The sequence below is a fragment of the Dasypus novemcinctus genome, chromosome X (assembly GCF_030445035.2).
Source record: "Dasypus novemcinctus isolate mDasNov1 chromosome X, mDasNov1.1.hap2, whole genome shotgun sequence".
Lineage (NCBI taxonomy): Eukaryota > Metazoa > Chordata > Mammalia > Cingulata > Dasypodidae > Dasypus > Dasypus novemcinctus.
In genome coordinates, this window is record NC_080704.1 from 184,328,065 (window position 1) to 184,456,864 (window position 128,800).

At 46.8% G+C, this 128,800-nt stretch overlaps 3 protein-coding genes across 5 annotated transcripts; all 3 read right to left on the reverse strand.

Annotated features, from left to right (window-relative positions):
• Positions 1–58,342: 58,342 nt before the first annotated feature.
• On the reverse strand, positions 58,343–75,918 carry CNGA2 (cyclic nucleotide gated channel subunit alpha 2). The gene is made up of 7 exons (XM_058291044.1): positions 75,517–75,918; positions 64,498–64,642; positions 64,239–64,331; positions 63,441–63,611; positions 62,389–62,496; positions 60,906–61,012; positions 58,343–60,563 (listed from the first exon to the last, which is right to left on the reverse strand). The coding sequence occupies exons 2-7, from the start codon at positions 64,605–64,607 to the stop codon at positions 59,161–59,163; spliced, it is 1,992 nt and encodes a 663-aa protein (XP_058147027.1). The 5' UTR covers positions 64,608–64,642; positions 75,517–75,918; the 3' UTR covers positions 58,343–59,160.
• A 3,199-nt stretch (positions 75,919–79,117) lies between these two features.
• Positions 79,118–86,558, reverse strand: FATE1 (fetal and adult testis expressed 1). Its single transcript, XM_004447973.2, has 5 exons — positions 86,383–86,558; positions 85,195–85,322; positions 80,810–80,910; positions 80,485–80,563; positions 79,118–79,681 (listed from the first exon to the last, which is right to left on the reverse strand). Exons 1-5 carry the CDS (start codon positions 86,486–86,488, stop codon positions 79,550–79,552), a joined length of 546 nt encoding a protein of 181 aa, XP_004448030.2. The 5' UTR covers positions 86,489–86,558; the 3' UTR covers positions 79,118–79,549.
• Positions 86,559–101,630: 15,072 nt separating this feature from the next.
• Positions 101,631–110,507, reverse strand: PRRG3 (proline rich and Gla domain 3). 3 transcript variants are annotated; one of them, XM_058291045.1, is made up of 4 exons: positions 110,423–110,507; positions 107,546–107,583; positions 106,388–106,548; positions 101,631–106,148 (listed from the first exon to the last, which is right to left on the reverse strand). In XM_058291045.1, exons 2-4 carry the CDS (start codon positions 107,553–107,555, stop codon positions 105,621–105,623), a joined length of 699 nt encoding a protein of 232 aa, XP_058147028.1. In that variant the 5' UTR covers positions 107,556–107,583; positions 110,423–110,507; the 3' UTR covers positions 101,631–105,620. The 3 variants fall into 3 exon arrangements, with proteins under 3 accessions (XP_058147028.1, XP_058147029.1, XP_058147030.1); XM_058291046.2 differs by lacking the exon at positions 110,423–110,507 and adding an exon at positions 110,301–110,374; XM_058291047.2 differs by lacking the exon at positions 110,423–110,507 and adding an exon at positions 110,087–110,182.
• Positions 110,508–128,800: the final 18,293 nt, after the last annotated feature.

Here is a 128,800-nt window from a genome sequence, read left to right on the forward strand (position 1 = left end):
TATGGTAAAGGTGTAAAAGTAAAAAAGAAAGTACTAAAATAGTTAAATTTATTTGATATGTTATAAACTGCATTGGAAATATTTAGAAAGTGTATAAAAATTAAGAGATTTCAGTATAGTCAAACTCTCTTGCAATGCAAACAAGGCCTAAATACCATGCATGGGGCATCTCCATTTCAATTATTGGCTAGGTTGGTCCCTACAACCCCTAAAACAATACAAGTATCTACCACATCTGGACATACTCCTGAAGTGGATGGAGAGGATGTTGCAGTTTTGGACTCCTGCAGCAGCCGGTGATAGCTCGATATAGCCAGATTTACAATGGATATTGCCTTCAGACTGGCTCTGTTTAATAGTACTGAAGGGCACTATGCACCAGGCCAGTGAAACACGGAGTTTTCCTCCAAGGGCCAACATTGCTGCAACATGCTGGCTGTGTGAAGGACATACCAAGTGGATCAAAAATTACCAGAATAAAATGTGTTTATGTGTGATGAATCTGGACTCAGATGGGATCTCCCTTCATAAGACTTTCATGCTAATGTGCTGGAGGTGCAGTTAATGTTGGGGTTTAAGATATATTTAGGGGATTTGAATCTCTGGACTGACAATGTGATAGCCAGATCCTGAGCCTCAACAGACTCCAGCACCTACAATCTGATTTATTGGACTTACCACACTCAGCTAAGATGGAGGTGAAGAAGGACAACCACCACACCATGGAGCCTAGAGTGATTACAACTGAAAATGGGAGGATTGCATCCAGCATCCAGGTGGAATCTGAGCCTCCTCTTGACATAAAGGTGCAATGGACACAACCAATCCAGTGTCCACATAGAAGAGGTGGCATTGGATTGGGAAAAGTGGACATAATGGACAAAGGGTATGGGGAAAGGCAGGAAGAGATGAGAGGTGGAGGCGTCTTCGGGACATGGAGCTGCCCTGGATGGTGCTTCAGAGGTAATCACCGGACATTGTAAATCCTCACAGGGCCTACATGATGGAATAGAGGAGAGTATGGGCCATGATGTGAACCAATGTATATGAGGTGCAGAGGTGCCCAAAGATGTACTTACCAAATCCAATGGATGTGTCATGATGATGGGAACGAGTGTTGTTGGGGGGGGGGGAGAGGGGGGGTGGGGGGGTGGGGTTGAATGGGACCTCACATATATATTTTTAATGTAATATTATTACAAAGTCAATAAAAAATAAAAAAATTAAAAAAAAAAATTACCAGAATAATGTGAGTAGAACCTAAACAGACACAATTGGCATTATGGCCTACTCCCATGGAAAAACAACATGTATAGTATTGCAAACCTGGAGCTTAGATCTATTAACTGCAGCCCAAAGAGGAACTTGTGCATTCATTAGTGTTAAGAGCTGTACATATATACCTAATGAATATAATAATATATCTTCTCTTCTAGATCATATGCAGGAGGATATTGAGCATGTTAAAAGTCCTGGTAAGCTTAATTCATTGTTAAGTAATTAATGAACATCACTATAACATAAAGAAATGGCTTTTATTCCCCCCAGCATGGGACATGACACCCGGGGATGAGCCTCTCTGGCACCAACGGATCACTACCAAGTACCAGCTGATGATGCAACTAGAAAATGACCTTGAATTAAAGGTTCAACGCGGACCAGCAGAATATCCCTGTCTACATATAATAACAGGAGTTAAAAATGCTGTTTGACCTAAATTAAGGGGGAAATGGAAAGGACAAATGAGTTTATATGGCTATGAGTCTCTAAAAAAGAGTCTGGAAGTTGTCAGAAGGATTGCCCTTATGCACACCTGAGCAGAGTCTCAGAGACAGATAAAGTAGATACAACCCCAGGTATTGGTCCTTTTGAGGGCTAAAGAGACCCACAGGTTCTATGGTCATGGCAGATGGGGTTCACTGCCATGCCAGTTGACCCTTCTCTGGAGCTGGTGTTTCTGCGTGATGGAGCTGAACTCAGATGGGATCTCTTTTCACAAGCCTTTCATGCTACTTTACTGTAATTGTAGTTGGTGTTGGGGTTTAAGATATATCTAGGGGATTTGAATTTCTGGACTGACAATATGATAGCCAGGTCCCGACCTCAACAGACTTCAGCCCCTACACTCTGATTTATTGGACTTACTCCACTCAGCTAACATGGAGTTGAAGAATGTCAACCACCACACCATGGAGCCTAGAGTGCCTACAACTGAAAGTAGGAGGATTGCATCCAGTTTCCATGTGGAATCTAAACCCCCTCTTGACATAGATGTGGAATGGACACAATCAAGCCAAGGTCCACAGGAAGGAGGAATACAGTAAGGATCAGAGTGGACTTAATGATATTCTATTCATGAACTATTGTGGTTAATAATCAAGAAAATGTGGCATTGATGTGGAGAAAGTGGTCATGGTGGCTGCTGGTTGCAGGGAAGTGGAGGAAGAGAAGAGATGTGGAGGCATTCTCGGGACTTGGAGTTGTCCTGGGTGGTGCACCAGGGACAATTGCCAGATGTTGTATGTCCTCCCATGGCCCACTGGATGGAACAAGGGAAAGTGTGGGCTATGGTGTGGAACACGGGACATGGGGTACAGCGATGCCCAGAGATGTACTCACCAGACGCAATGGATGTGACATGATGATGGGGGAGAGTGTTATTGGGGGTGGAGTGGTGGGGTGGGGGCGGTGGGGGCGAATAGGGACCTCATATTTTTTTAACTTAATATCTTTTTAAAAAAATGAATAAATTGAGTAGAATTAGAAAAAAAATTGAAGCATAATATATTGCCAAATTTGATCAGTACGAAAATGAAATAGTAATAGGTTTCAAGATTAAAAACAAAATTCATATTAATTTAGAAAAACTGAGGTAAAGTAAAAACCAGGGGTACTAAAATAAGAAAAATATCATTTAAAAAAAGCAGGTGCAAGGCCTGAACTCACTCTCTCATCTTTAGACCCCTGCTCCTACCTTTTGCACCCTGCTCTCACCATTTTTCCTCTGCCTTGATGGCCATGCAAATAAAACCTGGGAATTTGTAAACTATAATGGGGAATTGTAGTCTGTACATCAGTCCACTTGATCACTTTTAAGCCCCTTCCTCTCTACTTGGGATCCATGATGTGTTATTTTCTCCATTTCTCTCCCCTCCCTACCTGAATAAATTACTGTCCTAACTCAAAAAGGCTTTCTTAAGTACTCTCCTTATTTTCCTTGCCATATGCTAGTGGCCAGGGTCTCAGTGGAGTCTTTACAGCTGTTCTTAGGAACAGGGGTTTCTGGCAGGGTTTAATGGCAGTTTTCTCTGCAGAGTTTAAGAGACAGAGCCAGCTCTCCTTCCCTCCCACCCTAGACCTGAAGTGAGAAAAGCCTCAGGGTCCTTCTCTCTGAATTACACAAACTACTGCTCCAATCAAATCTAGGAAAAGTCATTTTTTCCAATCCAAGAGCCCTTTCCCTTCTGCCTTCAATTTATCAATTTGGGGTTGTCAGTGGCAGATAGCTGAGGCTCCCCTGTCCTTCGGGCTGCCCACTGACCCTTGGCTCAACTACATTTACTTTGTCTGACCTCAGTGTTTGGGATTGATTAATTAACTAATTAGATTAATTATATTGTTTCTTTTTAAATTAATTTTAAAGGAGCTTTAGATTACATAAATATTATATCAAATGTGGGGAATTTCCATATATTCGACTCCCTCTGCCACCCACAATTTTCCACATTAATATCTTTCATTAGAGTAGTACATTTGTTACAATTGATGAACACATATTGAAGCATTGACAATAACCATGGTCAATAATTTACATTATAACTTACACTTTGCACCACAAAATTTTATAAGTTTTGACAAAATGTATAACAGTTTGTATCCGTCATTGCAATATCATGCAGAACAATTTCAATGTCAAGGGGGACTGATGCAAAATACCAGAAATCTGTTGGCTTTTATAAAGGGTGTTTATCTGGGGTAAAAGCTTATAGGTACAAGGCCCTAAAGAGTCCAATTCAAAGTACCACAAGATGTACTTCTTCACCCAAAGTCTGTTGCCACATGTTGAAGCAAGATGGCAGGCAATGTCCGTGGTGAGGGTTCAGCCTTCCCCTCTTCTCTTAAGGTTCCCTGGTCCCAGCTTCTTCTGATATCAGCTATAGGCTGGCATTAGGCTCATCTCTCTTCCCAGGGCTTGTTACTTTCCAGGCTCAGCTGCTCTGATCTCTTCACAAGGTCAGCCATAAATTATCAGGCAAATGGCCCGTTTCTCTTTCCTGGACCTCCACCGTGTCTACGGAGCTGTCTCTCTTTTCTTGCACATCTGCTTCTGTGTTCTTGATTTGGTATCTGTTAATATAACCCACCAAGGGGGCAGACCTCAAGCTGAATCACCCTTATGACATGGTCAAATCAAAGCCATAATCTTAACATAGTTAAATCAAATGCACCTCAGCTGAATTTAATACAATCAAAGGTTATCACACCCAGAGGAACAGACCAGCTTAAAAACATATTCTGTATCTCTTTTTGGAGTTCATAAATAATATCTAACTGCCACAATGTCTCCAAAATGCTTCACGTGTAATCAAATTTTCCCTCTCCCTTCCCTCAGAATCTTTGGTGACCACTGTCTTTATATCAATGTTACAAGTTCTTCCATTACTAAAATAATAGTAAGTCTACTTTAGTCCATAGCAGCATTTCCCCCTTATGTTTATTAATTCCTCTATTTGAGGATTTGGGAATGGTGATGCCCACTCTGATTCTGATTGGGGAGGGTGCTTAGATCCCATGGGGCAGACAGACAGATGGAATGGTCTTGCTTGCTGTTTTTTTGAGGATGAGTGTTGTCCATCATCATCCTTTTGTTAGTAGTCCGGGTAAGTCTGATAACCTGGAGAGTAGATGTTGGCTGCAACTCTGCTGAGATTCAGGACACACCTGGCATATGAACAACTGGAATATTTAAGTCTCTGAGACATATATTTAATGGGCATAGTGCTAATTATAACTCAAATAAATGGGGCATAAGTACCATGTATAGGAAAATTATAGATGAGTGTAACTCTGATACATTGAGGAAGACGGGGTATCATATATTCCACGATAAGGAACACCCCTGCTTGAGGCACTATTTACAGTGGCAGTCAGTGAGATCCTCCTGAGATGTACATAAGTGTAACTTCTGGAATGTCTTCCCAAATAACTTTGAAATCTCTTAGCCATAAAACTCATTTGTATTTAATATTTCCCCACTTTGGTCTTGGTGTTTTTCCAAATGCATCACTAGTTGGCACTTGGTATTAATCCCTCAGTTCCAGGGAAGCTTATCCCTGGGGGTCACATCCCACATTGGGGGAAATGTAGTGCACTTATATGCTGAGTTTGGCTTAGAGAGAGGCCACCTTTGAGTAACAAGGAGGCTTTCAGGAGGTAACTCTTAGGAAATATATATTACTAGGCTAAGTTTCAATTTCACAAGAACGAGTTTCATAAGTACAAGCATGAAGAAATTTTGGACCACAGAGGGGTTCAACTATGGCAGGGGAGGAACACTGGTGTGGGGTGTTATTGATGGGGGGCACATGGTTGGGAGGGAGTTCTCCAGGGCACCAAATGCAATGAATGTCTCATGATGATGGAGGAGGTTGTTGTTACGGGGGGAGGAGTGGGGGGATGGGGGTGGGGGGTATATGGGGACCGCATATATTTTTAATGTAACATTAAAAAAATAAATAAAGACAAAATTTTTTTTCAATAAATAAATAAATAAAAGCTAAAAAAGAAAGCATCATTTTAATATCAAACTTACAGGTTGTAGTGAGGATTGAATGGGAAGCACTTAGAATACCTGATAGTCTGTGAGGAAACTGGAACATCAGTCCTACAACCACAAGGAATTGGATTCTGCCACTTCTCTGAATAAGCATGGTAGTGTAGCAGATTCTCCCTCAAAGCCTTTAGATAAGGGCCCAGCTCAGCTGGCACCTTGATTCGTGAGATCCTGAACTGAGGACCCAGTTAAGCCATGCCCAGACTCCTTACCCACAGGAACTATAAGGTAATAAATGGATTTTTTACATCTGCTAAGTTTGTGCTAATTTATTATACAGCAATAGAAAAATAATACAGGATATCTAACCAGTTCCACAAAGCTTTCTAGCTACTTTTTAGCCCTCTGCATGCATGAGACAGAGGTCAGCACAGGGAATATATCCACCCTATAACTGGCCCTGCTCCACCCTCCAGCCCTGAGCAGCCTGCTATTTTCAGAGAGCTAGATAAAAAACACTTCCATGGTCATTATTTCACAGAAGATTCAGGGCAACTCCGAGAGTTAGAAACAACTGTATCCCCATTTCCCAGATGAAGAAATGAGGCCAAAAGAGGCAAAGGGCTAGCTATCTCAAGGTCACATGGGATACGTCTCTGCTGATAACATAGTTCCTTTTGGTGACTCTTTAGGCAGTGGTTTACAGGGCCTTGTGTCTTTGAAACTATAAGCAGAGCCTTGGCAAAACTGGGTCATCACAGCTGCTTTTTCTCATGTGTATACTTAAATTAAATAAGTAGAGACACCGGAGAACCTAGTAAGAGGAGATGGATTTTTTGAGCATCTCATGGGAATAATGTGCCCATGCTGCTGTCTTGGTCTGCAAGGTACTTCTTCCATGTAGCCACATGGCTCTCTCCCTCACCTCCTTCAGTTTGACACTTGGTGGTGCCTTCTCTAACCACCTGATGGAAATTTTCAACCCCCCACCCCCACAAGCCTGCCTCCCACTTTATTATTGTCTCAGTTGCAATTCTCATCAGCTCATATCTTATAATTTTAACTTATTTCTTTATTATCTGTCTCCAGGAAAGCAAGGATCGTTGATTTATTTACTGGTATATCACCAGCACTTAGAGAATTGCCTGGCATACAGTAGCTGCTCAATAAATTTGATAACGATGATGATGGCAGAGCTGGATAGGATCCTGGCATCGGGTAGTTTCTTAATAAATTTGTTATTATTATTGTTTGTGTTGTGGTGGTTACAAAGTTGGGATTCTTACCATGAATACTCTGGCTCTCTGGAGAGACAAATACTCTATCAAAGATATCCTTTTCCTTGGGGACACGATGTCTCCAAGACTGCAGAAGGAGTCCATTTCCTGAGCCAGGCCCAGCTGTGGTGTCATCCTCTCTTCTTTGTTATGGGAAGTAATTTCTCAAAGTGATGGCTCAGGCCCCAGGAGAAAAGATCTTATCTGTCTAATAAATAGGGATTCATTTTTACCAAAGGGAGCAGGAGCAGTAGATTATTAATCCTGAGGCCTAGACTTATTAAAATCTTCAACTGCTCCTTATGTGAAAAATGAAATTGCACCACCTAAAATGGCTGAGACATATCAAGTCTGGGAGATCTCCCTGTGGCCCAAGCAGTCTCCCAGTAACTAACTAGACCAGGAGGCTGGACTAGCAAGGTGGGAGAGAAGCAGAGGTTTCCCAGTCCTCTGAGTAGGTCTGTGGTCAACCTCAGACCCTGCTCAGGAACCAGGGCAGAGAGTTCATCTAGGGCACACGAGACCCTAATCTATTGTAGCTCTTCAGCTTCTGAGGCAGGAAGTGAAGTGAAAAAGACTCACATAAGTTTTAGACCAAGGACTGGGGAGAAGGAGGAAGGTGTTTCCAGAAAGACGTGTGCTTGCTGTGCATAACACTTAGAAAGAAAACAGCAGACATGTTAAGAATGTTTTTGTTGTAGTTGCTGTTGTTTTTAGGAGTGTCACAATGTCCAAACATCAAATACATCCTTTCCCCAGCTCATAGCCTTATCTAATGTCATGTGCTTTGTTTGGATACAACCTCACTCTGGCCTGCTTCCTAGTCCCTAAACCCATAAGCCCATAACTAATTCTCTCTCTCTCTCTCTCTCTCTCTCTCTCTCTCTCTCTCTCTCTGTTTCCCCCTCACACACATACACATACAAACACACACTGCTATTATATTTTCCATCCTTGATGTCAGTCCTTGATTACCTCACCTAATCACAACTCTTGCCTTGGGTACCTTTCCATTCACCACTCCAAAACGTATTCATCAAATGCAACGAATGTGCTGTAATGATGAAAGAGGTTGTTGATGTGGGAGGAGTGGGGTGGGATGGGGTGGGGGGTATATGGGAACCTCATATATTTTAATGTAAATTTTTTTGTGATCTATGTATCTTTAAAAAAAAGGCAACTAAATAAAAAAGAATTTAAAAAAATAAGATTACACTGAATACCATTGATTATTCACTTTGAATGGATTTCTGCTGTATAAATATGTATCAAAAATTGATTTGTTAAAAAATAAAAGAGTTAGAAATAAAATATATATTTATATTATTTCGTATTTACCTATATTCTACACCAAATAAAGAATTACTGATTGATAGTAAAAAAAAAAGTATATGTTCCAAACTGTAAGCCATAATGTAAGCCGTTTACCATGGTTGACAGCTATGTTTCAATATTTGTCCAGCAGTTGTAACAAATGTACCTTCCGCATATAAAATGTTATTAATAGGGGAAGGGGGGAAAGGCAGAGGATGTTGGGTATATGAGAGCTCCCTGTATTAGATACATGATTTTCTATAAACTAAAACTCCTTTGAGGACAAAATGAAAAAAATAAATTAAAAAGGAAAAACAAGACACTGGGGGAATAAATGGAAGGCAATGTTACTGTACATATAGGACAACAGCTCTTACAGTGATGAAAGGGAAAAATGGCAAAAAAAATTTTAAATATTTTTTATTTTTATTACCTCAAATTTTTATTTGTATTTTATTTCTGATTTTTAAAAATATTTCATTTAAAAAATTAAAAAATAAAGAGACAAAAAATTTTCTACCACCAGAAAATGGAAGTCCAAGCTACATTTGGATCTAGAAGTGTTTTGGTCTCCCCCAACAGGAAATCATGCTTGCATAATGCTTTCCCTGTTAGAGGAAAGAACCATGGCTTTACTCCAGAGCAAATCAGAATCAGCCAAAATTTGAACTCAACACAAAGCAACTCATGACAGCATTATCTATAATGACAAAGGATTGGGCACAATCTAGATGTCAGACAGTAAGGACATGGTCAAGAAAATCGCTGTGTATCATCTCCAAGGAGTATTATGCAGCCATTAAAATTTGACCATTATGAAGACTATGTTGAAATATGAAAATGCTTAGAACTTAATGACAAGTTTGAAAAGCTTAATATAAGACTCTAAACATATCGTAATTGCAGCAGTGTGAACAATATACACACATATGACCAAGGCTTGAGAGGCAATGTAGAGAGAAAAATGAACTCTTAGGGTCTAGAATGCAAAGATTAGGGGATCTTCTTTTTCTCTTTAAAGTTCCTTTGACATCATTTAATGGTGTTATAATGTTGTTATGGTAAATAACAAGCAAGGGGATACAGGCAAGCCTGAAGCCTCCAGTTCGCTGCAGCTATCTGGACCACAACTGCCCTGGAGAGCCTGCTTGGTAAGGTTAAATCCAGGAGACATCTAGAGCAAGAAGTGGAGTCATAGGTCTCTCTGAGAAAACACCAGACTAATGGCTCAGGCCTAAGAGCATGTGCTACCATCCTCTTATTTGCCCAGGCTGTCAGGCTAACAACTTGCTCAACCTTTCCCCAGCTTATCTCCAGGGACCTACATGGCCAAGGGGATGCTACAGGGGAGTCAGCTTTCCTACTGAAGACATGAACACTCTTACCACATACCTGAGCAAACGGCTGTTAGCAAAACCAGGATGCCAGAGGCAAGGGTTATAGAAATATATCACATCAAATTGCAAATGGTTTTTTTTTCCTTTTTCAGTAATCAGTTATAACACCAAATAATTTTGCACGAGCACATGGTGCTTGGAGCAGCAATCTAGAGTTATTCTAAAGATAGAACTTTAGATCCAGGCTTCCATGAAGGAGAAGTAGCAAAAGCTGTTTAGAAAGGAGAGCAGAGACATGGCAAATTCTTCCAATCAGATCTCACTGTAGCAGAGGGGAAAGATGAGGTCTGGGCCTGATTCCTGCTTTTTTGCTCCTTAGAACAGAACTCAGAGCTACAAACAAAAGTTCATTCCTCAAGGGTCTAGCTAAGGAAGAGGGTTAGGAGAGGCAGACAGGACTAGTTCCTGGGTCAGAAGACCTTGTATCCTCACAGAGGAAAGTGTGGCTGGCTCCAGAGAACTTGGGGAAAGGCGCAGTGATGAAAAGAAGAGAGAAAAGATAAGTCTATTTTCTCTCTGACCAAGGCAAGGGGAATACTGCTGGGTCCTCCACTCCCCAGCACAGCACAACCTAAGGTTCCAGACATTTTTCTCTTATTTCAAGAGATGCTGTGTAGTCCCCAAAACCTGGGTTTTATTCCTTGTACAGCTATTCACTAGTTAGGTGAACTGGGGCGAATTCATTCACTTTCCTGAGTCTCAGGTTTTTTTTTTCTTTTTTTTTTTTTTTTGTTGCATAGTGTCTTTAATCTTCCATGTTATACCATTTCCATAAGGTTACCAGGCAATCTGTTGTTCCAAAGTTTCTTTCCTTTTTCTGCAACATTAAACATATTAGTTAGAATTAGACAGTGGAGCTATACTAGATCCTAACTCTTAAAAATAAAATGTAGTGAATTTAATAAGAATATACAGATACATGATGTGTATGATACAATGATATAGAAAAATGAACATTCTTATTTCTCCACTCAATTTAAGAAGGTGAACATTAGCATCATCTTGGGAACAGCCTCTGTGTTTCCTTTACCAATCATACTTATGTTCCTTCCAAAGCACAATCCTGAATGCTCATTTTTATCATTTTTTGTTTGCTTTTCTCAGTTATCCCATGTTTCTGATCTTTTTTTTTAATTATTTATTATTTTTTTTTAAATTACATTATGAAAAATATGAGGTCCCATTCAACCCCACCACCCCCGCCCCCCACTCCCCCCACAGCAACACTCTCTCCCATCATCATGACACATCCATTGTACCTGGTAAGTTCATCTCTGAGCATCACTGCACCCCATAGTCAATGGTCCACATCATAGCCCAGACTCTCTCACGTTCCATCCAGTGGGCCCTGGGGGGATCTATAATGTCCTGTAATTGTCCGTGAAGCACTATCCAGGACAACTCCACGTCCCGAAAACGCCTCCACATCTCCTCTCTTCCTCCCGTTCCCCACACCCAGCAGCCACCATGGCTACCGTTCCCACACCCATTCCACATTTTCTCTGTGGACATTGGATTGGTTGTGTCCATTGCACATCTATGTCAAGTGAGGGCTTAGATTCCACATGGGTACTGGATGCACTCCTCCCGCTTCCAATTGTAGACACTCTAGGCTCCATGTTGTGGTGGTTGACCTTCTTCAACTCCATGTTAGCTGAGTGGAGTAAGTCCAATAAATCAAAGTGTAGGAGCTGAAGTCTGTTGAGGCTCTGGGCCTGGGTGTCATATTATCAGTCCAGAGATTCAAATCCCCTACATATATCTTAAACCCAGCACCAACTACAATTCCAATAAAGTAGCATGCAAGTCTTGTGAAAAGAGATCCCCTCTGAGTCCAATTCCATCACACAGAAACACCAGGTCCAAAGAAGGGCTATCTGTCATGGCAGTGAACCCCTTCTGCCATGACTATAGAACCCGTGGGTCTCTTTATCCCTCAAAAGAACCAATACCTGGGGTTGTATCTACCTTATCTGTCTCTTAGACTCTGTTCAGTTGTACATAGGGGTATTCCTTCTGACAACCTCCAGACTCTTTTTTAGAGACTCACAGCCTTATAATCTCATTTCTCCTTTCCATTTCCCCCTTACGTTAGGTCAAACAGCTTCCCGAAGTCATGTTATTATATGTAGACAGGTATATTCTGCTGTTCCGCATTGAATCTTTAATTCAAGGTCATTTTCTAGTTGCTTCTTCAGCTGGTATGTGGTAGTGATCCCTCGGTGCCAGGGAGGCTCATCCCCGGGTGTCGTGTCCCACGCTGGGGGGAATGCATCGCATCTACACGCTGAGTTTGGCTGTGAGAGTGGCCACATTTGAGTAACATGAAGGCTGTCAGGAGGAAACCCCCAGGCACAATGCTACTGAGTCTCAGTTTTCTCCTCTGCACTGTGGGCACAAAGATACTTCCCTCACAGGTAATGAAAGTTAAAGTGGATGACAGGTATACAGCACCTGACATGGACCTAGGCACACAGGGTCTACCAGAGGCATGGTAATGATTCTACTACCTAATAAACATTTATACTTCTGACCATATCCCATCCTATAATATGATAGCTTCTCGTGTAGCCCTAACAAACCTAACTTTTCTAACTATCCAGGCCAGCCAATGAGGCCCACGTTAAACTCCTTCAGGTTGATGACAAGATCTAATTGGACATCTACAGCCATGGATCTTAAGCCTGTATGTAAAATCATCAGAGCCTGGAAAGCTAAAAGCTCCTAGGTGATTCTCATGCACAGCCAGTGTTGAGAACCACTGATCTATAATATGCCAAGGACATACCAGAAGCAAAGACATATTTGAGAAGGATGTGTCCCTGCATTCAAGTACTGTATTCCAAAGGAAGTGCTTTGCCCTACCATGAAGGGCATACCCTCTCCCAGGGCTCACAATAGAATGGCAGAAATCAACCTTGATTCTCCCCTCCTTTATCTCTCACATCTACATCTGCCCTCTGGGTATGTGAATGGGCCAGAGCAAGAAGCAAAAAAGCAGGCCAGACAAGAGAAAAGGCTGGCGACATGTGGCTAAATTACAACCTTTAGCTGGTGTTGGGATCTGGGAAAAGGGAAAGGGGGTCTAGACCACCATGGTATCTATAGAGGAAGAAAGGAAGAGGATCAGTGCATGTGCTAGACTCTGCTGGATCCCTGGGGTGAGACAGATATTGTCCCCTCTTTATGGGATTTGTTAGTGGGAAAGACAGACCTAATTGAATAGTCAAATAAATAAGTGCTAAGAAGTAAAAATCACAAACTTTCCTGAAGGTGAAGAAAAGATGACCTTACCTAGTTCGAGTGGTCAAAGTTGGTATCTCTGAGAAACTAATGGGAAGCCTGAGATCTGAGTTAACTAGGTACATGCAGCAGAGGAGGGAGCACCCCAGGGAGACAGAAACTCATGTCTACATACATGGCTTGAACCCACTCTTCTATCTTTGAAGGTTCTAGGGGACCTGTCCAAGATAGAGAACAAGCTTTTGGGAACATCTTGGGGCTAACAAGATGTACTTCCTAGGGCACATTTGTCCTCAGCTTCCACGAAGCCCTTTGGGTATTCTCGGTATATCAGTGCACCTACTCAAAACAAACATAATGACTTGACAGATAAACTGAAGCACAGAAGGTAAAATGAATTTGCTAAAAACACATAGATCCAGCCCATGTGTCCCATGGGCAGTGCTATTTTGGTACAAATTCAAGTTGGATGTTAAGTAATCAAGTAATTGTTCAGATCGGCCAATAGTCAATCAGCCGCAGGCATTAAAGACAACAAGTTGGTGGCATTGATAATGACACAGCCACAGTGACTCAGAGATAGGCTGTGGAGTAAGGCCTGATCTCTCCTGGTCAATAAAGCACTTTTGGTGCTGACAAAGAAAGCAGTTAGGGTCAGTTTGGTTTCATTTTTCACCTCCTAAACCAGAATAGTCCTCTAGGCATATCGATCAATGCAAGAAACTGGGCTGAGGATTGAAGTTTAAGTCATTCCAGAGGAGATGAGAAAACAGAGCATAGGCCAAGAAATTCCACATGAGTGATTTTTCAAACTCAGGACTACGGGAGTATGAAGAAATTGGAAGCGGCCCAAAGGAGGGAACCATCCCCTCCAGCCCCTCCTCTGCATTGCAAAGCATCACCACATACTAACATGTCCCAGACTCCCCAGAGTCAGAGGATGACCACATTTGGGGGGATGAAAGGAGGTGAGGTCTCCATGGGGCTTGCAAATATCACTGGCTCTTCCCAATTTCTACACTTCCTCCCAGTCCGGGCACACGGAAGCTATCTCAGCTTGCACATCCACTGAAGATGTAATAGCCCTCCAGTCTATAACAGAAGTTTCTTGAAGAAAGGAATTGAGTGGAAGTCACCTCTATGTCATCTCTGTGTCCCCAGCACCTACCCAATACCTGGCACCAAATAGGCAATCTGTGAATACTGCTTTTGCTGACTCCTTCCCTGAATTCAGAACACAGCTGCTTTCCTAGGAGTCCTCCACTCCTGGCCTAGCAGCCCCGGATTCTGCTCACAGAGTTATCCTGAACCAAATTCTACCTTTTCTGGCATAGCTCAGGGCAAAGGCATTCCTTCCACCTCCATCCCTACCTTTTATTCAGTCTGTCATGTCATCCTTTCTGACCTACCACAGAGTCATTTTATTCACAGCTCCTTGGCCACTTCTGCCAAGTCATTCATCTGTCTGCAAGGGAAATCCTGGGCCCAAGCTTCTCCCAATCTCAGGAGAACCACAGTTCCCATGTACGTTTATCAAAAACCCAAGTTCATTTCCATTTGGCTTCCTTGGCCTCATCTCCTAAGTTAGGCCCCAGGTTTTTTCTTGGCTGGTAGGAAGCCTGTGTTTGGGGAAAGCATCCCAGCACTCAGCAATAGTCATCCATAATGTGTCCCTATTTCTTTCTCTTTGTTGAGACAGCAGCCCACATGCTTACCATAAGCTGAAGGATAGAGTCATAGCCTCAAGGAATCCAGAGGGGCCAGTGACCTCATCCATGCCCTCAAACTGAGAAAGAGCTTCTTTGGACCAAAGAGGTCAAAGGTGAGACAGGAAGCCTCAATAATCCAATGTCCCAGCCCACCCAAACAGTGTCCTGTCCTTTTTCAGATGGCCTAAGGGGTTACCTCCCAGAGTGAGCCATTGCTTTAGTGGTGACCAGATCCCCAAGTCTTCCTGGAGGCAGGCTCTGAGGTTGAGCCTTAAAACGGGAAGCATATTTCAGAAAGTGGAGATGGCTATATAAGAGGGGTTCCAGGTTAGGCTCACAGGGTGAGAGAAGGGAAGGAGGTGGTAAGAATTAGCAGTGGCAGGTAGCAGCAAGTCAGAGTGTTTGTTTGGATTCCAGGACTCCAGAAAGGGAGTGGTGAGAGACAAGGCTGGGAAGGGCTACAGGAACTGGGTCTCCCCAAGTTTTGAGCTGCCATTTTGTGCTGAAGGCAATACCTGGCCTCCAGACAGTTTTGAATAGGAGAGGGACACAAATCCACTTATGTTTCTGGAGGGCTTCATCTAGGGACTGTGTGGAGAATGGTATGCAAAGGGGAGGATTGGTGTTGGGAAGGCCACTTGGGATTATGGAAGTTCATCTGGGCAAGAGATAGTGGGAGCCTGGCCTAAGAAGGAGGTCTTAGGGCTGAAAGAAAAGAGAGAGGACCAAGAGATAATTAAGAAGATAAACAGGCAGAAATTTGTCACCATCTGGTTTCAGAGCCCAATAACCAGGAGCAAGTTGAAGATTTAGGGATCCATATATCCATTAGGATTTATGGCTTGTAATAATATTTTATTTTATTTTATTTTATTTTTTAAGATTTATTTATTTATTTAGTTTCCCCCCCTCCCCTGGTTGTCTGTTCTTGGTGTCTATTTGCTGCGTCTTGTTTCTTTGTCCGCTTCTGTTGTCGTCAGCGGCACGGGAAGTGTGGGCGGCGCCATTCCTGGGCAGGCTGCACTTTCTTTTCACCCTGGGCAGCTTTCCTCACGGGCGCACTCCTTGCGCGTGGGGCTCCGTCACGCGGGGGACACCCTTGCGTGGCACGGCACTCCTTGCGCGCATCAGCACTGCGCATGGCCAGCTCCACACAGGTCAAGGAGGCCTGGGGTTTGAACCGCGGACCTCCCATATGGTAGACGGATGCCCTAACCACTGGGCCAAAGTCCGTTTCCCTGTAATAATATTTTAGCAAATGCTCTCTGAGTATCCAACATGTGCAGGATTCTAGCAACCCAAAGGTGCATAGTACATGGGGTCTGCACTTGAGTAGTTCTAGGTATATAGAGAAAACCAGGCAAGAAAACAACCATGATAATAGAGGAGGAGGGGCACAGAGGGGTCCCCACATCTAGACTCAAGAAGGGAGGAAGGTGGGAAAGCTCAGGAAAAGCTTCCCACCAGACTTAACCACTCAGCTGGGTCTTGGTAGGGACCAGGGGAAGACAAGAAGACACAGGTCCTGCAAGCAAGTGTGATGTCTTGTGGAGGAACCTAGCTAGGTTTAAAACAGCAAGATGTATGCATGGAGCCAGGGTTGAGGTAGAAGGCAGCACTGTTCACTGTGATCGGAGACAGAAGGTTGAACAGGTTGTGACGGTGGTGGCAGTGCAAGAAGGGTTGCATTCTGTGTTGGATATATTGTATTCAAGGTGCCTGGAGAGTCATTAGGTAATCTCTGCCAAGATCTCCCTGTGGAGACAGGGCTTGGCCTAGTTGGGATGGTGCTGGCAGTCTTCACAGGGTACTTGACCTCTACCTTCTCAGCAGCATAAAACCAATGGGGGTTAGCAGGACTGAGAGAAGGTGGACCAAGGCCATGCCCCTTGTAGCCCTGTAGCCAACCCATGCTTTGGGTGGGAACTGCTGGGTTTCCCAGGACCTGAACAGTAGAGGCTCCTTCACCTTTTGCACCTGAAAGGGAAAAAAATGTGGGTCACCAAGTTCATGTGTACACCATATGAGCAAAGGGTGGCAAAGTCCATCTTGGCCAACTGGTCCCCCAAATCCTTCTTTCCTTAGCCACTGTGTCTCTACCCCTGATCTAAGTCAAGGCTCAGTTCAGCTGTGCCCTTTTCTGTTCCTAGTCTAGCCCCTCCCTCATAAGGTAAGCTGCCCTGCAGGAAAGGATTGACTTCCAGGCTGCCAACAGCTGACTCTGAAGCCAGGGATGTGCCACAGGATGCAAACCATACCAAATGATGTGTGTGCACCCTCTTTGAAACCAGGATCCTTCTGGCATTCCTCCTCCACACAGACATCTGATTTGGCCTGTTGTCCGAAGGGGGCCTTGGCCCACACTTTGCTCTGCCTTTCTCTCAACCCATGCAACACACAGCCCTGAGACATTCTTTTCTGGGGCCCAGGCTCTTGGGCAAGGGTTTGCATCGTATTTCACCTCAGGAAGACGGAAAAGGACATTGACTTCTTCCTACCAGCTTAAAATCCTCAATGGTTTCCCAGGGCCTATAAATCAAGAATTGACTCTGTAAACCCCTACAGAAGATTCTGGGGGACATGACCCTGTCTCCCTCCACTACCTCCACTCCATCCCACCCCCTTCACACTCTATGTCCCTGTGACATCAAGACCAGACTGTTCCTTGCCTCTCTGCTTTTGTTCAGGCTATCTAATCATCTAATCTTCCTTCTAACAAATACACACACACACACAATGACATGCCTGGCTGTCTCCTACTCATCCTTCAAGACCACACATAGGCATCACTTTCTCTGGAAGTAGTCTGCCTCTGTGTTCCCAGGGCAACCACTCCCTTCAGGGCCTCTGCTCCCGCTGGGAAGCTCAGTCATGGCTTCGGTTCCCATTGGGTGACCCCATCACCTGGCACTAATAGCTCCACCGCCTTCCTTGGGCTTCCAGCCCTGGGGGAAGTTGGGGATGGTTGGGAATTCCTGCAGCTGCTAATTTCTGGGTTGTTTCCTATCCTCTTCAGGACCTTTCTGCTATTCTAAAATTTTGTGACTTGTGCCCCATGGTAAATTCTTTCTCTTTAATTCCTTCCATGGAGACCGTTAAGGTGACTGGTCCGTGAAGAACCACTTTTCATTGAACATATTCTCTGTGGGGATCCTGGGCCTAGGACTTATATCTATCAGTGGGAAAGAATGTGGATCACCATGTTCATGATAATTAAGTATACTTAATTTGCACAATCACCGTATGAGATAGCTGGGACTACTATTCCCATTTCAAAGATGAGGAAGCTGAGTCTTAGGGAGGGTAAATGACTCCCTGAAGGTTGTATAAACCTTCAGGGAAAGAGTTGAAATTTGACCTCACGCCTTTCTGACTCTAGAACTTGAGTGTGCTGGAGATCCATGAAAGAAGAATACCACTTAGCTAGGGCAGTTCAAGCAGTCATGTAGGAGCCAGAATCCTTCAGTTCAATCCTTGAAGGATGAATGTGAAAAGGTAGTAAAGAAAAGGGAAGAGGCAGGGAAAAAGTTGTTAGGAATGTTGAGTCTGTGTGAGTGCTAGGAGCTTGAGTAAACATGGAGGGTGGGGGCAGGAAGCCAAAAAGTTGATTTGAGCCAGATTGTGAAAGTTCCCTATGAGGAATAATTACTTAAGCCTTGCATCAGAGAGTTATAATGGAAGGATTTTAAGCACACATGGGTCCTGTTCCAAGAAGTGACTACAGCATTGTGTGCAAAAGGAAAAGGAGCAGCCTGAGAATGGAGACCAGAGAGAAGATCCATTCTATAGCCCAGGCAGGAAGTGATTGGGACTAGAATGGCCTGGAGATGCAGATGAGTGGCTCTTCTAACCCTGTACTGCACTTTCTAGTGTTGCTAGAATCCAGGCCAGCAGTGGATAATAGCCTAGATTGAGAAGAGAGAGATGGATAAGTGTCAACTATGGAGGGCTCCATAAGCCCAGTTGAGGAGTTTGGATTTGTCCTGGTGACAAAGAGCCACTGGGGTTTTTTTTCCTATTCCCTAAAGAATTACTTCATTTTTTAATATAAATATTATGTATTTTCCTAATTATAAATTAAATAAATATAGAAAAGATCAAGGAAGCAAGTTAAAAATAATTTCAAACTCCATGCAATAATCATTGTTAAAATTAGGTGCGCCTCATTCCAATCATATCTTTATGATCATGCTTGTAGAATAGGGTAGATAGAGAAAGATGTAAACAATGTCCAATGGTATCATTTTATATATGCTTTAAATAAGAAGATATAATTTAATTTTCCTTCAATTTAAAGAAATGTTTCATCAGAGGAAAGAAGTAATCAAGAGTTAGGTTGTAAGACAATCACTCCAGCTTCTGCGGGGGAATGAAGAGGGGCAGGGAAGAAGGATGTCTGGACCACATAGGAGCTGCCTTAGTCATTCAGGTGAGTATAGCAAGGGTTCAAAGGAGGCATAAATTAAGGAGTTTGGAAAGGAGGAGTGGGAAGAGGCATCTTTGCAGGAGCATATTTCCTAGAACTTGGTTTCTGGAGGAAGAAGATAAACAGGAGACTTCATAGATGACTCATAGGTCTCAAGCCTTGGTGATTAGGAGGTGTTGGCACCATGATCAGAAATAGGCTATGCATGCAGAGCAGGTTTGGTGGGGGAGACGATTAGTGTTGCTTCAGATGTGTGAAGATTCTGAATCTGGTGGGGCATCCAAGAGACAGTTAGAGATGGAAATCTGGAGCTCAGATGGGAATAGGACCTAGGAGCCATCCACACAGAAGTGAGCACAGAAACTGTGGGAGTGTGAGAGATCTCCAGGGGAGAAAGTGTCTAGATTGAGGATGGGACTAAGGACAGAAGTCTAGGGAGTGTCTATGTTGTGAGATGGGAGGCAGGAGAGGTGCCAAAGGGAGTGAACATATTTTGTTCATGGTAGTTCTCAGAAAATTCCTAAGGGACTGATTTGCAAGGTGTGTGCAGGTGAGAGAAAAAAACAAAGTTGCAATGTGAAGGATGGAAGTGGGAAGCAAAAAACTTCAACCTAAGGAGGGAAAGGTTTGCAGTTCTGTGCAGAGAGCTTGAAGAAATGGGGGCTGAGAAGGGGCCATTATATTGGGTAGTTAGGAGGTATTTAGTGACTATCGTCAGGTTTTGGGGAGCACTGGGGACCAGGGACAGATGGCAGGGAGCTGAGGATGGTGCGGGGATTAAGAAGCGATGGTCTTGAAAGCAATCTCCACTCTCCAGATGGTTGGAATGAAAGAAAAGGAAAACCAAAGAAGCTCTAGGAGAAGAAATGGGGTTTCCTGTGTCCTTTGAAAATAAAGATAATCGTATCTCCCAGTAATCTAAACTCTAGGTTTTAGTTCTACATGTTTATTCTTCATATTCAGTTCATATTAGTGAGACTATACAATAGTTGTCCTTTTCACAACCAATCCAATGTCCACATAGAAAAGGTGGCATTGGATTGGGAAAAGTGGACATGGTGGCTGATGGGTATGGGGAAAGGCAGGAAGAGATGAGAGGTGGAGGCGTCTTTGCGACATGGAGCTGCCCTGGATGGTGCTTCAGGGGCAATCACCAGACATTGTAAATCCTCACAGGGCCCACTGGATGGAATGGGAGAGAGTGTGGGCCATGATGTGGACCATTGACCATGAGGTGCAGAGGTGCCCAAAGATGTACTTACCAGGTGCAGTGGATGTATCATGATGATGGGAATGAGTGTTGCTGGGGGGGGGAGAGGTGGGGTGGGAGTGGTGGGGTTGAATGGGACCTCATATATATATATATATTTTTTAATGTAATATTATTACAAAGTCAATAAAAAATAAATAAATAAATTTAAAAAAATAGTTGTCCTTTTGTGTCTGGCTTATTTCACTTAGCATAATTTCCTCAAGGTTCATCCATATATTATCATGTTTCCCAATTTCATTTCTTCTTAGAGCAGCATAGTATTCCATCGAATGTATATACCACATATTGTTTATCTATTCATCAGTTGATAAAGGAGGGATGAGAAGGTGTATTGATGCTTAATGTATATAGAAATTTTAATTAACTTGACTTGAAAGTGTGGAAACGGATAGAGTTGATTGTAACACATTATAGTGAGTAAAACTAACACAGCTGGTTGTAAAAGAGATTATGACTGATGTCTAGGAATGTAAATGTCAATTGAAAGAAAGCTAGAGAAAAATCTAGGGACTGAGTAATATAGTGAACCCAGAGGTGGATGAGAATTGTGGTAAATAGTACAAATACAAGAATGTCCTTCTAAGAATTAGAACAAATGTACCTCACTATTGCAAAGTGGTAAGAATGTGGATAAGCATGGGAAAATACAATTAATGTAACCTATGGACTATAATTAACTGCTATACTGTAATGTTCTCACATCTATGCCAAAGATATTCCATGTTCATAATAGAGGCTATGGAAAAATATACTAAATGTACGCTATGGACCATAGTTAGTGGTAATAGTGTGATGATATTATCTCATAATATGTAACAAATATTCAACAACAACATAGTGTGCTGATCAATGGATGTTTAATGGGAGTTCTACACTTATGCATGGAAAAGAAAGCTTATTAAAGTGGCTGGTGAGTTTGCTGAGGGTAATGGAGGTGAGGTATGACTGGAGGTGAGAAAAGTATGGAAAGTTCTCAGAACTTATTTGGAGACAGAATGAAGTTTGAGTTAAAGAAGACTTGACCTGAAGCCTTGACAAGGGTCAAGAACCCAGTTGCCCTAGAGAGTCTCCAGTCTTTTTTCAATACCCAAATCCATTAAGATATTACTCCCATTTTAAAAATGGAAACTTGTGGTCCAGGAACACATGGTGATGTACCACAGTAGATGTCTGAGCCAGGACTGGTGCATGAGCCCTCTGAATCTGAGGGCAATGCTCATTCTTCCAGTCTAGTAGACAGGTGGGCATGCATTCCTATCTTGGAATGCCAAAGCACTAGCCCTTCCCAACTCACAGGGGCAGATGCTGCAGTTCCAGGCAACCATCCTCTGTGGAGTTCACCATATCTGGAGTTAAGTCCCAACTCCACCTCTCACTCGTTCTGTGCCCTTTGTGCAGCTATTCAAGCTCTCTAAACCTACAACTACTCTGTAACCCAGAAATAACAATAGCACCTACCTCACAAGTTTGCTGTTATGATAAAATATGATAACACATGCTAGGTGCATGGTACAGTGCCTGGCACTTGGTGAATGGTCAATGAAGGCTCATGGCAGTTGTTTCAGTTGCTGTGGTCACTGTTAGAGTGAGAACATTACTTTGAAGCAGGCATTCCAGGCTCCCATCCCTGGTTGATTACTTAAATTTGTTTCACCTAGTAGATAGTTCCCTCAGATCTAAATTGGGGGTAATTCACAGATGGCTGTGGGGATTAATTAGGTAGTGAATGGGAAAGTACTTTGAAAAATACAAAGTGCTCCACAAAGGTTAGTTATTCAATTCTAGCTTGGAACTAAAAGATTAACCTTCTAGAGAACCAGGCACAGAGGATAAGAAGAAAGGAAAATAACCAAGTTAATGAACTCCATAAATCAAAGCTGAGAAAGTTTGGTAGATGAAAAAAAAAATTCCTACTTCTCTAAGGTGGAACGTATTCATTTCATTCCAGCAAGCATGCATTTGAAATCTGCTCCCATCCAGGACTTGAACAAGCCCTTTTGGGGGAAAAGAGCTGAGTCATCTCTGGTCTCCGCTTGCAAATCACTCCCCAGGTCACTTGTACACGCAAACTCTGCCACTGATGGCAAGAAAAGCAGGAGGTGTGGGTACATGGCAGAGCGGTACATGAAGAGCAAGTTATTCCAACTGTGATAGGTTATCAGGACAGTTCTTAGACAAGTCATGTTTGGTCTAGGCTTTGAAGGATGAGAAGATGAAAGAGGTGTGAACTGAAGGGTGATGAATGGAAAAGTGCATGCAAAGTCACATTAGCAGGGAGAGACATGGGTTTCGAGACCAGCAAGTAGTTCCAGGTGATTGGAGAAGAGGTTCTGTGAGTAAGGGCTAGAGGTGACAGATGAACTTAGAGAGGTAGATTTGTTAGGACAGCTCACAGAGGGGATTGAGGGGACTGAGGAGCTTCTGCTTCATCCTTCAAGGAATGGTCAGGTACTGAGAGCCAGTGCCTTCCACTTGTCCTGGCCTGGCCTGGCCTCACACAGTATTCAGAGCAATATAGGTGCTAGAAAAAGGTTTCTTTGATTGGTGAGACTTATTCCATGTTTGGAACTTCAGATTGGCTTCTTCCCACTAGAGGAGAATTGACTGTATTGAAAAGGAATGGTTAGTTCTGTTGCTGACAGCTTAAGAAAACAGCTTGCTATACATTCTCTCCAGGGCCCCAGGAAGACTGAACTCTGTCTCAGCCAGACAGTTCTCAGAGAATGGGAAGCCATGATCACTCTGTAGAAGCCAATTGACAGTTATGCTCCTTACTCTCCCTCAAATGTTTTTGCTCTTCATTTCTGGTTTCTTTTCCTATTGTCCAATCCAGCCTGCTTCCTGGTCATTTCTAGGCTCTGGTTCTCTGTGTTCATCTGGATGCCTCTATGGCCTAGCTAACCCTCAATCTTTTCCAACTTGCCAAGCATTGTAGCCCTGCCCCTTAGTCTCCCCATTACACCCCAAACACACACAAACAGGCAAATGTCCTCCAACATGTGGAGGTGAGCTTTGCAGTTTCTTGAGCACAGAATCTTCCATCTCGTTAGTATTGGTGAGCTGTTCTGTCTGGGTAGATCAGCACTTTACAAACCTGACAATGACTAATTTTCCAAGTAGCTACTTCATTGTCGAAAGATGCATGGCTTTGTTCAGAAAAGGTCAGGTGCGCTGGTTCTAGTAAATTAGAGAATAATTGATTGTCTTTCTTCTGTGACCTCCAAGACCATATGTGGTTTATCAACAGGGGGCCAATCTCCAAGGCAAAGCCAGGAACACTGAAAAGTTCCCAAAAGATAGAAATGAGGCAAATGAGCTACATGAGCTTTCTCTGGGTTGAGAGTCTCAACATGGTCTTATTCTTCATGGATCAGCATCACAAGGAAATAAAAGTAGGCCCCAGATTCATCAAACACACTGGCAATTGCCAGTATTTTACAGACTTGAAATTGCATGGGAAGACTTTAAGAATATGACTATTTCCTCTCTAGTATTATCCTGCAATTAGTTAAAACAGTTACCGGACTTGATTATGTCCTTCTGGTACAAACAACTAGACTCTTTTTGGAAATGGCTAAGTGAGTGCATTAGTCAGCCAAAGGGCTGCTGATGTAAAACACCAGAAATCTATTGGCTTGTATAAAGGGTATTTATTTAAGGCAGACACTTACAGTCACAAGGCCATAAAGCATAAGTTACCTCCCTCACCAAAGTCTGTTGCCACATGTTGGACCAAGATGGCTGCCAATGGCTGCCAGGGTTCAGGCTTCCTGTATTCCTCTTTTCCCTGAACTCATTTCTCTCCAGGCTCAGCTGCTCTGCTCTCTCCACAAGGCCAGCTGTAGACTATCAGGCGAATGGCTCATCTCTCTTCCCAAGGCCTCTGCCGGTGTTTGATGGAGACTTCTCTCCTTTATCACATATGTTTCCCTGTGTGTTTACTTCCCAGGCTCCAGGATCAAAACTCCAACCTCCCTTCTCTGCAGTGTGGTTTCTTGCTAAAGTACTCATGGCCTCCCTTGGTGAGCAGGGACTCAACATCCTACTGACATGGCCCAATCAAAGCCCCAATAATTATTTAATCAAGTAAAAGTGAAACCTCTCAATCCAATATAATCTAATATGCCCAGAGGAGCAAATCAGTTTACAAACATAATACATTATCTATTTTTTAGAATTCATAAACCATATCAAACTGCTACAGTAAGTAAAATTAATATGCTCTACTACTCAATTTTAACCTAACAAGGAGAACATTTTATTAAAACAGGTGCACATCAACTTAAACTAGACTATTTAGATGGGATGCAAAATTAGATCAAGGTTTAGAGAAACAGAAACCCCTGGGTACAGTAAAGAAATTTACCTGCTAAGCCTAAATGCTTATCAAACCTAGGACTTTCTTTTTCCCTTGCTTTATCCTCTTAATTTCTTTGTCAGGTTTATTCTGGACTTCCTTTAAATTTTTGACTGTCTGCTATCTCAGGTAAGGAATCTAAGGAAAAATAATGACTTGGCCTTCTCTTCTTTAACATCATTCCCCTATCATGAGCTGTGATGTTGAAGGACTCATTCTTGTGGTTCTTCCCTCACAGACATCTACTGAATTCATTAATCAGAGATGTCATTTTCTTCCCATCATAGTGCTTCTGCCTTTGTTTCCAAGGAATTTAAGAGCAACCAGAAGACCAAAGAAAGATCCCCAATCAGGAGGGATTAAATGTTCTTTCTCCAAATCTAAGTTTCTTCCTTATAAAGCCAAAAAGTTTATTATTCATACTATATGTTACATGGTTCCTTATCAATCACTACTCTCCAAACTGTTTTCTGTAGAGTTTGGACTTGGGAAATTGAATAATGTCAGAATGGAATGTTTAAAAGAACATTCCAAGAACTGAAGCAGATTTCTAAATAAGCATATATAAATGGTTTTCCATATGTGCTATGAAATCAGACCCAATGTCAGAATCCTCCACTGTAGCTCTTCTCTGTCTTGGCTCATTGTAAGAAATACCCAATTGTGACTTCTCCTATGAAGATAGGAGTCCAGGGATATTGGAGTTGCTTGGTCTAGAACTGCAAAGATTGGAAAACCTCACTTGAGTCTAATTGGGAGATAAGCATTCAATATTCTGTTTAGATGAACAGCAGAAAAGTAGACTTTGGAGATAGAACCCTACAGATCCAGGAAATGGAGAGTGCTGAGGAATGAGGAAAGCCTTCTTACCCTTCAGGGATAATAGAGGAAGCTCAATGCATGGGATTCTAGGCACTACCACAGTAGAAGTTAGGAAAGAGGGAAGAGATGAAGACTAGAGACAAAGGATAGCAGAGGAGATATTTTGAAGATTCCAGAACATGTGTTTCTTTATTCATCTCCCAGAAATCTGCAATACAAAAAGCTTGTTTAGGGCAGGAAAAATGGAAGAGGATGACAGGAAGACTCTTTCAGATCATTTACAAAATGAAGGAGAGGAGCCCAAAGGAACAAGAGGAAGGGTCCTCAGGAATGAAGAGAGGGGAGTACTAGAAACAATCCCACTTTCAAAGACACACCTTGGCATTTGACAGAACCCAGAAATCCCTATTAACTCTTTCTCACTATCTAACTGGTCCTAGATTGAACCTACAAGTCCGTGGAGTCTCAGTAGGCACTTTGATTTTGATCAGACTGGACTTTTGGTTTCTACCAGGGCTTCTGCCCAATTTGGATTGGTGTGGATTCCCCCAAATAGCCTAGCCCTGTACTACCTTTCCCTTGCCCCTGTCTAGCCAAAAGTGCACACCTAGAAGTCTAGCTCTCTAGCACAGACCCAGAGCAGTCTCTACATTTCAACAATAGTCAGTCTCATCCTAACTTTACAGTTCATTCCTGCCTCAGTCACTCATTTGGCTTCTGGCCTTGGCTGACCTGCCCTGGGTGGCCTTGCAGGTGGGTCCTTTCTAAAACAAATCATCAACCTTCATGTATTGACTCTGGATGCCCAGAAGACTGGTATCTGACAGCATGCCTTCTTTTCTTTTCTGCAGCTTCTGGCCTGATTCTCAGCAGCTCACTGTCTCATTCTTAGCCTCTGCCTTGGACCTAGCTCAGTTAGCTCTGTGACTTACGGCTCTGACCACTAGCTGGGCCCCTTCACTGATTATTTGTAGCAGTTGTACTGGGCCTCAGTTTCTTGGATACCGTCTCTGATGTAAGCTCCACTCTAGATGGCAGTGTGCAGCCTTCTACCTCAACTTTGGATGTTCTTCCCACTTTCCAGACTATGTGGCAGTGGAAGGAAGAGGGCTAGAGAGGCCTGTGCTTCTTCCTTCATATGAAGGTGACAGGAAAGCAAATCATCCAAATTTTTGGCTCACAGCACCAAGGTCTGACAGAGAGCAAGTGGTACTAAGGAGGCCTAAAAACTTTGCCTATTTAGAGTCATCAGAAAGTTCTCCGAGTGAGCTGGAATTGCTCCAGGAGCACTCAGATAGCCAGAGGTGACAGTAGGCAAGAGAGGTCAATAAGGGCTGTCCCTAAACCACATTAGTGCAGATGGACATCGGGGCTAAAGGACTCTAAGCTCCTCCTCATGCCATGTCTCTAAAGGCCCAAGTGCTCATATGAATAATCAGATTTTTCATGCCATCTCCCAAATCCCAGGCTTATGCAGAAACCAATCTAACCACCACCTAGGTCATACCATTGATATTTTATTTTCCATGATTTATTGTAGTTCTCTCCATCTATCCATCTCTTGATTCACCCATCAATTTTTTAGGAAGCACTGGGCATTGAACCCAGGACCTCATACATGTGAAGCAGGTGCTCAACCACTGAGCTACACCTGCTCTGCTGTCCACTTTATTTTTAATGCATTTCAAAGTAACAGTGTGTATTAGTACATTGTCCCTTAAACACTCCAGCATATCATTAACTAGAGGTCAATATTTATTGAGTTGTTTTTCTTTTAAGGCAAAATTTACATACACCAAAATGCACAAATCTGTAGGTTTGCTGAGTGCTGACAAATGCATACATCCATGTCATTGAAATTCCGGGGAACATGTGGAACATTATTATATCTGTAGGAAGTTCCCTCATGCCCCTTCCCAGTAAATCTCTACCCTTAACCCCCAGAGGCAACCACTGTTCTGATTTGGTTTCACCATAGATTAGTTCTGCCTATTCTGTAATTTCATGCAAATAGAGTAATCAGTACGTACTCTTCTGTATCTAGATTCTTTCACCCAGTGTGATTTACTTTGGAATTCATCCATGTTTTTGCGTTCATCATTCATTCATTCTTTATTGCTCAATTTAGTGCTTCATTGTATGACTATGTCACAGTTTCTTTACTCATTCTCCTGTTGACAGACACCTAGGTGGTTTCCAGTTTTTGCCTATTATGAATAAAGCTGCTATGAACATTCTTGTGTAATTCTTTAAATAGACATGCATTTTCACTAGTCTTGGGTAAATGCCCAGGAGTGGAATGGCCGGCTCATAGGGTAAGTGGATGTTGCTTGTGTTTTTGCTGTCATATGGAAGAATCCATTACTGAATCCCAGGTCAATAAGATTTGTCCCTATGTTCTCTGCCAAAGTTTTATAGTTTTAGAAATTATATTTAGGCCTTTGGTCCATTTTCTGTTGATTTTTGAATATGGAGTCAAGTAGGGGTCTAACTTCATTCTTCTGCATGTGGATATCTAGTTTCCCACCACTATTTGTTGAAGAGACTATTCTTTCTCCACTGCATGTTCTTAGCACCCTTGTCAAAAATCAATTAGCCATACTAATGTGGGTCTATTTCTGGACTTTCAGTTATGTTCCACTGACTTATTTATCTTTTCTTTGTGCCAGTACCAAATTGTTTTAATTACTGTAACTTTGTAATACAATTTGAAATCAGGAAGTGTGAGTCGTCCAGCCCTGTTCTTCCTTTTCAAGATTTTTATAGCTATTTGGAATCTCTAGCAGTTCTGTATAAATTTGAGAATCAGTTTTCCATTTCTTTAAAAAGGTTGCTGGAGTTCGAATAAGGATTGCATTGAATTTGTATATCGCTTTGGATAATATTGAAATAATAACAATGTTAATTATTTCAATTCATGAACATAGGAGGTCTTGATATTTATTAGTATTTTTTATTTCTTTCATCAGTTTACTGTAGTTTTCAATATGCAAATCCTTTGTATTCTTATTTTTTTTACTTTTTATATTAAAGAAATTTCAAATTTACAAGACTGTTCCAAAAGTAATACAAACCCCATACAGAAAACGCCATCATGCACTCACCCCCACCAATTTTAATGTTTTGCCATCTTTGTAATATGATTCTATCTATCATCTATCTGTCTATCTATCTACCACCTACCTATTTTCTGAGAGCAGGTTGCACACATCATACTCTTTGAACACATGATGCTCTTAAGTATATTTCCCATGGAAAGGGATATTCACTTATGTAATTACCTTAAGTGCAGTTATCAAGTTCAAGAAATTAACATGGATATAAAGCTTACGTTATATATTCCAACTCTTCTTACATCCCAATAAAGTCCCTTGGGGCACTTTCTCCTCTATTCTTAGATCCCATCTGGTATGATGTATTTTCAGTGGAACTTTAATATCTCTTCTTTTTCCTAATTGTGGTAACATATATACAACATAAATATTTCCACCCCAAGCCCTCCCAGGCATAATACTCAATGGGATTCATCACATTCAAAAAGTTGCATTACCTTTACCACTCTCTATTACTTTTTTTTTAAATCATTTTTTTAATATTACATTAAAAAAATATGAGGTCCCCATGTATCTCCACCCCCCTCACTCCACTACTCCCCCCATCCCACTCTCTATTACTAAGGCTTTCCCTTTGCCCCAAACAGAAACATTACACTCTTTTTTTCCTTTTCAAATATTTTTATTATCTTTTTTTAAAGATACATAAGTCACACAAAAGTTTAGATTAAAAAATATAAGAGGTTCCCATACACCCCACTCCCCAAACCCCCCACTCCTCCCACATCAACTTTCATTAGTGTGGTACATTCATTGCATTTGATGAATACATTTGGTGTACTGCTACACAGCATGCATTATAGTTTACTTTGTAGATTACACTCTCATCCAGCCCATTCAGTGGATTATGGCAGGATATATAATGTCCTGCTTCTGTCCCTGCAATATCATTCAGGAGAACTCCAAGTACCAAAAATGCCCCAGTATCTCACCTCTTTTTCCCTCTCCCTGCCTTCAGCAACAACCACGGCCACTGTCTCTACATCGATGATATAATTTCTTCCATTGCTAGAGTCATGATAATTCTATAGTAGAATACCAGTAAGTACAGTCTAATCCATATTTTATTCCTCCATCCTGAGGACCCTGGAATGGTGAAGTACACTCTACCTCTAAATGGAGATGAGGCTTAGATCCCACATGGTTGATGGATGGAATTCTGCTTGCAGCTGTAGAATCTCTCGGTTCCCTGGTCTGGCGATTGACCATCTTCACCTCCCTGTTTGCCGACCTGGGTAACTTCAATGACCCAGAGAGTAGGTGTTGCAACTCCGCTGAGGCTCAGGACCCAACTGACATATGGATAGTCCGGAGAGTCAACTTCTAGGCACCCTGCAGCTCTAGGCCTAGTTGAAATTTCAAGCACACAGACTCATAAGCATAGTCATCAGTGTCAAGGGCCAATCATTGGACCATCCTTCTTCACTGGTCTTTGCCCTTATGTTTGGGGGATTGTTGCTGCTACATGAGGGAATGCAACAGAGTTTCCAGGAATGAAAACTCAACACTCCTTCAGTAGTCATGTGAAACTCTACCCCTTAAGTCAATACCCAACAAATATCTGAGCATATCTATATACCCTATATGCATGCCCTGGAGAACTCCCTCCCACCCATGCATCCATCACATTACACTCATTTTGCATTAGCTTGCCTACACCCCTGACCTGTATGCTACTTTCTGTCTCTATAAATTGTATATTATCTTAGAGTTTCTTTGCAGTTCCATGTGTACTAGATTAGCATCCTAAATCTATAAAAATCTCATATGCTTTTATAACAACTTCAATATCATACATAAACTATGTTCCTATAACTTTCTGTCTCCACACCTTTATGTAGTTCTCATCACAAAGTACTAATTATGAGTCCAAAGTCATTGCTTATAGTTATATTTTGAGCATTTGCTTTTTAGATATTATAGGAAGTAAAAAGTGGAGTTAGAAATCAAAAAGACAATAATACTGGTATTTCTATTTACCCATGCCACTATGTTTATCAGATCTTTATTTCTTCATGTGGCTTCAGTCAATTGTCTAATGCCCTTTCCTTTCAACCTGTAGTATTTCCTTCAGTATTTCTTGTAGGGGTAGAATAGTGGTGATGGACTTCCTCGGTTTTTGTTTATCTGGCAATGTCTTAATTCCTCTTTTTCTTGGAACTATTATATTTAATCCTGATCTGAAGCACTTTTATTATTATTCTGTTTATTTTAAAGAAGCTTTAGATTACATAAATGTTACATTAAAAAATGCAAGGGGTTCCCATCTGCCCCACTCCCTCCCCTTCCCACACTTTCCCACATTAACAACATCCTTCATTAGTGTAGTACATTTGTTACAATTGATGAGCCTCTATTGAAGCATTGCTACTAATCATGGACTATAGTTTGCATTCTGTCCCACACAATTTTGTAAGTTATGAAAAAATATACAGTGACCTATATCTATCACTGCAATGTCATGCAGGGCAAATCCAATGTCCTGAAAATGCCCCCCATATTATACCTATCCTTACCTCTCCCTTCCCTCAGAACTTCTGGTGGCCACTGCCTTTACATCAATGATGAGTTCTTCCATTGCTAGAATAATAATAAGTCTATAGTAGAATAATAATTTCTATTTTAGTCCATTGTCCATTCCCCAATCTTGAGGATATGGGCGTGGTGATGCCCACTCTGCTTCTCATTGAGAGGTGTCTTAGATCCCATAGGGCAGATGGATGGAAGTATCTTGTTTGCAGTTGTTGGCACTCTCTGTTCCTTGGGATGGACATTGTCCATCATCATCTCCTTGTTAGTTGTCCTGGGCGAGTCTAATAAACTGGAGAGTAGATGTTGTAACTCTGCTGAAGTTCAGGGATCAACTAGCACATTGACAGACCAAAGATTTAAGTCTCTTTGACATATATTTATCAAGTATAGTGCTAATTACATGTTAAAATAAAGTGGACAGAAGAGCCAAGTGTAGAGAACCTATAAATGAGTCTAACTTTGTTACACTGGGAAGCATAAATTCCAAAGTATATGAAAATGTTCATCTTGTCATAGTGTGTTATCTCAGTGGGTAGAAACCCACACAATAAACAAGAAAATATTAAACTCCCATCCTGGAAAGTCCTATTATGTTTTCAATTACAGGACAAGAAAACAGACCAATAAGCTCAGCCCTCAATATTATTGCAAGTAACTATGAATCTTATTCTTCAAAAAATTGTAACTTAGTGATTACTATATTTTCCAAGGAGATGGGGAGGGAAAATAGAATTGATGGAACATATGGCATTTTTAAGGCATTAGAAATGTTCAGGATGATCTTCAAATTTTGTCAAAACCTATAAAATTGAATTATCCAAACGTAAACCATAATGTAAGCCATTGACCATGGTTAGTAACAAAGCTTTAATATTTGTACATCAATTGAAACAAATGTACCATCCGTATGTAAAATGTTATTAGTAAGGGAGAGGGGAAAGGGGGCAGAGTGTTGGGTATATGAGAATCACTTGTATCTTCTCTCATTTTTAAAAGACAGTTTTGCCAGATACAGAATTCTTGGTTGTCAATGATTTTACCTTAAGTACTTTAAGTATGTCTTCCCACTGTCTTCTTGCCTTCATAGTTTCTGATGAGAAATCAGCACTCATCCTTACTGAGGCTCCCTTATATGTGATAAGTTGCTTCTTTCTTGTGACTTTCAGAATTCTCTCTTCATCTTGGCATGTGACACTTTGATTATAATATGGTGCAGTGTGGATCTATTTAGGTTTATTCTGTTGGGAGTTTGTTGAGTATCTTGAATGTGTATACTCATGTCCTTTGTTAAATTTAGGAAGTTTTCAGTAATTATTTCTTCGAGTATTCTCTCTGCCCCTTTCTCCCTTTCTTCTCCATCTTGGAATCCCACAACATGTATATGTCCATCCATAGGTTCCTCATGTTCTTTTCACTTTTCTTCATTCCTTCCTTTTTCTGCTCCTCAGGTTGTATGATTTCAATTGTCTAATCTTCAAGTTCACTTATTCTTTCTTCTACCAACTCCAATCTGCTGTGGAAACTCTCTTGGGAACTTTAATTTCTGTTATTGTGGTATTCACTTCTTTTTTGTTCCTTTTCATAAATTCCATCTCTCTGTTGATATTTGTGATCATCTATAATTTTCCTGATTTCCTTTGGTTCTTTGCCCATGCTTTTCTTTAGCTCTTTGAGCATATTTAGGACCAATTCTTTTAAAAAGTCTTTATCTGAATGCCCCATGTCTGATCCTCCTCATTGATGGTCTTAAATTCTTTAATCCTCTCCTTTGCTTGGGTCATAGCTTCCTATTTCTTTGTATGTTTGGTAATCTTTTGTTGACAACTGGACATTTTTATATTTTAGTGTGTTATCACTGAGATTTAGACTCTGATGAATCTGTCCCTTATTATGTTTCTACATAGTATTATGACAAAGGTTTCCATGAATGCCAGGAGTTAACACATAAAATAAGAAGAATGAACAAATAAACACATTTCCCAGTTCCCATATACTGACCTGTGCAAGTGCTCTCTTTTTAGACTTTTCCATACAAAAAGTTTGGAGAATAGCTCCAGCTCTAAGTGTTGGGGCTTCCTTAGTCCATTTTGCACATGCCACTTGCCTAAAAGAATTGCCCTGGGAATTTCCTTATTTATACACATACATCTGTCTCATCCTCCTAAGGAAGCAGTTTTCTCACAGTCTTGAGCACTGTATGTCCCTTGCTCCAGGCAACATGGCTTGACTGCTCTTCCACAGTGTATTATAGGGGAATTCAGTGAGCCACATTCTACATGCAGGGCAAGTTATAGGACAGTAGTCCCTCAGGAAATCACCAGACATTTTGGACCAGACTTACCTTCTCCCAGTACATGCACAAGGGTTATTCTGCTTGCCCCAGAACTGAGACCTGGGATCCACCTTGGGAGCATGGACCAACTCCACACTGAGCTGCTTTAACTGTTTTCTGAGCTTTTAGAAATGTGTTTTTACCAGTTCTTGCTGATTTTTACTTATGTAGGTGGTGGTGGAGCCTTGGACATTTTACTCTGCTATTTTTATCAGGATGGGGCCTCCTTAATTAAATTTATTCCTAGCTATTTTATTCTTTTAGGTCCTATTGTAAATAGAATTGTTGGCTTAATTTTCTCTTCAAATTGTTCATTCTTAGTGTATAGGAGCACACTTATTTTTGTGTGTGCTGTTCTAGTACCATACCATTTTGCTTTCTTCATTTATTTTCTCTAATAGTTTTATTGTGGATTCTTTTGAGTTTCCTATATACAAGATCATGTAGTCTGGAAATAAAGACAGTTTTACTTCTTCCTTTCCAGTTTTGATACTTTTTATTGTGTAATTGCTCTGACAAGAACTTCTAGTACAATATCAAATAGAAGTAGTGATAGTAAGCATCCTTGTCTCATTCCTGAACTTAAGGAGAAACCTTTAGGGAAGCAGATATGGCTCAACAGATAGAGCATCCACCTACCATATAGGAGATCCAAGGGTTCAATGCCCAGGGCCTCCTGGCTCATGTGGTGAGCTGGAGCGTGCACAGAGCTGCTGCATGCAAGGAGTGCCAGCCCATGCAGGGATGCTCCTGCATAAGAGTTCCCCCTGCGCAAGGAGTGGCTCCAGTGCAAGGAGAGCCACCACACACAAAACCGCAGCCTGCCCAGGAATGGTGCCACACACATGGAGAAATTATGCAGCAAGATGGATCCCCAGGGCCACCTGATGAGAATACAAGTGGACACAGAAGAACACACAGCGAATGGACACAGAGAGCAGACAATGGGTGGAGGAGGGGAGAGAAATTAATAAATTAATTTTTAAAAAAGAAACAATTACATAACATTAAAAAAAAGAAACCTTTAATTCTCTCACCATTGAGTATGATGTTAGCTGTGGATTTTTTTTTAATATTAAAAAGTTAATCTTTATTTCACACGAGGCAAGGTGTTTGTAGTGGGGTGATGTATGGGAATCCTGCATGATGTTACAGATGTTTGTTTTTGTAAATTCACAACTTTTACTATACACTTATTGTTTATTCATGTATGAATGTATACGTCAATAAATTGTTTTTAAAATGAAAAAATATTTACAAAACACAAAATGCATGAGATTAAAAACAATTTCAATGTTACAGATGATGATTCTTCTCTGTTGCATCAAAATTCTTTCATTCCTTATTTAATTATTTATTTTATCGTGTATTCCAGATAGTGCCTTAGTTACTAAGGATAAGGACATAGTAAGGCATCTTTTCTGACTGAGAAAGTTCCCTTCTATTCCTACTTTTCTGAGTGGATTTATCAAGAGAGTATACTGGATTTTGTCAAATGTCTTTTTTGCATCCATTGTGATAATCAAGCAGGGTTTTTTCCTTCATTTAATTTATGTGGTATAGTACATTACCTGATTTTTGTACATTGAATCACTCTTGCATTCCTGGTGATTAATCCCAGTTGGTCATGGTGTATAATATTTTTAATATGCCATTAGATTTGGTTTACTAGTATTTTGTTAAGGATTTTTGCATCTATATTTATAAGGGAAATTGGTCTGCAATTTTTTTCTTGTGATGTCTTTACCAGGCTTTGGTATCAGAGTAATGTTGGCCTCACAGACTGAATTAAGAAGTGTTCCATCCTCTTAAAGTCTTTGAAGATATTTGAGAAAGATTAGTATTAATTATTATTTAAATGTTCGGTAAAATTCACCAGTGAAACCATCTACTGAACACTCAGCGTGCCAGATATTCTATTGCACACAGAAGTGCAGTGTTGGACAGTTGACAGCATGGTCCTTATCTTCCTGACAGATTTCTGGGGAAATGGTCCCCAGGGTGCGACGGTTTGCTCGGTCGGTAGAGGTGGGGTCTGGCTGTGGACGAGGGGTCGGTCCAGCTCAGGACGAGGGGTCGGTCCCACTTGGGACGAGGGATCGGTCCCGCTTGGGACGAGGGGTCGGTCCGGCAGCAGACGAGGGGTTGGTCTCACAGGGGTTGCGCGGTTCGGCTGACGGGGTCGCCCGGCGAAGCCGGTGACGAGGGGGTCGCCCGGAGAAGCAGGCAACGAATTGGGGACAAGGGAGGCCAGGCCCTTGTCAGGGGCTCTCAGAACTGGAAGGCGCACGGCAGAAAACTACCATGGAGACAAGGTAAACACGCAAGTCCACTTTATTGAGGGAGAGGCAACAGTTTTATAGGGGCTGGGGAAGGCTGATTGGTCAAAGCCACGCCCTGTTCTGATGGGTTGCCGGAGAAAGGTCAGTGGGTGGTACTGGACGGGGGAGGGGTGGTGATTAGGGATTGGCTGTTGCTGTTGCTGGGGGAAGTGGCAGGGTTTAGTGATTGGTGGCTGCTGTTGCTGGGGTAGAGGGCAGACTGGAGTTTCCTGCCCACGCCTGGCTGTTGCTGCTGTACGGGGGAGGGAAAAGGGCAGACTGGATTTTTCCGCCCACGCCTGGCTGTTGCTGCTGTCGGGGGGAGGGAAAAGGGCAGACTGGATTTTTCTGCCCTGCGCCTGCGCAGGGAGAAAGAAGAAGAAGGGTGCCGCCCCACAAGGCATCGTGTGGTGCCATCCGGGAGGAGGGGCGGCCGCGGAAGCATGGCTGCCGAGAAGGGGAGACCCGAGGGCACTCTGCGCCCATGCTGAGCTTCCTTCAGGGGTGGCGGTGGACCCGACCAACCACCCTATTATGGGGGCAGTGGCTTGGCCTACCGCGGCTGCTCCCCCGCCAGGCCAGCAAACCACACTTCAGCCCAAGGGGTGACCGCACCAGGGTACATAGAACAATATTTGGAGACATTTTTGGCACAACGTTGGGGGCAGGGTGTTACTGGCATCTAGCGTGTAGAGTCCAGGGATGATGCTAAATATCCTGCAACACACAGGACAGCTCCATAATAAAGAATCATCAAGCCCCAAATGCCATGCATGGGAAACTGCTCAGCATGTATATTGAAATCACCCATAACTGAGGCAGAACTCATGGAGGAGACAAGGACAGTGGGCCAAGAGTTCACTGGGAAAATGGTCCAAGATTTAGTAGATGATAGCAATAATGGAGGGTAGTGGAAAGGCTTAAGGGATTGGAGCGGGGTGGGTGATTTGTAGGGATAAGAGAGGGAGATTTCTGGGATAACTTAGAGTCTGGGGCTTTATGTGGCATATCCTTGAATGGTGTAAAGGGGCACAATGTGATTCAAAGCAGACAATGTTGGCAAGGCAGTCCTTGAGTCCTGTCGTTGGATACAAGGAGGTAAGGAAAAGGGGGAGTCTTAGTCCCTATTCAACTCAATATGAGCATTCACCCTTAAAAAAATTGGAGCAGTTTTAGGTTCACAGAAAAATCATGCAAACCATGGAGAAAGTACAGAGTTCCCATATACTTCTCCCTTGCCCCCCACACACAGTTTTCCCTACTATTATTATTAGTGTGTCATCTTTGCTACAATTGATGAAACAGTATTATTATAATTATATTATTTATTATAGTTGAGTTTACATTAGGGTTCATTCTTTGTATTGTACAGTTCTATGCTGTTGTTTAAATTCTGATAACACATACACAAATCTAAAATTTAAATTCTGATAACACATACTCTTGACTCCTGTTGAGGGAGAGTGAAATTCTGTCCATGTGTACATGCATGAATGTTGCATCCTATTTTGAACTTCCAGGAAGCCAGGCAGAATTCTGCACAAATGATATTGATCTGCTTTCACTCCTGATCATGACAGAAAAGACTGAGTAGGCAAGGTCTCTGGCCCAGTGGGTAGACCTCTTCTGAAAAGCGGCTATATATGCCTGCAAGGACATTCCCTGGCTATGCCAAACTCAGCAGTCAGGAGCTGAGCCAATTCCAGCAGCAGCCATAAAAGCAGCTGCTCTGACATTGTCTCATGGAGACAGCTGTGTCTCCCAGGCAGGGCTTGCTGTCATCCCCCAGGCATTCAGGACAGGATCAGAGAGCCCTTCTTTGCCTTGCTGATGGGCACATGTGTCTCCTTTCCTTAATCGAGGGCCTCTCCGGACCAGCAACTGCATCAAATTACTATCTCTATCACACTCACTCCACAGCCCACATCTAGAATCTGGCACTGAATATGAAGCAGCCAAAGGTCTGTGAGAGCCCAATCATCCAAGAGAACAAGGAGGATGAAGTGAGAAGTCACTGCTGCAGATGTGGGTCAGGAGACCAGTAATTCCTGGACAGGCAGCCTCTCCCTTGGGACATGGTTGTTTGCTGGAGCTGAGGCTGTGAAAGATTTATGCTCCTTAATCCAAAGGAGAGCTGTCTTGCTTTCTCCCCCACAGGTCATGTGCAGGAGCCTCTAAGAAAGCATTAGGCTCTCCAAAGTGCTCTCACAGCCCCACTGACCTCATACAGTCTGTCCTGGACTTCCTTTCCTTTCCTTTCCTTTTTCCTTCCCTTCTTCCTGCCTTCCTTTACTTCCTTCCTTCCTTCTTTCCTTCCTTCCCTCTCCCTCCTCCTCTTAAATATATGCCCTATATAAAGAAATCCCCAGTCATCCAAGAATGCTTCCAGTCTATTTCCCACATACCTGCTGTGAAAGGTGGAGACTGAATGACCCCAAGATGCATCCCCCACTCCTCACACTTTATTTTGCCTCAACTAATCCCCAATGGAATCCAATTCCATCCACTGAACATTTGTCTGTTGACAGCTATTCTCTCTCACTTCTTCGACAGGAGATTTGGGGTCTTTTAGGATGACCCTACAAAGCCTTAGAATGCCCAGGTGGGTACAGGGAGCAAAAAGAAGACCCTGGTGCTGACGGTGGTACCATGGGAAGTGGTAGGAATGCAGGGCTGGCTCTACTCCTCCTTACTGGGGTCAGTGGGGGATCTTGGCTTGTCCCCAGAAGGTCCTCAGCCCTGTCCTAGTCTGATACCTTGCCCGGCCTCCTCGCCTGTAGCTTACTTGTTGCCTGTCTCCTTTTCAAATGCAGCAGAGCATACTGCAGAATAGCATGAGTTTTTGATAGTTATCAGCTTCCTTCATTATTCATTTAGCCATGAAAAGACCACCCCATTAACATGAACCACAAATCTCTCCTTGCTTCTGGCCACATCCATCATTGTGCTTGCAGCTGGTGATGCAGATGAATATCCATCATCATTCTGATGAATGAATTCTGGAACAGGGCAGTCATGCCAAGCCACCTTAGAGCAACCAGTGGCAGCTGATCCAGACAGGGCATCCCAACACAGGGAGCTCAGTCCCTGGAGAAATCCACTTCACCTCTGTGCAATGTGCCCAAGCTCACCTGTGGCTCATCAGCCCCATGGATCAGCTCAGACAGATGCCAGGGAAGCCTGTTGATGCCCTGGGCCAGGCAGAGGCTCTAGGAGAGCAAACTCCTGAAACTCCTCTCTTGCTATGCCCAGGCAAAAATGGATCCCTACCCCAAAGAGCCATAAGGCTGAGCTTGCAGCTGTGCAAGGTGGGGAGTTAGGGATACAAAGCATGGGTTGTGGTGCTATGGTCACCTCTACTCCAGATCTGTGGAAGAGAGTGGCGGGAGAGGAAGGGGGCTGACAAACAGGCTGCCCAGTGTACTATACTGTCCCTGGTTACCAAATCCATCTCCACCACAGTAGATGAATTTGCCAGGTAAATTATGAGGAGTGCAGAGCCTCATGCTGGCTCCACAGCTCCATTCCCAGGGGCTACTATGACTTTCCTGATTCATGAGGAGCTCCAGGCTGCCTCCAAAATTCTTGCTGCTCTGAAAGAAAAGGGGCAGGCATTGGGTTCTCAGGTCCCTGGTACCTCATTCTTTTCCATACTAATTGGAAAGTTCATCTTCAAGGCTTTTGTGTTATTACAATCTGGTCACTGTCACCCTTGATGAGTCACAGCTCCTTGAGGGACGATTCCCTAGCATCTCTGCTGTCTGTGGTGCCACCAAATGACACTGTGATTCTGGTGACAAGCAGGAGGGGACTGCTGCACACCCCACAGTGTGACTAAGGCTAAGGTTGTGACTCTGTGCCAGGCACAGATGGAGCATTCCCCAGGCTGGGCTAGTGCTCCTGCAGACACCTGACCTCCTTCTCCAGCACGAGGATTGCTCAGAGCATTTCCTCGGACTTTTAGCTGGAAGGTCCTCATGTAGCACCCAAATCTGTTAGGGGGATCAAAGGTCAGTGAAGATACTCATTTTCTCATGATGACAATAGGAAGCCTTCCCATAGCAGACCCTTTCCTCTAACTTTCAGCCTAGTGATTCATCTTAGGGTTTCCTTCCAGGGCCCACAAAGGGGTCAAGCTTTCTCCCATCTCCCCAGGGCAGGCTTTCAGAGACTTCAAGGTAGGCAGCTTCCCTTGGGCATCTGCTCTTCTCCATGCTGCACAGCTCTCTTCTGCATACATCCAATGGCAGACCCCAGGACTGAGCACAAGGCACCGGGTATGGTCTGCTCAAAGTTGGGTCATTATTTCCCCCATTCTGGACAGGGCAGCCAACTACTATGGTAGCTAGTTCTGTAGCCACATCATGCCCTGAACCCCTACTGAGCTTTGTGGTTAACCAAAGCCCCTAGATACTTTTCTTCTTAGTTTCTTCAGAGGCAGAGCTCTCTAACCAGAGATATCTAATGTATCATGGCTTTCCAGGTGATCCATTAAAAAGCCATCTTGTTGAGTTTTGCCAGTGGTATTATAACCAGCAATAGCTATGTCCCTCTCTCTGAGTCTTGACTCATTCTTTGGTAAATTTGGTAAATATGCTGTCTATGTCTTTTCCTGACTCACTCTTATAAATCAGGACTGATCAAAATCAGGCAGAATTCTGAGATGTGTCACATTAGCTCCCCGTTCAGTGAAATCATCTGGGATCCATGAGTCGACACAGAGGTGTGGCCATCTAGTTCATATTCCTAAGAAGGTCACCAGAGTCTGGGCTGGACATCCACCTACTAGTGATGTTAAAAAGGTTGAGAATCCTAGAACATCCACTTGGGATTTCCTTCAATGAATACCTATCCCTTTTCTTCATTGGAGAGGAAAAGGCGGAAGCCTAGAGAAAAGAATGTTTGCCTGGGGCCACCAGCATAGAAGAACATATTGAAACTCTACACAATGCAGTGCTTGTCCTCCCTACCCTGCTGTAGGTTCTCTTTACAAGGGGGTGATGGGCAGTAGCATTGTCACCATAACCTGGAACATGGAATACTTGTTTCTCATTGACATTGAAAATAAAGCCTCTTTTTTGGTATGATAATGGTACTGTCACCTAAAGCCAAACAGATAAAAAGAATGATGATTTCTGGCTTTCCACTGCTGTACTGGAGAAGGAAAAACAGAATAAAGCTAATGGAGTTCCCAATTACCTAACCTAAGACTAGAACTCAGGGGAGCTTGGGGACAAAGCCCTCAGCATTGTCCCCAGACAGCCATTAGTTATTTGGAACTCTTCTCTGAGGGTGAGAAGTCCCTGCACCTACTTTCATGCATAGTTTACAAAGATTGGACAAAAAGAAGAAAATTATGCTGACAAACTTCTTAACCAGCTGTTGAGCTTACTTTTTACTTGACTTTCCTTGGGATTTTTATTTTTCTTCTTTTTCCATTTAACTTCCAAATTTAGAGGTCATACAAACTCTTTGACTAGAAAGCAAAAATCATTTATCAGAAGCAGAGCAAGCCAGCCCACCAGTTACCCATATTTGTGCTTTGAACTAGGCTTCTAGCTCTTTCTCACTGGTATTGCTTCTCTCTGGCTCCTTAGCTTTCAGGGTCTCTGCCTGTGTTTTTCTAGCTCACCATGTCTGTTTCTGTCTTTTGTGTTCTTGGTTGTTTCTCTCTCTCTGGGGCTTGTTCTCAGATTGTGTGTCTCTGTGCCTCTATCTCACTTGGTCCCTCTCCCACTCTCTCTCTTTGCTCTGGAACTTTAGCTTTAATGAAAAGATAGGCATTAATCAAATCCGTACACCAAAAAAAGGTGTGATGGCACCTGGGATGAGAATGAACTCTAGGATGCAATAAGTGCATGGAATGGAGAGGCTGACCTGGTCTGGGGGATTGGGAAATGATTTCCTGCAGAGGTGGTATGTGAACTGAGAGCTCAGGCATAAATAGGAGAGATTAATTAGGGGAAAAATGAGAGAGAAGTGTTTCAGCCAGAGAACAGTATGTGCAGTAAGTAGGAGGGAGCATCTGTTTTGAGGAACAGCAGGGGCCAGTGTAGTCAGAGCATAGTAGAGTAGAGGGAGAGAGGCAGGATATGAGGTCAGAGGGTCAGATGAGTCAGCAGTCTGCGGCCAGTGGGAAGAGCTTGGATTTCATTCTGTGTGAAGTAGAAAGCCACTAGGAGATTCTGACCAGGAAGGCTCTGAGCTTTGTAAAGATCCTTCTGGCTGCTGTGCTAAGAATAGACTTTTAGGGGATAGGCAAGGAAAGAGGCAAAGAGAACACTCATGAAGTGAATGAAGTCATCCAGGTGAGAGATGACAGCGGCTGGGACCAGGGTAGTAACAGTGAGGATGGGGGAAAAATCCAAGAGACATTTATTTAATACTTAGAGTTGACATAATGGAAAATACGTTGGGGAGTGGAAGGGATGTAGATGAGGGGACATTTATTGAATGGAAGATCCTGGGGAAGGAGAAAGTCTTGAGTTTTGTTTTAGACCAATTTGAACGGAAAGTGAAAATATAAACTAACACATCTTCAGTATAGTAGAGGGCATTCTGTGTTTCAGGTTGCCTTCTCAGCATTTTGCCTGTATTACATCATGTGACCTTCCCCAAGTCCTATAAGGTAGTCAATGACAACAATGATGATGATGATAATAAAGCTGACTGTCATTTTTAAATGAGGGTAACTGAGGCTCATAGATTTTCAATAATTTCCCTGAGAATCACAGCTAGTAAGTAAAGGAGAAAGGATTTATACCCAGTCAGTTGGGCCCATTAGTCCACACTCTCATTATGCTCAGCTACTTCTCACATTGAGATTGGTCCTTTGATGCTCAGTATGTGGTTGGAGCTATGAGTCTGGTGCTCAGAGGAGAATTCTATGCTAGAGCTAGAGATTTAGCAGTCATGGATGCAGAGGTCATTGCTGAAACTATGGAAGGTAGAATCATGTATGATTCCAAACCTGGAGACGTGTGGCATTCACAGTCCAGTAGGGAGGTAGATGTTTAAAATTCCCCATGGAACACAATCACCAAAGCTGATTGTCAACTCAGACTGGACTGCCGGCTCCATGAGGACAAGGTGATCATCTGGCTTGTTCACTACTGTATAATCAGTGCCAAGGGCCCACTCACTCAAGGGAGACTCACCAGCTGATGCAGAGACAAGACAAGGGCCCAGAAGCTCCAGGCTGGAAGCAATCTCTGGAGGGAGTGTCCTCTAAACCAGTGTTATGCAAAGTGCAATTCACAGACCAGTGATGGTTGGTGAGCAGTTTGTTATAGGTCTAAGACAGATAAATACAGTGATGGCAGTAGATATTTAGTTACTGTTCTAGCAATTTGACATTGCAGTAACACAGAAGTGTATGATTTTATATTTCACAAAAGCATGGGTTGTGACAGAAAGGAAATTCTAAAACTAGTCCTTCCTTGCAGGTAGTTTGAGAAGTACTGCGTGTAATTACTAGTTTCCCTGCCTGGTGGTGAGTTGGTGGGGTGGGCTTGGCATTTGTGCTTTCAACCCATGCCCAAGGTGACTTTTGGGCTTGGGAAACAGTGGACCAGTGGTGTGGACTGTCTATATCCCAAGCAGGAAAAAGACCCCTCATATGGCTCATATGGCCATGCAACCAATCCTTGCACATCCCCATGGGCATGGGCAGGAAGTACCTCCCCTACCCTGAACCCAGACAGTGGCTCTGACCTTGAAAGAGTGCTGACACAGATGGAGCTGTAGTGCTGAGTGACAGCTAGGGCCCTGTGAGACCTCATGGGGACAGTGTTTGTGATCACAGAATGCCTGGACCCACATCTCCTTGCTTATCTGCTGCTCAGAGCAGGGCCCTATTTAGACTCCCAACCCCTCTTCAAGGAGCCACAGGAGCCCTGGCTATGTACACCACTCTTGTCTGCAGAGGCTCCTGAGACAGAAAAAAACTTGGTTTGCTTCTGATTTCCTAACTGTAGTTACTAGGGCCACCACATCCTTTCTCTCATCTTTTCCCTACTTTGCTGCCTGCTTGCCTGCTGGAATGTAGGATGATCTGATTTGTTACAATCCATTCAATTGCTTCCATATCTACCTGCACAAGGCCCCCCCCATCTTGCTCCAGAACTTCTTCCATTGTTTCATCAGGGCCTGAGAATTTCCAACTATGCTTGATGACCTCCTTTGAACATGTCTATTGGCCTCGAGCTTTTGCCTCTTCAAAGCCATTCAGGCCATGCCATCCCTCTGCCTTGATCATCAGGCTGAGAACAGGGGAGTGGAAGTGAATATTTGTGCTTCAGAGCATGAGTTTACTTTCTTTAAAAAAATAGGTATTAACATAGTATGGTGACAAGAGTTCAGGACAGGACAGGGACTCAGGAAACATGGGTTCAAGTCTTAGCATTCTTTCTATTTCACCGTGCAGCTCTGGGAATTCCTACCTCTCTCTGAGCCTCTGTTTCCTCATCTGTAAAATAGTGATGTCTTACTCATGGTCTTCTTTGGTATCCTGAAATGAAACAAGTGTCCTTAAAGAAAATTGTGATGGTTAATGCTCTCTTGAAAGTAGCTCAACTCAGGACCTGAGAGGAAAGAGGGTTTCCCATTCTGCTGTCAGCTTAGTGCCAATGCCATGAGTTTGTTTATATGGAAATTAAGAAAAAAGGAGAGCCTGGAAAGAATAAAGGCCTTGAAATAGTTAAATCAATTTGTATAAAAGAAGAGGAAGACTTACCCACCAGATATTAAAGTATAATAAAAACTATTGTAATTTTAAAAGTTAGTAGGTACTGGTGCAGGAAAAAAAACAAATAGACTGAAGGGAAGGAATAGAAAGTTGGTATGTATGTTAAAATTGGAACTACAAATCTATGGGGGAAAACAGTTTTGAGTAAATAACTCAGAAATCTGGCTAGAGCCCCACCTCACACCATATATAAAGGTTGATTACTGATGGATTAAAAGTCTAAATATAAAAGGTAAAATCATAAAGCTATTGAAAGAAAATGGAAAAGAGTATCATTTTGGCCTTAGAGAGGAAAAAAATAAGACCTAAAATAAAACCTTCAAACCATAAGGGAAAAGATTGATAGATTTATTGATGCACAATCAGGATTTCTGCTTGAAATAATGATAACAGAGAAAATAAACAGATAAATGACTGAAAGGTGAAGATTTGTAATGTCCCCTGACAAGAAGGAATCAGTCAGCAAGAAGCAGACAAGAATCCGAATAAAAAACCAGGGAAAGAATTTGAATAACAATTTACATAAGAGGAAATCCAATGGCCAATAAGCATGTGAAAAAATGCCCCAACCTACTAGAAATTAGGGAAATTTAGCAAGAAGATCCATTTGCCACCCCACGTGCTGCCATCAGTTTGGCAAGTATTAGGAGGCTGAATAATACCAAGTGTCAGCAAGTGCACTTGGTATTACAGTCCGGGTACAAGTGTAAAGTATTCTACCATTCTGGAGGGCAATCCAGCAGGACTCAGGAGCATTAAATATAGTTTGCACTCTCTGCTCTGGCAATTCCACACCTGGGTGTCTGCCCCAATGCAGATCCCATCGGGACTTGAACACGGATGACCACTGAGTCATTGCCTGGATTGGGGACAGGCCATCTCTCTATCCCCAGGGGAATGCAGAGGCTAAATGGAAAACTAAGCCACAGTTTAAAGTAACTAGATGTATGTGCAATAGACTGATCTCAAAATTACAGTGCTGTTTTTTTTTTTAAAGTAAGAAACAGAACAAGATTTATAGCACAATAACATTTATGCAAATTAAAAACACATAGACAAAGCTACACTATATTTTACACAAACACATATATATGCAGGGACTCATCTCCAATGCATTAGAGTGGGTGCCCTTTGGGGGGTGAAAGGGAGTGGGGATCCCGATGAAGTGGGGGAGATACAAAATGTGAGAGGAGCTTTGCACAGACCAGTGATGCTGCTGGTCAGCAAGGAGTGCTTTTATCTCAACTCTCCAACCCACAAATAAGATTTAATAGGAAGTTTTGGAAAAGGAAAAGAATGAAGGAGGAAGGAGGAGTGGCTGCTTAATGGGTACAAGGTTTCCTTTCGGGGTGATGAAAACGTTTTGGAACTAGATGGCAGTGATGGCTGTGGGACGTTGTGAATGTACTGAATGTCACTGAATTGTGCACTTTAAAACAGTTAAAATGATGACTCTCTGTTATGTGAATTTTACCTCTATGTTTGAAAATAAAGGAAAGAGGGACCAGCCTTGCATCTTCCGAAGACAGCCTGCTCCCCTTCCCTCTCTCCACTAGCCTTGAGCAAAGGCTGTGTAGGTGGCTGTGCCTGGGGAGGGAGGCCAGCTTCCACCCCCTGCTCGCCCCACCTCCCCGGGCAGTTCATCCAGCCCTGCTTACCTCACAGGCCCAGCGTGACAATCAATCGAGGGAGCTGATGTATGGGAAAGAGCACTGTGCCTGACAGCACTGCCCCAGCGTGAAGGATTACTGGGGATATTTATGACCAAGCTGAATTGCTCACCAGGCAATTTTCTCTCCCTTAGTCCTTCCTGACGTGGCAGCCAATTTCCATTTCAGTGACTTGGGACTTTGAGAAGACAATATAGCAATCCTTCCTCTCTTTCTCAAGGCTTGCCAGAAATTTGGTCATCCCTCCTGATGTTAAATTAAAACAACAACAGAGAACTGTGCAGTGTGGGGGAGGGGCAGGGGTAGCATTCAGAGTCCATCACTCAGACACAAAGGTGATGTCAGCCCAGAGCCCCAAGCCTGCAGTATGTGCCTTCTCCCACACCCACAGCTGCCCCTTTAACCCATTTCTCTGACTCACCTGGCGTTTTTCCTACCTCACACTTTGCATCTATTATTTCCCTTACTAGAAAGTCATGTGCTGGTTTTCTGCCTGGAAATGTCCTACCCATCTGTCAATACCTTCCCTAATTCTCCCAGACAGATGGCACCACTGTGTCCCCTGGGCTTTACAGCAACCTTATAAATCTGACCTTTTTAAGACTTAGTATCTAGCTTAGGATCCCAGTGATCTGTTAACAGGTGTGTCTTTCCACAAGACCAGAAGTTCCTGGAAGAGAGGAACTTTGTAGAATTGTCCTCAGTGTTCCCAGCACTCAGCACAAGCCAAACACAGTATAACTGAGCACTCCACTGGTGCAAAGTTCTTGTCATTATTGTGCCATTAGAGCATCACTCATTCATTCAGCAAATATTCATTGACCCCAGCCAGGTGTCAAGCACAGTCCCAGGCCTTGGGAAAGCACAGGGAACAAGACAGATATGGTCTTACACTCATGGAGCTGGCAGTTTAGTCTAGGGAGAGAGAGAGGCACTGAACCAAAAAAGAAATGGAGGAGAACATGAGCAACGGCCAGAAAATGAAGATGGGGTGATGTGACACAGAGCAGCTGAGTTACTGTTTTAGATCAGGTGGTCAAAGATGGTGACACTCAGGTTGAGGGCTGAATGTCAAGATGGGGTCAGCAATATGAGGACTGGGGGACAGTGCTTTGAGACACTAGGAACAGCAAGTGCTTAACCAAACTTTAAGAGTCCCTGCCATTATTAAACCAGTGATTAACCATACACCATTTTGGTTGCAAGCTCCCTATTTTCCAGTTCATAGGAGGGAAAGAAATAGCAAAGCTGGCCTCAGCTTGCCCCCTCCCTTGAGCTGCACTGAGCTCTGTCCCCATATGTTCTGTCTTTTTACCAGTCAAGCTTTCACTGGGGGACAAGGCCCAGAGTCCTGAACAAACTTCATCAGGAGGTATCCTGATTTGCCTGGTCAGGGAGGTCTGGAGCCAAATCAAGTCTCTTCCACTTACTTGCTGGGGCTTGTGGCCAATTGCTTAGATTTCCCTGGGCCTTTGTTCTTTTACATACAAAAAGAGAGACAGAATCCTCATGTGACTGGGGAGGTGACCAGGAGGATTGATGGCTTTCCTTGCTGTGATGCCAAACTGGCAATCAGGCTGTGCCGGTGTCCTTACGACTTCAGGAATTGGACCCCGGCCCTGCTGCCTTTGTTATGGTGACGCGTCTCAAGGATGTTTCTTCTGCTGTCCCAAGGTCAGGCTAGGAGAAGAGGACATGGTGGCAAATGGGAAGAGCACAGACAGGGGCATGGGCCTCAGGTCCGAGAAACAGATAAGGGCAATGGGCAGCTAAAGGTGGAAGTGATGGGAAGAGGCTGGGATGGAGGGAAGATCCAAGAGGAAGACAAGAGGGATGGTCATACTCAAGATCTGCTCCCTGACAATGTCCTATGGATGAGGGGGACCATCAGAAGCAACTCCCAATGATGGGGCACCCACTAGGAGCCAACCAGAAGCCTAAGAGCCTTCACACCATCAGCCCTGTTAGAGTGTCCAGACACACAGCTTTTTGGTTCAGAACTGGGTTTCCACCCCAGCACGCCTGGCTCCCACAGCTTTCTCTTCCATTGACTCTCTAAAAGCTTTGCTTCTTGAGGCAGTTCTTAGGATAGTTGAGGAAGTGGGGCTAGGGTTGGGGGATGGGGTCCAGTGCAAAGCCCATGGGGCAAAATCGCCACCCTGCCGGTCATCCACAGCACCACACCCTGCTGCTGCTTGGGAGGGGTAGAGGGGAGAGGGCAGGGAAGGGAGTCAGAGAAGAGGGGAAAACTGAGAAGAAAGGGAGAGGATAAGGAGATAGAAGGACAGATTGCCAGACAGAAGGAGACCAAAGAGAGGGATAGAGAACAGAACAGAGGGTGATGGCACAGGGAAGGAGCTGGGACAAGAGCAGAAAGGGAGGGGGAATGAGGCATAGAGAGATAGACAAACACAGAACAGGGATCGAGGCTGGGCTAGAGGGAAAAGGTGGGGAGCAGGAGATGGCAGGTGGGGGAGGACCACAAAGAGAGCAGAGACAGACTGAAAGGCAACCAAAGGCTGAGGAAAGTGATTTTGAGGTGAGAGAGGGAAGGAAATAGAAGAAAGGGACAGAGAGAGGAAACAAGGAAGGGAGAAAAGAGTGATGGAGGCAAAGAAAGAGGGTTTGGGAAGAGACCAGAAGTGAGGGAACGGTAGAATAAGGGGAAAGAGAAGGGGCAGAGTGATATGAAAGGAAAAAGAAGGAATAGGAAAAAGGAAAGTAAGGGATATGGAGGTGTGAACACCAGAGAGAGAGGCAAGAGAGGAAGAAGGGGCAGAAGAATGCAGCAAGGAGAGAAAAGTGTGACAGAGAAGAAGAGAAAAAGAGAAGGCACTGGTAGAGGAAAGAAGGAGGAAGAGAAGAGAGTTAAAGAAAGATCCAGAGAAAGGAAATAGAAACCTGTTAAAGGCAAGGAGAGACACCTCCACCTCAGATGGCATCTGCGGCCAATGAAGGCCCCATTTCAAAATTCAACCAAGGCCCACTGGCCTGCCCTCCAGGAAACTGCAGCATTTCCCCACAGGATGAAGTCAAGCACTGGATGCAGCCTGCCAGGAATTGTTCCATTGCAAGGCTGATCCCTCCATGTCCTCCTCCTGTCAAGCCCTGTCACCTAGCAGGGCTGAGCCCAGGGCACTGGCTGTTGGGTGCTGGCCTGACCTTAGAGGCAGCTAAGGTTTTGCAGCTGGCATCACTAGGCTAGAGGCCCAAATGTGCCTCCCTTCCTCCCTCCCTCCCTCTGTTCCTTTCTTTCTTTATCCCTCAGAGCTGGCCAGTCTTACTTCTCCCCCAAGCCCTCAGAGTCCTGATGAGGTAGGTAGGGCTCTGCCACACATATTGCCAAAGTGTGCGTGGCAATGCTCCACAGCCAACCACTGACTACAGCCCCATTCATCCATGTGCGTGGCAGGGGGAAAGCTACATCCAGCTCAAAGCAGTGGCTTTGCTAGGGCTGGTAGTCCAAAGCACGAGACCTTCCCAAAGGTAAGCGGGGCATGACACAAGATCTAATTACGCTCACTGGCTCTTAAAATAACACACAAATATTAACTGGTGGGGGGAAATTTTTTGCCAGTCAAAAATGATTCAAAACACAGAAAGATTTTAAGTTAAACAAAATCAGGTTTCAGTCGACTCCATTGCAAGATCCTCAAGTGTCACTAACTGGTTCTGTTATCCTTGGGCCTAGGTACAACCCAGGGTCACATACCTGTGGTAGCCAGCACTATGAATCACTAACCCCACAAGATGGTTCTGCAGAGAGTGCAGGAGACTGTCTCGTGCAGGCCCAGTGAGCTCTCAGCACATTCTGACAAAGTCACTGCCTTACCTACCTTGTCTTTGGGTCAAGGAATACTGTTTGCTCTTCCACACGGTCAGAACAGAAAAAAAAAGAGGAAAATTGTGCCTGCAAAATGAACTGCATTCCCTGGACTGCCTATTCGGGCAGATTCCCCCTTTGCCCAACTGTTTGCCCCCCCTACTCCACATCTGCACCAGACTAGCTTATTTCCTGAAACCACTGGTTTGCTGTGGACACTGAACTCACACTTCGTTCTTCAAAAGCTGTACCTTCAAGGCAGATGGCTCTGGAGTTCAGGGCCATGTCAGTTGGCCCTACTTTGGAGTTTGTGTTCCTGAGTGTGATGGAGTTGGACTCAGATATAACCTTTCTACACATGCCTCTTCTGTTACTTTTACCGGACCTGTGGTTGGCAATTGGGTTGGTGTATACTCAGGAGACCTGAGTCTCTGAACTGTCCATGTGATGGCCAAGCCCTGGGCCTCATCAGACTTGCGTGTCCTACCCTCTGGTTTCTTGGACTTACCCTGGTCAGCTGACTGGGAGGTGAAGAGGTCAACCACCGCACCAGGGAGCAGAGTGCCTACAACTGCAAGCAAGAGAAGTGCATCTATCATCCATGTGGAATCTAAACCCCCTCTTCATGTAGAGGGGAACTGGACATAACCATCTCAGGGTCCACAGGATGGAGGAATAGAGTATGGATTAGAGTGGACTTACTGGTGTTCTGCTGGGGAACTATTGTAATTAGTAAGGGAAGAAATTGTAGTAGTGATGTGGAGAGGGTGGCCACGGTGGCTACTGATAGTCAGGAGAGGGAAGAAGAGATATGGTATGGGAGCATTTTCAGGATTTGGAGTTGTCCTGAGTGGTGCTGCAGGGATGGATGCTGGACGTTGTGTGTCCTGCTGTGGCCCACTGGGTGGACTGAGGGAGAGTGTGGACTACAATGTGGACCACTGTCCATGTGGTGCAGCAGTGCTCCAGAATGCATTTGCCGGGTACAGTGGATGTGCCACAATGATGGAAGAGTTTGTTCATATGGGAGGGGTGGTGTGGGTGGGGTGGGGGTATATGGGGACCTCATATCTTTTTAATATAACATTTAAAAGAAAATACAGGAAAAAATGTAAAAAGTAAATAAGTAAATAAAAGCTGTACCTGTACTTCACAGGTGTAGCAGGAAACTCAGACAAACCCAGACACATTAAAAGAAGAGAAATACACTTGTCTTCTTATTCTTTCTATAAAAATGTATTGGCACTTGCTTTGGCCAGGCACTGTACCAAGCTGGGGGCACCTATGGAACCTCCAAAATTAGGGTGTCTTTAGAAAGGTCAGTTTCAACCTGTCCAACCCCTGTGGACAAGGGGCATGGCTTCTGGGTCTGGCATGAGGAGGCAATGCTCCTGAGTTGCTGGCAGTGTACCCCAAGTTGTCTTACTGTGGTTTTTTTTTGGGGGGGGGCTCCAATCCAGCCTCTCTTTCTAAGTGCATTGCATACCCAAGTACTCAGCAATGAAATCGATCCACAGGCAGACAGCCAGTGCAGTCATAAAGCCTTGTCTGCATTCCCAATGTGCCGGCTCAGGTTGTCGCCTTGTTAATGCTATTTACCAAGCCCTGAATGCCTGTTCCCAGTCCCTGCTGGAGCCCTCCAGCCATTATCCATGTACACCTGTCATATTCTGTCACTGCCTCCCCGAATTCAACAAGTCTGGGCAGCCTGTCTACAGACCTGCCTGCTCACTCTTACTGCCCTGGGATACAGGAAGGTGGCCCAGTGGCCTCAGTCCTGGATAGTTCCCACAGGTGAACTTTCCACAGCTCCACCCCCTCACCCTCTCCTCAGGCAAGAAAGGGAAAGGGCTGCCAGCAAGGGCCCTCATCGTGGTACTATGCTGCAGGCGAATGTGGCTGGGGTCCTGGACAGTGAGAGGAAGGGATGTGGAGAGAACTGCCTCCTCCGTCTGACTGCCCAGCTACTCCTGCCATGCCCTGTGCCCGCAGCCACACTTCTCACTGCACCCGAATCCGTTCTCGCCCAGAGGTCTTGGGGCACCCCCAACCCAAGTCACTGGCCCACAAAGAGGTTTCTGCACCATGGAGGGTGGTCGAGGGCTTGGAGAGGCCCGGGCGTGACAGCGCCCCCACCGTACTCTGCTGTCGGAGGCAGAACTGCAGTAGCGCGAGCTGTCAGGGACTTGAGGCCCCTGGAACAGGCCAGTCCTGCCAGACCCTCTGCCCAAGCGACTGCCCATCCCTGGTCGCCTTCCCACCGCATCTCAGTCTGCCTCGAAGATCTGGGTCCCAATGGCTATACCGCCTGCCAGCCTGGGACAAACCAGCCTGCATTCTGGTAGGGGCTAGAGTAACTCCCACCTTCCCAGAACTGGAGTGCCCAGAATGCCAAAACTGAAGGGTCTCTGGAGACCATTATACAGATAGAACAGAGGCTGTACTGTCCAGCCAGCCCCTTGTCCGTGGGCGGTCCCACGAACTTCTAATTACTGTCACCGCCCCCACTCAACTTGAGTTCTGACAACCCTCCATGCCCTCTTAAAGCAGAAAAGGGAGTGAGCTGGTGCCCCCACGGACTCAGGCCTCACAAGCCAGAGGGTCAGTCAACCTGCAGTTCCTGGGGATACCCCCTCCTGTGACTCCCTGCTGATTCCACCACTGTGGAAGAAGTTGGAAGGATTTGGATGTGGCACAAGCCCAGGTTATGCAATTGAGTTGGCATTTAAATGACCTAACAACAAATTGCTCAATTTAATTTGCTAACTCAATCCAATAATGGAGAAACAAGAAAACCCATCTAATTAAAAACATTGATCCATAGAAACTGGCAACTCTGAGGTCTGGCAGGAAGTTAGCACTTTGACAGATTTGAGTGATGCATGAGTGTGAGTTGGGATAAGACAAACCCATTCTCTTTCACCCAGGAGAGCTGCAAAGGGTTCTGAGAGACTCCCTCAATAGTGGGAAGCTGAGCCCAGGATAAGAAAAGCAACTTCAAAATGCCCAAATTCACCCAGGGAGACCAGCTCAGCTCCTGGACCTGGAGAGTCCAGGAGGGCATTGGGCTCATGCTCCACTCTAGCCACCTTCAGCCACAAGCTGGAGCCCTCGGTTTTGTTTTCCCTGCATTGGGCTCAGCTTTCCACTCCCTGGACCTGGCACCCCACCCTGCTTGCTCAGTCAGCCCCTCTGTGTATTTCAAGACCCTGAACACATATCATGTTCTCAGTGACAAATCTACCCATAGAGGGTAAAACAAGAGCTTGCTCAGCCCCTTTTACAGCACTACCCAGTTTAAATCAGGTTGAAAGTGCTGGAAAAGAGAAGGACCTCAGGAAGGCTGGGGGGACCAGGGAAGTGTGGTTTGACTGGGTACAAAGAGAATGCCCTCTGCCCCAACTCCTCTACTTTGCCATACCCATGCCTTCCTAAGTAAAAATGTCCAAGTTCCTAGGAAATGGCAGTGGAGCACGACCCAACTGAGGTCAGTGGGCCCCCAGGCCAGTGCTCCCTCCAGGCCCTTCATAAGTACAGCCCTGGACACTGGTGCTTAGCAAGCCTTTTAGATACAAAGGCATCTTCAGCACGTACAAAACCATCCACTGGGGCTGGCTGTAACCAGCCTGGTGTAAGGCGCTAAGTCAGGCTGTGTTGTCCTTCCATGGAAATATCTACTTCTAAGAGACACAAAGTCATTTAGAATTTGGCTGCACAGTCTCTGCTGATGGGAAGGTGACCTGCAACTGATCCCATCTGTATTAGTCAGTCAAAAGGGGTACTGATGTAAAGTACCATAAATCTGTTGGTTTTATAAAAGGTATTTATTTGGGATGGAAGCTTACAGTCACAAGGCCGTAAGGAGTCCAACCCAAGGTTGATTTCTCAACAAAGTCAGTTGCCACATGTTGAAGCTCCAGGCTGGCATAGGGCTTGTTTCTTTCTGGGCTTTCTCAGTGCGGCAAACTATCAGGCGAATGGCTCATCTCTCTTCCTACTAATGTGGTTGAATCAAAGCCCTAATCATAACATAATTGAATCAAAGACATCTCAGCTGAATCTAATACAAACAAAGGGTATCACACTCAGAGGAACAGACCAGTTTACAAACACAATTTTTCTCTCTTTGTTTTACAGAATCATCAGTAATATCAAACTGCTATACCGTCCGTGGTCAGTATGGACTGCCCGAGGAGCTCTGCCTTCAGCAGGGTCCACTAGGGACTAGTGCCCGCATGTGGGACCTCCCCCAAAGACTCTTGGCCATGGGAAGGGCAGGATGAATCTCACAAACACCTGTTCTCAAGGGGCAAGGGAGAGAAAAGACATTACTACAGGTGAGAACTGGGGGCAGAAATGAGACACCTGCTTTTGGGGAGATCAAAGAGAGTTTCAGGGAGGAGTTGCCACTTGAGCTGGCTTTGGAGGATAAAGAGGATGTTGCAGGCAGAGGTTTGGAGGAGACATAGCAAGAAGCTGAGCACCCTGACAGACAGCTCTGGAAGGGTTGCAGAATGCCAGGGAATCTTGTGTGGCCACAGCAGACCCAGTGTCTAGCAGGATTGGCAGAGAGATGAGGCCAGAGGGAGGAGGGAGGGAGGAGGAAACCAGCTCCTCAAGGAGTTCTGGGCATTCAGCATTTAAAGAGCACTATGTTGTGCCAGTCGCTGCTCCAGGTGCCGAGGACACAGAGGGCAAAAAGCAAAAATGTCTGCCTTGGGGGAAAAAAAGCAAGGAAACTAGAAGATTAAGAAGGTGATAAATATCATAACAATCCAAGCAGGGTGACAAACTGGAATGTGACTAAGGAGACGGAAGCTTGTTTGGACGTGGATCTCTGAGAGGGCTCTTTGAGAGCCCCTGAAGACAAGGAGCCAGCCATGCAAGATCCAGAGAAAGAGGGATCAAGGCAGAGCGAAGGGCAGCAACTCCAAGTCAGGTAGAAGAGACTGCCAGGGTCATAGCAGGCAGGGCCGGGAGACCAGGTTCATGAGCTTGGGTTTTATTCTAATAATAATGGGAAGCCACCATAGGGTTTTAAGCAGGGGAAATGATGTGATATAATTATCACTTTTAAACAACATGGGCAGGATTGGGCTCGGGGCAGAGGCTCAAGAGCGAAAGCTGGGAGACCAGTTGGGAGTTGGTGGCAGCCATCCAGTATAGAGGCAGTGGTGGTCTGGGCCATCATAGGGACAGAGGAGATAAGGAAGTGCTTGGACTCTGATTTTCCTTTGAAAGCAAAGCAGACATTATTCTTGACTGACTAGATGTGATTGGTGAAGGAAAGAGAGGCATCAGTGTTTGACTTCAAGGATTTGGGCCTGAGCAACTGGCAAGGTGGAGCTGCCCTTATGGACATGGGGAGATGTGGAGGAGAAAGGTAACCAAGAGGTGAGTTACAATGATGTCAATTTTGAGATGCCATGTGGTGTCAAGTAGGCATTTGGATATATACCATAATCTGTGTGCTACCTTCTTGGGCCACTGGAATAGTTATGTACATGATATTTTTCTTGAAATCAGCATTACTTCGGCTTACCTTTTTCCTTAGCTCTGTGCTAAGCAATAACATCTGTAACATCAGGGACTTTGAGTGCTACTAGTGTTTTATTTTCCATGAACTCACATTAAAATCAATAATAGCAACCATAATTCCCAGGTCCCCTATAGTTCCACTCTGACCTTTCCTCCTTACCCCACCTTTAGCACGGTCTGGGCGCCTAGCAGCCCCAGACCTTATCTAGGTAATGGCCTTGACTCCTCAGGAACCTCTAAGGGCATTTGAAAGGAACTATGGTGGGGCATTGGGGGAAGCCTGGTCTGACAGGGCAGCGAAGCCCTAGGGGCAGGTGTCTACTGCCCCAGTGGACCCTGCCTAGCCCTTTGCTTCGTGGGGGCTGGCGCGGGGGAGGAGAGGGTCCCGGAGCAGCCTTTCCTTAGGTCCATGCGCCCTCTGGTGGTTGGGTTTCCTGTCGCGGCGCTTTTGGGGCTTCAGCGCAACTGCTCGCAGGCTAAATAGAAGAAGGGGACCTTTCGCCTCACCCTCCCCACCGCAGGAGTGGGAGGGTGGCCAGGCTAGCTTGAAACTTCAGTCGGAGGAGCAGAGCGCTACTACTGAGGCTGGGTGAGACTCAGGCTGCGCCGGGGTGGGGGCGGCCTTTGTGAGCCAGGCAGGAGCCATCCAGGGTCAGACCAAAAGGGGAGGGGAAGTGGTGGGCAGAGTAGGGGATTTGGTTTTCTACAGAAGGTCACCAGTACAGAGAGAAACAAATCAATGGCCGTGTACTAACAGGGCAATTTACCTTGGGGGAGAGGGAAGGTATTTTCAGAGGAAAAATGTTTAAAAACTTTCCAATTTAAATATTTTAAAATTAAAAGTAGGTAACATTAGACTGTGCTGAATAAATACAATACATAATGGAAAATGTACTTCAGTTCTTACATTGCAGGCAGTCATAGGAGAGAGGGAGGGCGGGGGGCAGCGGCAGGCAGGAAGAGTCGCGCTCCTGCGGGAGACCGACCGAGAAGGAGGTTGGGGGCAGTCAGAGACAAATGCCTGCTGCTAGCTGCTGTCCATGAGTTCACGCACAGGTCCACACAGGTATACACACACATACCTCACGCTTCACGGACATTCCTCTGTCATCCCTTGGTCCTTTTCCCAATGAGCAAACTGTTTCAATGGCAAGACCAGACCAGTTGGTAGACAGGAGCTTGCAGGGCAGTTTGCCCAGGGCTCTGACGTAGCAGGCTGTGGTGGGGCTTGCAGCTGGGGCCTGAACTGAGTCGCAGAGCAAGAAAAGGCAGAAAAGCAACAAGGGTGATTCAGCATAGAGATCAGCCTCAGAAAAGTTCCAGAACCTGAAGATGGCACAAAGATTTGAGGCTCTGCAAAAAGTCCTGGATGATCAGAGCTGAGGATGCCTAGGGAAGGGAAGCTGGAGAGAGGGTAGGAGCTGAACCCTGGAGTCTTTCTCCAGTCAGTGGGCTCCCTATGTGACTCATGTAACTCAGAGAAGTCACCTCCTTTACCCTGGGGAAAACCAGATCAAAGGCTCAAAATATCTACTTCCTGGTGGAGGCTGGAAATTGGGCATCTGTTGGAGCTAGGCTGAGGATAACCAGGCTCCAGGGAGAAACCCCGCAAATTTCTGGCTGAAACCAGGACAAAAACTTCCAATGCAGCCATTCCCCTGCTCCTGGGCCCTGAGCAAAACTAACAGCTTTTCCAGGTTCCAGCACCTGGTGAAACCAGAGCTCTCTAATGTAGTCTTAGCAACAAGCATTTGAGCGTACAGCTAGCAGGGTCTCTGAGGGCTCCTCCTACTGTCAGCTGGTCAGCTCAGCCTCTTTTGTAGTGAAAGGATGCAGCGCCCTTTCTTCCAGCCCACTCCCAAGAGGAGAGTATACCCAGAACTGCCCCATGATGAATGCTATCTCCTCACCAGCACCTTGCCCAGGATCCAGGACCTGAGCATAGACAATGTTGCAGATTCCTCGGCTGAGATTTATTACTGCAGCCTAGGGCAGAGGCCTAGAAACTAACTATACTGCTCTTACAAGAAGTTTGGCTAGAAGAAGAATCGCCATCAAAATGAATAGTGTGCATCAAGACACCTGCATTGGCACCAAGATCTCCTTGCCCACTCATTAGCACTTGTCCTTCAGGGGCCTGATCATCCTGTAATACTCAGCTCAAATACCCACCCAACTCCATAGGCAGAGCCAGAGTTTCTGTCCAGATAGGGCTGCTGGCATGCAGAAGCAGAGGACTTTGGGTCAGTTTTGTTCATTTATTCATGTGTTTACTCTCCAAATGAATAAACATTCTCTTAATGCCTGCTCCATGCCAGGCTTGTCACTGAGGGCTGCACACAGAGCTGTGAAGGAGACTGTCTTGTCCCTGCCCTTAAAGAATTCACAATCTAGAGGGGGAACCAGGTCCATCAAAACCAGCCACATAGTGTGCTAAGAACCAGGACAGAGAGGCAGTGCCTGCCTAGTTGGGGGAGAGAGTTGCAGTCAAGGGGGTTTTCTCGGAGAAGGTGGTACCTGAGCTGAGTCCCAGAAGACTCAGACAGGGAAGGAAGCAGAGAATATTCCAGGTAGAAAGGGTCCTGGATGGGAGGAGGAGAGAAGTATGGAGGAAAGAGGGAGAGGGGGATGGAGGGAGAGGATGTGAACAGCATAGTTGAGGAATAACCACACGTAGTTCAAAGGAATTTATTAATTTGTGAGTCTAATGCAGCTGTTAACTTGAAGAGTCTCCCACTAGCCACCAGCCTCCAGAGCCTTTTCAGAAATGCTTCGCATGAGGGGACAGGGGCATGGCAGCCAGAGTTCCCAACCAGCTCCTTCTCCACGTGATATTGCCTGCTGGCCTACTGCCTGGCTCCTCACTCCCTGTCCCAGAATGGACCAAAGCACAGAAGCATCATCATCTCCCTAGTCCAGAGAAGACTTCATAGAACCCATAACTGGCTGGCAGACAAGCAGACTGATTAACAGAGTGGGAGTTGGAGTGCCTGACAGGGAGGAGCAGCCCTCCACCATACCCCTTTTGCCTGCCTTAGGAGACAGACTCTGGGAACATGTGCTAAATGCCTGTAGCCCAGGCTCAAACTATATACATGTGCAGGGAAAAGCAGGGGCCAGAATCAAGTGGGGTAGTGCCTGGCTGTAAATAAAGATGGTGGGAGAAAGGAGAATTGCAGTTGGGTGCCCAGTATTCTGCAGATGGGCTTCTTCAGAGCAGATGGTTGCCCAGGTTCCAGTCCCAGGAAGGACCTCTTGAGGATAGTTCAGCTGCCTCCTCTTCCTTCCCCAAACTTGGGCAAGCTGAAGCTCCTGGACTTTGATAGCGGATGGGGGGCAGTCCTGGATGTTTAGGATAAGAATCTAGGGACAGAGAAGCTCTGGGGAGAGGTCAGGGGTCCTTGAGGGTAATGCAAATAAATACAGACATCTACACAGCTCTTCTAGCTCCTGGAGCCAAGGCCAAGCCTGGGGAGGCACTTGAGCCCCAGCCCTTATGGCTTCTCAACAGCATCTGGCTCAGGGCTGTTTATCCCATCTGACAGGTAATCATCATCATTCTGCTTCATCTTTGTTTCCAGAACTGTGATTCGCTGTTTGAGCTTCTGCTGGGCCCCCGTGTACTCAGCCAGCAGGCGGGCAAAGCGGGTATACAAGGTCTCCATGTTGGTCTCCAGCTGCTCTAGCTTTTCCTGCACATCCACTTCCATGCTGGCTGCCACTTCATTCTCATCCAGCAGCCCCTCCTTCATTAGGATCTCCCGACCCCTCTCCTCCAAGACCTTCTTGGCATCAGGGTACTCTGTCACAGCTTCCATAAGATCATCCTTGGACAAGCAGAAGAGATCTGAGTAGCCAAGGCTGCGGATGTTGGCTGTGCGTCGATTACCCATTTTGCTGCCCTTAATGTTAAGGATACTGATCTCTCCAAAGCAGCTTCCAGCCGAGAGCAGGGCATACTGAGTCACACCATCATCAGCCACCACTGCCAACTTGCCCTCCTTTATTATGTACATCTCCTTGCCAATGTCCCCCTTGCGGCAAATGTAATCTCCAGGGCTGAAGACCTGGGGACGGAGCTTCAGGACAAGCTCCACCAGCAGACCAGCTTCACAGTCGTGGAAGATGCGCACTTTCTTGAGTGTGGACAGGTGGACATTGATGGCAATCTCAGCCCTGAGTTTGGCCGGCAGGTTCTTGAGAACTTCCCGCTCATCCACAGTCTTCTTATTGGTCCATAGGTAGTCAAACCACTTGATGACCTTGGCTTCCATCTCCTTGCTGACCTTGCGGAAATGCATGTAGTGTTTGATGGCATCGATCTTGGCCTGGAATTCAGCCCGGGTGGCATTCATGTTGGAGATCATGGAGCCCACGTTTCCCACGATGGTGGCAAAGATGAGGACACCAATCAGGAAGTCAAAGATGACAAATAAGTACTCCTCATCCTTTACAGGGGGTGGTGTCTCTCCAATGGTGGTGAGGGTCAGTGTGGACCAGTAAAGGCAGTAGATGTATTCCCTAGCCAGATAGCCATACTCAGGGTCAGTGATGTTGGGGTAAACCCAGGTGTCAACTCCAAAGCCAATGGACTTGGAAATGGCATAGTAGATGCAGGCATTCCAATGAATGATGACCAAGATGTAGAGGACCAGGTTGCTGATGCGGAAAATATTGGGATAGCTGGTGCGTGTCTCGGTACGGTCAAAAAACTCAAACATGCGGGCAAAGTGTAGCAGGCGGTTGAAGCGCAGCTCAGGGCTGTGGATGCCCACGGCGAAATAGATGAAGTCTGTGGGGATGATGGAAGCTACATCCAGCTTGAATTGTAGGGTGTGGATATAGTTGTCCCGTAACTTCTTGGGATCTTTGACCAGCAGCCCCTGTTCCAGGAAGCCTAGTAGAAATGCAAGCTAGATGTCAACTCTGCCCTCAGATGTGGCCCTTCCTGTAGGCTGAAGCTCAGCAAAGGACAAACTGCCCGATCAACCCTGTTTCCCAGGGAAGGGTTTAGGGACTCAGAGCAGGGCTGGAAGGAATGACCCTAAGAGACCACCCCAGATCCCAACCTCACGGAGTGTGTGATGACCACGAGGCTCAAAAAGGGACAAGTACCAAACCAAGTCACAGCCAGATAGCTCAGTTCAACACCATGTCCAGAAGGCTTCCTGCAAATTGGGACTTATGCCTTTGAACTTCTGGGTCATGTCCTGCCTGACCTTCTCAGTCACTTTCTCACCTGTGCGCAGACGGATGAGGAGGTCCATGATGTAGACGAAATCTGAGAAGTAGTCCAGCACCAGCCACACCAGGTAGTAGCCTCTTTGTAGGTCACTGAAGCAGGCTCTGCAGAAGGACAAGGCTGGCCTTCACCCTCAGAACCTGCCAAAGCCTCTGGAGGCTCCAAGATGAGCATTCACTGTGTATAGGTCTTGAGATGGCCACCAGGGGAACTGGTGATTTACATTCCACCTGGAGCCAGGAGGAGACTTACAGACAAGTAAATCCTATCCCAACATAGACACTCCTACATAGACATCGTGGCTGACCATTGCTTGTCTGCCTCACTCACTGGACTGTGAACTCCAGGAGGGCAGAGACCATCTTTTAGTCACACTGTGCATCCCCACACCTAGTCCAGAACACCAGGATTCTAGTGTTCAATGGGTATATGCTGAAGGAATGAATCAGTCATTGGAAAAATTAACTACAATGCACAGCCAAATAGCCTCCATGGTGAGCTGAAGCTTTTAAGTGTTCATCTCTTCAACATATGCCTATTGAGCAGCAAACATAGAGAACTGATCGTTTCAGGAGGGAACGAGAGTAGGAATAGTCTGGCTTACGCTAGGGCAGTGGTTATGAGGAGGTGGGAGCTTGATAGGAGGGAGAATTGACAGAATGTAGTGGCCAAATGGATAGGGTTCTAAGGAGAGGGCAGAGCAGGGGATGGAGCCCAGGATAATGATTTGGGGAGTGCACCAAAGGAAGAAGCAGCTATTTCTGACGTCTTGGTCACATTTAGAAGAAAACCCTAGCTTGGTCTCCACAGAACCAAACCATGCAGACCTTCCTTGTGCCTTACTCAAAATCCTTCATTCATACTGGAGACCATTCAGATGTCAGAAGAGATATCCCTCCTCAGAGAGGCCTACCCTGACTTCTGTGGGTTAAAATAGTGAAAGGGAATCTTCTCTTGAGGAAACAAGAGCAGGGAATGCTGGGGCTGGTATGTGTCCAGAAGGAGGAACTAGAAAGAAGGCAAGGAGCAGGTCCAGGGGGTTTTGAAGGCCCTGCTCAGGGCTTGATCATCATCCTGTGGGCAATGGGGAACCACTGAAGGGTTTCTGATGAAGAAGTGACATCATCAGATCCCAGTTTCCACCAACCATGCTAGTTGCAAGTGTGAAGGATGCACTGGAAGAGGTAAGAGGGGGACTGTCCTGCTCATCTCAGGAAGAGATGGGGTAGCCTCACCTAGGGCAGAGCTGATGTGAATAGGAAAGCAAGTAGCAGGTTACAGACTCCCAGAGATGGTCAGACCTGAAGCCTTGGTGGCATGTTAAGTTTTAGGCCAAGTGTGGCTGTTGAGGCAGGGCAAATGCAGATGCCATTGGCAAGTGGAGAATCCAAGAGTGGGGCTGGGTTGGAGTGAGTCTATCTCCCCAGCAAGTCTTGTGGGTTGGGTTGCTCTGGGCACCCTCTTCTGGGCCCCAACTCACCTGGCCACCAGCAGGCACCAGTTGTAGAGAACAGGCATGGCAATGACAAACAGCCAGCGGTAGTACCAATCCCCAGCTGGGTCCAAGACAAATAACTCAAATTTCTTCCTGAGGAGACAGACAGAGGCCAGGTTTGGGGACCAGGCCTCCCGGGGTGGCAGCACCCTAGCTCCCAGAGGCCAGGAGTCCCTAAAAGTGCCCTGTCTGAGGTGATGTACAGAGTGAGGGGTAAGGGGTGATTCCGTTCAGATCCCCATCTTTCTGGGACTCACAACCTGGTCCTGGGCATTTGAGTAGAGCTCAGACTCTATGTCCTGCTGGGACCCTTTGCCCAGATGATGTGGCAAGGGCTAGAGCTTTCTACAGGGACAGGCTTCTGGACCCAGGGAGGGATTTCCAAAGCACAGCGATGAGGTTACAGGGCTATCTCCCACATCCTTCCCAGAAAGAAAGAGAAGCTCCAAGCCAGTGAGCACCATGTGCTTCCTGCCTACCCCACCCACCCTGTTTGGGGCCTGCCTCCAAATCACTTTCTCAAATGCTGAGTTCTGCCTTTGAAAGAGCCTTTCCCCCCCACCAGCCAGAGGTCAGGAATGTCAGCTTGACCAGACATCCACCATTGCCACTTAATTGTTCCTCAAAGGACAGACTCTCCAGCTCTGCCTCCTCCTTCCTCTCCCCAAAATTCCTGGCCTTTCCTACCAGCACCCAGCATGGCCTCTTCAAAGACCCCTGTTCCAGGAGGGGATGCCCAAAGTACTCCCTAATTGCCTCTAGCTTTTTGCTTCCTGACCACAGGAAAGAGGACAAGGGCTGGCACACCCCTCCCTGCTCCAGCCCCCATTTGTGTGCCCTTGCCTCTCACTACATGAGAGCCACACAAGGTGACCAAAGCCACCAGAGGCTTCCATGGCAAGTGTGCCATTGCCTGTTAGAGAGGCTGTGGGGCAAGGGCAAGAAAATGTTCTGGAGTTGAAAGCATAGCAGGTGTCCACTACCTGCCCCTACCCTATGGCAGGACTTGGAGACCCCCATTCTACCCCCTGCTTTACTTGGTGGCCTTGCCCTCGCCGTCCTTGTCGCCTTTGCCATCACCCTGCTGGGCAGTCACAGTCTGGAGCTCAGGCCCACGGAAACGCTCGAGGAAAGAGTCAGGTCTAGGCTCCGGCTCACGGAAATTCTTGTTAGCCCACTCTCTGATGACCCCGACCAGGCGGGCGATCCTAGAAGTGAGACAAGGAGGGAGTGTGAAGCAGAGACTTGTGCCATTCAGAGAAGACCTGCCACTCAGGGTTCACCAACCTCTGAGGGAACTGGGAGAGGGCAGAAGGAAAACTGCAAACAAGCCAGGATTGCCAACACACTGAGGGCAGGGCACTGGAGCTTGGGGCATGACCTTTGATGCAGCCTGACAGGGCCTGAGTGGTCCTGAGAAGGCTTCCTGTGAGAGGTACCATCTCGGATGATAGTGAAGACTAGACAGAAAGAGTTCAGGACAAGATGGAGGTTGTGTTAAGGGAAAACAGTCTAAGAGGAAGACTTCCCAGCTTCCTGGTTTCCCAGAGAAGCCTAGACTCCAGGATGGAGACCACCGAGCCATCTCTCCAGACCACTCTTCTGGGATGGAGAGCTCCCCCTGACTCTGAAACAGACAGCCACTCAATGCTTTGTGCTTGGTCAGGCCTGCAGGAGGAAAAGGAGGAGTTGAGTCAGTCAGGACAGTACTGACTATGTTCCCTGAAGTCCTTGGTGGCAAGGCCCAGTGGGGCCAAGAGGAGGAGGGATGTGGGAGCCATCCTAACAGCCTCATTGGTGGGAGTGGGGAGCAGCTGGGCCATGGTGGAACCCACCTGCGGAAGGCACCCCTGCCCCTCTGTGGGGCATCCATGTCCGCCAACCTCTGCAGTTCCGAGGAGGTGTCATCATCAGCCGCAGACTGTGGCCTGCAGAGGAGGGAAAAGAGTTGACCCAGGGCTTTCTGTCAGCACTCTCCCCTCCTGGGACATGCCTAGAAACCTCATGATCCCTTTAGAGGGTGCTCTTGAGCCAAAGAGTTTTGGCTTCTTGACAGTGAGTCACCATGAAATGGCCCAGCCTCAGCAGACTCACCTGCTGCTGGTCCTGCGCTCATCTTTGCCATTGGCCTTGATGGCTGTGGGTGCATGGTGATTGTGGTTATTGGCTGGGGAGCTCTTCACACCATTGGATTTTTCAGTCATCCTCCATATATGGCCCCAGGAGCTGGGACCCTCACCTGTCAGGGAGAGGTTCATGGAGAAGGTCACAAAGAATCCTGGGACCAAAGGGGAGTAGGAGGGCCACAGGTGGGCAGGGTGAAAACAGAACCAGGGCCTGCTTTCAAACCCCAGCACTCCCAGCTATTACTGGAACCCTCAGGGCAGTAGGATCTGGCATTGCTTGTGCATCAGGTTTGAAGCTCCAGTATGATGGTGCCACCACCACCCACACACACAAACTCCCGAGGTAATTTAAAATGAAAACAGAGTTAAACTGCAAAATGTGTTAGACAATCCACCACAATTTCTTTTACTTTTTCACCAGTGAATATTTTGAAATATCAACTATCATTTCTAAAACAAAACAAAAAGAATGAGCCAAACAGTTTAACCCTTCTCCTAGTACCTCTTGTTTGCAGATGCCCAGCACATGCTTCAGCAGCGGAGCACCTCCAAACTGGTCAAAGTCCTGCCCCATGGAAGGAGATGTGTCTCTCTGGCCCGAAGCATCTGCCTCCCTCCTCAGACTGGCTCAGATCTCACCCTCCTCACACGTAAGTCCCTTCTTTTATCACCTTCTTCTACCAGGATCCCATCTCCAGGGCTGCCTTCCTTTCAGCTATAACCATACTGTCTCCAGCACCCTAAACCTGTCTCCAATAATGCCTGTCAAACTGGGAATCAAGGAGGAGCCCAGAGAATGGAACAGGGCATGAGGGGAAGAGCGTCAAGAATTGGCTGTGTCACATGGGCTCCACTGGCAGTGGCATAGAGACAGGACTCTCTCCGAAGAGTTGTTGGGAGCTTCTGAAGGGGCAAGAGAGTGACAAGGGCAGCAAGGGTGGAAGCAGGAGGGGGCAGGGGGAGTGGGGGCAGATGTCAGTGGAGAGTGTATAAGGATTCAGGCGGGCAAGTGGACAGGACTTGGAAGCAGGTTGGGTACAGTGAGCAAGAGAGAGCAAGTGGGTGGGATCACACAGGCAGAAACAACCCAGCGCAGAGCCCTGTGGAATCCCCTCATGTAAGAGGTAAGCAGTTCTTTAAAAAGTTCACCAGAGAATTACCATTATGACCCAGCAATCCCACTTCTAAGATCATAGCCTCAGAGAAATGACAACAGATACTTGCACACTGACGTTCAAAGCAGCATTTTTTCACAGTGATGAAAAGATGGAAACAACCCAAGTGTCCGTCATAGGTCAATGGGCATGTAAAATGTGGTCTAGCCGTACAGTGGAATATTGGGCTGGAGTAAAATACAATGAAGTTCTGAGACATGCTACAACATGCATGAACCTCAAAAACATCATGCTATGTGAAAGAAGCCAGACACAAAAGGATAAATATTCTGGCTCCACTTACGTGGGATATGTAGAATAGGTAAATTCATAGACATGGAAAGTAGAATCAGGATTAACAAGGGTCTGGGGGCGGGGCATGGGTACAGAATTTCTGTCTGGAGGGATGATGAAAAGATACGGGAAATGGTGGTGATGCCGGCACAACACCATGAATGTAACTGATGCCACTAAATTGTACACTCCACATTGGTTAAATTGGGAAGTTTCAAATTGTGTTTATTTCAATGAAAGTAGGGAAAAGGAAGAATGGTGGGAAGAGTAGGCCACCGTCCTGCTGGAGGTCAGGGTGTGTGGGACTGGAGGCCCGCAGAGCAGCCTCTCCCCACTAGGGCTGTCAGAAGGGACAGAGAGAACACACAGCTTGTTCCTGCTCCCTAAACCATCACCATGGCAATGGCAGGCACGTCAAGTGCTGTGGCGAGAGGCACTAACAAGCAGCCTCAGAGCTGCCCGCCTGGCGCTCTCTATGGGACTCTGGCATCCAGATGCTAATGAGGGTGCCTGAGGGAGAGGACCCAGCATCCCTGAGCCCCAGCTTAGACCCTGGAGGCAGCAGGTCATGGAGACAGAAAGTTTCAGGCAATGCAAACAAAGTCGGTCACACCGATCAAGGTTTCAGGGACGGCGTCCTGGAAAAGGTGGAGTGATGCCAAAACTTGAAGACGAAGAGGGATGGGAATGCAGGGCCAGGCCCAGAGGGGGCCTCGATACATCAGAGTGCCAAATGAGCTGTGCTTACAGGAGTGAGGAAGAAAGGGCCAGGGCCTGCCCACGGAAGGCCTTAAACACTAGACGGTGGCCCTGAGCCACAGGAGGGACAGCTCTGGGGGCACAGCACAAGATCATAACTTCGCTGAGGTTCTGGTCCCAAGACAGATTCCTCCCCCAGGGTCAGTGACCCTTCTCGGCCATGGAACAGGATCTTCCCTTTGCCTGGCTGCCCAGGGGCAACTCTGCTGCACACCTTCCCTTCACCAGAGCTACCGCCTCAGGCTGGATGCCTGGACACAAGAGCGGACAGTTGTCCTCTGCCTAGACAGGCAGCTGGGCTGCTGGTTCAAATGTGCATCCTGTCTCTAAGAAACCTACAATCTGATTTATTGGACTTACCACACTCAGCTAAGATGGAGGTAAAGAAGGACAACCACCACACCATGGAGCCTAGAGTGATTACAACTGAAAATGGGAGGATTGCATCCAGCATCCAGGTGGAATCTGAGCCTCCTCTTGACATAGAGGTGCAATGGACACAACCAATCCAGTGTCCACATAGAAGAGGTGGCATTGGATTGGGAAAAGTGGACATAATGGACAAAGGGTATGGGGAAAGGCAGGAAGAGATGAGAGGTGGAGGCGTCTTCGGGACATGGAGCTGCCCTGGATGGTGCTTCAGAGGTAATCACCGGACATTGTAAATCCTCACAGGGCCTACATGATGGAATAGAGGAGAGTATGGGCCATGATGTGAACCAATGTATATGAGGTGCAGAGGTGCCCAAAGATGTACTTGCCAAATCCAATGGATGTGTCATGATGATGGGAACGAGTGTTGTTGGGGGGGGGGGAGAGGGGGGGTGGGGGGGTGGGGTTGAATGGGACCTCACATATATATTTTTAATGTAATATTATTACAAAGTCAATAAAAAAAAAAATTAATAAAAAATAAAAAATAAAAAAAAAAAAAAAAAGAAACCTCATCTAGTCCCAAGGCTTCTGTTACCACCGTGTCCCAAATCATAGTCTCGCTCCCAAGCTCCCCCAATATCTCCCACAGCTGGGCATCTTCTCCTTGTTGGCCCACAGGCACCCCAAATCCAAAATCACTTAAACCAATTTTCCCAACTCATAAAGGGCCCTGCTCTCTACCCACGCAATGCAAACCAGAAACTTGGAAGTCATTCTTTTTCTTTTTGAGGTACCAGGGGCCAGGGATTGAACCTGGGACCTCTGTTTGTGAGAGGCCGGTGCTCAACCACTGAGACACATCAGTTTTCCTAAGTTGTTTTTTTTCATTTGTTTTGCTTGTTGTTTGCTTTTTCGTTTTTGTTTTTGTTTTTTCAGGAGGCACTGGGAACCAAACCCAGGACCTCCCGTGTGGGAGGCAGGTGCTCAACTGATTGAGCCACATCCACTCCCTGGAAATCATACTTAACTTCTTATTTCCCTGAACACTCTGCCCCCCACAATGTGGCCCATATCTGTGCCTCCACTGCCCTCTATTCCCAGTGCCCTAGGTTGGCCTCAAGCCTTCACCATCACTCTCTAGGCCTGCTACAGCAGGCTCTGAATGTCCCAGAACTCACCAGAGTCTGGACTGGAGGCAGGATGTGGACACCATCCAGATTTATGTGGAAGTTGAAGCTCTTAGGGTGGGTAATGAGTCCTCCTCCCCTTCCCCCCCCCCCCCATGTTATGAGAGAAGAGAGGGTCCTGAGGAGCTACAACCAAGGCAGAGAGTCTGAGGGGCTGACCAAGTGGAGAAGGCTGAGGAGGACAGAAGTAGTGTGAGGAGCATGAGGAGACAGTTCCCAGGGAAGGGAGGAGTTTAGGGGCCCAATGGGCCTCAAAGGTCAGGAAGGAAAGGGCTTCATGCAGAGACTGAGCCCTATTTTCTCCTGAGATTGGGGCTGGAACAAAACTGCTGTTTCACATTCTGTAAAAAGCCCAACTTCAATCATCTTGTACTGCTGGGCCCCTTTCCTCCTCATCCACCAGCTGAGCAACCAGTCTAACACTTTAGGGAAAAATAAGCCTGGCCCAAGGGTGTTCTTGAACCCTGGTTGAAAGCATTTTGAGGATAATCCCTTCAGAATATTTATGCAGATGTTAAGGCCAGAGAGGTAGAGGACAAGTTAGTCATAAAGCCAAGTCTAGAAGTCAAGGCTGCTAATTCCCAATTCATGGCTCATTCAAATGCTCAGTGCTGCTCAGTGCTCTTTTATCCATTTATCTCTTCCATGCACATTCCCAAGTCATCTGCTGTGTGTCAGGTCCTGTGCTGGGTGCAATCAGAAAGTTCCTGACCTCTGTTGCTTCCAGATTAAAACAGGAGATAGTCAGGAGCACAGATGATTCTGATAATCATTTTGCTGTCTAGATTCTAAGCAGTCAAAGAGCATTCAACATGGCTTATCCACTCCACCATTCTGGACACAGTGTCCATTCTCCTGGTTCTTTCCCTACCTCACTTGCCATTCCTTCTTAGTTTCCTTTGAAGATGTCTCTTCCTTATTCCCAATTCTAGAGATTAGAGTATCCCAGGAATCAGTCCTGGGATGGATCCCTTACAATTTTTCTCTTCATCATTTCCTCATCCAGTCCCATTGCCTTGAATACTGTATGCTGTCAGCTACCACATTTATATCACCAGCCCAGACTTCTCCCTTCAACTTGTTTGCCTCCTTGATGTTATTACTGGATTTCTAACAGTCGTCACAGGCTCAATATGTCCAAAACCAAGCTCCTGACCTTCTCCTCCAAATTGTATTCTCCCATGCTTATTTGCGACTCTGTTTATGGCAACATCATTCTTCCACTTACTAAGGTCAAAAACCTTAGAGTCATCCTTGACACTGCTTTCTTTCATACCCCACACACTCTACATACGCAAGTCATAAGGGCTCTACCTTCAAAACACATCCTATACCCAATCGCTTCTCACTCTCTTCATCATTGCCGCCTTCATCCAAGCCATTTTCCTCAGTGCCTAGTACATTGTAGGTTCTCAATAAATAACTTTTGAATGAATACGCAATGAATGGCCCCTGCATTTTTTCCAGTCCATTACTCCTTTGCTTTCTACTTCTGTTATTCTGCTTAGGCCCCTGCCATATCAATTAGTTTATTTTCTTTTTTTAAAAAGATTCATTTATTTGTTTATTCCCAACCCCACTCCCAATTTTTGTGCTTGCTGTCTGCTCTCTGTGTCTATTCCCTATGTATTTTTCTGTGTCTGCTTGCCTTTTCTTTATGTGGCACCAGGAACCAAATCTGAGACCTTCCTGGACTCAGATGGGATCTCTCTTCATAAGACTTTCATGCTAATGTGCTGGAGGTGCAGTTAGTGTTGGGGTTTAAGATATATTTAGGGGATTTGAATCTCTGGACTGACAATGTGATAGCCAGGTCCTGAGCCTCAACAGACTCCAGCACCTACAATCTGATTTATTGGACTTACCACACTCAGCTAAGATGGAGTAGAAGAAGGACAACCACCACACCATGGAGCCTAGAGTGATTACAACTGAAAGTAGGAGGATTGCATCCAGCATCCATGTGGAATCTGAGCCTCCTCTTGACATAGAGGTGCAATGGACACAACCAATCCAATATCCACATAGAAGAGGTGGCATTGGATTGGGAAAAGTGGACATGGTGGCTGATGGGTATGGGAAAAGGCAGGAAGAGATGAGAGGTGGAGGCATCTTTGGGACATGGAGCTGCCCTGGATGGTGCTTCAGGGGCAATCACCGGACATTGTAAATCCTCACAGGGCCCACTGGATGGAATGGGGGAGAGTATGGGCCATGATGTGGACCATTGACCATGAGGTGCAGAGGTGCCCAAAGATGTACTTGCCAAATGCAATGGATGTGTCATGATGATGGGAACGAGTGTTGCTGGGGGGGGAGAGGTGGGGTGGGGGGGAGGGGTTGAATGGGACCTCATATATATATTTTTAATGTAATATTATTACAAAGTCAATAAAAAAAAAAGAAGACAAAAAAAAAAAAGAGGCACTCAATCTCTTGTACCACCTCAGCTCCCTGGTCTGCTGCATTTTTAAAAATATTTCCATAAAAATATTTATTAAAATGCTTTATTCTTTTTTTTTCAAATTCTACTCAATTTATTCATTTTTTAAAAAAATATTACATTCAAAAAATATGAGGTCCCCATTCACCCCCACCGCCCCCACCCCGCCACTCCCCCCACAGTAACACTCTCCCCCATCATCATGACACATCCATTGCATTTGGTGAGTACATCTCTGGGCATCGCTGCACCCCATGGCCTGTGGTCCACACCATAGCCCACATTCTCCCACTTTTTATTGTCTCTCCTCTGTGTCTCTCTTTGTTGCATCATCTTGCCGCGCCAGCTCTCCATGTGGGCCAGCACTCCTGAGCAGGCCAGCACTCCACATGGGCCAGCACTCCACTTGGGCCAGCTCTCTGCATGGGTCAGCTCTCCACTCGGGCCAGCTCACCATGTGGGCCAGCTTGTCCTTCACCAGGAGGCCCCAGGAATCAAACCCTGGACCTCCTATATAGTAGATGGGCACCCAATCACTTGAGCCATATCTGCTTCCCAATTAGTTCATTTTCAAGGAATGTCAAACACTCTGCTTTTGACCAAGATAATATAAGAAGTACCAGATACATCCTCTAGGATAAAACAACCAAACTTAAACAAAATTTGTGAAATTATGTAAGTTTTCAAGACTCTAGACATTAGACTACTAATGGCAGTGATCCCTGAGACACAGGAAACAAATGATGAGAGCCCTATAATTGATCCAGCTTATTGTCATGTGAGGGTTTCCAGATCAGGCTATAGATATGGGGAAACCCAGGCAAAGCCTGGAGGATTCCCTGAGTTGGGAAGACAAAACTGAGACTCCAGGGAAATCAAAGTAGTTAGAATTTTCAAGACAGAAATCTGGAGAGCTGTGCAGCGTGCCAACTCTGGAGATCTACAGAGGGTACCTCTCAAGTACACAGCTGAATACTCATCAGATCATGCCTATAAGGAATATGCCCATGGTTGGGGAAAGAACAGTTCTCCTAAATTAGAGTTACAGTCCCCAGCCCTCACACAGGGCCAGTCATAGTGCCTGATGCCCCTAGCCAGACTGGTAAACCTCATGATTCATGGATATCAGGTAGAGTACATTGAAAGCTCTTGCCTCAGTAGGGGCATAGACTGAGCAATCTTCTGGTACCCTCTAACAAATCTTAAATACAAGACCCAAAAGAATGCATATTTCCAAAGCACCTACTGTGTGCCAGGTCCCATACTGTACGCTAGGTTAGAGAGCTGAGTCTGACAGAGTTCCTGACCTCAGGTGTTCTTTCCAGATTAACTTAGTAACAAGTAACTTAACTTCATCCAGAAAAAGGTTCAAGAATCATTTTAGGACTAGAAAAATATCCAGCATCCAACAAGATAAAATTCACAATACGTGGCACACACTCCAAATTTTCTAGGCATACAAGGAAATAGAAAATATGACCCATCATAAGGAGAAAAAAATGACATAGAGGTTAGATTTAGCAGACACATAAATTGAAACAGCTAATATAACTGTAATACATATGTTCAAAAATTTAAGTAGAGGTTTGGAAGATTGGAAAATATAAATCAAACTTCTAAAGATGAAAATTATAAATTTGTGAGATGAAAAATACATTGCATGGAATTAACCACAGATCATATATTGCAAAAGAAGAAATAGTGAACTTGAAGACAGTGAAACAAAACTACCCAAGATGAAGCACAGAGAGAAAAGAGAATCAGAAAAAAAGAGCAAAGCATTTGTGAACTGTGGGACAACTTCAATTGGCCTAGCATATATGCAATTGGAGTGACCAAAGGAGGAGGTGCAGAAAAATTACTTGATGATATAATGGCCAAAATTTCCCCAAATTGATAGAAACTATATACCCACTTATATAAGAAGCTCCATAAAACTCAGGCACAAGAAACATGAAGGAAACTACATCAAAGTATATAGTAATCAAATTGCTCAAATTCACTGATAATAAGAAAATCTTACAAGTATCCAGAGAAATAAAATGCATTGTGTGCAGAGTAGCAAAAATAAGGATGACAGCATATGCTTAGTAACAAAGGTGAGAATGGCAGCAAGATGTCTCAGCTCAGCTTCAGACTTTCCTTCCAACTTGACTTTCCACTCTGTCTACCCTTGAACAGCTATGGCTCATCTTGTCCCAAATCAAACTGAAGTCATCACCGTCATCCACCCTTTGACAAACAGACACTTGTGATTGACTGGGCCTCCAGGTCACCAGCTATGGACTCCAGGCTCACTCTCCCTGTCCATGACCTCCTTCACAGCTCCTGGGCCTGGGGTGAAGCCTGCATCCAGACCGAGCCACCTCTTTGCCAGCAGCCCCCTGCACTTAGACAGTGCACTGCCTGAGCCTGTGTTGTCTCTGTGTCTGTGTCACACTGAGACACATTCGTGTCTGTGCTGTTATGCACTGCATTTCCAGCCATAAAGACACTCCATTAACATTGGTGGAAGAGAAGAAGGAGGGGAGGGAAGAAGAAGAGGGAGGAAAGGAAAGGAGGGAGGGAGGGAAGGAAATAGGGAGGAAGAGAGGAAGGAAGGAATAAATAAAGCCCAGAGCTAGATAAAGTTCTAAGGGAAGCTCAGAAGGCAGCGGTCAGAAAAGGCAAATCTCAGAAGGCAGAGGTCAGAAGAGCCTGAAGTGGTAGGTAGAGGAGATCTAGCTCCAAGTGCATCTTCCTAGAGGGCTCACTAAACCCTCAAGGTGACCAGGTGTCCCAGCTTCGTTTACAGTCTAGCCCATCCTGGTCTCCAGTTCATGCTCCCAAAGATTTTCCACTGGGATGGACAGCCTAGAGATGCAGGCTTCAAGTGTCAGCCAGAAAGTAGTACCCCAGATATTCAGTTCTGACCATTGCAGTAAGAAAAAATCCTGAGCAGCAGGCAAAAAATAGTGCCAAGGGTACGATCACCAGGGATGGCAGGCTGGTAAGTAGGGAGATGAGTAGGCAGGCAGCAACAGAGAGGGCCAAGAGGAAGCAGCGGCCATGCTGGAATGCAGATGGAGGTTCTCATTCATTTGGCAGCTGCCAGGAGTTGAGCACTTGACTTAACTCATTTCTCCAGGCTGCAAGCGTGGTGCTGAAGCTGCTGTGACCCCCTCATGCCCCAGGTGGGGGCCCAGGTGTGGGGAAGGCAGGTTGCAGAGACTGACGGGAGGCAGTCCCAAGGTGGAGGTGGGAATCCAGCGCACCCTCGGCAGGCCATGGACCCTTGCTGTTGGACTACCACTGGCTAGCTTCAGCTGGCTCCAGCCTAGCACCTGTGTGAAATAGGTGCTTGAGCTCTATATTTGAAGGAGGAGGCAGGGCTTCACCCATGAAGGACAGCATGGCTGGTCACTGTTTTGACAAGAGCCTAGCACCTCTAATGTGGACACATGACCTCAGAAACTTCCTAGTTCTGCTGCTTTTCCCAAGAGAGGCTTTGTTTATTTACAGACAGAGATGGGGCTGGGGCAGGCCTCTGCAGGGAAGGCTCCTCCTAAGAGCTTGTCTGAGACCATCTGAACCCTACATGGGCTCAATCCAGAAACCTGGGAATCATCCTTGATATCTCCCATCCTGTCCCCAAATCCTATTGGTTGCCCTCCATCCTGCCTGTTGCTGCCCTAGCCTCTCCTGGTCTGTACCTCCCACTCAGGTAGAGTTCGGAAAGTCCACAACTGTCACTGTGTTTCATTCTTGCTTCTGAAACCTGTGGACAGATTCTGTCACCCAAGAAATAAACTTTCTAAGAACAGGGATTTGTCTGTTTTGTTTCCTCAGTAATCTCCAGGACCTCGCTGCCCTTGGTGCACATATGGAGAATGACTGACTGAATGAATTTCTAGCACTTGTTCTGTGCTTTCCTAAATCCACACCTTGCTTCATGCTATTCATTCTCATTTTACTTGTGTCATAGACTTCCCATCTCCTGACAATGAACTATTTCTTTACTTGCTCATCATCTGGCCCCACTAGACAGGCATATCTGCGCAAACAGGATCCCCAGAACTAAGGAGAGTGTCAAGTAAAAGTTACCTGGATGGAGAGATATTCTACATAATCAATTCCAAATTCCATACTGGGGCATCCGAAACGTTTCCTGAGCTCCCTAGGCCCATATCCTCTACACTGTGGCCCTCTGCCAGCCACAAGGCAAATGGTCACTGTCTGACAAGGATGTAGCTGATGCTTATTGGTGTGCGTCCAAGCTCAGCTAGAGGACCAGAACGGGGTGCCCGGCCTGCAGCCTCCCCTTGCCCGGCTCCCAAGTCTCCCTTCAACCAGAACTACACGGACTGCACTGTGGATACAGTTGCCTAAGCAGCAGAGAGGCCGTTTTTCAGAGCTTGAAAGGCCCAGGGTACACCTTGAAGAGCCCAAACAAAAGGCTGCCGTCCCAGTAGGGCTTCTGTGAGCAATACCCTACCCTACCTCCACTGCTCCTCATGTGCCCAGAAATGCTCTGGGCCAGCAGGCAATGAGTCCTGCTGTGCAGACAGCTGTAGGGCCCCTCTGGCCCTCCGCTCCAAACCTTCCCCAGTTCTCTCCCTGCCACCCTCCTAGGAGAAGACAAAGGCGCCACTGCCTCAGGGCAAGGCTAGCATGGCCTCTGAGCCTCCACAGTCCCAGAGCTTTGAAAGCTTTGAAAGGGGTTCAATTTCCCCACTTTCCCTCAGCTCCCTCAGATGACAAACGGATCCGCAGCCCAACCCCGCTCCTTTCCTCACCGCTCAGATAGCTTCAGAGGCAGGGTGCCCCCCAACCACGGTCAGCATCTGCGTCCGTCCGCGCAGCCTCCAGTCAGGGATGAGCCCTCGTGGACTCATCAGCATCTGAAGTCGGCAGAGGCCTCCCTGGGCCAGTGGGGCCGCTGAGTCCCCACCCCGACTCCACACAGCCAGCGGCTTGGAAGCTCCCAGTCAGAAAGCTGCCCCTCCCTGCCCGATGGCAGCAGGGGAGGCCCACAGTGGCCCAGGGGAGCTATGACCCTGGCCCAGGGCGACACATCCTGACTCCCCCCACCTGACCACCGGTAAAGCTGTCCTGCCAGCTGGCTGGATGCCTGACCCTTCACTGCGCACACCCCAGCAGTCGGCAGTTGCAGGCTGGCTGCCGGGGTGCCTGACTCTGGAAGCTGCTTCCCTGCTCAGACTCAAGAGCAGGCCCCTCCCAAGCTCCCTGAGGAACCTCCCTTGTGCGGAGTGTTCATCGCTCCTGGCATGGTGTCTGGGGACACAGAGCTGCCAGCTCACAGCCCCCAGACATTGCCTCCTGGCCTTGGTCACATTCCCGGCCAGCCCACCTGACCAGAGGGAGAACCAGGGAGAAACCTGGGAGAGAGAAGAGGCATCTGGGGTATGGCAGGGCTAAGAGGGAAATCCATTCCGTCTCCTCCAAGGCCCACTGGACTTGGCTTCCAGGACAGGCTGGGGCCGTGGAAGGCTAAAGAGGGTCCCCTTTGCAAGAGGCCAGAGTTTCAGGCTTCTCCCAGATGCACCCTCATGACCCCTCCCCACAGGCCCCCTTCCTTGGCCCGCTTCTCCCAGCTGCTAGAAAGCCAGCCTGAGATGGAAGAACTGGAATATTGACTGTCAGCTTTTGCCCAGATTAGTAGGGGTTGGGGTATAGCTCGTGGGGGGGAAGCAAGCCACTCCAGAAGGCCTACAGGCCACCTTGCACCTGCATTGCCAGCTTGGACTCCTCATCCCGCCCTCAGGGAGCTGGGAAGGAGGCTTAAAGGAGATCCTGTACACACCACCAGGCACACACAGGTACCCACCTCAGCATGGAACAGTAGAGAGAAAATCACCAATGGGGAGAGGACTGACATTGGGTGACCAAGGGGGAATTTGAGCTGCACTTGTAATGTTTGCCTGGAGAATATGGTCATGTAAGACCCATGTAAGTAAAGAGTTTTAAAATGCAGTGGGCATGGCACTTAGTAGGTGCATCGTAGAAAATCTGTTCAGATTCAACTGGTTTGTATAGGGAGGGGATTTTGACCAGAGGGCCAGGCACCTGCAGCCTGGGGCAAGGAGGGCTTTTCCTCCAGAAGGCAATCAGGTCCCACTTGCTCTCTGGCAACCCAGATCTAGAGGCCATCCGCTCAGCCTTTGTCATCTGCTGAGCTACAGGGCTGCCTTTAAGAAGCGCCTGCTTTGGAGGGGAACTTGTTGGGTACTCCTTCAGCACAAGCCCGGGGAGCCACAGGAAACTTCCCAGATGAGCAATAAGCAATGTGCTGCGGAAAGATCCCCAGCCCTCCCTCCTCTCCCCCATTAGCCACAGTGTGCCTTTTCTCCATGGGAGAGTTCAGGGCTTGCTGGGGGCAGATCCGCTTCACGATGGCACTCAGGGCAAGGCAAGGGCAGTAGGGCAGGGAGATGCTCCAGGCAGTTTATAGCCAGAGGCCTGGGCAGGAGTGCCCACATCCCCCTTGGCATTTTGCCCTCTGCTCCCCCCCAACCTCTCCAAGGGGCTGGGTAATCAGAAAAGCACCACAGAGGTAGCCGCCCCACAACGCAGTCCCGATGCCCCTCAAGGAAGCCGGGAGAGGAGCCCGAGCCCAATTCCCCGTCCCCACGCCCAAACTGCATTGAGGACTGTTGTGACTCCCATCCCTTCAGGAGTGCCCTGGGATGCTCTCAATGGGACAGGCAGTTCTGGCAGCGGAGCAGTTCTTTGCAGGGCAGGGAGAGGGGCAGCCAGGGCCCAGCCGCGGGCTTCATCTTAGCTCACCTAGCTCAGGTGTTTCTCCAGGGGGGCCTGCACGTTGTTTGTTTGCAGCTCAGCTAAATTGCTCCCAAGGGTGAACCTTTGTTTCACAACATATTTTCAACCAGACTTTTTCTGCAAACGTGTCTGTGTCTGCGCACACACTCACACGCCCATGTCCCCAAGGACAGGCCTTGCCCCACCCAGGACAGCCTTCTCTTCCTCTGAGCTTCTCTGTGCAGCCTGGTTGAAGCAGAAGAAAGGCGCAGCCTTAAGGGGCCATGTCACTAAGGAGAGTGGGACTCGGGCTGGTGGTGCTGCCTCACTGCTTCGCTTCAGGACCACTGTGGCTTGGGCCTGGGTCTGTCCTTCCTCCCAGCCCTCAGGTGATTGCCAAGGCTCCTGGGCCCACTTGGAGGGGACAGTGAGGCTTCTTGCTCTCCTGGACCCTCTTGGCTCTCCTGGCCAGAAGCACTTGTACCAGGGCGCGGTCCTCTCCCCGGCCCACAGATTTGCTTCCTCTGTCTCTGCATTACCCACTCGGCTCTGCTCAGGGACTGAAGAGGGAATTGCCCAGGTACCTGCACCAAGTGTCCCTGTCTCTGCTCCCAATAGCAGCCAAGCTCCTGGGACAACATGCCCCACGGGACGGGTGGGAAGCCCCCACCATCCTCTCAGAAGGAAATGGAGGAACCCCCTCATTGCACAGAGGCACAGTAGGACTCAGATTGCCTGCCTCTCCCAGCAGCCCCCTCCTCTGCATCTCTGCTTTTATTCTAAGCCTTCACAGCTTGTGGCTCACTGCTCACTCTGTCTGTCTGTCTCACTCTCGCTCTCGCTCTCGCTCTTTCTCACACACACACACACCGATGGTCATGTTCATTTCATACCTAGTAACTAGCACACACTCCCATCTCTACAGATGGGGAAGGCTCAACACTTTGGGGAGATCGGGGAAGATCTATTTAGCCATTCGAGCCCATGAGAAGGTTCTGGGTCCCTGCCCTCAGAGACATGTGTATTCATCCCATAGTCTCAGCAGCCCAGCACATCTGCCCTGGGGCAGGGCACCTCTCGGGCTCAGTTCCACCGCCGACTGTGTCCCAGGTAAGCATCCTGGGCAGCTCATCGAAAGCACCAAAGGTCCTCCAGGGAGAAACCAGTTGTCCTGGGCTGTTTCAGGGGTGCATGACCCAGGAGTTGCGTGGGTGGTGGGGAAGGGGGTCCAAAGGTCCTGCATGTGGCCTCCACAACTGGATCAGGCCTCAGCCCAAGACAGACAGAGCTGAGCCCTAGGCCAGGCTCAGGAGAAGTGCTCCTAGTTGCTGCTCTGATCCCGGCTCTGCCAGATGACCCCAGGGCCATGCTGCCCTTCCCTGGGACTCAATTTCCTCATAGGCAAATGGAAGGGTTTTGGGTCCCTTCTGGGAACCACAGAACTGCTTCCCCCAAAGGGCTCACTGGCATGAACCTAACAGGAAAGAAGCCTAAGCTGCGGTGGGGGGTTGGAAGAGAACCAGCAGTTCAGACCCTGCAGCAGGGCCTGTGCCCGAGAGGCTGCTCCCAGGGCCCCCTGATGAGTTCTGAAGCAAAAGCAGGCATGAGGTTTGCCGCTATCACTGAACTTTTATTGAGCATGTTCTCTGTGCAGAGCCCCGTGCACCAAGAGGAAGGAATGGGAAAGCAAAGCCAAGCCCTGCCCACGGAGGAGAGGGGTGGGGCAAAAGGGATGCTGAGCTCACAAAGGAAAAAGGGGTCAGGCCGGGCCTTGCGCCATGCCTCTGGTGAGGGCACAGCTCGGGGTAGGGCAACAACTCAGCCCATTCAGACCTTCTGCAGGTCTGGCCTCCACCACCTTCCCAGCCAGCTAGGGCCTCCCAATGGGGTGCCTGTGACTCCCCCAGGCAGGGGGCCTGGTCAGAGTTGGAAAGTGGCCTTCACATTGCCTAGGGGTGCTGGGGATGGAAGGAGGATGGGTGAGGGGGCAGGGGGGAGAAGAAGGGGGAGGTAGAAGGCTCAGGCGGTGGCAGCGAGGGTGACGAAGCCTCACTGCCGAATCCATAGCCACAGGTTGGCGATACAGGCTGACACCAGCATAGCGAAGAACAGGGCTTCTCGGTGGCGCCAGGTGGCACCTTGGTCCTCCAGGGCCTGCAGACGCCAGGTGATGACACGCAGCTGCAGAGAGACCCAGGGCGGGGCTGGTCAGCAAGGCTTTTCTTGGGAAGCCCACAGCACAGCAGGGGAAGAAAGGATGACCTTAGGGCCAGGAAGCCAAGCTGCCTCTGGAGGAGAGGCAGGCAGAGCAGCTGATAGTCAGCTAGGCCAGGGGCCTGGGGCTGAAGTGGACGCAGTGGGACTCAAGCCTGAGCTGCTTGTGTCTCAGGCCCAATCTCCTTGACCTTTCTCCTGGGGCTTACTTAAGTCCTCTGGAAGAAGCCAGCCCACCCAAGCTGAGTGAGGGAAGCCTGGGGAGGCCTGTTGACCCTTAGGTGGGCTGGTATGGGGCAGCAAAAGGACCAGGACGATGGTACCAGGGTGGAGTGACACTTGGGTAGAGGGAGCCACCAGTACAGATGCTCCTCCATGACCCCTGGGGGCTCTGCCTGAGCAAGCTTGGGCTTGCCTTGAATGAAAAGGACCCATCTCAGACTTCTGAGCATCCCTCTTTCTGTTCCGTCTTCCTCTTCCTTCTTTCTCCTCCTATTACCTTCAGGCTTCCCATGGGCAGAGGTGGTTTCAAGGTTGGGCATCGAGATGGGACACCAGGGTTATGGGGACTGGGAGGAGGAGGAAAGGCACACTAATTGTAAGGGGGGAGTGGCCTCCTGGCACTCAAGGGCCCACCTACCCTAAGAGGCCATGATTCTGCCTCCCTCCTCCAAGTGGATCCCTGGGAAGCTGAAGCACTACAGCCAAGACAGCCACCCCTCCTGGAGTCTGAGGGGCCTCTCGTCAGCCCTGGCATGGCAGACACTCACCTGCCTTCTCATGATTTCCATCTCCAGTTCATTCAGCTCTTCCAGACCAATCTCAGCAACCACATCTGACTCTGGGTTACTGGGACATGAGAAAAGGCACAGGGTCAGAGTCACAGGTGGGCCCAGGAAAGCTGGAGTGGGCAGTGGGCCTGGAGGCTCAAGTGCTGCAGCAAGGAGGCAGCAGGCCCCATCCCCACACATTGGTCAGCTGCTCCAAATTCCCTTCTGCTTGCCAGTCTCTCTGCCCAGGATAGCCCCCTGCCCAAGCAGCCAGGCCCCAAAGAGCCCCAGCTTTCCCCCACAGTATCCCTCAGATCCCTCTTACCTATCATACTGGTGCCGCACGTCTTGGAAACCCCCAGGATTCTCGTGGGTATCATTCTGACCTTGTTCTCTTGACATTCTGGGCTTCTGCAGCTGGGGCCTCTAAGGAAAGGAAAGGTCAGTCGCTGTAACCCCTCAGACCTGGCTGAGTAGCCGCGCCACAATTTGCCCATTACCAAAAGCACACCTGTGGAGAGTCAGGCAGTCCCTGACCCCCTGGAATCAAGGGCTGGCAGCTTCAGACAACTTTCAGAGTCTGGAAGGGCCCCAAGTGGGCTGCCTGCCATCCCCACCCTCTCCATGCTCCTCAGTAGCCCCTGGCCATCTAGGCTGTGGCCAAGGGAGAACAACCACTGAGTCCCTGTGCTCTGTCAGAACTTTCACAGGCAGACATCAGTGACAGTCTGTGCAACCTACTGGAAGCAAACGTAATACCTCAACTTTACAGCCAAGGAAATTGTGGCTTGGTGAGGTGATTCCACTTCCCAAGGACATACGGGAGGAGTGGGAGCTAAGGTAAGAACGCTAGCTTCTGGGAAACCATAGACGCCTCTGAGTGAGCCAGCCAGCCCCGAAGCTGTAGCTTTTTTTTTTTAAAGATTTATTTATTTCTCTCCCTTCCCCCTCCCCCACCCCCCGCCCCAGTTGTCTGTTCTTTGTATCTATTTGTTGCATGTTCTTCTTTGTCTGCTTCTGTTGTTGTCAGCAGCACGGGAATCTGTGTTTCTTTTTGTTGTGTCATCTTTTTGTGTCAGCTCTCCTCAGTGCTGACGTGCACAAGGAGTGCTGTGCCACGCTGGGGTGTCCCCCGTGTAGGGGGAGCCCCACACACAAGAAGTGTGCCCTGTAAGGAGAGCCACCCAGTGCGAAAGAAAGTTCAGCCTGCCCAGGAATGGTGCTGCACACACGGAGAGCTGTAGCTTTTTATCCATCTGCTAATGACTCCCCAGAATCTAGTCTCTGGCCCAGAGTTCTCTCCCAAGCTGAGGACAGGAGTATCTCATGTCTTTAAAGAGCCAGGGTGGGATTAACTAAAGCCACACTCACAGACAAAAACAATGATACAAATATAAATAAAAGTGATGGGGTTCTGAAATCGACTTTCAGGTCCTCTTACTACACTGGCAGCCATACTTAGCTGGCATGATCAAGAACACAACCTCAGTTTAGTTCACCCAGAATTCTCCCATACTAACCTGCCCCATTACTGTCACTATTTCCTTTCAGTAGGATCAGCCTAGATAGATAAATTCATTAAAAATTCTTCTTTAAAAAAAAAAGAGCCAGTGTAGGGTAGAGGAGCAGATGGTGGCTTTCAGTGCCAGACCCACCTGGGCCCAAACACAGCTCAAGGTTTCCAGCTCGAGACAGAATATTCCACAAACTGCCCCACCTGCCAGGAAACACCCCATGTTCTAAGCTCTTACCAAAGTATCAATTCATCTAATCCTCACCACACCCTTAGGAGCCAAGTATAATCATTACTCCCATTTTGAAAGATGGGGAAACTGAGATGCAGACTTGCTCAAGTCACACAGCTGAAAAGTAGTAGAGCAGGAACGGAACCCAGAACATTTGCTCTGCAGATTGTGCCCTGAAACATTACATTTTGATGTCCCTCTTACTGAACACACTTAAGGCCCTGTTAAAGTGGCAGGAAAGAAATCAAAATGGTTTAGACCCACAAAAAGAAGCTCATGGGAGAGGCATCCATGAATGGAAGGTTCCAACAACATTGTGGAATTCAGAAAGAGCAGAGAAGCCACAGGAAGTGGGCCTCACATGGATCAGAGGCAGATGGGGTGCAGATGGGGTACAGCTGAGGAAAGCGGCATCTGCCCAGCAGCTCCCCAGGAGAGCCAGACCTGCAGGCTGCAGGGACAATGGGGCAGCTGGAAACATGAACAAAATGAATGGGAAAGCTGGGCTGGCAGTGTCACCAAAGAAACCCTCTTCCTTCTACCACCTAGGGATGCCCCAGTCTAATGGCCAGGAACCCACCTGCTCCCCCTGCTGAAGTGGGGCCTGTAGCTTGACAGGCCTTACCAGGAGGAGTGGGGTTTTGGGTTAGCGCCCCCATTTGCCCTGCAGTCCTTCTCTGTTCTTAAGTACTGACATTAAACTACCAGGCAGGAAAAATTCCTGGATAAAGAAGTTTCAAAAATGCAAAATTTCTCTTTCTCATTAGGAGCACATAGATATTGGTGTGACTTGGTAATAGTAGGTCACAGTCATCAGTTTTTTGTTTTTGTTTTTTACTTTCTTCTTCTTCTTAACATAGTTCCAAAATAGCACAGTGGGAATCAGGGGAGAGCCATCTAGTGTAAAATAAAGCACAGCCTGCCCAGGAGTGGTGCTGCACACATGGAGCACTGACGCAGCAAGATGACACAACAAGAAGAGACACAGATACCCGATGCCACCTAATGAGAATGCAAGCAGACACAGAAGGACATGCAGTGAATGGACACAGGGAGCAGACAACGGGGGCGGGGGGGGCCGGGAAGGGGAGAGAAATAAAAAATAAATCTTTAAAAAAAAAGGGAGGGGGGAATTTGATCAACAGCCTCCTAGAACAATTTCCAGACCATCCTCTTAATTTTCCTACAGATTGAGATCAGAAGGGACAACCTTTTTTGAGAGATCCGAAGGCTAAATATAGATGAATGTGGCCAGTGGCTGGTTTTGTTTGTTTCTAGGTAACATGGTTTGTTGTTAGCCTATCAAGATAATAAGAATTAATTTAAAAGCAACATCTCCAAGTTGATACTACCTTTTATTGGGATCGCCGAGAATAAGACAGTCCTGACTGTTCATTTGCAGTTATTTGCCTTGTTGCTTTTTTATTTCAGAAATTCTATTTGGTATTCCATACATTGTAAAAACATAATACTTTTATATTAATTTGATTGTGATTAGGAAATTCTATGAACTGCTGAATGTCCCAACTTCCCTCTGTTGTTTTCAAAAATGTGCTTTTTAAGGCTCAGTACTTTTTATTATTTTATTTCTGCTTTTTTTGGTTTGTTTGTTTTGGTTCTTGCATGCTGTGGGTCTCTCAGAAGCACTAGCAGTTCCATTAATTGTTTTATTTAAGAATAAATAAATAAAATTAATAAATTAAGATTCTTAATTTTTAAATTCAATATAATGTCTGCTTTTTAAGTATACTTCTCTAGTCCTAATAGCTGAACTTAACTAGTCCAGGGGTGAAATCCCCCTCAGTCTCAGGGGCATGGGAAGCTTCCTGGAGTGTGACCTTCTGGAACAACTTGATTTGGCTCCAGAATTTGGACATAGCAAGCCAATTCAATATTTCTGCCATATATTCATTCTCAGGCAGTGTCTGACCTGGGAGCTCTTTTCCTCTTTTTGCATTGAGGATGGGATCATTTCAGCGTTTATTGTAACCCATACCCTAGAAAACTCAGATCTTCCTCCTCCCCAACCTGGTTGTCTTTTCCCAGTAATCTTTGCAGCAGTATATGAACTTATACTTTTCTAAAACATGCCCTCACCATATTGAACGTAGCTTAAAGTATTAACTCCAGATGAAAGACAGTACTCACATGACTCCCTAGAATAGTCTGGTCTCCTTCCTCCTCCAAAATGGTTGTTTTTTTCCCAGTATCCTTTGCAACAGTATAACCGCCATCTTTTCTAGAACATTCCATCACCCACATTGAATGTAGCTTAAATCATTGGCTACAGAACAATGGGACTCTTGCAATTGGCTAGAACAGTCTTGTCTCCCTCCTTTTCCAAAATGGTCGCCTTTTCCCAGTATCCTTTGCAACAGTATAGCTGGCCTTTTTTTCTAGAACATTCCCTCACCCACTTTGAATGTAGCTTACCTGATTGGCTACAGAATGGTTAGACTCATTTGATTGGATTTCCTAGCAGCCAGTAAGCCTAGAAGCCTCATTCACCTCAGCATAAGCAACTGACATCTTAGCCCCTCCCTCTTTTTTTCATCAAAAAAAGTATCATCTCACACATGTTTTACAAAGTAACATTTATATGTACTCCCCAAGCAATGTGTGCTTCAGGCATTTTGAACTCCCAGGTTCAATTCCTTGCCTGCAAAATGATAGCTCAGAATCCCTCATGATGAAAGAGGTTGTTGATGTGGGAGGAGTGGGGTGAGGGAGGTGGGAGGTATATGGGGACCTCATATTTTTTTTAATGTAACATTTAAAAAAATAAAGAAAAAAATCCCTCATGGGCCCCCCTGCCCTCAGGTTCCTGCCTGGCACACAAGAGCTTCTGCTGACCCCCAAGTCAACATCTGGCCCTGCTGTACCCTGCCATGGTCAGGCTGGATCCCTACAGCTATAACTCCCAACTCTGACCCAGCCATCAAGTGCCAAGGAATCCACACAGTACCATTTTCTTGGGGTGGGAGGCAGACATATTCCAATCTGGTGGTGCCAGAACTGAGCAAGGAGCCTTGGTTTCCAACTTCTGTCGACGCTGTGACGCTCCCAGGGACCAGGTTCCACGTTCTGCCATTTCTAGGGAGAACAGAAGCCCCAAGAATAGAGGTTGTACCAGGGATTTCCAGGCACAGGAACACCATAAAGAAGACAAGTCCACAAACTTCTTGGTAATGCACAGTACCCATTCACCCCCATCCGCCAGGCAATCCCAGGCCTCCACTTTACATCCGCTCAACCGGTCAACAATTATCTGCTGAAGACTGACCTCTGCACTAAGTACTGGGGAGAGAGAGCAATGACCACGAGACAAGGCCCCAGCTATGAAGGAACTGACCAGCTGTAGGTGTATAAGGCAGAGTAAAGTGCAAAACAACATAACCAACCGGTGCCAATTCAGATAGAGAGATACACAGTCCCAAAACAATAAAGGCAGGATAACTTGACAAGGAAGGGGCTACTTCCAGAAAAGGAGACAACATTGAGGCGGAGACCTGAAAGGGCTAAAGCGCCCAGCCATAGAAAATCTAGGGTAAGAGCATTCAAGGCAGAGGCAGCAGCAATTACTAAGGCTGGGAGAAAGGAACAATCTTGGGGTGTTACAAGAAAACAGCAGAAATACCCTGTGCAGTGGCCCCCACTGTGATACTCACATAGCTCTTTCTGTGTATTTGCCTCAGCATGAAGAATTTTGAGGGGGCAACCCTGATCGGGCCATGGAGACCATGGGACAGAGTTTGGAGTTTCGACTACAGGACAAGGGGAAGGCATGGGGGAGGGCTGGCAGAGAGAATCAGTCTGATTGAGCCTAATATTTTGCAATAGACACAGCAGGAAAGTCCGCGCATGCTGTCGTTTCTGTTCTCCTCCCTCCCGAGCCGCTCTGGAGCGCTGAGGTAATATGAAAACCGCAGATGCTTGCATGTCAAGCCCTTTCCCCCCAGGTCCCTTGTCAGCCTGTCCCCACAGACATGCATAAGTGCACCAAGGTGCAGACACACAACATGTGCCCACACAGACATACAGACACGCGCATGCCTACACCTCCTCTAACGCTCATCTGCACAGGTGCAGATATGTGCCCACAGTGCTGCCCTTCCCACCCACCAAGGGTCAGGGCATTTCAGCGGATCCTCACCTGCTACCATCAGGTGCTCTTGACTTTGCTTTTGGCCTCCAGGCTTCAGCTCTTTGTCCACGGACAATCCCATCTTCTCCTTGATGCTAGGGAGCCCTCCTGCCATCGCAGCCAATTGTTCACTTGCAAGCTATATCCAGGCCTGCACGGGCTGCAGGTCACAGAGGAAGCCCTTCAAAAACCACTCCTCGAGGGGTAGGAGCACCAGGAAAATATGCCGAGGCAGGCATGGAGGTGGAGCCAGGAGACTCCCTCTCCCCACTCAGGCCTTGGGCCCGGCACCTCCTGTTCCGGCTCTATCTTGTTGGCTGTGTTTGCAGCCTTCTTCCCTGCTACTCTGTAAGCAATTTAGGAGGAGAGATAAAGCCCAGAACCTTTGCCTGTAAGAACTGCTCTGGCTCAGGGGTCGCCTGATCTGGTCCCAACATAGGAAAGGTGGGGTCCACCTTCCATCATTCCTAGGGAGAGGCAGGAACAGTAGCAAGGTCCCGTAGACAGTAAGAGGCCAAAGCAGGGTTAGACCCTAAGCCTGCTATGGCTTCCGCAAGGCCAATTCTAGCTGGGAGTCCAGACTGTCCCCACCCAAAGGTATCCTCTGTGGAGCACGTCCTGCCTCCTCGAACCCCAAGTTCTCAGGCAGGGCAGGTGACCATTCTCCTGGGTCAGGCTGGGCAGGAACCAGGAGAAAACTTCCTCCCAGCAAGCTCCCGGGACCCCTCTAGGGAAGAGCCACAGAGCTCCTGGGGGAAGGGGAGGCTGTTCATGAAAAGAACCAAGCACAGATGGTGCCAGGTGGCCAGAAGAGGAGGAAAAGAAGGAGAGAGGAAGAGAGGGGAAAGGGAGAGGCCAGGCCTCGCTTCGAGAGCACTACATGGTCTGGGCCTGCTGCCCTTGTCCCTTGCCCAACCTGTCTAGCCCTGAGACCCAGCTCTCGCAGAGCTGAGCTGACACGGACCCTGCCCACATTCTTGGGGCCCACCAAGAGCCTTTCTTAGCTCCAGCCCAGCAGCTGCCATGAAATCTGAGCTTCCCAGAGGGCCACCTTCCCTGCCACCCAGAGTCCAGCTGAGGCTGCCAAAAGCTACTCAGCAGGCTCTGGGGGACTCAGGAACCTGGGAAACAGGAGTCATGGGTTTCTTCCCTGCCAGGGTTACCAGAATTCACAAAGAAAACTCCAGGGCACCAAGTTAAATTTGAATTTCAGATAAGTAAATTTTTAGTAGCAGGACGCCCCATGGAATATTTAGGACCTATTTACACTAAAAGAAAGTTTATCTGGCTGCCCTAGGCCCTGCCTATCCTTACTACAGTGTCAAGACTTAACTTGGGCCTAGACTCTCTCTTCTTTGGGACTCAGTTTCCCCACTGGACAATGGAGCTACAGGGTGGCCAGCTTGTCCAAGTCAAAAGAAGCTGGACAGTACAGGTACTGGCTTGCTTCAGGGCCTTGAGATACTGACCCCAGATTCCTCTGGCTGCCAACTGGGTTTCTAGGGCACAGCCGGGTCTAGGCCCAGGTCCATGTAGATGCGCTGACCCTTGGTGGCACAGGCACCCATTAATTGAAGCCAAAAGTCCCATACAGGAGCAACTGGCTGGGACAAGAGCTGTCAGTGCCAGGGTCTGAGCTTGGTGAGGCCAGGATAGCTCAACTCTCCTCTACAGAGTGCCAAATTTAGACTCACAGACGGCTGGAACAGGAATGGCCTTTTGGGTGACTTTCAGACAGGGATGCCAAATGTGGAGAGAGATGACTGCTTGGCCAGGTCTCCCTTGGAGGCAGTGGCCAGACCAGGGCAGAGACTTTGACCCATACTCCTCATGTCCCAGCCCACCCATCCAGCCTGGCAGCAACAGCTTGATCCCCAGGTGTCCAAAGGCATCATCATGGGCAGCAAGGAGACATATGTCCATTCTTTGGCTTCTCCCAGAGGAGGTGACAGGGAGCGGTCTGGCTCTTCTGCCACATTTGCTCAGAGTTAAAAACTCCCTTGTGCCCCAGGGACAATTGCCGAATATTATATGTCCTCCTATGGCCCACTGGATAGAACGTGGGAAAGTGTGGGCTATGGTGTGGAACACGGGACATGGGTTGCAACGAGGCCGGGAGATGTACTCACCAGACGCAATGGATGTGACATGATGATGGGGGAGAGTGTTATTGGGGGAGGAGTGGTGGGGTGGGGGCGAATGGGGACCTCATATATTTTTAATGTAATATTTTTTTTAAAATGAATAAATTGAGTAGAATTTGAAAAAAAAAAAACTCTCTGTCTCACCAAGTTCCTCAGGAAGTCGGCCTCACCCCATGACACCTTACCCCTTGCCTGAGGTTGCCAGAATTAGCAAACAAAATTGCAGGATAAGTTAAAGTTGATTTTCAGATGAAAAACAAATCGTTTTCTAGTGTAGGTATATCCCAAATTTACTGGCACCCTGTATTTTATCTGGCAAACCTGCCCTTGCCCTTGTCTGAGACAGACTGGAGGGCAAGCAAGGAAGGGGGTGGGCAGCAGCAGTGCAGGCATGTCACCACCCTCCAGCTGTCTCAGCTTGAGCAGGGCATTGCATCTCTCTGGGCCTTAGTTGTCATCATCCAAAAAATAGAGAATGACTGAAGACATAACCCGGTCCATGAAAGTTTTTCTCAAACTATTAAAATCCTCCTTATTTTACCAAAACGAAGTAGAAGGCCTCACAGGCAGTGACCCCCCTTGAGTCACATGGTCTTTATGCTCTCGGGCCTGTTTTCTGATGCCTTCCCCAGCCTCAGTCCTGTCTTGGAGGCCCCAGGGACAGTGGAAGTAAAAGAGTTTGGTTGCTGGCATTAGTCCCACAGTAATTTTATCAGCCCCTCCAAACCACTCCAAATAAACACACTACTCAAGGGAAAATGCACTGCCCTCACTACGCAAGGTGTTTCTAGGGAGAGGGTATCTGGCTCTCTTCCTGGGGATGCAGGCCTTTCCTTTTCAAGCGAGTAGTTGAGGAAATTCCCTTCCCAACCCTATGCATCTCACCTCCTCTGCAGGCCTGCCTCACTTAGATTGGCCAACAAGGCTAGCTAAGAGGCAGGGACAGAATTTGCTGTGTGACTTTGAATATGTCCCTCTCTGAACTGGCACATCACCCAGGCATGCCAACCTTTTCCCTCTAACATCACAACTTTTGAAATTGCCCTAAACTTTTATTCAAATATTCTGAAATATCTCCACCCTCTGGTGGGCTAACTGTGAGGCACCAGGTGAGTGGTGGGGCACAAAGAAATGGAAGACCCCAAATGGAAGGCTCCAGAAGAGGTGCACAAGGGCCTGGTGCCTCGAAGCTCTCCCAATGTCTGAACAGATGTATAGGCATGCTTTGGAGATATGATGGGTTCAATTCCAGACCACTGTAATGAAGCAAGTCACACGAAGTTTTTTTGGCTTCCCAGTGCATATGAAAGTTATGTTTATACTATACTGGAGTCTACTAGGTACACAATAGTATTATGTCTATAAAAATTGTGCACATACCTCAATTAAAAATACTTTATTGCTAAAAATATGCTAACCATCACCTGAGCCTTTAGCAAGTCATAATCATTTTGCTGATGGTGGGTTTTGCCTCAGTGTCGATGACTGCTGACTGATCAGGGTGGCGGTCTCTGAAGGTTGGGGTGGCTGTGGCGATTGCTTAAAACAAGACAACCATGAAGCTTACTGCATCAATGCATCTCTTTCATGAATGATTTCTCTGTAGTATGCTATGCTGTTTGATAGCATTTTACCCACAGAACTTTTTACAAAATTGGAGTCAATGCTCTCAAACCCTGCCACTGCTTGATTAACTAAGTTTATGCAATATTCTAAATCCTTTGTTGTCATTTCAACAATGTTCACAGCATCTTCACCAGGAATGGATTCCATCTCAAGGAACGATTTTGTTTGCTCATCCATAAGAAGCAACTCCTCGTCTGTACATGTTTTATCAGGAGATTGCAGCAATTCAATCACATCTTCAGGCTCCACTTCTAATTCTAGTTTTCTTGGTATTTGTACCACATCTGCAGGTACTTCTTGCACTGAGGTTTTGAACCCCTCAAAGTCATCCATAGGGGTCGGAATCAACTTCTTCAAACTCCTGTTCACATTGATATTTCCTTCCGTGAATCAGGATGTTCCTAATTGCATCTAAAATGGTGAAGTCTTTTCAGAAGGTTTTCAATTTACTTTGCCACTATCTTTGGCAGCTATAGCCTTACAAAATGTGCTTCTTAAATAATAAGACTTGGAAGTCAATATGACTCCTTGATCCATGGGCTGCAGATTGGATGGTCTGTCACTATGTCACTAAGCACGAAAATAGCATTCATGTCATTGTACATCTCCATCAGAGTTCTTGGGCAACCAAGTGCAATATCAATGAGCAGTCATATTTTGAAAGGAATCTTTTTTTCTGAGCAGTAAGTCTCCAAGGTGGGCAGTCAACCATGGTGTAGGCAGATGTGCTATCATCTAGGCTTTGTTGTTCCATCCATAGTACACAGGCAGAATAGATGCAGCATAATTCTTAGGGGCCCTAAGATTTCCAGAATGGTAAATGAGCATTGGTTTCAACTTTTAAGTCACCATTCCATTAGCGCCTAACAAGAGTCAGCCTTTGAAGCCAGGCATGGATTTCTCTATTCTAACTATGAAAGTCCTGGATGGCATCTTCTTCCAATATCAGACTGTTTCATCTATGCTGAAAATCTGTTGCTTCATGGAGCCACCTTCATCAGTTCTCCTAGCTAGACCTTCCAGGTAACTTGCTGCAGCTTCTACATCAGCACTTGTGGCTTCATCTTGCACTTTGATGTTATAGAGTGGGCATCTTTCCTTAAACCTCATGAGCCAACCTCTGCTAGCTTCACACTTTTCTTCAGCAGCTGCCTCCTTACCTCTCTCAGCCTTCAAAGAATTGAAAAGAGTTAATTCTTGCTGTGGATTAGGCTTTGGCTTAAGGAATGTTGTGGCTGGTTTGATTTTCTATCCCACCCTCTAAAACTTTCTCCATATCAGCAATAAGACTGTTTCTCTTTCTTATCATTTATGCATTCACCAGAGTAGGACTTTTTATTTCCTTCAGGAACTTTTCCTTTGCATTCACAATTTGGCTAACTGTTTAGCACAAGAGGCCTAGCTTTTGGCCTCTCTTGTCTTTTGGCATGCCTTCCTCTCTAAGCTTAAACATTTCTAGTTTTTTATTTAAAGTGTAAGACATATAACTCTTCCTTTCACTTGAAAACTTAGAGGCCATGGTAGGGTTATTTACTGGCCTAGTTTCAATATCGTTGTGTCTCTGGGAAAAAGGAGGCCTGAGGAGAGCAAGAGAAACAGGAAAATGGGTGGTCAGTGGAGCAGTCAAAACACACTCATTTATTGATTAAGTTCGCCACCTTATATGGGTGTAGTTTATGGCACCCCAAAACAATTACACTAGTACCATCAAAGATCACTGATCAAGGAAGTGGATGTGGCTTAACTGACAGAGCGTGTATCTACCATATGGAGGATCCTGGTTTCGATTCCAAGGGCCTCCCGACCTTGAGCTGGCCCAAGCTCAGTGCTGCTGCATGCAAGGAGTGCCATGTCACGCAGGGGCACTCCCACTTAGTGGTACCCCACGCGCAAGGTGTGCACCCCACGAGGAGAGCCTCCCTGCATGAAAAAAGCACAGCCCGCCCAGAAGTGGCGCTGCACATATGGAGAGCTGACACAGCAAAATGAAGCAAAAAAAAAAAAGAGAGACACAGTTTCCCAGTGCAGCCTGATAATGCAAGCAGACGCACACAAACACACAGTGTATGGACACAGAGAGCAGACAATGGGGGAAGAGGAGAGAAATAAATCAAATAAATCTTTAAAAAAAATCACTGATCACAGATCACCATAACAGGTAAAATAATAGTGGAAAACTTTGAAATATTGCAAGAATGACCAAAATGTGACACAGAGTCACAAAGTGAGCTCAGGCTCTCGGGAAAATAGCTCCAATAGACTTGCTCCATGTAGGGTAGCCACAAACCTTCAGTTTGTAAGCAACACAATATCTGTCAACCTTAATAAAGTGGAGTGCAATAAAACAAGGTGTGCCAATACCTCACTTCTAGATGAGATGTGGAGGCGTTTTTGGGACTTGGAGTTGCCCTGGATGGTGCTTCAGGGGCAATCTCCGGACATTGTAAATCCTCACAGGGCCCACTGGATGGAATGGGGGAGAGTATGGGCCATGATGTGGACCATTGACCATGAGGTGCAGAGGTGCCCAAAGATGTACTTACCAAATGCAATGGATGTATCATGATGATGGGAACGAGTGTTGCTGGGGGGGGAGTGGTGGGGTGGGGGTGGTGGGGTTGAATGGGACCTCATATTTTTTGAATGTAATATTTTTACAAAATGAATAAAATTTTAAAAAATACCTCACTTCTTTTAAAAGTAGCACAGTATTGTATCCTGCTGCACAGCTGCATCACTGCTCATTATCTTGCTCAGAGACCTCTTTGCTATTATAAACACGTACAAATGTGTTTGTAGAGCATGTGCCTAGGATTGGAATTGCTGGATTCTGGGGTATGTGAGTTTATGATTTTGACTGATATTGTCAAGATCCCTCTGTAGAGGCTGCACCTAGTGGGACCCCATTAAGGGGAAATGCTTGCTTCTTCACAACCTTCTCAATGGGGGCTATTATGAAACTTTCTAAGAGGCATCATTATAATGGGTGAAAAATGATATCCATCTCATTGTTTCTTTAATTTATATTGCTTTAATTATGAATAAACCTGAGCAATGCTTCATATGTTTATTGACCTTCTGTGTTTCTTTCCTGTGAACTGTCTGCTATAGGGCTTGGATCTTTATTAAAATAAGAGGTGTTTTATTAACAAAAAGGATTGGGGATGAACACTCTCCCTCTCTTCAAGCTAAGCTTCTCCAAAGCAAGCATATCATCTTTTCCCCTAAAGGTGATCATGAGCACAGAGCCTCCACTGGGGACCAAACAAAACCAGTTAATTGCATCCAAGTTTTTGCTGAAACCTAGAGGGCATTCAGTGCCTCCACAGAGCAGGTGTCCTGTCTGTCTGGTCCCTGTGTCTGTCTCTCTGCCTACACACCTCCCTGTCTACCTGCCTCCAGGCTGCCTGACTACATGTTTCCAACGATGACTTCCTCCAGCTCTTCACCTCACCAAGCTTTCTGCTTAGATTCCTGACTAGCTTGGTCTCTGGAAGCCTTGGATGCCACCCACTCCCCATCTCCCTTGTAAGCAGCAGTACACCTGGGAGTTACTCTTAGTCCCACTTCTGGGGGATCTTTGGCTTGTTGATTCTCCCACTTTGAGTCTCAATTTCCCTTCTTCACAAAGAACACTGGGCTAAAACCCAAGTTGAGGTTCACAGTGTGTTTCCTGGTTTCAGGGAGGTGCATTGGGACTCCCTGGGCTTCCAGGCAGACCCATTACTTTTCACCCAGACCAGCTCAGCCTTTATCACTTCCCTACTCTGGGGTTCCATGTCAGACATCACTCCAGCAAAATGTCTTGAAAGAAAGTCCCAAATCCATAGGAGGTGATGATCTCTAAGGCCTTGTACTTGAGTCCAGCTCCAAGGAAAGTCTCTGGCAGCTGCAGTCCCATGCTCAAGCCAGCAAGCCTGATTTTGCCTATAAATCCGGAACTTCCTGTGGCCTTCCTCTCCATGTGTTAATGAAACTCAGGGACCTGTAAACACTCTCCCTTCCTTTCCTGGAAGCAGCTGGTACTGAGGTCATCTCTAGAGGCCAAAGATCCTCCCCCCATTGGAGGGAAAAGGGGAAGGGGATAAGCAGAGCTTCATAGCTGTCACTTCTCTCCTTAAAGAGGCAGGCAGGACCAATGGGCCGACATGGGGTCACTCTGCAAGGACAGCCTTTAGGCTGTCCCCTATGGGGACAGAGCCACCAGCAGGAGGTCACAGGGAGCACCTCTTATTCTTGAATTCAGAAAGCTGGGCTGTGTACCCAGTGCAGGGGAGAGGTTTGAGATTCCTGTGTCCTAGTCAGCAGGGATAAAATAAGAAATCAGGAGGGAAGGCCATGGTTCCATAGGGACAGCAGCAGGGGTTTCTTTGTGTGGGAGCCGGGCGCTTAACTCTGCATCACTGGCCCTTTGTCAACCTCAGAGGGACTTAAAGGGTGATCTCATCTAACCATTGTCCTCAGCACCTGCATCCTCTGAATGCTTGCACACCTCCAGGGACAGCTTGCTACTTCCAATTGGTATAAAAGTCTTCCCTCTGTTGGGTGGAAATGCCAGTCACAGTCCCTGACCTTTGACAGAAGAGCCACAGCCCTCATGAATGAGCCTGCCTATGGGATGGGGGTTGCTGAGATGCTAGGGAGCTCCCGGGCAGTCCAATCCTCCCTGCTCAGGGCCATAGGTCTTCCTACTGCACTTCCAAGTCCCTTCATTTCAGCACCCAAAGGTTCACCCTGAGGGGGATGACTGTGGCTGGCTAATGCACGAGGTGTCACTTGGGACTGTTCGGTGACCAGAAAGGCATGCATATGTAAGAATCAGGAAAATCAGAAGCCAAAGGGAAATGGTCAATAAAAATGAGGTAGCAAAAGCAGTGCAAAGTTGCAGTCGTTGATTGGCTCAGAAGTGCAAGCAGCAGCTTCCCTCAGAGCTAGAGGAAGAGGTTGGAGGTGAGGAGAAAAGAGTTCCTGAGGTGAGAAACACATTCCTAAGAAGCTGTGTTCAGGCGAGAAGCTGATGGCTCCCAGCTACAGAGCAGACACTCTGCCCAGAGTTCAATGAGGCCACTCCCCCACTTCACCTGACCCAGTTTGCTTAGCAATTCAGTAGCAGCTTGAATGCAAGCCAAGGTCTCTGACAGGCAAGCCAGGGTCCTTGCTAGTCTAAGAGCAGGTCACAGGGAGGAACTGGCTCAAAAGACTTCCAGAAAATACCTTCTAACCTCTATCCCACCCAGACCTGCCCTTCACTCTTGGAAGACAGAAGCCAGCAAAAAAGTTGTAGTTCTACTTCCTGCCGACAGACAGTGCACACCAAGGAGGGTGGAGGCAGGGGATCCCAGGCTCTGGAATACCACTGGGGTTTGGGTCTTGGCTCCCCACTTAGGGGTTGTGATCCTGAGCTTCTCTGTGCCTCAGTGATCCTGCCTGGGAAAGGGGAGTGAGGAGTCACAGAATGTAAAGCACTTGGTTCTGGACACAGGCTTAGCTGCTCAAAATCCTAGGAAATGCCTCCCACCCATCGGCAAGCCTACATCTTGGTTTCCAAGGAGGAGCTGTCAAAGCTCCTGGCCAGGCCAGGCCTTGCTGTGCTCCTGGCTCAGCTCTGGCCTTCCCCTATGACCTGGGCTTTCCTCTTCAGCATGCCACCATCTTCACATTGTTGACTGCCCAGGGATGTCATGTCCAAGAGGGCAAAGACTTTGTCTACTTTGGTCCCCTCTCTTTCACCTGAGTCTTGTCTCTCTCATGTTACTGTCCTTTCTCAACTCCCCTTCCCGGCAAGCTTCTTGAAAGTGCTGCCATGCACTTTCAAGAAGCTTGCACACCATCTCCAAGTTCTTGCCTCCTTGACATTCCTCCACTCATTCTAGGCTGATTTCCTCACCCACCACTCAACTGAAACTGCCCCTTGCCAAGGTCACCAATGACCTGATGGTTACTTGAGTCAGTCAATCCACTTTGGCCCTCATTTGGCATTTGATATAGTCATCCACTCTCTCCTTCTTGATTTCCAGGACTCTAAATTCCATGGTTTTCCTCCAGCCCACCTTGGGCAATCAGGTCCACTGCCAAGACTTCACTTCCCATCTTTACAGTAACTCGAAAGGCTCTGAGATCTCCTACTTCCAGCTTAGTCCTCCTCATTTTCACACCCCGGTTCCTCATTTCTAGCAGACAGCTCCACTTAAACAGACTCAGTGCCACTATAAAGACTATCAACAGCCTTACAGCTCCTGCAAAGACTGTAGTAGCACAATACAATTCAGTTCTGCCTCTAACCCCCCATCCCCAAGAAGTTAGTCTAGATCCCACAGGTTCAAGGCTGCCCTCTACTAGATTGCTCAGCAGGTACCAGTCCAAGTTCAGGGTCCCAGGCCACCCACATTTATGACAAACTGGCTATGAATTCAAGGTTCCCACCAGCTCTTTGTGTTCCATAATTCACTAGAATGACTCTCAGAACTCACTGAAAGCACTCTCCTTACCATAGTAGTTTTATGACTGTAAAAGGATACAAAGAAGAAGCCCAAAGAAGAGTAACACGGGGTGAGTCCAGGAGGGTCTCCAACTCCAGCTGGTGCATCCTCTCCATGTGGAGTCGGAGCCTGCCACTCTCCCCGCACAGCCTGTATCTTTCTAACCCCGGCTTCGAGGGTCCCAAGTTTCCCTGGGGTCTCATTACCAGGTGCGACTGATGCAGTCCCTGTCCCCGTGGTTGGGCTGCATCTGCAGCTGACAGGACCCGGCTGGAGGCCCCAGCCCTCATCACCTGGTTGGTCCCTCCACTAAGGCTGCAGGTGTGGGTGGCTGGTCCTGTCATCTCCTCAGCACGTGAACTACCAGGTGTGGTCCTGGGCCCCCCAGGAAGAGTAAAAGACACTGCAGTCCCCGGGAAAGGCCAGTCAGAGGGTGCTTCCCCAGGAACTGGGGACAAAGACCAGTTATCTTATTTTTTTAATAATATATTTTTTAAAATTTTTTGAAAGATACTTAGATTACACAAAATGTAGCACAAAAAAAATCTAAAGGATTCCCATATGCCCCACTCCCCATACCTCCCACTCCTCCCCACATTAACAACTTCTTTCATTAGTGTGGTATGTCCATTGCAATTGATGAACACACTTGGAGCATTGCCACTAAGCATGGATTATAGTTTACATTGTAGTTTATACTCTCTCCCACTCAGTTCTATAGGTTAATGCAAGATATATAATGGCCTGTATCTGCCATTGCAATGTTATTCAAGGCAATTCCAAGTCCCGAAAATGCCCCAATATTAAACCTCTTTTTCCTCTCCCTGCTTTCAGTACCTCCAGTGGCCACTGTCTCCCCATCAACAATATAATTTCTTCCATTGCTAGAATCCCAATAAATCTATAGTAGAATACCAGTAAGTCTACTCTAGTCCATATTTTATTCCCTAATCCTGAGGTTTCTGAGATGGCAACGCCCACTCCATCTCTAATTAAGAGGGAGCCTCTATCCCATACAGACCTGTTGTTTTAAATTTTATTACAACCACATTCAGCCTGTCCCAAAATAAAACTCGGTCTTTCGCTTCCCCCAACCTCCTTATCCCCGTGGTAGCCCCACCACCTGCCTGGTTCTCAGAATCCCCAAACTTCACCCCCTCCCAGCTCAATCAATTACCATTCATGGTTCTGCCTCTTAAAAACAGAGCTCAGTATTTCTTCCAGTATGGTCCGAGGATCCCCTGCAGCAGGATCGCCTGGGTAGTTTGAGGGCAGGGCAGATCCCTGGCCTCACCTTGGACCTAAGGCCTCGTCTGTCTGGTAAGGTAAACCATCAGATGATCCTGATGACTACAGAGTTTGAGCAAAAACACTCTCACCAATCTATTTCTCTCTGTCTCCTCTGTCACCCCTAGCCAGTCCTACCAACATCTCTTGCCTGGATGACTGCTTTAGCCTCTTCAATGATCTCTCCATTTCTACTTGACCTTGTGTGGTGCTCCACAGGGCAGGCAAAATGTTTGTTTTAAATGTAACAGGCCTGGTCATGTCCTCTTGTGCCTTACAGTGCCCCTCAGTAGCATCCTGTCATGTAAGTCATAAAATCTGTCATAAAATGACATGAAAAATGATGACAAATTGAGAGCAGATTCAACACGACAGTCATTTGAATAATCTATGCAATTTATTTGTTTGCTTTACCACAAGCTGCCAACACAACCAATATATAATAACCCAGGCAAGGGCACAAAACACACAGAAAGTTGAACACCAGCGTCTCTAAAGTCCATTATCCTGAGGGCCAACCGAAGGCAGGTGGGTCGGGTTTCAGAAGTTTGTCCAACTGGCCGTAAGTGGAGGATCCAAAGCCATTGGCAGGAACCTCACAGCACAGCCTGAGCATTGGAGCTGGGAGTCAGAGCTGGCCAGTGTCATTCTGCCTTGACCTGATGCTGATCAGAGTGGTTTCTGCACTGGGTTTTTATGCCTCAAAGGTCTGGTGGTGAATATTCTTATCCAGGGAATGACCTACTGGTAGGCATCAAGCCAGTCTATACTCTCACATGAATGCCTGGTTATCACTTGTCACACCAATGTGTTTTTCTCAATTTGTTTACATTCTAATTGTGGTCAGCATGTTCAATCACGGTTGATATAATTTCAGTACACAACCACTTCCCACTATCACTAGGGTAAAACCACAGCTCTGAACAAGGCCTGGCTTCTTCCTCTTTCTTTGATCTCACCTTGCACAAGGCTTTCCTCTCATGCCCTACACTGCTGCTCCACCAGCTTTTTTGGTCTTCAGCCCACTATGCTCTTTCTGGCCTGCAGGCCTGTGAACATGCTGCTCCTCTGCCTGTTTTGATGATCACCCATGCTCTTTGCCTGGCAGGTGGCTACTCATCCTCTAGGTTTTGAGTTGGGCATGGTTCCCTCAGGAAGGCTTTCTCTGGTGAACACTTCCCACAGCCCCCTGGCTCATCGTTCTCTGTTTTAGCCCCCTCCTCTCTCCATACTCACAGCTCCAAGCAGGTAGGACCTGATTTAAGGCAGGGAGCCCCGTTTCTTGTGGAACCCTGTGCTCTGTCACCACAACCTGCTGCAAGCTTTGTCAGGATGAGGACCCAGGGGTGCTGGGAGTGGAGGCCCACCCACTGGGCTTCTATGATTCAGTGAAACCAGCTTGATAGTAAATGTTCCACAGTCTCTATTTTTCTAGCATGCAGAGCCCAGGGAAACTGAATGTATTACGCAGCTGGCGGTCTTCAGAGGGACTGGTAAAAGTCACTGTTACTAGAGTTGCCAGTCTTGTGGTTCCTGAAAACAACATATTTTGTCTATTATAAAAGACACACACACATGCAACCTGAGGAGGTACAGACATTTGGTCTGCCAACTTCTTGGAGGAGCCAGGGCCTCCATCCCTCATGCTTTTCTGGAGGGTGCTTTATGTGCTCAGAGGTGGGGGAAGGTACTACAAAGACTCCCATGCCATGAGTGAGCCCAGCTCTGGCTCTGAGGGGAGAACATGGTAAGCGGGTACACTGTTTTCACTGAGCACTTCCCAGGAGTCAGGTGCTGAGCTGGGTCCCTGCTGTCATGGAGTTCACAGTCAGGCAGGGGCAGGGGGGCATACCCAAGGGGTGGACAATCAGCACAGAAGCAAGTGGCCCTTCTCCCAAAGACGAAAGGTACACCTGGATTCACATCCTCCCCATGAGACCCAGACCCCAACATACCCTCTCTCATCTTGCTTCCCTCATCCATAAAATGGAACTGGTATTGATAACCCCTCCATGACAGGGACTTTGCGCAGGTCAACTCAGCTAGTACATGTACAGGGAAGACATACAGTAAGTGCCCAATAAATGCTGCTTATGAAAACACAACTCCTGAATCTTCCCCATTGCCTGCCAATCCCCCCATACCCTGCGGTCTCAGGCCAGCTCCTATGGGTAGAGGGGAGAGTGATACAAGATGAGGGAGCTAGGGAAGGGGTGAGAAGAGGCGTCCTACCTTCCTGAGGCCCCTCTCCCCCGAAAGGATGGCCCAGGTCCTTGCCTTGTGTCCCAAGGGAGATATCAAAAGTCTGTGGCCTCCTGAGTATACACCAACCCCAACACCAACCACAAGTCTGGTAAAAGTAACAGAAGAGGCATGTGTAGAAAGGTCATATATGAGTCCAACTCCATCACACTCAGGAACACAAACTAAGCCCCATCTTGATGTGGAGGTGGACTGGACATAACCATCCCAGGGTCTACAGGATGGAGGAATAGAGTATGGATTACAGTGCACTTACCGATATTCTACTACGGAACTATTGTGATTAGTAATGGAAGAAACTGTAGCACTGATGTGGATAAAGTGGTCACAGCAGCTGCTGAGGGTAGGGAGAGGGAAGAAGAGATATGATGTGGGGGCATGTTCAAGATTTGGAGTTGTCCTGGGTGGTGCTGCAGGGAGAGATGCTGGACATTGTATATCCTGCCATGGCCCACTGGGTGGACTGGGGGAGAGTGTAAACTACAAAGTAAACCACTATTCATGTGGTGCAGCAGTGCTCCAAAATGTATTCACCAAATGCAATGAATGTGCCACGATGATGAAAGAGGTTGTTGATGTGGGAGGAGTGGGGTGAGGGAGGGTAGGGAGTATATGGGGACCTCATTTTTTTTAAGTAACATTTAAAATAAAATAAAGAAAAAAAATCAAAAGAAACCTTAAAGAAAAAAAAAGCCTGTGGCCTCCCTCATGCATCCGCTTCCTTGTGTGTGCCAGTCTGGGACCCCAAGCCGCTGCCCAGAACACTGGACTCGGGGAAAAACAGTGTAAGTTCAAAAACCATGTTCAGAACCTGAGCCCATCTGTGAGGTGCCCCCCACCCCCGAAGGTGGGATTCACTCAAGCCAGTCTGGAACGGGAGTGAAACTCAAGACTTCTGGCTGCCACTCTCAGCTTTTAAGCCCCACATTCAATCCTCTAGGGAGGCCCCAATCGGCAGTTCCATTGTCTCCTCGCTGTTGGGGCTTTTCCTATGAAAGGCTGGAATGCTCTCATCGTGCCAGTGGCTTCCTGTGGCTATATCTCGCTCTGCCAGCAGCGGAAAGTCCTCTGGGGCTGAGACCATAGGGAGGCTGGGGTATCATCACCCTCCCCAGAATTCAGGAAACTGAGCCAGGGCAAAACCTGTGTGTTGTGTCCCCTCTACATACAACACAGAAAAAATTCTCCCTCCCTCCCTTCCCCCAACTCCAAACAACAGACCCCTCTGTCAGTAACTAGGACTCAGATCAAGTGACAGAAGTTGCTGACATGATTTGTGATAGGGGGATGGGAGGAGAGATCACCTTACACAGCTTGGGGACAAACCTTGGGACCCAGGACATCTCTGCTTCCTGCCTCAAACTGGTTTGAGCTGTTTCCTTATCTACTGTCCGGAGAAACCAGTTTGGTCCCCAACCAGTCATGCAGTGATCCCCGAGGGATGGGGCAGGACAGTGAGTGAATGCCATTTGCACTTTATTATTAATCATTTTCCTTTACAGAAAGAGACAAAATTTAACAGCTAAACTCAACAGTTTTAAAGAGAGAGAGAGAAATCGGAAATGAGTCTGTTGTCCCAGGCTCTAGTGAAAGTCCGACAAATTATTCAATGTACGGATTTCCCACCTAACAACGGGCCGACACGTGAAGACAAGCACAGTCAAAAGGGGTACAAAAGTTCATCCATTTCACAGTAACCATTTCTATAAGCTCAGTGGCACACATCAGGTTTTCCACATCACAAGTTCACAGTAACAAGAGTGAAAGAGCAGGTGCGTTCGGGCCTGGGAAAGTGGCATCTGCAACGGGAGAGCGATCTGGGGGCAAAGCAGCTGCGGATTTGCCCGATTCTGAATGACTGCACTAGCTAATGCTCAGGTTCGGGGGCGGGTGGGAGAAGGGCAGGCACTGATAGCAGTACAGGGAAACAATTGTTGAGGCTTTTGAGCCCAAGAGGGTGTTGCTGTTTGTAGATCTTTGTCAGAGGAATGCTTGCTAGAGATTCACAGCCCACAGGCCTGTGAAAGGAATGCCTCTCCACCTCTGAGTCTTTGAGGGCCAGTGATAGGAGAGGTCAGTCTGCTTGTGAAATGTCGGCTTTACAGAATATTTAGGAAGAGACACAGCTGTATTACTTTATTTCATAAAGTGTGTGATCTGTCGGGAAAATGAAGAAGAGGGAAAGGTTGCAATACGAAATTGCCGAACCCCAAAGCTGAAGGCACCGTGAAGAGATCCTTAATATTTTGAGCCTTTTATTGGGAAAAAAAAAGAAAGGTACTCATTCAACTGGATTCCTCTTACACATAAGACCCTGAAAATTTGTGAAAGGGAAAAATAGTTCAAATATTTTCACTCAGCAAGACTTGCAGAGACACTGTGAATCATCTCGTGTTGTGATTTACTCTGTTCTGAATTAGAGGGCTTCAAATTCGCATGGTTTGACTGTAGTTGCAGGCAGTCTGATTACAGTACTTTGCAATTAGGTAATTACACTGAGCAGTATTAGCCGAGTCCAGTGGGGAGGATGTATTTGTTCCTCAGCCGGCTTGATGCTGCCGCCGAGCTTCGGTGCTCCTCAGGCTGGAAAGCAGCCTAGTCCAGTGACTTTCCAGCTGAGCTTCCCATCGCAATCTTGAGCGTGAGTGTCCAACATGGGTGTCCAACAAACCGGGCCAATTCCCACTTTTCATGTTCTGAAGCACCCTAAGGAAGTTAAGTGGACGGCAGTGGGAGTCCAAGTAGAAGAGGTGGCCTTATGGGGCACCTGTGCTTTTCATTTTGAAACCCAAGGTGATGGGGAGAGGGCAAGGGGCATACATACATGGTTGCGATTCTTGTTTGAAAAAGTGTTAACAAGTTTTTGGTTTAAAATGAGTGACAGTTATATTTATTTCACGGAGTATTTTAAAGCCTATTCTTTAAAGAAAACTATGTAAATAACTAGCCTCAACATTCCCCCACTCGACGGTCACACATCTTTCGACCAAAAAAAAAAGAAAGGAAAGGAAATCCCAGATTTCCTTCAGTTGCTGCTGTCCACAGGGGTGGAGGAACACCGGGCAACTTGGGGGGGCTCCCACAGCTGATCTTGGCTTTCCTTGCACAGGGTCCTCCCTTCAGGCCAGATCTCTCCTGGCACAAATGTAGCCGTTCCCTGGCTATTGTTTCAGATAAGCATGTGAGAAAAGGCAGCGTGCAGACGTGCTTACAGATATACACGCATACAACACAAAAGCCCCCAAAGAGCAAAACTGCGGCTATTTAAGTGCTAACATTGTATCAAATCAATGTCCATACGAAGACACTTAAAAGATATGTACAGAGCATTCTTAAAACACAAATGGGCACCACAAGGAGTACAGTCGTTTTCTACCATTTGCAAGTTCTCCCAATGTTCCAAAAACTGCGGCATCAGTCCCATTAGAGGAACAGCTGTCAGCAACCTGAGCCGGAGACCACGAGGCCCCAGCTGCCCCGAGGGCTGTGCCAGGACCTCCAGGATGGGACCTGCCCTCTCCCATTTCTACCCAGCCCCAAGCGCTCTGCAGATGCCAAAGGCAGCAGGTGTTCCTTGGCCAATAGGGCCTATACCTGGCAACTCGGCTAACCGGGGAGGAGACATATGGTGGTGTCTTCTCACATGCTCCCAGAAGGAAGGGACGGTAGAATGCCCCCTAGTCAGGACCTCTGGGTCAATCAGCTGGAGATGAACTCCCTAGGCTGAAACTTGACATTGTCCACTTGGCACCCCCAAGCGCCCTCAGAGGCCTATGAGGGCCTCAGCGAAGACATTCTCTATAACCTACACATTTCTAGAAGAATCATCCTTTATGGGCAAACCTCCCCAGTTCCCTTGGTAGTCTCAGCACTCCGTAGGCATTGGCTCAGCCAGCCTCCATTGGGCCTGTGAGGTAGGGGAAAGGAGGGAGAAGCAGGTCCCCAGCAGTGAGGGGCTTCCTGGAGCCAGCGGTGGCCTTGAGCCAGGGCTGCATTCGAAGAGCGAGCCGCCATGCCGGCCTCAGAGAGCTCTTTAGACAGAAAGACGCTCGTACACTCAATGTGCTTTAAACTGCTGTGCTTGCCAACAGACCTGGGTTCTGCATTCTTTTGGGCCCCACAAGAATTTGCTACATTTTTTTTAAAGCACCACAGAGGAAAAAAATGGTTTGGTGTTGAGGTCAGGAGGATGGCAATGGGGGACAGGGGAGGTGATGTCGACAGTGTCACTGTGTCACTGACAGTTAGTTAAAAGGGCAAGTCACCTCTGCTGCACTGCTGTCCCAGGCCTCCCTGAAATGGAGAGATTGACAGCTCCTAGGACATGAAGAGGGGTTACTGAAAACAGTCCAGCACCTGGCAAGAGCAGAGCAAACCCTGGACGGACCATGGCTTCCCCTACCTCCCCCATAAAGAAATCAGAAAAAAGGGACAGTTTAGGGACTTCTCCCCAGATGGGCACCATCATTACCAAGAAATCAGCAATCTGAAGTTTAAGTTCAACACAGCGGTGCATGGAAAGTTCAAAGGCAGTGAACATAGTCCTGAGGGGGCCAAAACGTGTGGGTTTAATCAATTCAAGGGCCAATTTCACCAAGACAAAGGCTCAGCTTTCTGCCCCAGACTGTACCCTTAAGCCTCACCAGATAGCAAACAAGTGTGTCTGTCTTGTCAGTTGTGCCGTCAAGGACAGCAAAGGGTAGAGCAATAACTCCAGACCCTTGGGCCAGCTGTGCTAAAGCCAACAACCCTCTGGTTTGAGCCCAGTCTTGGCCCCAGAGCCCTCCACCATGGGGAGAACTCATTCTATCAAGAGGAGGTGGCTCTACATGTGATGCCTGCTCTCTCACCCCCCACACACCCCATTCTCCACCCAGGATGTTCTAGATGTTCTTTTTAACCTGGTTAAGAGTGTGTGAGTAGGTATTGGGGTGAGGGACTGTCATCGAGCTGTGTGTTTTTCCTTGACCCCCGGTGAATGGCATAATATCTATTGTTGTGTTTTATTGGGTTTATCTCTTATGTATCTAGTACTACTTTTTTCCTTCTCAATCCTTGTCCTCGTTGAGGAGAAGGGATGCTGAAGGGCTGGCTTCTCTCCTCAATCTCTGTGGCCTCTGGGTCCAGACACACACAGGTCTCCAGCCAGCCTCGAGGCCCCACTCAATGAAGCCATTCCTTTGGCATAAGAGAAGCCAGTCCCTGGCAGTAGGGTCCTGGGGTACAGGATGGTGGGGAGGAGGAGGGCTTCAGAAAGAGTGGTGGCACTTCCCAGGGGGCCCTGACTAGGCATGGTCCCTACCCCCATCCCTCCCCACTCTGTCTCTGACAACTGACTTCCCAAAAAACCACGATTAGGGAGTTATTTGGCAACAAGGAGGCTAAGGCTCTTGTGTGGTGGCACAGTCTCAAAATTGTTTTAAAGAAAACTGGAGACACCTGAAGGAGGCTACTTATCTGAGCCAGGGTTGACAGCCACTATCTCCTCATACTTTGGGGGCGGGTCACTGTAAGAGATGCTCACCTCCTCACTGCCGCTTTCCTGGGGGGCAGTCACCTCCTCGTAAGAGGGGGGCGGGGTGGCACTGGACAGTCTGGAGAGAGAGAGCTCAGGGAGGTAGAGGGTGCTCTCAAGCCGGACCGTGGTTCTGCCTCCCCGACTGGATCCCAGCACCACCTGCGGGTTGCTCCCTGTCTCCCGGTGCCCAGAGGACTCCCCCTGGCTGTGCACAGTGCCCCGGTACACCATGACACGGGGGAGGCTGTGCCCAGTACGACTAGCTAGGTACCGGTTCTGAGCATAAGAGGGGTGATGGCGTGTGGCCTTCTGCAGCTGGCACCTCCAGATGACGAACAAGGCAATGACAATCAGCAACGCCACCCCCAGAAGGGGCACTGCCACGTACACGGCATCCGAGCTCTGCGCAGGGTCTCGCACTGAGTAGACAGCGTTCGGGTATCCCTTCCAGAACTCCATCTGTGGAAGGAGGAGGAGCATCACTTATGCCTGTTCTGCCAGGCCAGTGGCTGCTGCCCAGCCCTTGCTCACCCGGCTGTCTTCCAGAGCTATCAAAGAGGACAAAGGCAAAGATCTTGAGGGAGAAGGACCCTGGGAGGCAGGTGAATGGAGCTCTGGGGACACCTGACTTCTTCGATTTGCCTAAGCTTCTAAGGCCTGCCCTTGCACTCCAAGCCTAGCCCCGGGGAAGTACGTGCCGTCTGCTCTTTGTCCTCAAACACCTCCTTGACCTCCTCGTAGCTGCAGATCTCCTCCATGCACTCGCGCTCGATGGTGCCCTGCCGCAGCTCCTCCAGGAACTCATTGGCACGAGGAAACCTTTTCAGGACCGAGTGGGCATTCTTGGCCTCGAGAAACACTGAAGAGAGAGCTGCACTGAGGCCCGGAATGGGGACGCACCCAGGATCTGCTGCAGACCAGGCGAGCCCAGGGGCTGTGACACAATGGCAGGGGGGAACAAGGCAAGCAAGGGGAAGGGGCGAGGCACCAGGCATCAGACCACGCCAGACAGGGCCGTCCTCCTGAGAAGGACAGAGTGCTGAGGCTGACTTTCTATGACGCCACCATATCACTCTCCTGAATACCATTCACCCAACAAGTTTCAGGCCTCTGCTCATATGGCAGGAAATAGGAACTGAGGGAGATGGGGGTTCATGGTGTATACAAGAGCGGATTAAGAAAGAATGATGATTTGGACTAGTTAGTCATCAAGGTGTAAGCACCCAGTGTTATCTGCATTGCTTTGTAAAGAGAAACAGAGCCCTTATCTTGAAAACTTGACTCCCCTTTGATGCTTGGGGGACCAAGGCCAGTTAATCTTTTAAGACTCTACCAGGTGACCTGGCATCACAGACAGCTGTAAATCCAGGTTGGGGCAGCTCAGGGGACTGGGTGGACGGAACCTGAGAGTTCCTCTGGGCAGGGGGTACTGGGGTCTCTTTGGAAAGACTGAGCCTTTGCAGACTGGGCACAGACCCGCTCCTGCAAAGCTGTCATTGCTTGGTAGTCTACTGATTCCAAAGGGAGAAGCCATGCACCCCGAGAGCCTGAGCTGAGACCCAAGACAATGAAAGGACAGGCAACATTGGTCCCTGGTATCTGCTTAGTTTTCATGTCAACCAACCCCCTCAATGCCCAGGCTGATGGCAGGTAGGGGTCTACAGGCAGGCAGGCAGGCACCCTTCCACTGGCCCCAGGGCCTGCCATGTCAGTGTCTCTATAAGAAGAGAACCAAAAAGGGGAGAGGGGAAAGCAGCCCCTCAGGAAATCGGGGCAGGGCTTGGAAGACAGACACACACCTTTGCCTTGAGCCCTGAGGTGTGGCTGTGCAGCAGCACTGGGCCGGAAGCACTCACCTGCCATCATCCTCGCTCAGGTCCAGCGTCTCACTTTCCTGGTGAAGAAGAGCAGAGTTGTGGTGAAATCACACCCACAACCCCACAGGGTATCCACTTGGTCCCAGTATGGGACCCCACCCCCCGGCCTGGTCAAAGGTCAAACAGCTCTTCTGGAAGGCCATCACCCCATCCTGCATACTCGTAGCCACTCACAGCTCTGCCGTTTCCTGTTCTTTCCCAAGCTCTTGCTTGACGGGGCCCCTGAGGCCCAGCAGAGTCGAAAGCACACTTGCCAGGCATTTTCCAAAAAATGGACTCCAGGAGTCTAGAGGACCTGAAGACTGACTCCTCCCCGGGGGCCTCCTTCCTTGCTTCCCCCAAGAGACATTTTGAGGAATCTTTGTGCTTTAGAGTTGGAGAAGACCACAGACAGACAAGGAAACGACGTCCAAAGAGACAGGGACTAAGGCAAAGTCACACAAATTGTCAGAGACAGATGTGTGACACTACTTTTGGTCACAATGGCAATTCCCAGATACCTCCCATGATGAGCACACTCCTAGATACCAAACAGCACAGGTTTATGATGCAAAGCTTCAACCAGCCACAGCCACCAGCTGGGAAGGTGGGCTACCACAGGAGCCTCCCAATCCTTTCATGCATCACCCAGCCACGTCCTTACACCCAGCCAGATCCACCAGGGCCAGACAGACCCAGATGACCTGCTTTGCTTGGATTTATTCTCCAGGCAAGGTGGCGAGGCACTTGGAGCATTCTGAACCCAGACCCCTCTCCTTTCTTTGCATTAAGAAACACTGCTGCACAGGGCAATGCGTTTATTTAAACGGTCGGAACTGAGAAGCATTACCTTGACCGGAGTGGAAACCACAGCTGCAGCACACCTCTGGCCCCCCAACTCACACTCATGCAGGGGTGGAACCACCCCACTTCTCCGCTCCACAGGCACATGACCCCTTTGTGCCTAGGCTGACTGGAAGTGCAGCACCAACACTGACCTGCACGCACACACTGGGGGCCCCCACTCTTCCGCACATGTGCTTCTCTCCTGCCAACGGGCATAGAGTTTTCTATGTTTTTCAAGTCTTACTGTACATTTGATAATGTGCCTTCTGATCCTTTGGGCCAGCCAGTAGGATACAAATCATAACTAAATATAAAACGAAAGGAAAGACATGTTGGAAGTGTTGGTGTTCTCTGGGAGAGGGAGGGTGCATGATTTTTGTCAACAGCCCTGAAAGTTGTAAATTATTTCAAAATAAAATTTTAAAATAAAAAAATTAAAGGGAAAATAGTAAAGGAGTAAAGGTAAAATCCGCCTGTGGAAGCACCATGCCCGGGGGCTATTCTCTTCCACACTTCACAGCAATTACACCAAAAACTATCAACATTGAGAGTTTGTCAGCAGATGGACCTGCTGTGAGAAAAGGTGTGAAGACAAAGATGGACCATCACCTCAAAACTCTCCTTCCCTGCAGGATCTCAGAGGTCCCCCTAGTACATGGCACACCTAAAAGCCAGTTGTTGATGGAAGAAAATTGGAGGTTCTGTGTCAATGTTTGCAAAGAATGGGTGATGGCCTTACTAATAAGGCAAGAGAGAGAAACCTGTGTTTCATTAATTATGGTAGGGTATTGCATTGTTTTTTCTTTTAATTTTTTTATGTGGAAAAATTACGTAACAGCTTACAGATAGCCGCCTATTGTCCCAAACACACTCACACGTAGCACAGCCCTGCCTGTTATCCTGACACCTGCAAAAGTCATTAGTTCACTTGCAAGCTTCAAACAAGCCAGGGACTCCCAAAACAGCTCACGTGGCCTCACCCCCTGCATTAGCCATTCTGCTGCTGCCATGGGTTTCCTCTCCCTCCCTCCCCCAAACTTAAGCCTGCTTCTTCCCCTATAAATACACCATCAATAGGCCGTTACTATGGCAACGGGGAGGAAGCATGCGGGCTCCGCGACAGGAACACAGCTGAATCCTGACAGCCTGGAAAGGAAGGAAGGCAGGGAACTGGCCACCACAAAGGCCTGCCTTAACCCCACCCCAGGCCGAAGCTTCAGAATCCCAGCTCTCTGGGATGCCTCCCGAACTCCCTCGCCGAGGCGCCTGGTGCCCCCAAGACATGGTCTCCAAACCACACCTCCCAATCCTAGCCGTTTTTATTTCCATCTCTCAGAACGGGTCGCCAGCAAAGGCATCTGCGATCTTCAAATCTCATGACTCATCAACCCATGTCATCCGTGACACGGCAACTCTCAAATTATGCGCAAACTCAAACTCTGGGGCCCCGTCCCCTGCGACTCATGCCAGCCCGAAAAGTGCCTGTCCACGCCCACCGTCGCCTGCCACCCGCACCCTGGCAGCTTCTGATCCAGCCACACACTTCTCACAGGTCTGCTCAAGACACCCCCCTCCCAAGCCGTCGCCCGGCTGAGCGTCCAGATCCCGCCCCACATGGTGTCCTGCACCCAGTTCGGCAGCCCTGACCGCGGAGCCGTGCCCTCGGGGCTGCGCGCCCTACCCAAACTGCCTCACCGTTCTCCGGGCCCTGGAGGCGGCCGCCCCGCTTGCGCACGCAGCCCGCCACCTCGCAGCGCTCTCCCCGCAGGGCCCCTGTCCCCGCCCACCTGCTCCCCGCCGGCCAAGCCCCCCGCCCGGCCCTGCCCCGCCCCGCGGCCCTTTGGTCGCCCCGCCTGGGCCCTAGTGCGCCGGGGGTCCCACCAATTGCAGTGGACGGCCCTGCCGTTACCTCGGCTCCCCCGGTCCCGCTCGCCTCTGGGGGCTGCGCCGCTGCCCGCCCCCCGCGCCCCGCGCGCCACCCTCGAGCGCCACGCCCGCCGCGCCCCTCTGGCCAGGCCGCGATCGTCGCACCCGGCCTCAGGGCCTCGCGGAGGGAGCGTGCGGGAGTCGCGCGGACCTAGCCGGGTGAGGCTGGGAGGCCTGGCGGCGCGCACCCAACCTCGCGCGCCCCCCGCGCCCCCAATCCCCGGCACCGCCCCTGCCCCGCCCGGGCGCCAGGGGCGGGACCGGATCCGCCGGCCCGCGGCGATAGGGGGCCCACGGCCACCTGCGCTGTGCCCACCGGGCCCTGGCCCCGGCCTTTGGGACATCAGGCGCGGCAGCAGGCTGGGCCAGCCGAAGCCCGCGCGCCTCGCGTCCCGGCTCGGCCGGGTTTTCCGTCACCCCTTGGCCCGTGCCCCACGCCACACTCCCTCACCAGCCTGCTCACCTGCCATTCCGGCCCGCATTGCCCAGTGCCTGCCGAGAAGACAGGTGTGCGGGCCGGCAGCCTGGGCCCGCCTCGCCAGGGCTCTTGCGGTCGAGGCCGCGTTCTATCAATGCCCTGGTGACCTTGGCTTCGTCACTTACCTGCCCCCGCCCCTCCCCGGGACGCCGGCTTCTCTCCTGGCAAATCTGAGAAATGGGAGAATGCCGCCTTCCTCACGTGGCTGCGACGAGATGAAGGAGGGAATGGACTAACAAAAAGAACCGCGAGGCGCAGCGTGGGGAGAGAAGGGAATCTTCTCGGCCTGCAAGGAGCATTTGTGGGGGGTCCCTCAGGTCAGCCTGGAGGGAGGGAACGCTAGTCGCAGGTCCGGGAAGGACCACACGACTGCTCAGAGAAAGGTCCGGGAAAGCCTCAGGGGACGAGTCCGGCGCGCCCTGTTGGAATTTGGGGGTTCATTCCGCACTCTGCGCCTCTAGAGCCGAGTCAACCACTCGGGTTGGTGCCTTCCCACCATGTGGTGGCTTTGGGCGGGATAAACCTGAGAAGGCGTCCCCGGAACGATCCCCATGCCCACCCCAGGCTGTAAAACGCCAACCTGCCCTGTGAGTCCGGGGCTCTCCACCGCGGCGGGGCCTCCTTCCTTTCCAGCTTCCTGGGTGGGCACACAGCAGCCAGGGTCAAGGCTGAATGCCCCCTCGGCACGCCCTGCCCTGCCCTCTCCCCTCCCCTTTCCCCTTTGGCGCAAACCCTTCCATTCTCTCCCCCTTCTCCAAGTCCCTCCTTTTAGAGGAAAGCCCAATCCAGGGGGAGGGAGCCTGGGCCATCCTTGTTGGGGAAGCCAGCCCTAGGCTTGGGCTTGGCCAAATGCTGCAGGGTCACTTTCCTCCCCAGCAACTTATTTCCTCAGTCTCAGTCCCGGACCTTTTCCATGCTGATCTTCCCCACCACCCCACATGACTGGGCACACTTGTTGGACAGGTACTCATTTGGGTGTGTGCTTCCCCCCTTCTTCCCCGCTGAGCCTCTGACTGCAGCAACACCAGTGTGTACTTCTAGGGCCTCCTCTGTCCGGATGCCTCTCCTCCCACTGCCTGCTGGGTGCACTGGTACTTATTTCTCCTAGTACTTCAGATGGCGGCTCTGTAACTGCGTGGGCCTCTGGATGGTGAGGGAGGGCCAGGGCTAAGAAAGAGCAGCAGCCTGAAGGATGTCACCTGCTTCAGCTCTTGGCACTCCCATGTATTAGCAAGTCACTTATCCTCTCTGCATGTCCATTTCCTCTGTCAAGTGGCAATGAAGATAATCGGACCTGCCTCCAAAGCTTGTTGTGAGGATAAACATGTCAAGTGTCATGCCTTGTGTGCCTGGTGCTTAAGTGTGAGTTTCATACACATCGTTTTTGCCTGCATCCAGCTGTGTTGTACCTGTTGGTTCATACTCAGCCCCCTGTGGTCTTGTGGCCAAAAGCATTGTCTATTGACCTGTCGCCAGCATCCAGGACAGAAGCTGCAGAGGCACTCACTGGATCCAGGTACAGCTGAGGAGGAGAGGCCTTACTGCCACAATATCACCCCCTTCAACAATGGCACCTCTGCCCTCTGCTCCCTCCCCATTAAGTAGGGCTGCCTGGCTTCATGGGCAGGGACTTGCACCATCACACACAAAGTTCCATGGACTTGCTTTAATGCTCTGCTGTTGCTGTTTTGAATCATCAGCATTTTTGAACAAGGGGACCTCATTTTCTCATCCCTCAACTTCACAACCCCATCACCTGCCTCCGCATTTCCTCTTCTTAGCCCCACCCCTGAACCTTGCCCTCTGGTTGAGACAAGGGTCCTCTCTAAGACTCCTTCAGTTCCAGAGGCTCAGTCATCCCTTCCCAGACCCAACCCTTTTCTGATGTCTCCTGCACCTCCACACCCTTGTGTCCTCTCTAAACCTCACCCCATCCCTCAGCCATAACTCAACAGAGATCCTGACTCCAGAATAGCCTCCCACTATCTCTGAACATTCATTAACCAATTAATCAAGAGCTACACAGTATTGCTATGTGCCAAGCACTGTTCTAGGACCCAGGTTTATAGACATAAACACAACAAACAAAAGCTCCTCCCTCTTGGAGATTAGACAAAAAAGCAAATAAGTCAAAGGGACAGATGGTGGATGGAGAAAAAGGAAGTGGGGAAGGAGCTCCAGGGTGAGAAAGTTTCCAGTAAGGTGCTCAGGGAAAGGCCCACTGAGAAGATGACATCTGAGCAAAGACCTGTTGCAGGTATGACTCAGTTCAGAAACGTCCCTGCCTAACATAGGCACAGGTCAACCAGGAAGCCAGTGTGCTGCAGTGGAGCAGGCGAGGGCAAGAGAGGAAGGTGAGGCCAGAGCAGTCAAGACTGAATTGGGCAGAGGTCCTGCAGGGCTTTGCCAGCTGTGGAAAGAACTTTGGAGACCTATCCAAGTGATACGCAAAGACATTTGAAGGTTCTGAGTCAAGGAACACCATGATCAGATTTGCATTTTAATAGAAATGATCAGTCTGGCTGCTTTAGGAGAATAGATTGAAGGGGGTGAAGTTGGAAGCAGGGGTATGATTTGGGGGCTATCAGAATAACCCAGATAAACAGTGCTAGTGGCTTAAACCAAGGCAATGACAGTGGAGATGGTGAGGAGAAGACAGGCTCTGGAGTGATTTGGATGGTGGAGCCATTAGAGTTTTATGACAGATTTGAATTGACAGGTGGCAGGAAGAGAAGAGTCAGGGAAAACTCTCAGGTTTTTGTGTAAAGAACAGGAGGATGGAGGGCCATCCACAGAAATGAGCAAGACAGCAAATGGAGCAGGTTGGATATAGGAGTCTAGGGTCCAGGAGCCATATCAGGGCTCCAGCTATAATTGGAGAATAAGTAACATTTAGTCATGTAAAATGTCATGAGACTGGATGAAACCAACAAGGGAGTGAGTGTAAAGCAAAGCAGCTCCAGAGTTAAGTCCTTGGCATGCCTACATTTAGAGGTGGGGTAGATGAGAAGGAGTCCACAGAAAGACAGGGAAGCAGTAGTGGGTGAGGTGGGAAGGAAGCCAGCGGAATGCGGAGCCAAGAAGCATATTAAGGAGGGAGTGAGCAATTATTTTGCATCTTGCTGACTGGACAAGTTAGATGAGGACAAAGAATTGACCATTGTGTTTAGCAATGTGGAGGTCATTGGTGACCTTCCAAGAGCAATTTCAGGGGAGAGGTGGGGAAACAAAAGGCAGATCAGAGTGGGTTCAAGCTAGAGTGGGAGGTAAGGAATTGGAAACAGAGGATGACTCTTTTGAGGCAGAGAAAATGGGGCCATGCATGTGTGGACACATGGAGGGGGGGATCCATGTACTCTGAAGGTGCATTAAGGGCTTATTATTCAGAGTGCATTGAGTCACATGACTGTTCTTCTGCAGCCATGCTCACCTGCATCTGGGCAGACCTGGACTAGTTGGAATTGGATTTACCCAGGGTTGTGGCTTGGTCAGATGAGTATAAAGAATGAGGGAGGGACCCAGGCATTGAGTGTATATTCACAGGAGGAATTAGGATGAACAACCATGGATTTTAGGCTAGGTAAGGAGGGAGGTGGGGACATAGGCAGGAGAGGAGAGGGGTTGGTGGAAGACAGGGAAGAACACTGTAGAGTCGATGGTTTGAGAGTCTCAGTGGTAGTCAAACAATTGTTGGCATGGTTGTTGGGGCCTATAGATAGGACCACAGGGCTAAGTGGCTGCTGTAGGAAGGAGGACATGCACACTGCTGGAGCACGAGTCAAGGGACTGAGAGACCAGGGAATTGAGTCATCTCTGTGGATACTGGAATTCCCAAGAATGTTTGGTTTAACCCCTTGAAGTCTTATCTCCTTCCCAACCCTCACTCCATTCTAGGGACTTGTCATGAACCCAAGGAGCACTCCATACCTGAGCTTCACCTCTTCCCAGGGCCTCATCCCTCCTTCAACTTCACTTATCCTGGAAATTTCCCCACCCCTGAGCCTACCTGCCAGTAAGAGCCCCAACCCATATCACGGCCTATTAATTCTTCCTTTAGCTTTTCCCTTGAACATTCATTTGAACACCCACTGTGTGCCAGGCACTATGACAGGTGCTGGGGATGTCAGAGAGTGCCTAGCAGGGGGTAAGAGATTGTCTGGTTCTAATCCCACACTGGAGCCTCCCAGTCTGCAAGATTCTCATCTATCCCTAGTTCATGGTGGCGGTATGTAGCCTCCCACTCTCCCAACATCTCTCACCCCAACCCTAGCACTGACCTCCACCTCTTTCCAGGGCCTGACCCCAGACCTGCTACTTACACCAGCCTTGATTCTCATCCATTCCTCAAAACCTGGGGAATAGATGAAGATCAATGATGAAACTTGATTGAGCCCTCCCCCATCCCCTGGCCCTCACTTCCAGCCCCACTCTGCCCCCCAGCCCTCCTTGACAATGACCCATCTGGTCTGTTAGCTTAAGCCTGAGCCTCATCCCAATGCTATCCATAACCCCACTCAGCCCATAGGGCGTATCATGCCTCCTGGAGCCAGGCCCCTCCCCTGCTCCTACCCCAACTCCTCACCTTCGCTGTTGAAATCATACTCAGCACCCCTGCCTTCCCCTCACTTCGTCTTGCTTCTCTTCACACCAACAGCCTGTCAACTCAGATGTCCACCCATCCTTGACCTTAGCCATCTCTGTTCCTCATACCACTCCCAACTAAGGGCACAGGCTCTGGATTGGGGCTCCTTAGACTCACATGGCAGCCTCTACTTGTGAACCATGTGCCTGTGGCAAGTGACCTCACCCCTCTCAACCTCAGTTTTCTCTTATGAAAAATGGTGGGAGAAAAGCTTGCTTCCAAACATCATTGCCAGGACTGAATGAGATTATGCACAGAACCTGGCACCTTGGGGTCTCAATCAGTGGTAGCCACTAAGGGCCTGCTTTGGTGGGTGCTACTGAAATGGTTTCTTTTATCCCAAGGGCCAGCCCCAGCTTGGAAGTCTACAGCCCCTTATGGGGTGAGACTGTACCCTCACCTCTCCCTGGATTTAGGATGCTCCCAGGAAGCTCTGCTGCCCTTTTCACAAGGAGTGGCAAGGGAAACAGGACCCAGAAGACAGGCCGTTGACCCTGAGGCTGCAGGGCTGGGAGTGTCAGAGCAGCTTCCACCTCTCAGAAGCCTATCTGAGGTGCTGAGGAGGCCCGCACCACATGGCCCAGTCTCAGAGGAGCCAGGGCTCTGGGAGCTTTGGATCAGCTGGGGGAACTGCTCCAGATTGGAAACTAGTCATTCCAGAAGGAGGAAGAAGTTCCCTCACTTGCTGGGGTTTGAAGGGTCCCTGCCACCTTTGTCCTGGTGTTGTAATTCTCTCCCTTTCCCCGGGCAATCACTGTCTCTTTGGCCACTTGTTCTGACTGGGAGTTGAGGAATCTCTAAACCAGCATTTCTCAGAGACAGATGCACAGGAATCATCTGGGATGCTCTTTTTTTCCCCTTAAACTTTCTATTTCGAAATAATTTCAAACTTATTGGACAATTGCAAAAATAATACAAAACCTAAACAGAGAATTCCAATATGCTTCTCCCTCCCCAGGTACCCAGATCTACCAGTTTTAACATTTTGCCACATTTGCTGTGTATCATTCTATCTATCTACCCACCGATCTGTTTATCTATCGATCAGGTTTTTATCCTAAATATTTAAGAGCAGGTTACATCTGTTAAGGCAAATACAAATTTAAAATAATAAGAAAGGATTTCATTCTCTCTGTTGAACTTGAGGGAAGAGACTTCCTCCTCTCTCCCACCTCTCTTTTCATTTACTTAAGAAAAACGTCTGCGTTTTTGCTCTGCCCCCTTTGAAAAGTGTCTTAAATCTTTACTTCCAAGGTTAGATAAGCCTCATGCAAATTTCACCACTCAAGAATGTCTGCTCAAGGAAAGAAGCCATTTCTTTGTTGTAGTCAAGGAAGATTACATTTCCTAGTTTTCTTGGAAGACAGTAGCATAACTTCCAAGGGTTCCCGGCTTCAAATTGTAAACCTAATATGTTGAGAATGAGTGGTATCCCCTTAGCCACATAAAAAGGATTAGCTCTCTTTCTTTCTTGGAGGACTGCCTATGATGCATCACATTCTGGTTTAATGCTTATTAAAAAGTAAAACTTTTTTTCTTTCTCTTCTACCTTTGTGAAGATATTTTCTAGGTTGGGCGAACATTTTGATTTTTAATTGTATCTACCCAACAACGTTTGCATCATACTTTTTGAACACATAAGACCTCTAAGTAAATTTCCTAAAGACAAGGATATCCCGTTACATAACCACCTTAAGCAGTGCAGTTATCAAATTCAAGAACATTAACATTGATAGAAAATTTACAATCCATATTCCAATTTTTTTCTTACATCCCAACAATGTCTATTTGTTTTTGTTTTTTTTTCATTTCTTTTATTTTATTTTTTTGTTCTTTTATTTTTTTTTAATATTTATTTATTATTATTATTTTTTAATTACATTTAAAAAAATATATGAGGTCCCATTCAACCCCACCGCCCCCGCCCCCCACTCCCCCCACAGCAACACTCTCTCCCATCATCGTGATACATCCATTGCACCTGGTAAGTTCATCTCTGAGCATCACTGCACCCCATAGTCAATGGTCCACATCATAGCCCAGACTCTCTCACGTTCCATCCAGTGGGCCCTGGGGGGATCTACAGTGTCCCGTAATTGTCCGTGAAGCACTATCCAGGACAACTCCACGTCCCGAAAACGCCTCCACATCTCATCTCTTCCTCCCGTTCCCCACACCCAGCAGCCCCCATGGCTACCGTTCCCACACCCATTTCACATTTCCTCTGTGGACATTGGATTGGTTGTGTCCATTGCACACCTATGTCAAGTGAGGGCTTAGATTCCACATGGGTACTGGATGCACTCTTCCCGCTTCTAGTTGTAGACACTCTAGGCTCCATGTTGTGGTGGTTGACCTTCTTCAACTCCATGTTAGCTGAGTGGAGTAAGTCCAATAAGTCAAAGTGTAGGAGCTGAAGTCTGTTGAGGCTCTGGGCCTGGGTGTCATATTATCAGTCCAGAGATTCAAATCCCCTACATATATCTTAAACTCAGCACCAACTACAATTCCAATAAAGTAGCATGCAAGTCTTGTGAAAAGAGATTCCCTCTGAGTCCATTTCCATCACGCAGAAACACCAGCTCCACCAACAATGTCTATTTGAATCTTTTAGACTCCATTATTAGATCCCATCCAGGATCATGTATTGCATTTGTCAATGTTTCTTTAATCACTCTCTCTCTCTCTCTTTTAAATTGTGGGAACATACATACAACATAAACTTTCCAATCTCAGCCACTCCCAAGCACACCAGTCACAATGTTGTGCTACCATCCCTGGGAGATTGCCTTCAGCAACTAGGGGAGTCTCCTAATCCAATCAGTTGTGAGTCTTAAAGAAAGAATTGAGGATTTCAGCAATCAGAAAGAATTTCTATCTCTACTTTAGCCGGCCAGCTTCTCCCAGAAAATTAAACGTCACCTTCATCAAGTTTCCAGCATACAGAATTTGAACTTGCCAATCCCCTCAGTTGCACAAGCCGATTTCTTTAATAAATCCCTTAACATTTACATATACATATATATTCTCCTGTCACTTCTGTTTCTCTAGAAAGCCCTGCCTAATATAAACAGTAGAGAGGGGTGAGAGTGGGGACAGCGCTTCCTATGCTACTGCTCAAGCCACAGTGGTCCCTCTACCTGGAATTTGCTTCCTTCAAAATTTGAACACCAAGTACCGGGTGTGTTCTAGATGTTGAGGATACAGCATGAACAAAGCATGGGTGTCACAGTGACATGAATAAATAAGCTTGATGCATATTGTATTTCATCGAATCTAAGATGACATCAGTTACATGACATACCATTATTACAGGAACTGCCACAGACAGGAAATGCTTCCGATAACAAGTTTGTCACATATAATTTTTATATTTTAAACTTACTGAAAGAGCACTTTTAGACTTAATCAGACAGTGGGTTTTATCTTAGATCTCTCTTGTGCTCACATAAAAAAGGAAATATGAGCAAAACAAATTGGTTGAAGTGAACTCCAAATATGCCCACATTCAGAGCCACTTTTTGACCCAGAGTCTTGGATGGCTCTGTTTTCCCATACAACATTGTCCCCTGTGCCATCAAGATGGTGGTGAATTGGCTTCTCTTTAAAAGTAGATCTTTCTGTTATTGTTGTTGTTGTTGTTGTTGTTATTGTTATTATTATTAAGCCTTTGGGCCCTTGAGAGAGCTTCAGGGTTTGGGGGACTGCCTGCTCAGGGAATGCAGCTAATCACATATGACTAACCGCCCCTTCATCCTTCCTCCACTCCCTCCCCCTTTGTCATCGGGGCCCTCAGTTCCACTAGTCTCAGGGGTTTCTTACCTACAAGTTTTGATGTTGGCACTTTTGATATTTGCACAGGTGTTGTGATCGCTGCCTGTCTGGCAGTGTTGTACAATGCCATTCGTTACATCCTGATTTCAGAGATGGTGAAGTGTGCTGGGGGTAAGGAATTGTCGTCGTTCTAAGTTGGCTGGTCAGGGAAGGCCTTTCTGAGAAGGTCACTTTTGAGCAGCATTTATAGGAGGTGATGGAGATGGCTGTGCAGATAATTGAGGGAGGAGAATTCTTGAAGGAAACAGCAAGTGCAAAGGCCTGAGGCAAGAGTGCCTTTGGCACATTTGAAGGGCAAGAAGAAGCCAGGTTCACCTGCAGTCTGACTCAAGTCTCGGGATGCTCTGGAAGCCTCCCAGCAGTGTAGCTCTGTCTCATCTGCCTTCCTGTCTTATGGACACTGCCGTGGAGCTGTCTGTCATCCTTGGTTCCAGTGAGGCATGGCACTATCTTCCTTGTCCCCTCTCCACCTCAGGGTCCTGCTGCAGCTATCAAGCTGCTTTCCTGTGTCATCTGAGACCACTGGTTCAGTCTCCCTATGGAACCAGGCACATGGGGCCCTGGCAGGAGCCCCCTAGATCACAAGGGAAGAGTGGTGAGAGAGAGGGCGGGTGAGGCCCTCTTCCCTCCAACTTTTCCTTTAGAGTTTTGCTCTAAAGTCACCCCTTTAGAGAAGGCTTCTCAGACTTGGCGAGTTAGCCCCTCCTTTACTGGTTTCTTCTCTTTAGAGCATTTGGCACTACTCAGCATTTCCCTTGTGCACTCACATGTCTCCTTTCAGATGGTCAGCTCCAAGAAGGCAAGGATGTCTGTCTCGTTCATCTCTGTGACCCCAGCTCCTTCCTACCTTTCTAATTCCATTCCCCACCACTCAGCCCATGAATTCCACATACGTATATATAATGTTCTGGTTATAAAAATAATATACTCCCATTGTAGGAATTTTGGAAATAATCATTTACAATCCCACCACCCAGAGAAAACCACTGTTAAAATGTTTGCATACAGCCTTCTTATTTTTCACTCTATAAATCCAATTTTACATCATGTAGTTCATACTCGGTAAACTTTTTCTTTTTTTAAATTAATCAGAAAAGTTGTAGGAATTCAGAAAAATCAGGCAGAAAGTACAAATTTCCCATCTATCCCCCCACACACCCAATTTTCCCTATTATTAACAATTTGCATTAGTGTGGTGCCTTTATTACAATCGATGAATCATTATTATTATAATTACATTGATAACTATAGTCCATAGTTTACACTAGGGTTCTCTCTGTGTGTACAGTTCTATTCTGATACATATATACAACCTAAAATTAATCATTTTATCCACTTTCAAGTATACAATTCAGAGGTATTAATTACATTTACAATGTTGTACTACCATCACTCCCATCCATTACCAAAACTTGTCATCACCCCAAACAGAAACTTTGGACCAATTATCTGTTACCTCCTCATTCCGAAACCTCTCCCCTGTCTCTGGTGACCTCTAATGTATGAATTTGCATAGTCTAATTATTTCTATTTAAGGGAGATCATACAGTATTTGTCCTTTTGAGTCTGGTTTATTTCACTCAACATAACGTCTTCAAGGTTCATCCATGTTTTCACATGTATTAGAACTTCATTCCATTTTACAACTGAATAATATTCCATTATGTGTATCTACCACATTTTGCGTATCCATTGGTTGATGGACACTTGGGTAGTTTCTACCTTTGGGCTAATGTGAATAATGCTGCTATGAACATCAGATATTATCAGAGTGTTATGAATATTGATGAATATCTCTTTGAGACCCTGCTTTTGATTTTGGGTGTATACCTAGAAGTGGAATTACTGGATCATATGCTGATTCTATACTTAGCTTTCTGAGGAACTATCAAACTGGTTTCCACAGCAGTGGCACCATTTTATATTCCCACCAACAACGTATGGTGATTCCTATTTCTCTGCATCGTCTCCAGTATTTGTTGTTTTCCATTTTTTAAAATAGTAGCAAACTGAGTGGATGTGAAGTATGGCATCCCATTGTGTTTTTAATTTGCATTTCCCTAATGGCTAATGATGTTAGGCATCTTTTCATGTCCTTCTTGACCATTTGTATACCTTTGTGGGGAAGAATGTCTGTTCAAGTCCTTTGCCATTTTTTATATTGGGATTGTCTTTTTATTGTTCAGATGTAGTAATTCTTTATATATTCTGGATGTTAAACTTTTCTTGGTTACATTGTTTTCAAATATTTTCTACCATTCTGTAGGTTGCTTTTTATCTGATTATGAAATATCATAATATCATAAAAAATATTCAGACAAAATTTAAATGTATAAAATTGTTTTAAATCACCCATAATCACACCCTCTAGAGAGAATCACTTTAGTATTCTGGTACCTACCCCACTATATGTTTTCTTCTATACACTTATCTTTCTCACACACATAAGAAAGAATTATGGATTGCTTTATCTCATGTATCAGCAACTCATGGTCTCATTTGCATTTCTCCTTGTCAATTCTCAACACACAGTATGGCTGAACCAATATTCCTTTTTATCTATTTCCTGCTGATGGGCAGACAAGTTTTAAGTTATTCTCTCTCTCTGTCTCTCTGTGTGTGTCTCTCTCTCGTTCTTTATTTCCTTTTTTACCAATTGTAAATAATGCCATCATTGCCTCGCTTGTACATACATCTTTGAATTTTGCCCATTGGATTTTTTCTCTTAGCTTTCATTCTTGGGAAGACCTTCCCCACCCCCAACATTTACAAATATTGATTTTCCTCTAACATTTCCTTGCTTTCTTTAGTTAACATATACATTTTTTATTGGTTTGAATTGAATTTGGTTTATGATTTAAGATTGGGATTAACTAGATTTTTCTAATTCTTTAATCATTTTTTTTGAATGCCATCATTTCTTTACCAGTGTTGGAGAAAAGAGGTGTTCTACAGGGCTTTTGCCCTCTATATGATCCGTTAGACATCCCTTTCCAGCATTTCTTTGATATGGACAATTAATATTTCCTCAGTCTTCAAGATTCTTCTTCCCTACTGACCGACCATGGGGCCACACTTAAGATCTATCTCTAAAGCCACTCTGGAACCCCAAAACTTGCCCACTAAGCTGAAGTGTTGCTTTACTGTGTATTTCATTGACTGTTCTGGTCTGGTCCATTGATCTAGTGCATCTCCCCCTATGCCAGTAATACAGTGTTTAAACAATTGTAGCTTTACCATACCTTTCATAAAAAAGATAATTAGATTACGAAAATGTTACATAAAGAAGAGATGGGATTCCTGTATGCTTCGCTCCCTATACCTCCCACATTTTCCCACATTAACAACATCCTACATTAGTGTGGTACATTTGTTACAATTGATGAACGTATTTTCAAGCATTGCGACTAAGCATGGATTAAAGCTTACATTGTATTTTATACTTGTTCCCACATAATTTTATAGGTTATGGCAAGATATATAAAGTCCTATATCTGTCATTGCAATGTCATTCAGGATAAATCCCAAGTCCTGAAAATGCCCACATATTACACTTGTTTTTTCCTTTCCTGCCCTCAGAACTTCCAGTGGCCATTGCCTCCATGTCAATGGAAAAAGTTATTACGTTGCTAGAATCCTGATAAGTCTATAGTAGAATACCAAAAAGTCTACTTTAGTCCATAATTCATTCCCCAATCCTGAGGATTCTGGGATGGCGATGTCTACTTCACCTCTAATGGAGAGAGGACTGTGATCCATTAGGGAAGATGGATAGGACTGATTCTCTTGCTTATAGTTGCAGATTCTCTTGGTTCCTTGGGATGGACATTGTCCAACAGCATCTCCTTGTTGTCCTGGGTGAGTCAAATGAACTGGAGAGTAGGTGTTGCAACTAAATTGAGATTCAGGGCTCAGCTGGCACCTGAACAGCCCAAAGATTTAAGGCTCTTGAACATACACCTATCATCCCTAGTACTAATTATGGGTTCAAATAGAAAGGTCAGAAGAGCCATGTGGAGGGAAAGCCCAACTGAGTTCAACTCTGCCATACTGGGAAGCATACGTTCCAAAGTAGGGCCCATTGGCAGGGCACCAAACTCCTGAGCTGTCTGCCCTGACTATAGTGTCTGGATGTTCCCAGAGCCCTCAGGAGCCCCGCTCTTTGGGGTAATATTTACTTTGGCAGTCTATGAGATCCTGCTGAGACATGCATAAGCGTAACCTCTGGAACGGCCTCCTGACTCACGTTGAAGTCTCTTACCCGTATAAACTCATCTGTCTTTCTCCAGTTGCATTGCTAGTTGGTCCTAGAGAGTAAGCCCTCCTTTTAATATCTGATGGACCAAATATCCTTTCACCCTTGCCCTCAATTTTTCTAATCCCCTCAATGTCTTTATTATTGCTTATTTATACTTTTATCTAGTCTCTAGAATAGTTTCATAAAATAAAAACAACAAAAAATACCATTGCTACCTTGCTTGGAGTTGTATTACATTTTTTCCTCTATTTAAAAAAAAATGTTACATTAAAAAAATATAAGAGTTCTCCATATAACCCCCACCTACCTCATCCCTCTCCTCCCACATCAACTACCTCTTTCATCATCATGGGGCATTTATTGCATTTGGAGAATACATTTTAGAGCACTGCTGCAACTCATGGATAATAGTTTACATTATAGTTTACACTCTCCCCCTGTCCACCCAGCGGTCCATGGCAGGACATACAAGGTCCAGCATCTATCCCTGCAGTACCACCCAGGTCAACTCCAAGTCCTAAAAATGCCCCCACATCATATCTCTTCTTCCCTCTCCCTAACCTCTGCAGCTACCGTGGCCACTTTCTCCACATCAATGCCACAATTTCTTCCATTACTAATCACAATAGTTCCATAGTAGATATCAGTAAGTCCACTCTAATCCATACTCTATTCCTCCATCCTATGGACCCTGGGATGGTTATACCCACTCTACCTCTATATCCAGAGGGGGCATAGATTCTACATGGATGATGGATGCATTTCTCCTGCTTGCAGTTGTAGGCACTCTTGGATCCCTGGTGTGGCTGTTGACCTTCTTCACCTCCCTGTTAGCTGGCCGGGGTAAGTCCAATAAACCAGAGGGTAGGAGTTGCAAGTCTGCTGAGGCTCAGGGCCTGGCTGTCACATTGACAGTTCAGAGATTCAGGTCTCCTGAGTATTCACCAACACCAGTGCCAACCATAGGTCCAGTAAAAGTGACAGAAGAGGCATGTGTAGAAAGGTCACATCTGAGACCAACTCCATCACACTCAGGAACACAAACTCCAAAGTAGGGCCAACTGACATGGCACTGAACTCCAGAGCCATCTGCCATGACCATAGAACCTGTGGGTCTCTGTAGCCCTCAGGAGAACCAGTACCTGGGCTTGTATCTACTTTGGCTGTCTCTGGGACCCTGCTGAGGCATACACAAGCACAACCCCTCTGATGACCTTCCAACTCTTTATGGACTAATATTTTGTAAAAATTGCTTTCTTTACAATAGGAATGTTTTCAGTCAAGCACTTGATATGCCTCTATATTTTCCTAAATCTTGCTCGACATCCCTCAGTAAAGCTTTCCAGTTTTCTTCTAAGTCTTGCATATTTTTTAATGTTTTATGTAATATTTATATTATATATATAAATATAAATAATAGATATAAATATATATATATACATTTGTTGCAACCATGAATGGAATATTTTTCCATTATATTCTCTAACAGGTTACTGCGGATTTAAAAGACAGGTGTTGATTTTTGTAAAATTATATCGTATTCATCTGCCTGGCTAAAGCATTTTTTTTTTAATTGTATTGTGGCAGTTCATTTAACATAACTTTCATTTTATTTATTTATTTTTAAGATTTTTTTTTAAGATTTATTTTTATTTATTTAATTCTCCTCCCCTCCCCCGGTTGTCTGTTTTCTGTGTCTTTTTGCTGCGTCTTGTGTCTTTGTCCGCTTCTGTTGTCGTGAGCGGCACGGGAAGTGTGGGCAGCGCCATTCCTGGGCAGGCTGCACTTTGTTTCGCGCGCTGGGCGGCTCTCCTTACGGGGTGCACTCCTTGTGCGTGGGGCTCCCCTACGCGGGGGACACCCCTGCATGGCTGGGCACTCCTTGCGCGCATCAGCACTGTGCATGGGCCAGCTCCACATGGGTCAAGGAGGCCCGGGGTTTGATGTGGTAGATGGACGCCCTAAACACTGGGCCAAAGTCCGTTTCCCAGCATTTTCTTAATCATCTTTTGTTTTCTAAGCAGACAATCATATACTTTGCAAATAATGATAAACATGCCTCTTCCTCTCCAATATGTATGCGATTTGTTTCTCATCCTTATCTTAGTCCAGTGTCCTGTTCCTTACTGTTGTGATTCACTCTTCATGCCAATGCTGACCACTGGTTTTGGATATTTTTAGTGTATCATGTTGAGGGAGAAACTTTTAATTCTTAGTTCCAAATGGAACTGAATTTTATGTTTAAATGACTTTTGGGAATTTACAGTGACTTTTAAATGGATACAAACCATTCCATTCTATGGTGGTGTCCTGATTTACCTAACAATCCTTAAGTAATGAAGACTTAGCTTGTGTCTCTCTCTTTTTTTTGTTGTAAATGCTACTGTAGGTGAAATCTTTCTTTCTATAAATATCCATCTACATTTTTTTTATTGACTTTGTAATAATATTACATTAAAAATATATATATGAGGTCCCATTCAACCCCACCACCCCACCCCACCTCTCCCCCCCCCAGCAACACTCGTTCCCATCATCATGAAACATCCATTGGATTTGGTAAGTACATCTTTGGGCACCTCTGCACCTCATGGTCAATGGTCCACATCATGGCCCATACTCTCCCCCATTCCATCCAGTGGGCCCTGTGAGGATTTACAATGTCCGGAGATTGCCCCTGAAGCACCATCCAGGGCAGCTCCATGTCCCAAAGACGCCTCCACCTCTCATCTCTTCCTGCCTTTCCCCATACCCATCAGCCACCATAGAAATTATGGGTTCTTAGTGATAAAATTACTGGGTGTTTTAGCTTGCCAAAAGGCTGCCGATGCAAAGTATCAGAAGCGGTTTGGTTTTTATAAAGGGGATTTATTTGGAGCAAAATTTCCAAGGCAGTGAAAAGTGCACATCAACACACCATAACAGGTTCTTTCCCACCAAAGTCAGCTGACCCATATTGAAGCAAGATGGCGGGCGGTCTCTACCCAAGTTTGAGCTCAGCTGAGGGCAACCAGGCATACAGCAGGTCTGGTCTCCTCTTGAGCTGCTCTGTAGACCCAGCCTCTTTGAGCCTCTCAGGGTCTTCCCTCTTTGTATCAGCTGTGGGTGAAACTGGTGTATTTTCTTGTCACATGGCGGAATCAAATATGGCAGCTTCCTTTTCCTACCTGTCAGTGTGTCTCTATGCACCCTTTTATATCAGACCCAGCAAGGGGACAGAGACTCACCCTGAGTTGATCCATTGGTCATAACATCCATTGATTCTTCATCCTTTTCCTTGGACTCTGGAGAGAGTTGGGAATCAGTCACTGCCCCCACTTTATGATGCTTATATTTGGGGTGGGGTCAGAAGCTAAATAGATGTTCAACTAAACAATCTGCTTAAGTCACTCATTTATTCTACAAAACAATATATAAGTATGTTTTGTGTTGTTATGAGAGTTTCTGAAAAGAGGGAGGATCTCACTGAAAACAATATATTAAGATTAGAAACCATACTGTTGAGAAAACTCTTTAGAAAATATAATAAGGAAGGACCATGTGTTTAAGGTGCTTAAGGAGGGGCATGTGGTACAGGGGCAGGCTTCTAGGGACTATGTGGGTGCTCATTTTGTTATAGTGTGTTTTATCATTGGGTGGAGACCCATACAATGAGAGTGAAGGTTGTACCCACATCCTGGGGAGACCTGATATTCCCAAAGAAAGGGAATTGTGTCTCTCAATTTGTTAGGGCAGTCTAGTATGTCAAGCCCTCAGCATTGTTGCAGTATCTGTAAATATGATTCCTCAAGTAGTGAAGATTGAGTGTCACGGTGTGCCCTGAGGGGAAGGGGAGAGAGGTACAGCATGGATGGAAGCAGGGCAACTGGGGAGCAATGGATCATGCAATGATAGACATGTCCACTTACATCTAAAGTGTATAAAAGTCTATAAACTAAAATGTAAACTATAATGTAAAATATAAGTAAACTAAAAATTTAGAAATTTGTAAAGTCTAAAATATAAACAATAATGTAAACCAAAACAAAACAAAACAAAAACAAATGACATGCATATTGGAAAGGAAGAAACAAATGGGTCATTATTTTACAAGTAATATGACTGTCTACTTAGAAAACTAAAAATGGCTAGCTAAGAAACTTTTTAAGCAAGGCAGATGGATACAAAATAATTTTACAAAAAGCAACACTTCCTGTTAATCAGCAAAAACCAGATAGAAAACATATATTAAAAAGAACCCATTCATGGGAAGTGGCTGTGGCTCAATCAATTGGGCTCCAGTCTACTATATGGGAGGCCCTGGGTTTGCTTGCCAGGGCCTCCTAGTGAAGGCAAGCTGGCCCGTGGTCCACACCTGCAGAGAGCTGGTGCAGCAAGACGACGCAACAAAGGGAGCCAAGAAGACACAGAAGAATGCACAGCAAAGGGACACAGAGAGCAGACAGCGAGCAAGTGGGGGGGGGGGAGAAAGAAAGAAAGCAAGAAAGAAAGAAAAAAGGAAGGAAGGAAGGAAGAAAGAAAGAAAGAAAGGAAGGAAGGAAGAGTAGAGCCAATTAAAAAAAAAATAACCCATTCACAATGGCAAATTGCTCTCTCAGGTGAGCATTCCAGGAAGAGACAATAGCAAGTGCAAAGCCCTAAAGCAGAAAGGAGATGCTTTGGATGGCGTGGGGTGAGCAAGAGAGAAGCAAGTGGGAGAAGATGAGTTCAGAAAGGGGAGCAGGACCAGTCTACACAGGTCCCTGGAGGATTTGGCAAGGGGGTCACAATCTTTCTGCAAGAGAGTGCCATGATCACTTTTCTTTTATAAAGATCATTCTGCATGCTGTGTGGGGGATGGACTAAGAGGCAAGAATAGAAATAAGGAGGCCTGTGAAAAAGTTACAGCATTAAGAGTTAGTGAGAAATGATGCTGGTAGCTTTGGGGGTGAGGAGAAGTCAATGGATTCCAGCTTGACTTTGGCATAGAGCCAACATGATATGGAAATTGATTGGAGGGGAGAGTTGAGAAATAGGAAGTAGTGAAGGATGACTCTGGGTGTTTGACTTGGGGAATTGGTTAGATGATGAAAGAGGACATAATGTGGGGGAACAGGCTTGGGTATATCAAAAGTATTGTGTTGGGCATATTAGGATTGAAATGCCAATTAATTATCTAAGTTTCAACATATAAAGTGGGCAATTGCATATATTCATCTGAGGTTCAGGAAATAAATGTGGTGTGTGTGAGAGAGAGATTTAAAGCTATGGCTGTGGAAATAGATGAGATCA

Excerpts from the sequence above, each read along its gene's own strand:
- FATE1 (XM_004447973.2), bottom strand. The coding sequence starts at position 86,488 with ATGGCAGGAGGGCTCCCTAGCATCAAGGAGAAGATGGGATTGTCCGTG. Across the intron at positions 85,323-86,382 it reads AGAGCACCTGATGGTAGCAG|AAATGGCAGAACGTGGAACC; the intron begins GTGAGGATCCGC and ends TGTTCTCCCTAG. Across the intron at positions 80,911-85,194 it reads CCTCCCACCCCAAGAAAATG|AGGCCCCAGCTGCAGAAGCC; the intron begins GTACTGTGTGGA and ends TCCTTTCCTTAG.
- PRRG3 (XM_058291045.1), bottom strand. Across the intron at positions 106,149-106,387 it reads TTGAGGACAAAGAGCAGACG|ATGGAGTTCTGGAAGGGATA; the intron begins GCACGTACTTCC and ends CTCCTTCCACAG.
- CNGA2 (XM_058291044.1), bottom strand. The coding sequence starts at position 64,607 with ATGACTGAAAAATCCAATGGTGTGAAGAGCTCCCCAGCCAATAACCAC. Across the intron at positions 64,332-64,497 it reads GAGCGCAGGACCAGCAGCAG|GCCACAGTCTGCGGCTGATG; the intron begins GTGAGTCTGCTG and ends CCTCCTCTGCAG. Across the intron at positions 62,497-63,440 it reads GGCGAGGGCAAGGCCACCAA|GAAGAAATTTGAGTTATTTG; the intron begins GTAAAGCAGGGG and ends CTGTCTCCTCAG.